Source organism: Dipodomys merriami, unplaced genomic scaffold (assembly GCF_024711535.1).
Source record: "Dipodomys merriami isolate MVZ:Mamm:240054 unplaced genomic scaffold, mDipMer1.0.p SCAF_180, whole genome shotgun sequence".
Classification (NCBI taxonomy): domain Eukaryota; kingdom Metazoa; phylum Chordata; class Mammalia; order Rodentia; family Heteromyidae; genus Dipodomys; species Dipodomys merriami.
Window position 1 is genome coordinate 494,744 of NW_027203160.1, and position 144,179 is coordinate 638,922.

Here is a 144,179-nt window from a genome sequence, read left to right on the forward strand (position 1 = left end):
CTAACCCTCAATCTAACACATACCCTCACCAACACCTTAACCCTCACCCTAAACCTCACACTAAACCTCACCCTCACCCTAAACCTCACACTAGACCTTACCCTCACCCTAACCCTAACCCCAACCCTAACACTCACTGTCACCCTAACCCTAACCATAACCGTATCCCTAACCGTAACCCTAACCCTAACCCAAACCTTAAAACTAACCCTCACTCTCACTGTCACTCTAACCATAACCCTAACCGTATCCCTAACCCTCACCCTAACCCTAACCCTCACCCTAACCCTCACCCTAAAACATACCCTCAGCCTATTCCCAACCCTAAACCTCAACCCAATCCTATTACTCTCCCTAAACCTCATCCTCACCCTAAAACTCATCCTAACCTTTACCCTCACCCTAAACCTAACCCTAAACGTACCCCTCACCTGATCTCTCACCCTAACCCTAAGCCTCAACCTAACCCTAACCCTAACACTAACCCTTACCCTCACCCAAGCCCTCATCCTAACCCTAATCCTAACGTTAAAACTCACCCTAACCCTAACCTTCAACTTCACATTAACCCTCAACCTCACCTTAACCCTCACCCTCACCCTAACCCTCATCCTAAACATAACACTAACCCTAACACCAAACCTCACCCTAACCACCACCATAACCCTAAACCTAAACCTAACCCTCACCCTAACTCTTACCCTCACCTTCACCCAACCCCTGACACTAACCCTAACCCTCACCCTAACCCTAACCCTAACCCTCATCCTCACACTAACCCTAAACCAAACCCTAACCCTTACCCTCACACTAACCCTCACCCTAACACTAAATCGAACATTAAGTCTCACCCTCACCCTAAACCTCACCCTAACCTTTATCCTCATGTTCATCCAACCCTCACACTAACCCTAACCCTCAACCTAACCGTTAACCTAACCCTCAACCTCACCCTAACCTTAACCCTAATCCTAACCCTAAACCTCACCTTCACCCTCTCCCTTACCCTAAACCTAGCCCACACCCTCAAACTCACCCTCACACTAACCCTCACCCTCACGCTCACCCTAACCCTAACCCTAACCCTCACCCTAACCCTAACCCTAATACTAACCCTAAAGCTCAACCTTATCCTAACCCTCACCCTAAAACTTACCCTCACCTTAAACCTAACCCTAAACCTAACCCTCACACTAAACCTAACCCTCACCCTCACCATAAACCTAACAATAATCCTAACGATAATCCTAAACCTAACCCTCACCCTAACGCTAACCCTAACCCTAAAAAAACCCTATTCCTATGTCTAATCCTAACACTCATCCTCACCCTCACCCTAACCCTAATCCTAAACCTAAGCCTAACCCTAACAAAAACCCTAGCCCTAACCCTAACCCTCACCCTCACCCTCACCCTAACCCTAACCCTCAGTCTTACCCTCACCCCCAGCCTAACCCTAACCCTAACACTAATCCTAACACTGAAACTCACTCTCCCCCTGAACCTAATCCTAAAACTAACCCTTACCCTCATCGTCATCCCAAACATAACCCTAAACCTATCCCTAACCCTCTTCCTAACCCTAACCCTAAACCTCACTGTAACACATACCCTCACCCTAATCCTAATGCTATCCCTCACCCTAACCTTCACCCTCTCCCTAAACCTCACCCTCACCCTAAACCTCACCCGAATCTTTACCCTCACCCTAACCCTAACCCTAAACCTACCCCTCAACTGAACCCTCACCCTAACCCTAATCCTCACCCTCACCCTAGTCCTCATCATATCCCTAACCCTATCCCTAAACCTATCCCTAACCCTCACCCTAACCTTCACCCTCACCCTATCCCTAAACCTCATCCTAACCATAAACCTAACCCTAACCCAACCCTCATCCTAACCCACACCATAAACCTAAACCTAACCCTAACCCTGACCCTAACACTAACAATCAAACTAACCCTCAGCCTCGCCCTAACCCTTACCCTCATATTCATCCTACCCCTCACACTAACCCTAACCGTCACCTAACCCTAACCCTTATCCTCACACTAACCCTAAACCTAACCCTACCCTTCACACGAACCCTCACCCAAACCCTAACCCTAAACCTAACTCTCACCCTCACCTTAACCCTCACCCTATCCCTTAACCTCACACTCACCCAACCCTCACTCTAAGCCTAAATCTCAACCTAACACTAACCCTAACCCTCACCCTCACCCTCAACTTCACCCTCACCCTCAACTTCACCCTCACCCTAACCCTCACCCTCACCCTAACCCAAAACCTAACCCTAACCATCACCCTAACCCTAACCCTCACACAACCTTAAATCTAACCCTCACCCTCACCCTCACCCTAACCCTTACAATAACCCTATCCCTAACCCTAATCCTCACCCTCACCCTCACCCTAAACTTGACCCTAACCCTAACCCTAACAATAACCCTAACCCTAACCCTCACCTTAACCCTAAATCTAACTCCACTCCTTAGGCTAATCATCATCCTAAACATAAAACTAAATCTAAGCCTCACCCTAACCCTAAACATCACCCTAAACCTAAACCTCACCCTCATCTTCACCCTCAGCCTAACCCTAACCGTAACCCTAACCCTCACCCTCACACTAACAATAACCCTAATACTCAGCCTTACCCTAACACTCACCCTAACCCTTATGCTCACCGTCGTCCTACACCTCACATTTACCCTAAACCTCACACTAACTCTAATCCTCACACTAACCCAAAAACTAACCCTAACCCTTATCCTCACACTAACACTCACCCTAACTCTAACCCTAACCCTAAGTCTCACCCTCACCCTAACTCTCACCTTAACCCTTACACTCACGATCACCCAACCCTCACACTAACCCTAAACCTCAAGCTAACTGTAACCCTAACCCTCAACCTCACCCTAACCCTAACCCTAATTAACCCGAAACCTCATCTTCACCCTCTCCCTTACACTAAACCTAACACTCACCTTCAACGACACCCTCACCCTAACCCTCACCCTCAACCTCACCCTAACCCAAACCCTAACCCTAACCCTCACCCTAACCCTAACCGTAAACATAATGCTAACCCTAAAGCTCAACCTTACCCTAAAACTTACACTCACCCTAAAACTAACCCTCACAATAATCCTAACCCTCACCCTCACACTAACCCTAACCCTAACAATAACCCTAACACTAACCCTAAACCAAACCCTCACCCTCACACTAATGCTAAACCTAACCTTAACAATAACCCTATTCCTAACCCTAAGCCTAACCTTCATTCTCACCCTCACCCTCACCCTAACCCTAAGCCTAACCCTAAAAATAACCCTATCCCTAACCCTAACCCTCACCCTAACCCTAATGCTCACCCCACACCTCAGCCTAATCATCATACTAAATCTAAAACTAAACCTCGCCCAAACCCTAAAGATCAACCTAAACCTAAACGTCACCCTCAGCCTATCCCTAACCCTAACCATAAACCTATACCCTAACCTCACCCTAACCTTAACCCTCACCCTAACCCTCACCCTAACACATACCCTCACCCTAACCCTAACCCTCATCCTAAACCATCACCTAAACACTTACCCTCTCCCTAAACCTTACTCTCACCCTAAACTTCACCCTAAACCTTACCCTCACCCTAACCCTAACCCTCACCTTCTCCCTAGCCCTCATCCTAACACTAACCCTAACTCTAACCCTCACACTAAACCTAACCCTAACCCTCAACCGCATCCTAACCCTAACCCTCAGCCTTACCCTCAGCCTTAGCCTAACCGTAACCTAACCCTAACACTAATCCTAACCCTGAACCTCACCCTCACCCTGAACCTAACCCTAAAACTAACCATCATCCTCATCGACACCCCAAACCTAACCCTAACCCTATCCCTAACCCTCATCCTAACCCTAAACTTAACCCTCACTCTAACACATACCCTCAACCTAATCCTAACGCTATCCCTCACCCTAAACCTCACCCTCTCCCTAAAACTCACCCTCACCCTAAACCTCACCCGAACCTTTACCCTCACCCAAACCCTAATCCTAAACCTACCCCTCACCCGAACCCTCACACTAACCCTAATCCTCACCCTAGCCCTCATCATATGCCTAAACCTATCCCTAACCCTATCCCTAATCCTCACCCTCACCCTAACCTTGACCCTCACCCTAACCCTAAAGCTCATCCTAACCATAAACCTAATCCTAAACCCAACCCTCATCCTAACCCCCACCATAAACCTAAACCTAACCCTAACCCTGACCCTAACACTAACAAACAACCTAACCCTCAGCTTCACCCTAACCCTTAACATTACAGTCACCTTACCCATCACACTAAACCTAACCATCACCCTAACCCTAACCCTAATCCTCACACTAACCCTAAACCTAACCCTAACCCTCACACGAACCCTCACCCTAACCTTAACCCTAAACCTAACTCTCACCCTACCTTAACCCTCACCCGATCCCTTAAACTCAAACTCACCCAAACCTAACACTAAGCCTAAACCTCAACCTAACACTAACCCTAACCCTCACCCTCACCCTCAACTTCATCCTCACCCTCACCCTCAACCTCACCCTAACCCAAAACCTAACCCTAACCCTCACCCTCTCCCTCAGCCTCCATCTAACCCTAAACATCAACCTCACCCAAACCCGAAGACTAACCCTAACCCTAACACTAACCCTCCCCCTAACTTTCACCCTAACCCTAATCCTAACACTAACCCTAACCCTCAACCTCAACCTAACCCTCACCCTAACCCTAACTCTAAACCTAAAGCTCACACTCACCTTAACCCTCACTCTAACCCTAACCCAAAACCTAAACCTCACCCTAACGCTAACCCTAAACCTCAACCTCAAACTAGCCTTCACCCTAACCCTAATCCTAACCCTAACCCTCATCCTAACCCTGAACCTAACACTAACCCTAACCTTCACCCTCACCCTAACCCTAATCCTAACACTAACCTTCAACCTAACCCAAACCCTCACCCTCACTGTAACCCTTACCTAACCCTCAACCTAACCCTAAACTTAACCCAAACCCTAACTCTCACCCCAATCCTAACCCTAACCCTCACACTAACCCTAACACTCACCCTTACCGTAACCTGCATCCTCAGCCTAACCCTCACCTTTAACATTTCCGACAACCTCACCCTAATCCTAAATATAACCCTAACCCTAAACCTAAACCTCACCCTCACCCTCACCCTCATCCTCAACCTCATCATAAATCTAACCCTAACCCTAAAATTAACACTTACCCTAACCCTAACCCTCACCCTAACCCTAAACATAACCCTCATCCTCAGCCTCAAGCTCAGCCTAAATGTAAACCTAAGCCTAACCCTTACCCTAACCCTCACCATAATCCTAACCCTAACCCTAAACCTAACCCTAATCCTCAACCTCACCCTCACCCTAACCCAAAACCTAACCCTAACCCTCACCCTAACCCTAAGCCTAACCTTAACCCTAACCCTCACACTCACCCTCACCGTCACCCAAAGCCTAAATCTCATGCTAACCATAACCCTCACCCTAACCTTAACCCTCACCCTAGCACTAACCGTCACCCAAACACTAACCTAACCCTAACACTAACCCTCACACTAACTCTAACACTCACCCTCACCCTAGCCCTCACCCTAACCCTAATTCTAACCCTCACCCTCACCCTAAACCTGACCCTCATCCTCACCCTAAACCTCACACTAACCCTAAAACTAATCCTCAATCTAACCCTCACCCTATCCCTAACCCTAACCCTTACACTAATCCTAAACCTAACCCTAACCCTCACCCTTATCTTAACCCTCACCCTCATCGTAAACCTCACCTTTACCCTTACCATCATCCTCAACCTAACCTCCCCCTAACCCTAAACCTCATCCCAACCCTCACCCTAACCGTAAACCTAACCATCATGCTAACCCTAACCCTCACCCTCAACCTCACCCTCAGCCTAAACCTAAGCCTAAGCCTAAGCATTACCCTTACCCTTACCCTCACCCGAGCCCTCACACTTACCCTAATCCTAACCATCACCCTAACCCTAATCCTCACCCCCACCCTCACCCTCAGCCTAACCCTAAGCCGAAACCTAACCCTAACCCTCACACTCACCCTCACCCTCACCCTAATCCTAACACTAACCATAACCCTAACCCTAAACCTCAACCTAACCCTCACCCTAACCTTAACCCTAACACTAACCCTAACCCTAAACCTCGACCTAACACTCCCCCTAACCCTAAATCTAACCCTAACCCTCACCCTCACCCTAACCCTAATCCTAACCCTAACCCTAAACCTCACCCTAACCCTCACCCTAATCCACACCCTCACCCTCATCCTCACCCTCACTGTTACTCTAACCATAAACCTAAAAATAACACTAATCCTAACCTAAAACCTAACCCTAAACCTAACCCTAACCTTAATCCTAACACTCACCATCACCCTAACCCTAATACTAACCCTAAACCTCACCCTAACCCTAACAATCACATCACCGTAAGCCTACCTCTCATCCTAAACCTCACCCTAACCCTAACCCTAAACCTAAACCCCATCCTAACACTAACCCGAACCCTCACCCTCACCCTAGCCCTCACCCTAAACCTAATTCTAACCCTAATCCTCATCCTATCCCTCACACTAAGCCTAATCTTAACCCCCACCCTAACCCTAATATTACCCTAATCCTCACCCTAACCCTCAACTTAACCCGAACCCTAAGTCTCACCCTAACACTAAACCTAACCCTCACCCTAACCCTATCCCTCACCCTCACGCTCACCCTCAGTCTAAACCTAGCCTAACCCTAATCCTAAACCTAACCTTCACACTCACCCTAAACCTGACCCTAATCCTAATCCTAACCCTAAGCCTAACCATCACCCTCACCCTAACCCTCACCCTAACCCTAAATCTAACACTAACCCTAACCCTAACCCTCACCCTCAGCCTCACCCTAACACTAATACTAACCCTAAACCTCACCCTAACCCTAACCCTAAACCTCACCCTCACTATAGCACTTACCATAACTTAATCCTAACCCTAACAATCATCGTAACCCTCACTCTTAACCTGACCCAAAACCTCAGCCTCACCCTCACCCTAACTCTAACCCTAAACCTCAAATTAACCCTAACCCTCAACCTCACCATAACCCTTACCCTAACCCTCACCCTATCCCTAAACTTAACCCAAACCCTACCCTCAACCTAAACCTAACCCTCAACATCAAACTCACCCTCAGCCTAACCCTAAACCGAACCCTAAACCTAACCCTAACACATACAGGAACCCTCACCCTAAACCTAATCCTAAACCTAACCCTATCCCTATCCCTAGCCCTCAACATAACCCTCACCCTAGCCCTCACCCTTAACCTAATCTTAACCCTAAACCTCATCCTAAAACTCACACTAAACCTAACTCTAACCCTCACCATAACCCGAAACCTAACCCTCACCCTCATGCTCAGCCTAAGCCTAACACTAACATTAACCCTCACCCTAAACCTAACCATAACACTAACCCTAACTCTAACCCTAAATCTCACCCTCATCCTAAACCTACCTCTAAACCTAACCCTAAACCTAAACCTCATCCTAACCCTAACCCTAACCCTCACCCTCACTATAACTGTAACCCTAACCCTAACACTAACGCTAACAATACCCTAACCCTCACCCTCACCCTAACCCTAAACTTAACCGAACCCTAACTCTCACCCTAACCCTAACCCTAACGTTCACCCTTACCCTAACCCTCACCCTCACCTAACCCTCTGTCTAAACCTAAGCCTAACCCTGACCCTAACCCTAACCCTCACAGTCACCCTAAAACTTACCCTAATCCTAATCCTAACCCTAAGCATAACCCTCACGTTTAACGTAAACCTAATACTCACTGTAACCCTAAACCTAACCCTAAACCTAACCCTAATCCTCAGCCGCACCCTCACCCTAACCGAAATCCTAACCCTAACCCTCACCCTAACCCTAAGCCTAACCCTAACCCTAACGCTCACACTCACCCTCACCCTAAACCTAATCCTAAACCTAACCCTATCCCTAACACTAACCCTCACCCTAAGCCTCACCCTAGCCCTCAACCCAACCCTAATCGTAAACCTAAACCTCATCCGAACCTTAACCCTAACACTCACCCTAACCCTAAACTTAACCGAAGCCTAACTCTCACCCTAATCCTAACCCTAACCCTCACACTTACCCTAACCCTCACCCTCACCCTCACCCTCAGCCTAAATCTAAGCCTAACCCTAACCCTTACCCTAACACTCACACTCACCCTAACGCTTACCATAAGCCTAATCCTATCCCTAAGCCTAACACTCACCCGCTACCTAACCCTCACCCTAAACCTAACTCTAATACTAACCCAAACCCTAACCCTCAACCTCAGTCTCAACCTAAACCTAAATCTAACCTTAAAACTCACCCTCATCCTAACCTTAACCCTAACCCTAACCCTATACCTCACCCTAACCCTAAACCTAAACCTCACCCTCACCCGAGCCCTCACCCTAACCCGAATACTAATCCTAACCCTCATTCTAAACCTCACCCCACCACTAACCCCAACCCTCAAACTTACCCTAACCCTAATTCTAACCCTAACTCTCAACCTAACCCTAACTCTCACCCTCACCCTAACCCTCACCCTAACCCTCACCCTAACCCTAAACTTAACCCGAACCCTAAATCTCACCCTAACCATAACCCTAACACTAAACCTATCCCTCAACCTTAGCCTAACCCTCACATTTACCCTTATTGTCACCCCCACCCTAAAACTCACCCTAACCCTAACACTCAAAATAACACTCACCCAAACCTTAACTATACACCTAAACCTCACCCTCAACCTAACCCTAACTATAACACTAACCCTAACACGAAACCACATCCTAACCCTAACCCTAACCCTCAAACTAACCCTAAAACTCACCCTCACCCTCAACCTCAGCCTAAATCTAAGGCTAACTCTAACCCTCACACTCCCCCTCTCCCTAACCCTAATCCTAATACTAACCCTAACCCTAACCCACACCCTCATCCTAAACCTCAGACTAACCCTAACTCTAACACTATCACTAAGCCAAACCCTCACCCTAACACTCACCCTAAACCTATCTCTAACCCTAAACCTCAAACTCACACTGAACCTAACCCTAACCCTAAACCTCACCCTAAACCTAACCCTAAACCTCACCTTCACCCTAGCCCTCACCCTAAACCTAATCCTAAACCTAACCTTCATCCTAACCCTCACACTAACCCTAACCCTAACCCTCACCCGAATCCTAACCCTTCCCCTCAACCTAACCCTCTTCCTAACCCTAAGCCTAACCTAAACCTAACACTAACCCACACAGTCACCCTCACCCTAACACTAATCCTAACCATAACCCTAACACTTAACCTCACCCTAACCCTAAACCTAAAACTAACACTAACCCTAACCCTCATCCTAACCCTCACCTGAACCCTAACTCTAACCCTAAACCTCACACTCACGCTAACCCTAACTCTAACCCTAATCCTAACCCTAAACCTCCCCTACATCTAACCCGTATCCTCACCCTCACAGTACCTCTAACCCTAAACCTAACAATAACCCTAAAACTAACCCTAAACCTCACCCTAACTATAATGCTCAACCTAACACTAACCGTCACGCTAATACTTACCCTCACCCTAACACTAACCCTAACTGAACACTAACCCTCACAGTAACCCTAACTCTCACCCTAACCCTAAACTTCACCATCACCCTAACCTTAACCCTCAGCCTCACCCTAGCCCCCACCCTAAACCTAATGCTAACCCTAACCCTCATCCTAACCCTCACCCTAATCTGAACCCTAACCATCACCCAAAACCTATTCGTCACCCCAACCTCACCCTCAGCCTAACCCTAAGCCTAAGCCTAAACTTATCCATAACCCTCACCCTCAGCCTCACCCTCACCGCAAACTTAACCGTAACCATAACACTGACTATAACACTAATTTTAACCCGAACCCTAACCCTAATCCTAACCCCCACCCTCACCCTCAGCCTAACCCTAAGCCTAACCCTAGGCATAACCCTAATCCTCATTGTAACCCTAAACCTAACACTAACCCTAACCCTAAACCTAACCCTAAAGCTAACCATAATCCTCAGCCGCACACTCACCCTAACCCAAACCCTAACCCTAAGCCTAAGCCTAACCCTAACCCTAACGCTCACACTCACCCTCAACCTAAACCTAATCCTAAAACTAAACTTATCCCTAACCCTAACCCTCACACTAAGCCTCACCCTAGCCCTCACCCCAACCCTAATCCTAAACGTAAACCTCATCAGAACCCTAACCCTACTACTCTCCCTTACCCTAACTCTAACCCTCACCCTCATGCTTGGCCTAAGCCTAAGCTTAAGCCTAGTCTAACCCTAACCCTAACCCTAAACCTAACACTAAACCTAACTCTAACCCTAAACCTCACCCTCACCCTAACCCTAATTCTAACCCTAAGCTTAAACCTAAACCTCATCCTATCCCCAACCCTAACCCACACCCTTACCCTCACCTTAAACAAAACCCTAACCCTAACACTAACAATAACCCTAACCCTAATCCTAACACTCACGCTAACCATAACCATAACACTCACCCTAACCCTAACCCTCAACCTAACACTAACCCTAACCCTAACACTAACCCTCACACTAACCCTAACCATCACCCTAATCCTAAACCTCAAGCTAACACTAACCATAACCCTCACACTCACCCTAACCCTAACGCTCATCCTCACCCTAAACCTCACACTAACCCTAACAATAATCCTCAATCTAACCCACAACCTCACCCTAAACATAGCCCTAAAAGTCACCCTAACCCTAACCCTCACCCTCACCCTAATCCTCATCCTCAACCTCACCCTCAGCCTAACCGTAAGCCTAACCCTAAACCTAACCCTAAGAATAATACTAATCCTAACCCTAAACCTCACCCTAACCCTAAACCTAACCATAATCATAACACTCACACTCACCCTAACCCTAATCCTAACCCTAACCCTGACACTAACCCTAATCCTAATCCTAAACCTAACCCTAACCGTCACCCTCACACTAACCCTCAACCTAACCCTCACCCTAACACTAAACCTAAACCTAAGCCTCACCCTCAGGCTCAATCTAACCCTAACTCTAACCCAAAAATCTCAACCTCACCCTAACCCTAACCCTAAACCTAACCCTAAACCTCACCATACCCATAACCCTAAATCTCACCCTAACCCTAAGCCTAAACCTAAGCCTAACCCTAACCTTCACAACCCTAAACATAACAATAAACCTAACCCTAACCCTAACCCTCACATAAACCATAACCCTCAACCTTACCCCAGCCCTCAACCTAACACCCTCACCCTAACCCTAACCCTAACCCTCACCCTTACCCTAGCACTCACCCAAACCCTTACACTCATCCTCAACCTAAATCTCACCCTAAACCTAACCCTCACCCTTACAGTAACTCTCACCCTCAGCCTAACCCTCATGTTTACGCTTACCGTCACTCCCACACTAACCCTCACCCTAACCCTAACCCTCACCCTAACCCTCACCCTATCCCTAACTCTACCGTTAAACTTCACCCTCACCCTAACCCTAATTCTAACCCTAACCCTAACACTAAACCTCACCCTAACTCTAAACCTAATCCTCAACCTAAACCTAAACTTAACCCTCACCCTCACATTCAGCCTAAACCTAAGGCTAACCCTAACCCTAACCCTCACACTAACCCTAATGCTAATCCTAATCCTAACCCTAACCCTATTCCTCACCCTCAACCTAACCCTCACCCTCACCCTAACCCTAACACTAACCCTAACATTAAACCTCACCCTCAGATTCACCCTAACCCTAATTTATCCCTAAACCTCACACTCACCCTAACCCTAATGCTAAACATAAGTCTCACCCTAACCCTGACCCTCCCCCTAAATCTCAACTTAAACCTAAGACTAACACTAACCCTAAGCCTAACACTAAATCATACCCTAACCCTAACCCTAACCCTCACCCTCACCATAACCCTCACCCTCACCCACGCCCTCAGCCTAACATTTTGCCTAAACCTAATCCCAACCCTAAACCTAACACTAACCAAACCCTCACCCTAACCCTCACCCCAACCCTCACCCTCACCCTCACCCTCACCCTAGCCCACAACCAAACCCTAAGTCTAAGATTAACACTCACCCTAACCCTCACACTAACCCTAATCCCAACACTCACCCTAACCGTAACCCTCACCCTCACCCTAACTCTAATCCTAATCCTAACCCTAACCCTAACACTCACACTCACCCTCACCTTAAACCTAATCCTAATCTGAACCCTAACACTAACTCTCACCCCCACACTAAACCTCACCTTATACCTAACCTAACAGTAACCTAACCCTAACCCTAACCCTAACACTCACCCTAAATTTAACTCTAACCCTAAACTTCACCTTCACCATAACCCAAACGCTAACCCTAATCGTAAACCTCACCCTAAACCTATACCTTACCCTAACACTTATGCTAACCCTAACACTAACACTAACCCAAACCCTATCCCTCACACTACCACTAACCATCACCCTAAACTTAAACCTCAACCAAACCCTAACCCTAACCCTCAACTTTACCCTATTCCTCACCCTAACCCTAACCATCAGCCTCACCCTAAACCTCATACTAACCCTAACACTAATCCTCAGTCTAACCCTCACACTCACCCTAACCCAAACCCTCACCGTCACCCTTACCATAACCCTCACCATCAGCCTAACCCTCACCTTTACACTTACTGTCACCCTCATCCTAACCCTCACCCTAATCCTAACCCTCATCCTAACCCTCACCCTTACTGTAACCCTAACCATCACCCTAACCCTAACCCTCACCCTTACCTTCAGCCTCAGTCTAACCCTAAGCCTAAGCCTAAACTTAACCCTAAACCTCACACTCACCCTAGACCTCACCGTATCCCTAATCCTAACCCTAACCCTCATCATAACACTCACCTAACCATAACTGGAACCATCATTCTAAACCTAATCCTCATCCCCAACCTCACCCTCAGCCTAACCCTAAGCCTCAGGATAACCCTCACCCTAACCCTTACACTTACCCTCACACTAACCCTAATACTAACCCTAACCCTAAACCTAAACCTCAACCTAACCCTCACCCTAACCTTAACCCTAACCCTCACCTTAGTCCTCACAATAACCTTCAGTCCAAACCTAACCCACACCCTCACCATAACCCAAACCCTCAGCCTAAATCTCAACCTAACCCTAGCCCTCATCCTAACCAAAATCCTAACCATACCCCTCATGCAAACCCTCACCCTAACCCTCACCCTAAACCTAGCCCTAATCCTATCCCTCAACCTAACCCTAAACCTCACCCTCAACATAACCCTAACCCTAACCCTCACCCTATCCCTAAACCTAACCCTAACCCTAACCCTAAACCTCACCTTAAACCTAACCCTAACTCTCACCCTAAACCCAACCCTAAACCTCACCCTAATCCTAAAACTAACCCACATCCTAACACTCACCCTAACCGTCACTGTAACCCTAACTCTCACCCTCACCCTCAGCCTATTCCTAAGAAAAACCCTAACCCTAACCATAAACCCCACACTCACCCTCACCCAAAACCTAATCCTAAACCTAACCCTATCCCTAACCCTAACCCTCACCGTAATGCTCACTCTAACCCTAACCCTAACTCTAACCCTAAACCTCACCCTCACCCTAACCCTCACCCTTACACTCAGCCTTTCCCTAAGCCTAACCCTAACCCTAACCCTAACCCTTAACCTCACCTTCACCCTAACCATAAAACTTACCCTAACCCTAACACTTATCCTCACCCTCACCCCAGCCCTGAGCTTAACCCTAATTGTATCTCTAACCCTCATCCTAACCCTCACTCTAAACCTAAACCTAATTCAAACCCTCAACCAAACCCTAACCCTGACCCTCACCATAACCCTAACCCTAACCCTCACCCTAACCCTAAACCTTACCCAAAACCTAAACCTCACCATTACCCTAAACCTAACACTCACTCTCAACCTAGCCCTCATCCTAACGCTAATCCTAACCCTTTCCCTCATGATAACCCTTACCAAATTGGTAACCCTAACATTCAACCTAAACCTAGCCTTAATATTAACGCTCAACCTAACCCTAACCCTCACCCTCAAGATAACCCTAACCCTAAACCTCAACCTATCCCTAAACCTAAACCTAACATTAAAACTCCCCTAACCCTAACCATAACCCTCACCCTAAACATAACCCTCACCCTCAACCTAACCCTTAGCCTAATCCTAAGCCTAACCCTACACCTAACCATACCCCACACACTCACCCTCACCCTCAACCTAATCCTAACCCTAACCCTAACCCTCACCCTCACCCTCAACTTAGCCTTCACCCTAAGCCTAATCCTAGCCCTAACCCAAAGTCTAACTGTAACCCTAAACCTAAACCTAACACTAAACCTAACCCTAACCCTCACCCTCACTGTAAGTGTAACCATAAACCTAACCCTAACAATAACCCTAACCCTAAACATCACCCTAACACTTACCCTCACCCTTACACTAACCCTAACCATAACATTAACCCTCACACCAATCCTAACACTCAACCTTAACCTAAACCTCAACCTCACCCTAAACCCAAACCTAATCCTCACGCTCACCCTAGCCCTCACCCTAACCCTAATTCTAACCCTAACCATCACCCTAAACCTAACCCTCATCCTTACCCTAAACCTCACACTAACCCTAACCCTAATTCTCAATCTAACCCTCACCCTCACCCTAACCCTAACCATAAACCTTACCCTAACCCGCACCCTAACCCTAACCCTTACCCTTATCTTAACCCTCACCCTCAGCCTAACCCTCACATTTACACTTACCATCACAATCACCCTAAACCTAACCCTCATCCTAACCCTCACCCTAACCGTAAACCTAACCATCACCCTAACCCTAACCCTCACCCTCAACCTCACACTCAGACTAACACTAAGCCTAAGCCTATACCTAACTCTATCCCTCAACCTCACCCTAGCCCTCACCCTAACCCTAATCCTAACCCTAACCATCACAAAAACCCTAATCCTCGCCCCAACCTCACCCTCAGCCAAACCCTAAGCCTAAGCCTAACCCTAACTCTAACCCTAACCCTAAACCTAAACCTAATCCTCATCCCCACCCTCAACCTCAGCCTAACCCTAAGCCCAACCCTAACACTAACCCTATCTCCAACCCTAACTCTAAATCTCACCCTAACCCTAAACCTAACCCTCACCCGCAACCTCACCCTCACCATAACTCTAACCCTAACCCTAACAATAACACGCTCTAAACCTAACCCTCACGCTAACCCTAATCCTCACCCCCACCCTCATCTTCAGCGTAATGCTAACCCTAACCCTAACCCTAACGCTAAACCTCACCCTCAGCCTAAATCAAAACCTAACACTAACCCTAAACCTAACCCTCAGCCTAACCCTAACCCTAACCCTAAACCTCACACTCACCCTCAACCTAACCATAATCCTAAACCTAACCCTATCCCTAACCCTAACCCTCACACTAACCGTCACGCCAGTGCTCACCTTAACCCTAATCCTAAACCTAACCCTCATCCTTACCCTCAATCTAACCCTAACTCGAACCCTCACCCTAACCCTAAGCCTCATATTCAACCTCAGTCTAAGCCTAACCCTAAGCCTAACCCTAAACCTAACCCTAACCCACACACTCATCCTCACCCTAACCCTAATCCTAACCCTAAACTTCACTCTAACCCTAACCCTCACACTAACTCTCACAATAACCATAACCTAACACTGTCCCTAACGCTAACCCTCACACTAACCCTCACCCTAAGCCTAACTTTAATCCTAAACCTCACCCTCAACCTATTCCTAACTCTAAACCTAATCATAACCCTAAACCTCACCCTAACACTAACCCTAACCCTCACCCTCACCCTCAACCTCAACATAACCCTAAACCTAACAACAAGAATAACCCTAACCTAACCCTAAACATCACCCTAACTATAACACTCACCCTAACCCTAAACCTCACCCTAACACTTACCCTCACACTAACACTAACCCTAACCCTAACAATAACCCATACACTAACCCTAACCCTCACCCTAACCCTAAAACTCACCCTAACCCTAATCCTAACCCTAACCCTCACCCTCACCCTAGCCCTCACCCTAACCTTAACCCTCACCCTAACCCTAACACTCATCCTCACCCTAAACCTCACACTAACCCTAATCCTCAATCTAACCCTTACCCTCACCCTAACCCCTAACCCTCACCCTTACCCTAACCCTCACCCTAACACTAACCCTCACCCTGATCTTAACCCTCACCCTCAGCCTAACCCTCAACTTTACCCTTACCATCACCCTCACGCTAACCCTCACCCTATCACTAAACCTCATGCTAAGCTTCAACCTAAACGTAACACTAAACATCACCCTAATGCTAAACCTTCAGCTCAAACTCACCCTCAGCTTAAACATAAGCCTAAGCCTAATCCTAACCCTAAACCTCACCCTCACCCTGGCCCTAACCATAACCATAATCCTAACCCTAACCCTCATCCTAACCCTCACCCTAACCCTAACCCTAAAAATCACCAGAACCTTAATCCCCACCCCCATCCTCACCCTCAGCCCAACACTAAGCCTAAGCCTAAGCCTAACCCTAATCCTCACACTCACCTTCACCATAACCCTAATCCTAATCCTAACTGTAAGCATAAACCTAAACTTCACCCTAACCCTCACCCTAACCCTAACCCTCACCCTAACTCTCCCCCTAACCTTAACTCTAACGCTAAACCTTACCCTCACCCTAACCCTAATCCTCACCCTAACCCTAAACCTCACCCTAACCCAAGCCCTAACAATCACCCTCACCTTCACCCTCACTCTCACCACAACTCTAACCCTAACATTAACAATAACACTAACCCTAACCCTAAAGCTAAACTTAACCCTAATCCTAACCCTAACCCTCACCCTCAGCCTCACCCTCACCACAAAGTTAACCTTAACCATAACACTAACAATAAATGTAACCCTAACGCTAATCCTAACACTCACCCTCACCCTAACCCTAATCCTAACCCTAACCCTCACCCTAACCCTAACCCTCACCCTCACCTTAACCCTAACCCTAACCCTAACCCTAACCCTAAACCTCAATCTCACCCTCACCCTAACCCTAACTCTATCCCTAACCCTAAACCTAAATTCATCCTAACCCTCAACCTCACCCTCACTGTAACCGTAATCCTAACCCTAACAATAACCTTAACCCTAACCCTAACCCTCATCCTAACCGTAAACATCACCCTAACCCTAAACCTCACCCTAACCCTAGACCTCACCCTCAGCCTAATGCTCACCTTTACCCATAAAGTCACCCTCACCCTAACCCGCACCCTAACCCTAATCCTTATACTAACTCTCACCCTAACTTTAACCCCAACTATCACCCTAAACCTGACCCTCACCCTCAGCCTCAGCCTACCCCTAAGCCTAAGCCTACCCCTAATCCTAACACTCTCCCTCATCCTAGCCCTCACCCTAACCCTAATCAAAACACTAACCCTCCTCCTAACCATAACCCTAACCATCATTCTAAACCTAATCCTCATCCCCATCAATACCTTCAGCCTAACCCTAAGACTAAGCTGAACCCTAAACCTAACCCTCAGGGAAAAAGTAGTCCTAAACCTAATCCTAACCTTAACATTAAACCTCAACCTAACCATCACCCTAACCTTAACCCTCACAACAACCCTAACCCTAACCCTCACACTAAACCTCCCCCTAAACCTAAATCTAACCCTCAAGCTCACCCTCACCCTAACCATAACCCTAATCCTAAAACCCTAACATTAACCCTCACCCTCATGCTCGGACTAACCCTAAGCCTAAGCATAAGACTAACCCTAACCCTCACACTCACCCGCACCCTAACTCTAACCATAACACTAACCCTTACCCTAACACTCACACTAACCTAACCCTAACACTAAATCTAACCCTAAACCTCACCCTCACCCTAACCCTAACCCTCAGCCTCACCCTCGTCCTAACATTAAGCCTAACCTTAAACCCACCCCTAACCCTAACCCTAACACTAACCCTCACCCTAACCCTCAACCTAACCCTAACCTTAACCCTCACCCTCAACCCAGGCCATAACCAAACCCTAAGCCTAAGGCTAACCCTAACTCTAAACCTAACCCTCACACTCGCCCTAAAAATAACCCTAACCATAACCCTAAACCTCACACTAACCCTAACCCTAAAACTCACCCTCACCCTAAACCTCACCCTAACCCTAACCCCTAAACCTAATTCTAACCCTCACCATATACATAACCCTCACAATAACCCTAAACCTCACACTAACCCTTAACCAAACCCTCACTCTCACCCTAATCCTAACCCTAACCCTCACCCTCACCCTAAACGAAACCCTATCCCTAACACTCACCCTAACCCTACGCCTAACCCTAACCCTAACCCTCACATTCACCCTCAATCTAAACCTAATCATAAACCTAACCCTATCCCTAACCCTAACCCTAACCCTCACACTAACCATCACCCTAGTGCTCAACCTAATCCTAATCCTAACCCTACACCTCATCCTAACCCTCACCCTAACCTTAACCCGAACCCTAACCCTAACGTTAACCCTAACCCTCACCCTCACTCTCATTCTAAGCCTAAGCCTAACCGTAAGCTTAAACCTAACCCTAACCCTCACACTAACCCTCACCCTAACCCTAACACTAACACTAAGGCTAACTGTAACCCTAAACCTCACCCCCACCCTAAACCTAACTCTAACGCTAACCCTTACATAAACCTCACCCTAAACCTAACCCTACCCCTCACCTTCACCATAACCATAACTCTAACACTAATCCTAAAAATAACCCTATACCTAACCCTAACCTTCATTCTAACCATAACCCTCACCCTAACCCTAACCCTCATCCTAACACTTAACCTCACCCTAACACTAACCATAACCCTAACACTAAAACTAACCCTAACCATCACCCTAACCCTAAACCTCACCCTAACCCTAACCCTCACCCTCAACCTAGCGCTCACCCTAACCCTAACCATCATCCTCACACTAAACCTCAAACTAACCCTAAAACTAATCCTCATTCTTAACCTCACCCTCACCCAAACCCTAACCCTAAACCTCAACATAACCCTAACCCTCACCCTCACCCTCAGACTCACGCTAACCCTCAGCCTAACCCTCACCCTCACCCTAGACCTCTACCTAACCCTAATCCTAACCCTAACCCTAACCCTAAACCTAACCATCACCATAAACCTAAAACTCATTCCCACCCTCACCCTCAGCCTAACCCTAAGCCTAATCCTAACACTCACACTCACCCTCACCATAACCGTAATCCTAAACCTATCCCTAAACCTCAACCTAACCCTCACCCTAACCCTAACCCTAACACTAACCCTAAACCTAACCCTAACCCTAACCCTCACCCTCACCTTAACCGTAACCCTAAACCTAACCCTAACAATTAACCATAACCCTAAAACTAAGCCTAACCCAAAACATAACCCTCTCCCTAAACCTAACACGCACCCTAACACTTACCCTCACCCTAACAATTACCCTAATCATAACACTTACCGTCACACTAACCCTAACCATCACCTTAAACCTAAACCTCAACGTAACCCTCAACCTCAGACTAGCCCTCACCCTAACCCTAACCCTCATCCTCACCCTAAATCTCACACTAACCCTAACACTAATCCTCCAACCAACCCTCACCCTCACCCTAACCCTAACCCTAATCCTCACCCTAACCCTCACCCTAACCCTAACCATCAACTTTACCCTTACTGTCACCCTCACCGTAACCCTCACCATAACCCTAACACTCATCCTAAAACTCAGCCTAACAGTAACCCTAACCATCACGCTAACCCTAACCCTTAACCTCAGCCTCAGCCTCAGCCTCAGCCTAACCCTAAGCCTAAGCCTAACCCTAACCCTAAACCTCAACCTCACCCTCGTCCTCACCCTAACCCTAATGTTAACACTAAACCTCATCCTAACCCGAACACTAACCCGAACAATAACCCTAACCCTAAACCTCATTCTAACCATAACCCTCACCCCAACCCTAATCCTCTGCCTAACATTTACCCTCAACCTAACATTAACGCTAACCCTTACACTAACCCTCACACTAACCCTAACCATCACCCTAACCATAACACTCACCCTAAACATAACACTAACCCTCACCCTCACCCTAGCCCTCACCCTTACCCTAACCCTCATCCTCACCCCAAACCTCACAGTAACCCTAAAATTAATCCTCAATCTAACCACACCCTCACCCTAACCCTAACCCTAACCCTCACCCTAACCCTAACCCTCACATTTACCGTAATCGTCACTCTCAGCCTAGCCCTCAACTTTACCCTTATTTTCACCCTCACACTTACCCTCACACTAACCCTAACCCTCATCCTAACCCTCACACTGACCGTAACCCTAAGCATCACTCTAACCCTAAATCTCACCCACACCCTTAAACTAACACTAAACCTCAGACTAACCCTCACACTAACACTAAGTCTAAGCCTAAACCTCACCTTCACCCTAACCCTAAACCTCACCCTCACCCTCAGCCTAAACCTAAGCCTAACCCTAAAACTACACCTCACACTCACACTCACCCTCAGCCTAACCCTCCCCGTAACACTAACACTAACCATAAACCTCACCCAAAACCTCACCATAACCCTAACTCTAACCCTAAAACTCACATTCGCCCAAACCCTAACCCTAACCATAACCCTATACCTCAGCCTAAACCTAATCCTAAACCTCAACCTCACCCTAAACCAGCCCTCACCCTAACCCTAAACCTAACCGTAATCCACACCCTAAACATAACCCTCACCGTAACACTATCACTCACACTAACCCTAAACCTAAACCTCAACCTCACCATCAGCCTAACCCTAAGCCTAACCCTAAACCTAACCCTAACCCACGAACTCACCCTCACCCTAAGCCTAATCCTAATCCTAACCATAACCATAACCCTCCCCCTAACCCTATCAATCACCCTAACCCTAACCCTAACCCTAACCCCAACCCTCAACTTTACCCTTACTGTCACCCCCATCCTTAAACTCACACTAACTCTCACCCTCATGCTAACCCTCTCCCTGGCCGTAACCCTAAGCATGACCCTAACCCTAACCCTAACCCTCACCCACACCCTAACTTTAACAGTAACGCTCACACTAACCCTCACCCTAACCCTAACAATAACCCTAACCCTCAAATTAAACCTCAACCTAAACCTAACCCTCACCCTCAACCTAACCCTAAGCCTAACCCTTACCCTAACCCTCACACTCACCCTAACCCTAATCCTAATCCTAACCATAACCATAACCCTCATCCTACCCCTAACACTCACCCAATCCCTAAGCCTAACACTAACTCTAACCCTAACTCTAACACTAAACCTCATCCTCACCCTAACCCTAACCCTAAACCTAACCCTAAGCCTAACACTAAACGTCATCCTAACCCTAGCCCTCACTCTAACCCTAATCCTAACCCTAACCCTCATCCTGACCCTCACACTAACCCTAATGCTATCCCTCAACCTAAACCCAACCCTCACACTCAACCTCACCCTCAGCCTAACGCTAAGCCTAACCCTAAATCTAACCCTAACCCACACACTCAACCTCACCCTAACCCTAATCCTAACACTAACCCTAACTCTAGCCATAACCCTCACAGTAACCCTCACCCTAACCCAAACCTAACACTAACCCAAACCCTAACACTAACACTAACCCTCACCCTAAGCCTAAATCTAACCCTAAACCTCACCCTCACCCTAACCCTAACTCTAACCCTAATCCTAACCCTAAACCTCACCCTAAACCTAACCCTAACCCTCACCCTCACCCTCACCCTCAATGTAACACTAAACCTAAAACTAACAATAAACCTAACCCTAACTATAACCCTCACCCTAACCCTAACCCTCACCCTAAAACTTACCCTCACCCAAACAGTAACCCTAACACTAACACTAACCCTTACACTAACCCTAACCCTCACCCTAACCCTAAACCTCACCCTAACCCTAACCCTAACCCTCACCCTCACCCTAGCCCTCACCCTAACCCTAATTCTAACCCTTACCCTCACCTAACCCAAACCCTCATCCTCTCCCTAAACCACACACTAACCCTAACCATGCTCCTCAATCTAACCCTGACCCTCACCCTAATCCCTAACTCTCAACCTTAACCTAACCCTCACCCTAACCGTAACCCTCACGCTTATCTTAGCCCTCACCCTTAGACTACCCCTCAAATTTACCCTTACTATCACCCTTACCCTAACCCTCATCCTATCCATAAAACTCATCCTCACCTTCAAGCTAAACGTAATCCTAACCATCACCTTAACCCTAACCATAATACTAACCCTAAACCTAACCCTGACCCTAACCCTCCGCCTAAACCTAACACAAAACCGAAACCTAACATTAACACTCACACTTACCCTAAACCTCACCTTAACCCTAAACCTCAACCTAACGCTAAACCTAACCCTCACCCTCACCCTAGGGTTAGGGGTAGGGTGAGGTTTAGGCTTAGGGTGAGGTTTAGGGTTAGTGTTAGGGTTAGTGTTAGGGTTAGGGTTAGTGTTAGGGTGATCGTGTTAGGGTGAGGGTTAGGATGAGGATGAGGGTTATAGTTAGGGTGAGGGTTAGGGTTAAGGTTAGGGTTATTGTTCATTGTAGGTTTAGGGTTATGTTCAGGTTGAGTGTGAGGGTGAGGGTAAGGGTTAGGGTTAGGGTGAGGTTTAGCGTTAGGTTTAGTGTTAGAGTTAGGGTTAGGGTGAGGGTGAGGTTTAGGGTTAGATTTAGGCTTAAGGTGAGGGTTAGTGTTAGTGTTAGTGTTAGGGATAGTGCTAGGTTAGGGTTAGGTTGAGGGTTAGTGTGAGGGTTAGGGTTAGATTTAGTTTTAGGATTAGGGTTAGGGTGAGGTTGAGTGTGTGGGTTAGGGTTAGGTTTAGGGTTAGGCTTGGGGTTAGGCTGAGGATGAGGTTGAGGGTGAGGGTTAGGGGTAGGGTGAGGGTTAGGATTAGGGTTAATGTGAGGGTTAGGATGAATGTTAGGGTTAGGATTAGGGTTAGAGTGAGGGCTAGGGTGAGTGTGAGGTTTAGTATTAGGGTTAGGGTGAGGTTTAGGGTTATGTTTAGGGTAAGGGTGAGGTTTAGTGTTAGAGTTAGTGTTAGGTTGAGGGTTAGGATTAGGGTTAGTGTTAGGGTTAGGGTGAGTGTTATGGATATGATTAGGATTAGGATTAGGTTAGGCTTATGGTGAGTGTGAGGGTTTGGGTAAAGGTTAGGCTTAGGGTTAGGCTGAGGGTGAGGGTGAGGGTGAGGGTTAGGGTTAGGGTGAGGGTGAGTGTGAAGGTTAGGGTTAGTGTTAGGGTTAGGGTTAGGGTGAGGTTTAGTTTTAGGGTTAGGGTTAGATTTAGGGTTAGGGTGAGGGTTAGTGTGAGGGTTAGTGTTAAAATTAAGATGTGGGTGAGGGTTAGGGTTAGGGTGATGCTTAGGGTTACGGTCAGGGTGTGGGTGAGTATGTGGGTTAGGGTTAGTGTGAGGGTTAGGCTGAGGGTAAGGGTAAAGTTGAGGGTTAGGCTGAGAGTGAGGATTACGGTAAATGTGAGGTTTAGGGATATGGTGAGGGTTAGGGATAGTGTTAGGGTGAGGGTGTGGTTTAGACTGAGGATTAATTTTAGGGATAGTGTGAGGTTTATGGTGAGGATGAAGGTTAGGGATAGGGTGAGGGCTAGGGTGAGGGTGAGGTTTAGGATTAGGGTTAGGGTGAGTGTGAGGATTAGAGTTAGTGTTAGCCTTAGGTTTAGGCTGAGGTTATGGGAGAGGGTGAGGTTTAGGGTTAGGGTGAATGTTATGGCTAGGGTTATGGTGAGGTTTAGTGTTAGGTTTAGGGTTAGAGTTAGGGTAATGGTGAGGGTGAGGTTTACAGGAAGAGTTGGGTTTAGGGTGAGGGTTAGGGTAGGCGTGAGTGTTAGGGTGGGGATGAAGGTAAGGTTAAATGTTAGGGTTGGGCTGAGGGTGAGAGTTACTATAAGGCTGAGGGTTAGGGTTAGGGTGAGGGTTAGCGGTAGGGGTAGGGTGAGGGTGAGGGTTAGATTGATGATTAGTGTTAGGGTTAGGGTGAGGTTTAGGGTAAGGCTGAGTGTTAGGGTTAGGGTTACTGTTAGTGTTAGGATGAGGTTTAGGATTGGGGTGAGGGTTAGGATGAGGGTGACAGTAAGAGTAAAGATGAGGGTTAGGCTGAGAGTGAGGATTACACATTAACCCTAACCCTAATCTTCAATCTAACCCTCACCCTCACCATAATCCCTAACCCTCACCCGTACACTAACTCTCACCCTAAACGTAACCCTCACCCTTATCCTAACCCTCACCCTCACCCTAACCCTCAAATTTACCATTACCATCACCCTTATCCTAACCTTATCCCTACCTCACCCTATCCCTAAACCTCATCCTAACCTTCAAGCTACCCTTAACCCTAACCATCACACTAACCCAAACACTAACACTAACCCTAACCCTAAACCTGACCCTAACCCTCCCCCTAACCCTAACACTAAACTTAAACCAATTTACCCTTACCATCACCCTTACCCTAACCTTATCCATACCTCACCCTATCCCTAAACCTCATCCTAAACTTCAAGCTACCCTTAACCCTAACCATCACCCTAACACTAACCCTAACACTAACCCTAACCCAAAACCTGACCCTAACCCTCCCCCTAACCCTAACACTAAACCTAAACCTAACACTAACATTCACACTAACCCTAACGCTCACCTTAACCATAAATCTCACCCTAACCCTAACCCTAACCCTCACCCTCACCCTAGCCCTCACCCTAACCTTAATCCTTACCCTAACCCTCATCCTAACCCTCACCGTAAACCTAACCCTAACCATAACCCAGACACTAATCCTTACCCCCAACCTCAGCCTCATCCTAAGCCAAACCTTAACCCTAACACTCACACTCACCCTCACCCTAACCGTAATCCTTAACCTAACCCTAACCCTAACCCTAAATCTCAAACTAACCCTCACCCTAACCCAAAATCTAACACTAACCCTAACCCTCAACCTGACCCTAAACCTCCCCCTAAACGTAACACTAAACAGAACCCTAAAACTAACCCTCACCCTAACCCTGCCACTAACCCTCACTCTAACCCTAAACCTCACCCTCACCCTAACCCTAACCCTGACCCTCACTCTCACCCACAGCCTAATCCTAAGCCTAACCCTAACCCTAAACCTCACACTCACCCTCACCCTAACCCTAATCCTAATCATAACTATAACCATAACACTCACCCTAACCCTAAAACTCACCCTAACCCTAACCCTAACACTACCCCTAATCCTAACTCTCAACCTAACCCTAACTCTAACACTAAACCTCACCATCACCCTAAACCTAACCCTAAACCTCATCCTAACCCTAACACTAAAACTCACCCTCACACTAGCCCTCACCCTAACCCTAATCCTAACCTTAAACCTCATCCTAACCCTCACCATAACCCTAATCCTAAACCTCACCCTAACCCTAACCCTCACCCTCAACCTCACCCTCACCCTAAACATAAGCCTAACCCTAAACCTAACCCTAACCCAGACACTCACCCTCACCCTAACCCTAATCCTAACTCTAACCCTAACTGTAACCCTAACCCTCACACTAACCCTAACCCTAACCCTAACCTAACACTAACCCTAAACCTAACCCTCAAACTAACCCTCACCCTAAGCCTAAATCTAACCCTAAACCTCGCCCTCACCCTAACCCTAGCTCTAACCCTAATCCTAACCCTAAACCTCACCCTAACCCTAACCCTTACCCTCACCCTCACCCTCACCCTCAATGTAACCCTAAACCTAAAATTAACAATAACCCTAACCTTTACCCTCACCCTAACACTTACCCTCACCATAGCACTAACCGTAATGCTAACACTAACCCTCACACCAACCCTAAACCTCACCCTAAGACTAAACCTCACCCTAACCCTAACCCTAAACCTTACCCTCATCCTAGCCCTCACCCTAACTCTAATTCTAACCTTTACCCTCACCGAACCCTAACCCTCATCCTCACCCTAAACCTCACTAAACCCTAGCTCTAATCTTCAATCTAACCCTCACCCTCACCCTAATCCCTAACCCTCACCCTTAACCTAACCCTCAGCCAAACCGAAACCCTCACCCTTATCTTAACCCTCACCCTTAGCCTAACCCTCAAATTTAACCTTACCTTCACCCTCACACTAACCCTCAACCTAGCTCTAAACCTAACCCTAAACTTCAAGCTTACTGTAACCCTAACCATCACCCTAACCCTTACCATAAATCTCACCCTCAGCCTCACCCTCACTGCAAACTTAACCCTAACCATAACATGAACAATAACCCTAAACCTAACCCTAACTCTAACCCTAACCCTAAAACTAAACCTAATCTTCACCCCCACCCTCATCCTCAGCCTAAACCTAAGCCTAACCCTAACACTAACCCTAACTCTAACCCTAAACCTCACCCTCACCCTAACCCTATCTCTAACCCTATCCCCAAACCTCCCCCTAACACTAACCCTAAACCTCACCCGCACCCTCAACCTGACCCTCAACGTAACTCTAAACCTACCCCTAACAATAACACTAACCCTAACCCTAACCATCACCCTAACCCTAATCCTCACCCCCCACCCTCACCCTTAGCCTACCCCTAACCCTAAACCTAACACTAATCCTAATCCTCATCCTCACCTTCACCCTAAACCAAACCCTAAAACTAACCCTAAACCTAAGCCTAATCCTAACCCTAATCCTAACCCTACCCTCATCCTAACCCTAACCCTCACCCTCAACCTCACCCTCAGCCTAACCCTAAGCCTAACCCTAAACCTAACCCTAACCCACACACTCAACCTCACCCTAACCCTAATCCTAACCCTAACCCTCACCCTAACCCTCACCCTTACCCTCACTCTAAACCTAACCCTAACCTTAAACCTCACCCTCAACCTAACCCTAATCCTAACCATATTCCTATTCCTAAGACTAACCCTCACACTCACCATCACCTTAACTCTAATCCTAATCCTAACCCTTACCCTAACCCTCACCCTCCCCCTAACCCTCATCCTAACCCTACCCCTAACACTAACACTAACACTAACCCTCACCCTAACCCTCACCCTAACCCTAACTCTAACCCTAAACCTCACCCTCGCCCTAACCCTAACGCTAAACATAACCCTAAACCTCACCCTTCCCCTAACTCTAAACCTCAGCCTAACCCTAAACATCACCCTAACCCTAACCCTAAAACTCACCCTCACTCTAGCCCTCACCCTAAACCTAACTCTCACACTAACCCAAACCCTAACCCTCACCATCACCCTCACATTAACCCTAACCCTAAACCTCACCCTCACCCTAAACCAAACCCTAACCCTAACACTCACTCTAACCCTAAGCCTAACCCTAACCCTAATCCTAACCCTCACACTCACCCTCAATCTAACCATAAGCCTAACCGTAACCCTAACTCTAACCCTCACACTACCCTAATCCTAACCATAACCCTCACCCTAACACTAACCCTAACCCTAACCCTTACCCGAACCCTCCCATTTACTGTAATCCTCACTCTCAGCCTAACCCTTATCTTTACTCTTACTGTCACCCTCATCCTAACCCTCACCCCAATCCTAAACCTCATCCTAACCCTCACCCTAACCGTAACCCTAACAATCACCCTAACCCTAACCCTCACCCTCACCTTCAGCCTCAGCCAAAACCTAAGCCTAAGCCTATACCTAACCCTTAACCTCACACTGAACCTAGCCCTCTCCCTAACCCTAATCCAAACCCTAACCCTCATCCTAACCCTCAACCTAACCATAACCGGAACCATAACTCGAATCCTAATCCTCATCCCCACCCTCATCCTCAGCCTAACCCTAAGCCTAAGCCTAATACGAACACTAACCCTCACACTCACACTCACCCTAACCCTGACCCTAACCATAAACTTAACCCTAACCTTCACACTCACCTTAGTCCTCACCCTAACCCTCACCTCAAACCTAACCCTCACCTTCACAGTAACACGAACCCTAAAACTCACCCTAACCCTAACCCTAACCCTAACATTAAACCTCACCCTAACCCTAACACTAAACCTCACCCTCAACCTAGCCCTCACCCTAACCCAAATTGTAACCCTAACCCTCATACTAACCCTCACCCTAACAATAAACCTAACCCTCACCCTAACCCTAAACCTTATTCTAACCTTAAACTAACACTAACCCATAGCCTCACCGTGACACTAACCCTAAACCTAAACCTAACCCTAAACCTAACCCAAACCCTAAACCTCACTGTAAACCTAACCCTCAGCCTCACCCTACCCTCATCCTAACCCTATTCCTAATCCTAACCCTCCTGCTAACTTGAATCCTAATCCTCATCCCCACTCTCATCCTCAGCCTAACCCTAAGCCTAAGCCTAATTCGATCACCAACCCTCACACTCACACTCACCTTAACCCTGACCCTAACAATAAACTTAACCCTAACCTTCACACTCACCTTAGTCCTCACCCTAACCCTCACCTCAAACCTAACCCTCACCCTCACCGTAACCCTAACCCTAACCCTCACCCTAACCCTTACCCTAACCCTAACCTAAACCTCACCCTAACCCTAAACCTAAACCTCACCCTCAGCCTCACCCTGACTGTAAACTTAAACCTAACCATAACACTAACAATAACACTAACCCTAACCCTAATCTAACCCTCACCCTCACCCTAACCCTAACCCTCATCCTCACCGTAACCCTCACCCTAACACTCACCCTAACCCAAAACCTAACCCTAACCCTAAAACTCACAATAATTCTAACCCTAACCCTTACCCTCACCTGAGCACTCACCCTAACCTTAATATTAAACCTAAACCTCACCCTAACCTTAACCCTAACCCTCACCCTACCCCTAAAACCCTAACAATCACCCTAACCCTAACCCTCACCTTCACCCTCAAGCTCGGCTTAAGCAGAGGACTAGGCCTAAGGCTAACCCTATCCCTCACACTCACCCTCACTCTCACCGTAACCGTAACACTAACCCTAACCCTAACCCTCACACTAACCCGCATCCTAACGCTAACCTTAACCCAAAACCTCACCCTCACCCTAAACCTAACCTTCACCCTCACCCTCACCCTCCGCCTAACACTAAGCCTAACCCAAACCCAAAACCTAACCCTAACGCTCACACTCAACCTCAGACTAAACCTAAGCCTAAGCCTAACCCAAACCCTAACCCTCACCCTCACCATCACCCTCAGCTTAACACTAAGCCTAAGCCTAACCCTAACCCTAATCCTCACCCTCACACTAGCCCTCACCATAACCCTAACCATAACACTAAACCTAACCCTAACACTCACACTAAACCAAACCCTAACCCTAAAATAACCCTAAACCTCACCCTCACCCTTACACTAACCGTACTGTAAGCCTCAACCTAACCCAACCCTAACCCTCAAGATCACCCTTACCCTCACCCTTACCTTAACCTTAACCTTAAACCTAACCCTAAGAATAACCATAACCATAAACCTAAACTTAAAACTCACCCTCACTGTAACTCTAACCCTAACCCAAACCCTACCCCTAAACCTAACCCTGACCCTAACCCTAACGCTAAACCTCACCCAAAACCTAACACTAACCCTCACCCTAAACCTAACACTAACCCTAATCCTCACCCTAGGACATACCCTAACCCTAATCTAACCCTAACCCTCACCCTAACCCTCACTCTAACCCTAAACCAAACCCTCACCCTAAATCTAACTCTCACCCTCAACCTCAGCCTCAGCCTAACCCTAAGCCTAACATTAACCCTAACCCTGACTGTCACACTCACAGTCACCGTAACCCTAATCCTAACCATAACACCAACCATAAGCCTAACACTAACCCTAAACCTAACTCTCACCCTAACCCTCACTCTAACACTAACTCTAACCCTATTGCTCATCCTAGCACATACCCTAACGCTAATCCTATCCTTAACCCTCACCATAACCCTCACCCTAACCCTTACTCTAAATGTAAACCTAAAGCGAACGCTCAGCCTCACCCTAATCCTAATGCTAACCCTAACCCTAACATTAACACTAACCCTCACACCAACCCTCATCTTAACCCTAACCCTAATCGTAACCCTTACCCTAACCCTCACCCTCACCTTAACCCTCATCCTAACCCTACCCCTAACACTAACACTAATACTAACCCTCACCCTAACCCTCACCCTAACCCTAACTCTAACACTAACCCTCACCCTCGCCTTAACCGTAAGCCTAAACATAACCCTAAACCTCACCCTAACCCAAACCCTAACCCTCACACTCACCCTAAACATCACCCTAACCCTAACCATAAACCTCACTCTCACCATAGACCTAACCCTAACCTTAAACCTAACCCTAACCCTCACCCTAAAAATAACCCTCAACATAACCCTAACTTTCACACTAATCCTAACCCTAACCCTCACCATCACCCTAAACCAAAACCTATCCCTAATACTCACTCTAACCCTAAGCCTAATCCTAATCCTTACCTGCACACTCATTCTCAATCTAAACCTAATCCTAAACCTAACCCTATCCCTAAACCTAACCCTCACATTAACCATCACTCTAGCGCTCACCCTATCCCTAATCCTAACCCTATACCTCATCCTAACATTCACCCTAACCATAATCCTAGCCCTCACACTAACCCTAACCCTAACCCTCACCCTCACTCTCAACCTAAGCCTAAGCCTAACCCTAAGCTTAAGCCTAACACTAACCCTCACACTAACCCTCACCCTAACCCTAACCCTAACACTAATGCTAAAGCTAACCGTAAACCACACCCTCACCGTAACCCTAACTCTAACACTAACCCTTAATATAAACCTAACCCTAACACTAACGCTAAATCTAACCCTAAACCACACCCTCATCCTAACCCTAACTCTAACCCTAACCCTTAATATAAACCTCACCCTAAAACTAACCCTAACCCTAACCGTCACAATAACTGTAACCATAACCTTAACCCGAACAATTACCCTAAACCTAGCCCTAACCCTCATTGTAACCATAACTGTCACCATAACCCTTACCCTCACCTAACACTTACCCTCACCCTAACACTAACCCTAACCCTAATACTAATCCTCACACTAACCCTAAACATCACCCTAACCCTAAACCTCACCCTAACCCTAAACCTCACCCTCACCCTAGCCCTCATTCTAACCCTAACCCTCACCCTAAACCTAGACCTAATCCTATCCCTCAACCTTACCCTAACCCTCACCTTCATCATAACCTTAACCCTAACCCCGAACCTATGCCTAAACTTAATCCTAACCCTAAACCTCACCCTAACCCTAACCCTCACCCTCATGCTAGCCATCACCCTAATAATAATCCTCAATTTAAGCCACATCCTAACCCTCACCGTAAACCTAACTATCACCCTAACCCTAAACCTCACCCTCACCCTCAGCCTAACCCTAAGCCTAATCCTAACCCTAAACATAACCCTTACACTCAACCTCACACAAAACCTAATCCTAAACCTAACCCTATCCCTAACCCTAACCCTCACCCTAACCCTCACCCTAACCCTAACACTAACACTAAACCTAACACTAACCCTCACAGTAAATCACAATTTAACACTAACTCTAACCCTAAACCTCACCCTCACCCAAACCCTAACCCTCAACCTCAGCCTCAGCCTCAGCCTATCCCTAAGCCTAAACATAACCCTAACCCTAACCCTCATACTCACCTCACACTAACCCTAATCCTAATCCTAAACCTAAACCTAACCCTAACCCTAAAACTAACCCTCACCCTAATCCTAACCCTAACACTAACCCTAAATCTAAACCTCACCCTATCCCAAACCCTAACACTAACTCTAATCCTAAACCTCACCATCACCCTAACCCTAACCCTAAACATCACCCTCATCCTAACCCTCACCCTCACCCCAACCCTAACACTAATCCTAACCCTAATCCTCATCCTAACTCTCACCCTAACCCTAACCCTAAATCGCACCCTAACCCTAACTCTCACACAAACGTTAACCCTAACACTCAACCTCACCTTCACCCTCAGCTTAACGCTAAGCCTAACCCTAACCCTAAGCCTAAACCAAACACTCACCCTAACACTAACCCTAATCCTAATCCTAACCCTAACCCTAACCCTCACCCTAACCCTCACCCTCATCCTAACCCTCAGCTTAACCCTGACCCTAACACTAACCCTAACCCTAAACCTCACCCTAACCCTCATCCTAACACTACATCTAACCCTAAATCTCACCCTCACCCTCACCCTAAACCTAACCCTAACCCTAAACCTCACCCTAACCCTAACCCTCACAATCACCCTCACCTTCGCCGTAACTCTAACTCTAACGGTAACAATAATACTAAACCTCACCCTAACCCTAACACTCACCCTCACCATTACCTTAACTCTAACCTAAACCCTCACCCTAACCCTTACCCTAACCCTAAACTAAACCTCAACCTAACCATCACCCTCAGCCTAACCCTCACTGTAAACTTAAACCTAACAATAACACTAACAATAACACAAACCCTAACCCTAATCTAACCCTCACTCTCACCCTCACCCTAACCCTAACCCTCACCCTAACCCTAACCCTCACCCTCACCGTAATCCTCACCCTAAAACTCACCCTAACGCTAAACTTCACCCTAACTTTAACCCTAACTCTCAGACTCACCCTAGCAATCACCCTAGCCCTAATCTTAAACCTAAACCTCAACCTAAACCTCACCCTAACCCTAACCCTAACCCTAACCCTCACCCTAACCCTAAAACCCTAAGAATCACCCTAAACCTAACCCTCACCTTCACCCTCAAGCTCGGCCTAAGCATAAGTCTAAGGCTAAACCTAACCCTCACACTCACCCTCACCCTCACCATAACCATAACACTAACACTAACCCTAAACCTCACACTAACCCGCACTCTAACGCTAACCCTAACCCTAAACCTCACACTCAACCTAAACCTAACCCTCACCCTCACCCTCACCCTCCGCCTAACACTAACCCTAACCCTTACCCTAACCCTACCCTCACCCTCACCCTCACCCTCAGCTTAACACTAAGCCTAAGCCTAACCCTAACCCTAACCCTCACCCTCACACTAGCCCTCACCATAACCCTAACCATAACCCTAATCCTAACCCTAACACTCACACTAATCCTAACCCTAACCCTAACAATAACCCTAAACCTCACCCTCACCCTAACACTAACCCTAACTAAAAACCTCATCCTAACCCTAACCCTAACCCTCAAAATCACCCTAATCCTCACCCTTATCTTAACCTTAACTTTAATCCTAACCCTAAGAATAACCATAACCTTAAACCTAAACTTCAACTTCACCCTCAACGTAACTCTAACCCTAACCCAAACCCTCACACTAACGCTAACCCTGACCCTAAGCCTAACGCTAAACATCACCCTAAACCTAACACTAACCCTCATTCTCACCCTAGGACATACCCTAACCCTAATCTAACCCTAACCCTCACCCTAACCCTCACTCTAACCCTAAACCAAACCCTCACCCTTAATCTAACCCTCACCCTCACCCTCAGCCTCAGCCTAACCCTAAGCCTAAAACTAACCCTAACCCTAACTGTCACACTCACAGTCACTGTAACCCTAATCCTAACCCTAACACCAACCCTAACCCTAACACTAAACCTAAACCCAACCCTCACCCTAACCCTCACTCTAAAGCAAACCCTAACCCTATTGCTCATCCTAGCACATACACTAATGCTAATCCTATCCCTAAACCTCACCATAACCCTCAACCTTACCCTCACTCTAAACCTAACCCAAAAGCTAACTCACCCTCACCCTAACCCTAATGCTAACCCTAACCCTAACCCTAACACTAACCTCACACTCACCCTCACCTTAACCCTAATCCTAATCCTAAACCTTACCCTAACCGTCACCCTCACCCTAACTCTCAGCCTAACCCTACCCCTAACACTAACAGTAATCCTCACCCTAACCCTCACCTTAACCCTAACTCTCACACTCGCCTTAACCCTAACCCTAAACATAACATAAAACCTCACCCTAACCCTAACCCTAAACCTCACCTTCACCCTAAACCTCACCCTAACCCTAAACCGAAACCTCACTCTCACCCTAGCCCTCACCCTAACCCTAACCCTAACCCTCAATCTCGGCCTAAGCCTAAACTTAAACCTAAGCTTAAGCCTAACCCTAACCCTCACACTAACCCTCACACTAACCCTCACCCTAACACTAACACTAACACTAACGCTAACTCTAACCCTAAACCTCACTCTCACCCTAACCCTAACTCTTACCCTAACCCTTAATATAAACCTCACCCTAAACCGAACCCTAAACCTCACCCTCACAGTAACCGTAACCCTAACCCTAACTCTAACAATAACACTAAACCTAACCCTAACCCTCATTGTAACCCTAAGCGTCACCATAAACCTAACCCTCACCCTAACACTTCCCCTCACATTAACACTAACCCTAACCCTAACACTAATCCTCACACTAACAATAACCATCACCCTAACCCTAAACCTCACCCTAAAACCTAGACCTAATCCTAACCCTCAACCTTACCCTAACCCTCACCCTCATCATAACTTTAACCCTAATCCCCACCCTATTCCTAAACCTAATCCTAACCCTAAACCTCACCCTAACTTTAATCCTAACCCTCACCCTCATGATAGCCCACACCCTAACCATAAACCTAAACCTAACCCTCATCCTAACGCTCACCCTAAACCTAAACCTAACCCTCACCCTAAACCTAACCCTCACCCTCACTGACAGCCTAACCCTAAGCCAATCCTAACCCTAACCATAACTCTCACACTCAACCTTACCCAAAACCTAATCCTAAACCTAACCCTATCCCTAACCCTAACCCTCACCCTTACCCTCACCCTTTCCCTAACCCTAACACTAACCCTAACACTAACCCTCACACTAAACCTCAACTTAACACTAACTCTAACCATAAACCTCACCCTAGCACTCACCCTAGCCCTAATCTATAACCTAAACCTCACCCTATCCCTCACCCTAACCCTAACCCTAACACTCAAACTCACCCTAAACCAAATCTTAACGCTAACACTCACTCTAACCCTAACCCTAAACCTAACCCTAACCCTCACACTCACCCACAATCTAAAGCTAATCTTAAACCTAACCCCATCCCTAACACTAACCCTCACATTAACCATCACCCTAGTGCTCACCCTAACCCTAATCCTAACCCTACACCTCATCCTAACACTCACCCTAACCCTAACCCTAACCCTCACACTAACCCTCACACTAACCCTAACATTAACACTAATGCTAACTCTAACCCTAAACCTCACCCTCACCCTAACACTAACTCTAACCCTAACCCTTAATATAAACCTCACCGTAAACCTAACCCTAACCCTCACAATAACCATACCCTATCCCTAACAATAACCCTAAACCTAACCCTAACCCTCATTGTAACCATAACCGTCACCATAACCGTAACCCTCACCCTAATAGTTACCCTCAACCTAACACTAACCCTCACCCTAACCCTAAAACTAATACTAACCCTAACCCTAAACCTCTCCCTATCCCTTACCTAACCCTAAATCTAACACTGAAACTCACCCTCACCCTCACCCTAACCCTAATCCTAAGCATCACCCTCATCCGAACCCTCACCCTCACCCTAACCCTAACACTAATCCTAAACCTAATCCTCATCATAAATCTCACCCTAACCCTAACTCTCACCCAAACGCTAAGCCTAACCCAAACCCTAACCCTAAACCTCACCCTCACCCTCACTCTCAGCTTAATGCTAATCCTAACCCTAACCCTAAGCCTAACCCAAACACTCACCCTAACACTCACCCTAATCCTAATCCTAACCCTAACTCTAACCCTCACCCTAACCCTCACCCTCATACTAACCCTCACCCTAACCCTAACCCTAACACTAACCCTAACCCTAAACCTCACCCTAAACCTCACCCTAACCCTAAATCTAACCCTAAACCTCACCCTCACCCTCACCCTAAACCTAACCCTAACCCTAAACCTCACCCTAACCCTAACCCTCACACTCACCCTCACCTTCGCCGTAATTCTAACCCTAAACCTAACAGTAACAATAACCATCACCTTAAACCTAACACTCACGCTCACCGTAATCCTAACACTAACCCAAACCCTTATCCTAACCTTTACCCTAACCCTAAGCTAAATCTCACCCTAACCCTAAACCTAACACTCACCCTCAGCCTCACCCTCACTGTAAACTTAAACCTAAACATAACACTAACAATAACACTAACCCTAACCCTAATCTAACCCTCACCATCACCCTCACCCTAACCCTAACCCTAACTCTAACCCTAACCCTCACCCTCACCGTAATCCTCACCCTAACACTCACCCTAACCATAAACCTATCCCTATCCCTAAACCGCACCCTAACTCTAACCCTTACCCTCACGCTCACCCTAGCACTCACCCTAGCCCTAAACTTAAACGTAAACCTCACCCTAACCCTAACCCTAACCCTCAACCTAACCCTAAAACCCTAACAATCACCCTAAACTTCACCCTCACTTTCACCCTCAAGCTCGGCCTAAGCATAAGCCTAAGCCTAAGGCTAAGCCTAACCATCACAGTCACCCTCACTCTCACCGTAACCGTAAAACTAACCCTAACCCTAACCCTCACACTAATCCGCACCCTAACGCTAACCCTAACCCTAAAACTCACCCTCACCCTAAACCTAACCCTCACTCTCACCCAGAGCCTAACCCTAAGCCTAAGCCTAACCCTTTCCCTCACCCCCACCTTCAGCTTAACACTAAGCCTAAGCCTAACCCTAACCCTAATGCTCACCCTCACACTAGCCCTCACCATAACCCTAACCATAATATTAAATGTAACCCTAACACTCACACTAACCCTAACCCTAAACCTAACACTAACCCTAAACTTCATCCTCACCCTAACAGTAACCATAACTCTAAACCTCATCCCAACCCTAAAACTAACCATCAACATCACCCTCACCCTCACCCTTACCTTAACCTTAACCTTAACTTTAACCCTCACCCTAAGAATAACAATAACCCTAAACCTAAACTTAAAACTCACCCTCACAGTAACTCTAACCCTAACCCAAACCCTCACCCTAACCCTAACCCTCACCCTAACCCTAGTGCTAAACCTTACACTTAAAATAACCCTAACCCTAATCCTCACCCTAGGACATACCCTAACCCTAATCCTAACCCTAACCCTCACCCTAACCCTCACTCTAAACCTAAACCAAATCTCATCCTAAATCTAACCCTCATCCTCACCCTCAGCCTCAGCCTAACCCTAAGCCTAACACTAACCCTAACCCTAACTGTCACACCCACAGTCACCGTAAACCTAATCCTAACCCTAACACCAACTCTAAACCTAACACTAACCCTAAACCTAACCCTCACCATAACTCTCACTCTAAACCTAACCCTAACACTGTCGATCATCCTAGCACATATCCTAACTCTAATCCTATCCCTAACCCTCACCTTAACCCTCACCCTAACACTCACTCTAAACCTAACCCTAAAGCTAACAGTCAACCTCACCCTACACCTAATACTAACCCTAACACTAACACAAACATGCACCCTCACCTTAACCCTAATCCTAATCCTAACACTTATCCTAACCCTCACCCTCACCCTAACCCTCTTCCTAACCCTGCCCCTAACAGTAACACTAACCCTAACCCTCACCCTAACTCTCACTGCCCCTAACACTAACATTAACCCTAACCCTAAATCTAACCCTAACCCTCACACTCGCCTTAACCCTAACCCTAACCATAACCCTAAAACTCACCTTAACCCTAACCCTAAAACTCACCCTCACCCTAAAACTCACCCTAACCCTAACCCTAAACCTCACTCTCACCCTAGCCCTCACCCTAAGCCTAAACCTAACCCTAACCCTCACCCTAACCATAACCCTCACCATAACCATAACTTTCACACTAACCCTAACCCTTACCATCACCCTCACCCTCACCCTAACCCTAACCCTAACCATCACATTCACCCTAAACCAAACCTTAACCCTAACACTCTAACTCTAACCCTAAGCCTAACCCTAACCCTAACCCTCAAACTCACCCTCAATCTAAACCTAATCCTAAACCTAACCATATCCCTAACCCTAACCCTCATATTAACCACCACCCTAGCAATCACGCACAGCCTAAACCTCACCCTAACTCTCACTCTAAACCTAACCCTAAAGTTAACCCTCACCCTCACCCTAACCCTAATACTAACCCTAACACTAACCCGCATACTCACCCTCACCTTAACACTAATCCTAATCCTAAACCTTACCCTAACCCTCACCCTCACCTTAACCCTCATCCTAACCCTACCCTTAACACTAACACTAAACCTAACCCTCACCCTAACCTTCACCCTAACCCTCACCCTACCCTAAATCTAACCCTAACCCTCACCCTCGCTAAAACGGTAACCCTAACCATAACCCTTAAACTCACCCTAACCCTAACCCTAAACCTCACCCTCACCAAAAACTCAACCTAACCCTAACCCTAACCCTCACTCTCACCCTTGCCCTCACCCTAAGCCTAAACTTAACCCTAAACCTCAATCTAACCATAACCCTCCTCATAACCCTAACTTTCACACTAACCCTAACCCCTAAACCTCACCCTCACACTCAGCCTAACCCTAACCCTAACCCTCACTCTCAGCCTAAACCGATCCCTAAACCTAACACTCACTCTAACCCTAAGCCTAAGCCTAACCATAACCCTAACCCTCACACACACCCTCAATCTAAACCTAATCCTAAAACTAACCCTATCCCTAATCCTAACCCTGTCATTAATGACCAGCCTAGCAATCACCCTCAGACTAACCCTCACCCTAACCCTAATCCTAACACTAACCCTAACACTCACCCTCAACGTCAGCCTCAGAATAACCCTAAGCCTAAGGCTAAAAATAACCCTAAACCTCAACCTCACCCTAGCCCTCTCCCTAACCCTAATCCTAACCCTAACCCTCATCATAACCCTCAATCTAACGATAAACCTAACCATCACCCGAACCCTAATCCTCACCCCCATCCTCATGCTCAGCCTAACCCTAAGCCTAAGCCTAAGCCTAACCCTAACCCTCACACTCACCATCACACTAAACCTAATACTAATCCTAACCCTAACCCTAACCCTAAACCTCAACCTAACCCTCACCCTAACCCTAACACTAACACTAACCCTAAAACTAAACCTCAACCTAACCCTCCCCCTAATCCTAACTCTAACCCTAAACCTCATTCTCAACCTAACCCTAACCCTAACACTAATCCTAACCCTCACCCTCACCCTAAACCTCATCCTAACCCTAACCCTCACCCTAACCCTCACACTAACCCAAACCCTAACCCTCACCCTCAAGCTCCGCCTAAGCCTAAGCCTAAACCTAAGCTTAAGCCTAAACCTAACAGTGAGAGCACTGTCACCCTAACCCTAACACTAACAGTAACGCTAACTCTAACCCTAAACCTCACCCTCACCCTAACCCTCACCCTAACCCTAACCCTAACACTAACCCTAAACCTCACCTTAACCCTAACCCTAAATCTCACCCTCAGCCTCACCTTCACTCTAAACTTAACCTTAACCATAACACTAACAATATCCCTCACTCTAACCCTAACCCTAACCCTCACCCTGAACCTAACCCTCACCCTCACAGTAAACCTAACCCTAACACTCACCCTAACCCTAATCCTAACCCTAATCCTAAACCTCGCCATAATGCTAACTCTAAACCTCACCCTCAACCTTGCCCTCAGCCTAACCCTAATCCTAACCCTAAACCTCATCCTAACCCTCAAACTAACCCTAACGCTAACACTCACCCTAAACCTAACCCTTGCCCTCACCCTCACCCTCAGCCTAAACTTATGCCTAAGCCTAACCCTAACCATAACCCTCACACTCACCCTCACCCTAACCCTTATTCTAACACTAACCCTAACCCTAACCCTAAAATTCACCATAACGCTCTCCCTAACCCTAACTCTAAACCTCACCCTAAACCTAACCCGAACTCTAACCATAACCTAAACGTAAACCTCACCCTAACTCTAACCCTAAACCTCACCCTCACCCTCACCTTAACCATAAGCCTAACCGTAACCCTAAAAATAACCCTAACCCTAACACTAATCCTAACCCTAACCATAACTCTCACCCTAACCCTAACCCTCACCCTAGCACTTACCCTCACCCTAAAACTAACCCTAATCCTAACACTAACCCTCACACTAACATTAACCATCACCTTAACCCTAAACCTCAACCTAACACTATCCCTAACCCTCACCCTCACCCTAGCCCTCACCCTAACCCTAATATTAATACTCAATCTAACCCTCACCCTCACCCTAACCCAAAATCTAATCCTCACCCTAACCCTCACCCTAACCCTAGCCCTCACCTTTACCCTTACGGTCACCCTCACCCTAACCCTAACCCTAACCCTATCCCTCATCCTAAAACTCAGCCTAACAATAACCCTAACCATCACGCTAACCCTAACCATCAACCTCACCCTCAGCCTAAGCCTAAACCTAAGCCTAAGCCTAACCCTAACCCTCACCCTAGCACTCACCCTAACCCTAATCCTAAACCTAACCCTCAGCCTAACCCTAAACCTAAACCTAACAATAACCCTAACCCTAACCCTAACCCTCATTCTAACCATAACCCTCACCCTAACCCTAACCCTCACCCTTATACTTACCCTCACCCTAACACTAACCCTAACCCTAAAACTAACCCTCACACTAACCCTAATCATCACCGTAACCCTAACACGCACCCTAACCCTAACTTTAACCCTTACACTCACCCTAGCCCTCACCCTAACCATAATTATCATACTCACCCTAAACCTCACACAAACCCTAAAACTATCCTTAATCTAAAACACACCCTCAACCTAACCCTAACTCTAACCCTCACCCATGCCCTAACCCTCACATTTACCATAATCCTCATTCTCAGCCTAACCCCAACTTTACCCTTACTGTCACCCTCACCCTAACCTTCACACTAACCCTAACACTCATCCTAACCCTCACCCTGACTGTAACCCTAAGCATCACCCTCACTCTAACCCTCACCCACACATTAACCCTAACCCTCACCCTCACCCTCAGCCTAAGCCGAAGTCTAAACCTAACCCGAACACTCACCCTCATCCTAACCCTAATCCTAATCCTAACCATAACCATAACCCTCACACTAACCCTAACACTCAACCTAACCCTAACCCTAACCCTGACCCTAACACTAACTGTAACACTAAACCTCACCCTGACCCTAACCCTAACCCTGAAGCTCACCCTAACCCTAACACTAAACCTCACCCTCACACTAGCCATCACCCTAAACCTAATCCTAAACTTAACCCTCATCATAACCCTCACCCTAACCCTAATCCTAACCCTCACCATAACCCTAATTATCACCCACAACCTCACCCTCATCCTAACCCTAACCCTAACCCTAAACCTAATCCTAACCCACACACTCACCCTCAACGTAACCCTAATGCTAACCCTAACCCTAACTCTAACCCTCACCGTCAGCCTCACCCTCAGCCTAACCCTATGTGTAAGCCTAACCCTAAACCTAACCCTCACACTCACCCTCACCCTAACCCTAATCCTAACACTAATCCTAACCCTAAAGCTAACCCTCCCCCTAACCCTCCCCCTAACGCTAACTCTAACCCTAAACCTCACCCTCACCCTAACCCTAATCTTAACCCTAACCCTAAACCTCACCCTAACCCTAACCCTAAACCCCAGCCTTACCGTCACCCTCACCCTGACCGTAACACTAACCCTAACACTAACAATAACACTAATCCAAACCCTAAACCTAACCCTAACACTAATCCTATCCCTAACCCTCACCCTCAGCCTCACCCTCACTGCAAATGTAACCATAAACTTAACACTAATAATAATCCTAACACTAAACCTAATCCTAACCCTAACCCTCTTCTTGACCCTAACCCTCACAGTAATTCTAGCCCTCATCCTCAGCATAAACCTAACCCTCATCCTAACCCAACCTCATCCTAACCCGAACCCTAAACTTCACCCTAACACTAAACCTATCCCACCCCCCCACTTAGTCCTCACCCTAACCCTAATCCTAACCCTAATCCTCATCCTAACACTAACCCTAACCCTAACCCTAATCCTCACACTAACCCTAATCCTAACTTTAACCCTCAACCTAACTCTAACCCTCACCATCACTGTAACTTGAACCCTAGACCTCACCCAAACTCTAAACTTAACCCGAACCCTAACCCTCAACCTAACGCTAACCCTAACCCAAACGCTAACCCTAACCCTCACCCTTACCCTCACCCTCAGCTTAACCCTTAGCCTAACCCTAACCCTAAGCATAAACCAAAGACTCAGCCTAACACTAACCCTAATCCTAATCCTAACACTAACCCTAACACTCACCCTCATCCTAACCCTCAACCTAATCCTAAAACTAACCCTAACCCTAACCCTCACACTAACTCTCACCCTAAACCTAACTCTAACACTCAATCTCACCCTCACCCTCATCCTAACTCTAACCCAAACCCTAAACCTCATCCTAACCCTAACCCGGATCCTCACCCTCACCCTCACGGTAAATCTAACCCTAACCCTAACAATAACACTAAACCTAACCCTAAACCTAACACTCACCCTCACCATAACCCTAACCCTAACCCTAAACCTCACACTAACCATCAACCTAGCGCTCAACCTAACCATAAACCTCACCCTAACCCTGACCCTAACCCTAACCCTAACACTCACCCTCACACTCGGCCTAAGCCTAAGCCTAAACCTAAGCTTAAGCCTAACTCTAATCCTCACACTAACCCTCACCCTAACCCTAACACTAACAATAACACTAATTCTAACCCTAAACCGCACCCTCACACTAACCCTAACTCTAACATTAACCCTAAACATAAACCTCACCCTCAACCTAACCCTAACCCTCACCCTCACCGTAACTGTAACCCTAACCCTAACCCCAACAATAACCCTATACCTAACCCTAATCATCATTCTAGCCATAAAACTCACCCTAAAGCTAACCCTCACCCTAACACTTACCCTCACCGTAACACTAACCCTAACCCTAACACTAATCCTAACAATAACCCTAATCGTCACCGTAAACCTAAACCTCAACCTAACCCTGACCCTCACCCTCATCCTAGCCCTAACCCTAACCCGAATCCTCACCTAAACCCTAAACCTCAGACTAACCCTAAAACTAATCCTCAATCTTAACCTCACCCTCACCCTAACCAGAACCCTAACCCTCAACCTAAACCTAACCCTGACCATTACCGTAATCCTCACTCTCAGCCTAACCTTAACCTTTACCCTTACCGTAAACCTCACCCTAACACTCACCCTAACCCTAACCCTCACCCTGATTGTAACCCTAAGCATCACCCTAACCCTAACCCTCACCCTCACACACAGCCTCAGCCTAACCCTAACCCTAACCCTAACCATAACCCTAACCCTAACCCTAGCCCTCACCCTAACCCTAATCCTAACCCTATCCCCAATCCTAACCCTAAACCTAACCCTAACACTAAACATCACCCTAAACCTAATCCTCATCCCCACCCTCACTCTCAGCCTAACCCTAAGCCTAAGCCTAACCCTAACCCTAACCCTCACACTCACCCTCAACATAACCCTAATCCTCAACCTAAACCTAACCCTAACAATAAACCTCAACCTAACCTTCACTCTAACCCTAACCCTCACCCTAACACCCTCACCCTAAAACTAACCCTAACCCTAACACTAATCCTCACACTAACCCTAATCATCACCCTAAACCTAAACCTCACCCTAACCCTAACCCTCACCCTCACCCTAACCCTTACCCTCACCCTCACCCTAAACCTCAGGCTAACCCTTAAACTAATCCTCAATCTTAACCTCACCCTCCCCCAACCCAAACCATAACCCTAAACCTAAACCTAATCTTCACCCTTACGTTAATTCTCACTCTCAGCCTAACCTTCACCTTTACCCTGACCGTCAACCTCACCCTAACACTCACCCTAACCCTAAACCTCATCTTAACCCTCACCCTGAATGTAACCCTAAGCATCACCCTAACCCTAACCCTCACCCTCACACACAGCCTTAGCCTAACCTTAACCATAAGCCTAAACCTAACCCGAACCCTCACCCTCACCCTAGCCCTCACCCTAACCCTAATCCTTACCCTAACCCTAAACCTAACGCTAACCCTAACCATCACCCTAAACCTAATCCTCATCCCCACCCTCACTCTCAGCCTAACCCTAAGCCTTAGCCTAACCCTAACCCTAACCCTTACACTCACCCTCACCATAACCCTAATCCTCAAAGTAACCCTAACCCTAACAATAAACCTCAACCTAACCCTCAACCTAACCCTAACCCTAACACTAACCCTAAACCTAACCCTTACCCTAAACCTTCCCCTAAACCTTACTCTAACCCTAAACTTCACCCTCAACCTAAACCTCAACCTAACACTAAACCAAACCCTCACCCTAACCCTCACTGTAACTCTAACCCTAACCATAACACTAACCCTAAATTTAACCTTAACCCTAACGCTCACCCTCACCATAATCCTAACCCTAACCCAAGCCCCCATCCTAACCCTAACCGTAATCTTAACCCTAAAACTCACCCTAACCTTAACCCTAAACCTCACCCTCAGCCTCAGCCTCACTGCAAACTTAACCTTAACCATAACACTACCAATAACCCTAACCCTAATCCTAACCCTCACCCTCACACTAACCCTAACACGAACCCTCACCCTAACCCTAACCCTCACACTCAAAGTAGCCCTAAACCTAACCCTCACCCTAAACCTAACCCTAACCCTAATCATAAACCTCGCCATAATGCTAACTCTACAACTCACCCTCACCCATTCCCTCAACCTAACCCTAATCCTAACCCTAAACCTCATCCTAACCCTCACCCTAACCCTAACCCTAACCCTCACCCTAACCCTAACCCTCCCCCTCCCCCTCCCCCTCAGCCTAACCCTAAACCTATGCCTAACCCTAACACTAACCGTCACACTCACCCAAACCCTAATCCTAACACTAACACTAACCCTAACCCTAACCCTCCCCCTAACCCTCCCCCTAACCCTCCCCCTAACCGTAACTCTAAACCTGAACCTTACCCTCAACCTAAAACTAACTCTAACCATAACCGTAAACCTAAACCTCAGCCTAACCGTAACCCTGATCCTGACCCTCAACTTCACCGTAACAATAAGCCAAACCCTAACCTTAAAAATAACACTAACCCTAACACTAATCCTAACAGAAACCATAACTCTCACCCTAACCCTAACCCTCACCCTAACACTTACCCTCAACCTAAAACTAACCCTAATGCTAACACTAATCCTCACACTAACCCTAACCATCACCTTAACCCTAAACCTCAACCTAACCCTATCCCTAACCCTCACCCTCACCCCAGCCCTCACCCTAACGCTACCCCTAACCCTCACCCTAAACCTCAAACTAATCCTAAGACTAATATTCAATCTAACCCTCACCCTCACCCTAACCCTAACCCTTATCCTCACGCTAACACTCACCCTAACCCTAACCCTCACATTTACCCTTACTGTCACCCTCACTATAACCCTCACCCTAACCCTAACCCTCATCCGAACCCGCAGAATAACCATAACCCTAACCATCATGCTAACGCTAACCTTCAAACTCACCCTCAGATTCAACTTAAACCGAAGTCTAAGCCTAACCCTAAACATCACCCTCACACTAGCCCTCACCCTAACCCTAATCCTAACCCTAATCCTCATCCTAACACTAACCCTAACCCTAACCCTAACCCTCACACTAACCCTAATCCTAACCCTAACCCTCAACCTAACCCTAACCCTCTCCATCACTGTAACCTGAACCCTAAACCTCACCCAAACCCCAGCCTAACCTTCACATTAAGCCTTATTGTCAACCTCACCCTAACCCTCACCATAACCCTATCCCTCATCCTAACCCTCACCCGGACTGTAAACCTAAGCATCACCCTAACCTTAACGCTCACCCTAACCCACAGCCTCAGCCTAACCCTAACCCTAAGCCTAAACCTAACCCGAACCCTCACCCTCAACCTAGCCCTCACCCTAACCCTAATCCTAACCCTAACCCAAATCCTAACCCTAAACCTAACACTAACCTTAACCATCACCCTAAATCTAATCCTCACCCCACCCTCACTCTCAGCCTAACCCTAAGCCTAAGCCTAACCCTCACCCTAACCCTCACCCTCACCCTCACCATAACTCGAATCCTCAACCTAACCCTAACCCTAAACCTAACCCTCAAACTAACCCTCACCCTAACCGTAAACCTAACACTAACCCTAACCGTAACCCTCACCCTAACTCTCCCCCTAACCCTAAATCTAAACCTAAACCTCACCCTCAACCTAAACCTAACTCTAACCATAACCCTAAACCTAAACCTCACCGTAAACCTAACCCAAACCCTCACCCTCACCCTCACCCTCACCATAACCATAACCATAACCCTAACCCTAAAATAACCCTAATCCAAATAATAATCATAACCCTAACCATAACTCTCACCCTAACACTCACCCTCATCTTAACACTTACCCTCACCCTGAAACGAAACCTAATCCTAACACTAACCCTCACACTAACCCTAACCATCACCTTAACCCTAAACCTCAACCTAACCCTATCAATAACCCTCAACCTCACCCTAGCCCTCACCCTAACCCTACCCCTCATCCTCAGCCTAAACCTCACACAAACCCTAACACTACTACTCAATCTAACCCTCACCCTAACGCTAACCCTAATCCTCACCCTAACCCTCACCCTAAACCTAGCCCTCACCTTTAACCTTACTGTAACCCTAACCCTAACCCTAACCCTAACCCTCATCCAAAACGTCAGCCTAACCATAACCTAACCATCACGCTAAGCCTAACCCTCAACCTCACCCTCAGCCTCAGCCTAAACCTAAGCCTAAGCCTAAGCCTAACCCTAAACCTCACCCTCACCCTAGCCCTCACCCTAACCCTAATCCTAACCCTAACCCTCAGCCTAACACTAACCCTAACCCACAAAATAGCCCTAACCCTAACCCTAAACCTCATTCTAACCATAAGCCTCACCCTAACCCTAACCCTCACCCTAACACTTACCCTCACCCTAACACTAACGCTAACCCTAACACTAACACTCACACTAACCCTAACCATCACCCTAACCCTAACACTCACCCTAACCCTAACCCTAACCCTCACCGTCACCCTAGCTCTCACCCTAACCCTAACTATCATCCTCACCCTAAACCTCACACTAACCCTAAAACTAATCCTTAAGCTAAACCACAAGCTCACCCTAACCCTAACTGTAACCCTCACCCTAACCCTAACCCTCACATTTACCGTAATCCTCATTCTCAACATAACCCTCAACTTTACTCATACTGTCATCCTCACACTAAACCTCACACTAACCCTAACACTCATCCTAATCGTCACCCTGACTGTAACCCTAAGCATCACCCTAAACCTAACTCTAACCCTCACCCTCACCCTAACCCTAATCCTAAACCTAACCCTAACCATAACCCTCACACTAACCCTAACACTCACCCTAACACTAACCCTAACACTAACCCTAACCCTAACCCTCACCCTTACACTAACTCTAACACTAAACCTCACTCTGACCCTAACCCTAACCCTAAAGCTCACCCTAACCCTAACCCTAATCCTCACCCTCACGCTAGCCCTCACCCTAACCCTAATCCTAACCCTAACCCTCATCATAACCCTCACCCTAACACTAATCCTTACCCTCACAATAACCCTAACCCTCACCCTCAACCTCACCCTCAGCCTAAGCCTAAGCATAACCCTAAACCTAACCCTAACCCACAGGCTCAACCTCAGCGAAACTCTAATGCTAACCCTAACCCTAACTCTAACCCTAAGCCTCCCACTAACCCTAACCCTAATCCTAACCTAACACTAACCCTAACACTAAGCATCAACCTAACCCTCCCCCTAACCCTAACTCTAACCCTAAACCTCACACTCACCCTAAACCTAATCGTAATCCTATCCCTAAACCTCACCCTAACCCTAACCCTCACCCTCACCTGTCCGTAACTCTAACCCTAAAGCTAACAATAACACTAAAATTAAACCTAAACCTAACACTAACACTAATCCTATCCCTAACTCTCACACTCAGCCTCACCCTCACTGCAAATGAAACCATAACCTTAACACTAACAATAATCCTAACACTAACCCTAATCCTAAACATCACACTCACCCTAACCCTCATTCTAACCCTAACCCTCACGGAAACTCTAACCCTCACACTCACCATAACCCTAACCCTCATCCTAACCCTCACCCTCACCCTAACCCTCACCCTAAACCTCACCCTAACGCTAACTCTAACCCTCATCCTTAGCCTAGCCCTCACCCTAACGCTAATCCTAACCCTAATCCTCATCCTAACACTAACCCTAACCCTAACCCTAATCCTAACCCTAACCCTCAACCTAACCCTAACACTCACCATCACTGTAACCTGAACCCTAACCCTAACCCAAACCCTAAACTTAACCCGAACCCTAACTCTCACCCTAAAGATAACCCTAACCCCCACCCTAACCCTAATCCTCACCCTTACACTCACCCTCAGCTTAAACCTTAGCCTAACCCTAACCCTAAGTCTAACCCAAACACTCACCCTAACACTAACCCTAATCCTAATCGTAACCCTAACCCTAAACCTCACCCTCATCCTAACCCTAAATCTAACACTAACCCTAACCCTCACACTAACTCTCACCCTAACCCTAACTCTAACACTAAATCCCACCCTCAACTTCACCCAAACCCTAACCCTAACCCTAAACCTCATCCTAACCCTAAACCTAATCGTGCCCCTAACCTAACCCTAACCCTCACCCTAACTATAACCCTAACCCTAAACCTAAACCTAACCCTCACCCTAACCCTAACTGTAACCCTATCCCTAAACATAAACCTCACCCTAAACCTAACCCTAACCCTCACCCTCACCATAACTGTAACCCTAACCCTAACCCTAACAATAACCCTAAACCTAACCCTAACCCTCATTCTAACCATAACCCTCACCTAACTCTAACCCTCACCCTAACACTTACCCTCACCTTAACACTAACCCTAACAATAACAATAATCCTCAAACTAATCCTAATTGTCACCCTAACCCTAAACCTCACCCTCACACTAACCCTCACCCTCACCCTCACCCTAGCCCTCACCCTAACCCTAACCCTCATCCTCACCCTAAACCTCACACAAACCCTAAAACTAATCCTCAATCTTAACATCACCCTCACCCTAACCCTAATCCTAACCCCCAACATAACCCTAACCCTCACCCTTAATGTAATCCTCACTCTCGGCCTAAACTTCAACTTTTCCCTTACCTTAACCCTCACACTAACACTCACCCTAACCCTAACCCTCATCCTAACCTTCACCCGGACTGTAACCCTAAGCATCACCCTAACCCTTACCCTCACCCTCACCAACAGCCTCATCCTAACCTTCACCCAGACCGTAACCCTAAGCATCAACCTAACCCTAACCCTAACCCACACCCAGAGCCTCAGCCTAACCCTAACCCTAAGCCTAAACCTAACCCTAACCCTCACTCTCAACCTAAACCTAATCCTAACCCTAACCCTAATCCTAACCCTAAAAATAACCCTAACCCTAACCATCACACTAAACCTAAACATCATCCCAACCCTCACTCTCAGCCTAACCCTAAGTCTAAGAATACCCCAAACCCTAACCATCACACTCACCCTCACCATAACCCTAATCCTCAACCTAACCCTAACCCTAACCCTATCCCTAACCCTCACCCTTACCCTCGCCCTAAACCTAACTCTAACCCAAAACCTCACACTCACCCTAAATCTAACCCTAACCCTCAACCTCACCCTCACCCTCAACCTCACCGTTAATCTAACCCTAACCCTAACAATAACCGTTACCCTAACCCTAACCCTAATGCTCACCCTAACCATAACCCTAAACCTAACCAAAGCCTCACCCTAACCCTAACCCTAACCCTCACCCTTACCCTAACCCTAAACCTCAGCCTCAGCCTCACCCTCACTGTGAACTTAACTTTAACCATAACACTAACAATAACCCTAACCCTAATCCTAACACTCACCCTCATACTAAACATCACCCTAACCCTAAACCTAAGCCTAAGCCTAATCCTCGCCCTAATGCTAACTCTAAACCTCACCATCACCCTTGCCCTCATCCTAACCCTAATCCTAACTCTAAACCTCATCCTAAACCTCAACCTACCCCTAACTCTAACCCTCACCCTAACTCTAACCCTCACCTTCAGCCTCACCCTCAGCCAAACCCTATGTGTAAGCCTAACCCTAAACATAACCATCACACTCACCCTCACCCTAACCCTCCTGTAACCCTAAATCTAAACCTAAACCTCACCCTCAACCTAACCCTAACTCTAACCATAACCCTAAACCTAAACCTCAACCTAACCCTAACCTTAACCCTCACCCTCACAGTAACCATAACCCTAACCCTAATCCTAAAATAACCCTAATCCTAATACTAATCCTAACCCTAAACATAACTCTCACCCTAACACTCACCCTCACCCTAACACATACCCTCACCCAAAAATGAACCCTAATCCTAACACTAACCCTCACACTAACCCTAACCATCAACTTAACCCTAAACCTCAAACTAATCCTATCCCTAATCCTCACCCTAACCATTGCCCTCACCCTAACGCTACCTCTCATGCTCACCCTAAACCTCACACTAACCCTAACACGAATACTCAATCTAACCCTCACCCTAACCCTAACACTAATCCTCACCCTAACACTCACCCTAAACCTAATCCTCAATTTTAACCTTACTGTCACCCTCACCCTATCCCTAACCCTAAACTTAACCCTCATCCTAACCCTCAGCCTAACCATAACCTAACCATCACGCTAACTCTAAAACTCAACCTCAACCTCAGCCTCAGCCCTAACCTAAGCCTAAGCCTATCCCTAACCCTAACCCTCACCATCACCCTAGCCCTCACCCTAACCCTAATCCTAACCCTAACCCTTATCCTAAACCTAACCCTAACCCAAACAATAACCCTAACCCTAACTCTAACCCTCATTCCAACCATAAGCCTCACCCTAACCCTAACCCTCACCCTAACACTTACCCTCACCCTAACACTAACGCTAACCCTAACACAAACCCTCACACTAACACTAACCCTCACACTAACCCTAACACTCACTCTAACCCTAACACTCACCTTAACCCTAAACCTAACCCTCACCCTCACCCTAGACCTCACCCTAAACCTAATCCTAACCCTAAACCTAATCGTAACCTAACCCTAACCCTAACCATCACCCTAAACCTAATCCTCATCCCGACACTCACCCTCAGCCTAACCCTAAGCCTAAGCCTCAGCCTAACCCTAACCCTCACCCTCACCCTCACCAAAACCCTAATCCTAAACCTAACCCCAACCCTAAACCACAACCTAACCCTTACGCTAACCCTAACCCTAACCCTCCCCCTCTCCCTCACCGTAACCATAAACCTAACCCTAAACCTAAAAATAACACTAACCCAAATACTAATCTTTACACTAACTATAACTCTCACCCTAACCCTAACCCTCACCATAACACTTAACCTCACCCTAAAACTAACCCTAATCCTAATGCTAACCCTCACACTTAACCCTAAACCTCAACCTAACCCTATCCCTAACCCTCACCCTCACCTTAGCCCTCATCCTAACCTTACCCCTCATCCTCACTCTAAACCTCACACTAACCCTAATACTAATACTCAGTCTAACCCTCACCCTCACCTTAACCCTAACCCTAATCCTCACCCTAACCCTAACCCTCACCCTAAAACTTACCCAAAACCTAACACTAACCCTAACCCTAACACTAAACCTCACACTAACCCTAACACTCACCCTAACCCTAACACTCACCCAAAACTTAAACCTAAACCTCACCCCCACCCTAGCTCTCACCCAACCTTAACTATCATCCTCACCCTAAACCTCAAAATAACACTCAAACTTATCCTCAATCTAAACCACAACCTCACCCTAACCCTAACTCTAACCCTCACTCTAACCCTAACCCTCACATTTACAGTAATCCTCATTCTCAGCCTAACCCTCAAATTTACACTTACTATCACCCTCACGCTAACCCTCATCCTAACCCTCACCCTGACCATAACCCTAAGCATCACCCTAACTCTAACCCTCACTCACACGCTCACCATAACCCTAACCCTCACAGTAACACTAACTCTAAACGTAAACATAACACTCAGCCTAACCCTAACCCTCATCCTCACACTCACCCTCAGCCTAACCCTAAGCATAACCGTAATGCTCACACTCACCCTCACCCTAACACTAATCCTAATCCTAACCATAAGCATAACCCTAATCCTAACCCTAACACTCACCCTATCCCTAACCCTAACACTAACCCTAACCCTAACCCTCACCCTAACACTAACTCTAACACTAAACCTCACCCTCACCCTAATCCTAACCCTAAAGCTCACCCTAACCGTAACCCTAAACCTCACCCTCATGCTAGCCCCCACCCTAACACTAACCCTAACTCTAACCCTCATCCTAACCCTCAACCTAACCCTAATCCTAACCCTCACCCTAACCCTAAACCTCACCCTCAACCTCACCCTCAGCCTAACACTAAGCCTAACCCTAAACCTAACCCTAACGCACACACTCACCCTCAACCTTACACTAATCCTAACCCTAACCCTAACTCTAACCTTAACACTCATACTAACCCTCACCCTAACCCTAACCTAACACTAACCCTAAACCGAACCCTAACTTTAACCCTCACCCTAAGCCTAAATCTAACCCTAAACCTCACCCTCACCCTAACCCTAACTCTAACCCTAATCCTAACCCTGAACCTCAAACTAAACCTAACCCTAACCCGCACCCTAACTATAAATTTCACCGTAACCCTAACCCTCACCCTAACACTTACCCTCACCCTAACACTAACCCTAAGCCTAACACTAACCCTCACACTAACCCTAAACCTCACCCTAAGCCTAAACCTCAGCCTAACCCTAACACTAACCCTAACCCTCAACCTCACCCTAGATCTCACCCTAACACTAATTCTAACCCTTACCCTCACATAACCCTAACACTCATCCTCAAACTAAACCTCACACTAACCCTAACCCTAATCTGCAATGTAACCCTCAGCCTCACCATAATCCATAACCCACAACCTTGCCCTAACCCTCACCCTAACTGTAACCCTCACCCTTATCTTAACCCTCAACCTCAGCCTAACCCTCAAATTTAATCTTACCATCACCCTCAAACTAACCCTCACCCAATCCCTAAACCTCATCCTAACTTTCAAGCTAACCTTAACCCTAACCACCACCCTAAACCTAACCCTCACCCTCACCCTCACACTAGCCCTCACCCTAATCCTAATCCTAAACCTAAGCATCATCCTAAACCTCACTCTAACACTAACCCTAACCATCACCCTAACACTAACCCTCACCCTCAACCTCACCATCAGCCTAAATCTATTCCTAAACCTAATCCTAACCCTAAACCTGAACGTCAAACTAACCCTCAACCTAACCCTAACCCTAAGACTAAGCCTAACCTTAACCCTAACCCTAACCCTGCCCCTATCACTAACACGAACCCTAACCCTAACCCTAACCCTAACACCAACACTCACACATATTCTAACCCTAAACTTCACCTTAACCCTAACCTTAACTCTCACCCTCACCCTCACCCTAACCCTCACCGTAATCCTAACCCTAAGCCTAAGCCAAACCCTAACACTAACCCTCACATTCACAGTCACCCTAACCCTAATCCTAACCCTAACTCTATCCCTAAACCTCAACCTAACCCTCACATTCACCCTAAGGCTAACACTAACCCTAAACCTAACCCTCACCCTAACCCTAAACCTCACCCTAACCCTAATCGTAACCCTAATTCCCATCCCCACCCTCACCCTCAGCCTAACCATAAGCCTAAACCTAAGCCTAACCCTAACACTTACCCTAACTCTAACCCTAAAGCTCACCCTCACCCTAACCCTAACTCTAACCCTAAACCTAAACCTCACCCTAACCCTAACCCTAACCCTCACCCGCACCCTCACCCTCACCTTAACTCTAACCCTAACCATCACAATAACACTAACCCTAACCCTAACCATCACTCTAATCCTAATCCTCACACCCACCCTCACCCTAAGGTTACCCAGAGCCTAAGCCTAACCCTTACCCTAACGTTCACCCTCACCCTAACCCTAATCCTAACACTAACCCTATCCTTAAACCTCAACCTAACCCTTTCCCTCACCCTCAAGCTCGGCCTAAGCCTAAGCCTAAGCATTACCGAACTCTAACCCTCACCCTAACCCTCACCCTAACCCTAAACCTAACACTAACCCTAACTCTAACCCTAAACCTCACCCTCACACTAAGCCTAACTCTAACCCTAACCTTAAACTAAACCTCACCCGCACCCTAACCCGAACCCTCACCCTCACTCTCACCGTAACCGTAACCCTAAACATAACCGTGACAATAACCCTAACCCTAAGCCTAAACCTCACCCTAACCATACCCCTCAACATAAACCTAACCCTCAATCTAACCCTCACCCTCATCCTAACCCTAACCCTAACACTCACCCTAACCCTCACCCTAAACCTAATCATCACCCTTACCGTAAACCTCACCCTAAAATTAACCTTCACCTTTACACTTACTGTCACCCTCACCCTAACCCTAACCCTCATCCTTACTCTAACCCTAAACGTAACCCTAACCATCACCTTAACCCTAAACCTCACCCTCAACCTCCGCCTCAGACTAACCCTAATCCTAACCCTAACCCTCATCCTAACCCTCAAGGTAACTATAACACTCACCATCTCTTTAAACCTAATCCTCATCTCCACCCTCACCATCAGCCTAAACCTAAGCCTAAGCCTAAACCTAAACCTAACCCTGACCATAACTCTAAACCTAACCCTAACACTAACACTAACTCTAAACCTAAAACTCACCCTCAACCTAAACCAAACCCTAACCCTAACCCTAAGCCTAGCCCTAACCCTAACACTCACACTCACTCTCAACCCAAACCTAATCCTAAACCTAACCCTATCCCTAAACCTAACCCTCACACTAACCCTCAGCCTAAGCCTAACTGTAACCCTAAACCTCACCCTCACCCTCACCCTAAACGTAAACCTAAACCTAACAATAACAATAACTCTAACACTAACCCTAACCCTTACCCGAACACTTAACCTCACCCTAACCCTAACCCTAACCCTCACCTTCACCCTAGCCTTCACCCTAAACCTAATTCTAACCCTTTCCCTCACCCTAAACCTAACCCTCATCCTCAATCTAACCCTCACCCTCAACCTAACATCTAACACTCACCCTTACCCTAACCCTAACCCTCAACCTTAACTTAACCCTCATAGTTAGCCTAACCCTCAACTTTACCCTTACCATCACCCTCACCCTAACCCTCACCCTATCCCTAAACCTCAGGCTAAACTTCAACCTAACCATCGCCCTAAACATCTCCCTAAACCTAACCCTCACCCTCAACCTCACCCTCAGCCTAACCCTAAGCCTAAGCCTAAGCCTAACCCTAGCCCTCACACTCAACCTAGCCCTCACCCTAACCGTAATTCTAACCCTAACCCTCATCCTAACCCCCACCCTAATCCTAACCCTAACCATCACCCAAACCCTTATCCTCACCCCCACCATCACCCTCAGCCTAAACCTGAGCCTAAGCCTAACCCTAACCTTCACACTCACCCTCACCCTAACCCTAATCCTAAAACAAACACTAACCCTAAACCTAAACCTCAACCTAACACTCCCCCTAACCCTAACCCTCCCACTAACCCTCCCCCTAACCCTAACTCTAACCCTAAACCTCACCCTCACACTAACCCTAATCCTCACCCTAACCCTAAACCTCACCCTAACCCTAAACTTAACCCTCACCCTCACCCTCACTATAACTCTAAATCTAACCTTAACAATAACACTAATCCTAACCCTAAATCTAAACCTAACCCTAATCCTAACCCTAACCCTAAACCTCAGCCTCACCATCACTGCAAAGGTAACCTTAACCATAACACTAACAATAACCATAACCCTGATCCTAACCCTCAACCTCACCCTAACCCTAATCCTAACCCTAAACCTCACCCTAACCATAACCCTCAGCCTCACCTTAACCATAACCCAAATCCTAACCTTCACCCTAAACCTAATCCTCACCCTCACCATAACCCTAACCCTTACACCTACCTTCAACCTCAGCCTAACCCTACGCCTAAGCCTAATCCTAACCCTAACCCTCACACTTACCCTAACCCTAACACTAATCCTAACACTAAGCCTTTCCCTAAACCTCAAACTAACCCTCACCCTCACCATAAGACTAACAATAACCCTAACCCTAACCCTCGCCCTAACCCTTCCAATAACCCTAACTCTAACCCTAAACCTCTGCCTCATTGTAAGCATAACCCTAACCCTAAAACCCTAACTCTAACCCTAACCCTCACCCTCACACTTTCGCTTGGCCTAAGCCTAAGCCTAAGCCTAAGACTAATCCTGACCCTCACACTCACCCTCACCCTAACCCTAACCATAATACTAACCCTAGCCCTAACTCTCACACTAACCCTCACCCTAATGCTAACTCTAATTCTAAACCTCACCCTCACCCTAACCCTAACCCTCCCCCTCCCCCTCACCCTCTGACTAACATTAAGCCTAACCCTAACACCAACCCTAACACTAACACTAACCCAAAACCTCAACATAACCCTAACCCAAACCCTCACCCTCACCCTAGCCAATACTCAAACCCTAAGCCAAAGCCTAACCCTCAACCCAACCCTCACTCTAACCCTAACCTTAACACTCACCCTAACCCTAACCCTCACACTCACCCTCACCTTAACCCTAAGCCTAATCCTAACCCTAACACTAAGCCTCACCCCCATACTAAACCTCACACTAACCCTAACCCTAACCCTAACCCTCAACTTCACCCTGGCCTCACCCAAAGCCTAACCCTCATCCTCACCCTTAACCTCACACTAAACCTAACACTAACCCTCAGTCTAACCCTAACCCTCACCCTAACCCTAATCCGAACACTCACCTTTAACATAACCCTCACACTCAGCCTAACCCTCACCTTTACTCTTACTGTCACACTCATTCTAACCCTCACGCTAATCCTAACCCACATCCTTACCCCCACCCTAACCGTAATCCTAACCATCACCCTAAACCTAATGCTTACCCTCACCTTCAGCCTCAGCCTGACCCTAATCCTAAACCTAACCCTAAACTTCCCACTCATCCTAGCCCTCAACCCTAAACCTAATCCTAACCCTAAGCTTCATGCTAACTCTCAACCTAACCATAACCGGAAATATCACTCTAAACCTAATCCTCATCCCCAACCTCACCCTCAGCCTAACCCTAAGCCTAAGCCTAAACCTAACCCTAATCCTCACACTAACCCTCACCCTAATCCTAATCCTAACCCTAACCCTAACCCTAACCCTATACCTCAACCTCAACCTAACCCTAACCCTAAACTTAACCCTCACCTTCACCTTAGTCCACACCCTAAACCTCACCCCCAACTTAACCCTCACCCGCACCATAACCCGAACCCTAAATCTCACCATAACCCTACCCCTAACCCTAACCCTAAAGCTCGCCCTAACCCTAACCCTAACACTCCCCCTCACCATAGCCCTCACCATAATCCAAATTGTAACACTAACCCTCATCCTAACCTTCACCCTAATCCTAACCCTAACCCTCACCCTAACCCTAAAACTAATTCTAACCCTCAACCAAACCTTAACCCTGACCCTCACCATAACTCTAACCCTAACCCTCACCCTAACCCTAAACCTAACCCAAAACCTAAACCTCACCATAACCCTAAAATTAACCCTCACCCTCTCCCTTGACCTCATCCTAACCCTAATTCTAACCCTAACCCTCATGCTAACCCTCACCCTAACCCTAACCCTCACCCTAAACCTCGCCCTAATCTTAACTCTCAACCTAACCCAAAACCTAAACCTCACCCTAACCCTAACCCTAACCCTCATCAGCATGCTAGCCCTCACGCTAAACCTAATCCTAAACCTAACCCTCATTCTAACCCTTACCCTAAACCTAACCCTAACCCTCACTCTAACCCTAACCCTCACCTTCACCCTCAGCCTAACCCTAAACTTAACCCTAAACCTAACCATAACCCTCACACTCACCCTCACACAAACCCTAATTCTAAACCTAAACCTATACCTAACACTAACCCTCAACCTAACCCTCATCCTAACCCTAACCCTAACACAAACGCTAACGATCACCCTAAACCTAAACCTCACCCTAACCCTAACCCTAATCCTCAACTTCAACCTAGCCCTCACCCTAACCGTAACCCTCATCCTCACCCTAAACCTCACACTAACCCTAACACTAATCCTCAATCTAACACTCACCCTCAAGCTCACCCTTACCCTAATCCTCACCTTAACATTAACTATAACCCTAAACCTCTCCCTCACCCTCACCCTAACACTCCCCCTCCCCCTCCCCCTCAGTCTATCCCTAAGCCTAACCCTAACCCTAACCCTAACCCTCAAACTCACCCTCACACTAACCCTAATCCTAATCCTAACCCTAAACCTAACCCTCACCCTAAACTTAACCCTCACCCTAACCCTAACCCTAACACTAACCCTAACACTAAACCTAACCCTATCCCTCACACTAACCATAACTGTAATGTTGAACCTCCCCCTCCCCCTCCCCCTTACCCTAACACTAAACATCACCCTCACCTTAGCCCTCACACTAAACCTAATCCTAACCTTAACCCTCATCCTAACCCTCCCCCTAACCTTAAACCTAACCCCCAACCTAACCCTAGCATTCACCCTTAACCTTACCATTAGCCTAACCCTAAATCTAATCCTAAGCCACACACTCTTCCTCAACCTAACCCTAACTCTAACACTTACCCTAACCCTAACCCTCACCATCAAACTCACCCTTAGCCTAACCCTAAGCCTAAACCTATACATAACCCTAACCCACACACTCACCATCACCCTAACCCTAATACTAACCCTAACTCTAACCCTAACCCTCACATTCACTGTGAGTAACCCTAACCCAAACCCTAACAATAACCCTAAACCTAACTCTAACACTCACCCTAACCCTAACGCTCTCGCTAACACTTACCCTCACCCTTACAATAACCCTAACCCTAACATTAACCCTCACATTAATCTTAACCCTCAACCTAACTCTCAACCTCACCCTAACCCTAAACCTCACCCTCACTCTAGCCTTCACCCTAACCCTTATTCTAACAGTAACCCTTACCCTAACCCAAACACTAACCCTAACACTTACCCTTATCTTAACCCTCACCCACAGCCTAAACTTCACCTTTACGCTTACCATACCCTTCACCGTAACACTGAGCCTAACCCTAACCCTCATCCTAAACCTCACCCTAAACTTAACCCTACCCATCACCCTAACCCTAACCCTCACCCTCACCCTCACCCTCAGACTAACAATAAGCCTAAGCTTAAACCTAAACCTAACCCTCAACCTCACCCTAGCCCTCACCCTAAACCTAATCCTAACCCTAACCCTCATCCTAACCCTCAACCTAACCCTAACCCTAAACATCACCCAAACCCTAATCCTCACACCCAGCCTCACCCTCAGCCTAAGCCTAAGCCTAAGCCCAACCCTAAACCTAAACCTCACACTCACCGTCACCCTAACCCTAATCCTAAACCTAACCCTATCCATAACCCTTAACCTCAACCTAACCCTCACCCTATCCCTAACCCTAACACTAACCCTAACCTTACCCTCCCCCTAACCCTAATTCTAACTCTAAACCTCACACTCACCCTAACCCTAATCCTAACCCTAACCATCACCTCACCCTAACCGTAACCCTTACCTCAACTGTACCCTCACCCACAAACTCACGGTAAGTCTAACCCTAACCCTAACAATAACACTAATCCTAACCCTAAACCTAACCCTAACACTAATCCTATCCCTAACATGACCCTCAGTCTCACCCTCACTGCCAACATAAACATAACCATAACACTAACAATAATTGTAACCCTAACCCTCATCCTAATCCTCACCCTCACCCTAACCCTCATCCTACACCTAACCCTCACCCTAACCCTAACCCTCACCCTCATCATAACCCTAACCCTCATCCTAACCCTCACCCTAACCCTAACCCAAACCCTAAACCTCACCCTAACACTAACCCTAACCCTCACCCTCACCCTAACCCTAATCCTAACACTAATCCTCATCGTAACACTAACCTAACCCTAAACATAACCCTCACCCTAACTCTAATCTTAACACTAATCCTTACCCTAACCCTAACCCTCACCCTAACCCTCAGCTGAAACCAAAGCCTAACCCTAACCCTAAACCTCACCCTCACACTTGCCCTCACCATAACCCTAAATGTAACACAAAACCTAACCCTAACACTCACAGTAAACCTAACCGTACACCTGACTCTAACCCTAAACCTCACCCTCACCCTAATCCTAACCCTAACCCTAAACCTAAACTTAACCCTCACCCTCACCCTCACCCTAATGCTAACCCTAACCCTCAGACTCACCCTAACCCTAACCCTAACCCTCATCCTAACCCTAAACCTAACCATCAGCCTAATCTTCATCCTAACCCTAATCCTAACTCTAAGCCTCACCCTATCTTTAACCCTAACCCTAACCCTCAACCATACCCTAACCCTCAAACTCATCCTCAACCTCACACTCACCCTCACCCTAACCATAATCATAACCCTAACCCTCACACTAAACCTAACTCTGACACTCACCCTCACCCTATGCCTAACCCTACACCTAAGCCTAATCCTAAACATAACTCTCACTCTCACCCTCACTCTAAACCTAAACCTTATCCTAACCCTAAACCTAACCCTCACCATAACCCTAACCCTAAACCTCACCATAACCGTAAGCCTAAGCGTAACCCTAACCCTCACCCTAAACTTACCATTAACACTAATGCTATCCCTAATGCTCACCCTCACCCTAAACTTCACTCTAACCCTTACCCTAACCCTAACCCTCACCCTAACACTAATCCTAACACTAACACAAAACCTCACCCTAACCCTCACCCTAACACTAAACCTAAACCTAACCCTCACCCTAATGCTCACCCTAACCCTCAACCTAACCCTAACCCTCACCCTCACCCTAATGCTCATGCAAAACCTTACTCTCATCCTAAACATAACACTAAACCTAACACTAACCCTCACCCTCACATAACCTAACCTGGATCCTAACCCACACAGTAACCCTCACCCTAAATTTCATGTTATCTCTAAACCTCATCTTCACCCTAAACCTCATCCTAACCCTTACCCTCACCATAACCCTAACCCTAACACTAATCCTCACCATAACCCTAACCCTCACCCTCACCCTAACCCTCACCCTCACCTAAACCCTCACCCTAACCCTAAGCGTCAAACGCCCTAAAACTCACCCTCACCCGAACCCTACCCCTCACCCTAACCCTACCCTAACCCTCAAACTAACTCTAACCCTCACCCTAACCCTAACCCTAATCCAAAACCTCACCCTAACCCTAACACTAACACTAATGCTAACCCTAAACCTCACTCTCACCCGAACCCTCACCCTTACCCTTATCCTCACACTAACCCTAACCCTAACCATAATTCTCACATTAATCCTAACCCTCACCCTCACCTTAAGCCTAACTGTCACCCTATCCCTAACCCTAACCCTAAACCTCACCCTAACTCTAACCCTAACCCTAATGCTATCCCTAACCCTCACCCTCACCCTAACCCTCACTCTAACCCTTACCAACACCCTAAACTTCAACCTAACGCTAACCCTAATGCTATCCCTAAAGCTCAGCCTAACCCTAACCCTCACTCTAACCCTTACCAACACCCTAACCCTCACCCTAATGCTAACCCTAAACCTAACACTATCCCTCACCCTAACCCTCACCCTAAACCTAAGCCTAAACTTCACCCTAAACCTCACCCTAAACCTTACCCTCAGCCCAATCCTAAAGCTAACCCTCAGCCTAACCCTCATCCTAACCCTAACCCTAACCCTCACCCTAACCATCACGTTAACCCTAACCCTAACACTCACATTAATCCTAACTCTCACTCTCAGCTTCAAACTCACCCTCAGCCTAACCCTAACCCTAAACCTAATCCAAACGCTAACCCTCACCCTCACCCTCACCCTAACTCTAAACCTATCCCTAACAAAAACCCTCACCCTAATCCTAACCCTATCCCTAACCCTCACCCTAAACCTTACCCTAATCCTAAAACTAACCCTCACCCTCACCCTAACCCTTAACCTCACCCTAACCCTCATCCTAACCCTAACACTTACAGTAACCCTCACCCTAAACTTAACCGTAAACCTAACCCAAAACCTAACCCTCACCCTCACACAAAACCTCACCCTCACCCTCACCCTAACCCTCACCCTCACCCTCAACCTAAACTTAACCATTACCATAAACCTCACCCTAAACCTAACTCTGACACTCACTCTAAGCCTCACCCTAAAACTTACCCTAACCCTTACCCTAACCCTAACCCTCAACCTAACCCTCACACTCACCCTCACACTAACCCTAATCCCACCCTAACCCTATCCCTAAACCTCAACCTAACCCTCACCCTAAGAATAACACTAACCCTAAACCTAACCCTCATCCTAACCATCCCACTAAATCCTAACACTAACCCTAAACCTCACCAGCACTCTAAACCTAACCCTAACCCTAAACCTCAACCTAAAACTCACTCTAACCCTCACCCTCACCCTCACCATAACTCCAACCCTAACCCTAACAATAACACTAACCCTAACCCTAACCCCAACCCTAACACTAACCATAACCCTCACCCTAATCTTCACCCTCACCCCAAACTTAACTCTAACCATATCAATAACAATAACCCTAACCCTAACCCTAATCCTAAACCTAACCCTCACCGTAACCCTAACCCTAAGCCTAACCCTAACCCTAAAACTCATCCTAACCCTCACCCTAAACCTAACCCTAACCCTCACCCTCAACCTAACCCTAACCATCACCCTCATGCTTGGCCTAAGCCTAAGCCTAATCCGAACTCTTACCCTCACCCTAACTGTAACCCTAAATCTAACCCTAACAATAACCCTAAACCTAAACCTAACCCTCACCCTAACCATAACCCTCAACATAATCCTAACCCTAAATCTAACCCTCACCCTCACCCTAACCCTAACCCTAACCCTAACACTCACCCTTGGTGTAACCCTCAACCTAACCCTAACCCTCACCTTCATGCTCACCATCACCCTCACCCTAATCACCCTAAAACTAACCCTCATGCTAACCCTCACCCTAACCATAACCCTAAACATCACCCGAACATTAACCCTCATCCTAAACCTCAGTCTAAACCTAAGCCTAAGCCTAAACCAAAGACTAACCCTCACACTCACCCTCACCCTAACCCTATTCCTAACCCTAACCCTATCCCTAAACCTTAACCTAACCCTCAACCTCACCCTAAGACAAACACAAACCCTAAAACTAACCCTCACGCTAACCATCCCACTAACCGTCACTCTGCCCCTAAACTTCACCCTCAACCTAACCCTAACACTTAACCTCACCCTAAACCTCACCCTAACCCTAACCTGTACCCTCACCCTCACCCTCACCCTCACCATAACTCTAACCCTAACCCTAACAATAACACTAACCCTAAACCTAACCCTAATCATAAACCTCACCCTCAGCCTCACCCTCATTGCAAACTTAACCCTAACCATAACACTAATAATAACCCTAACCCTAACCCTATCTCTAACCCAAACCCATACCCAAACACTAATCCTCACCCCCTCACTCACACTCAGCCTAACACTAGCACTAACCCTAACTCTAATCCTAAACCTCACCCTCACCCGAACCCTTTGTCTAACCCCAATCCTAAACCTCAACATAACCCTAAACCTAACCCTCACCTGCACCCTCACCCTCACTGTAAATCTAACCCTAACACTAACAATAACACTAACCTTAACCCTAACCATCACCCTAACCCTAATCCTCACCCCCACCTTCACCCTCACCCTAACCCTAAGCCTAAGCCTAAGCCTAACCCTAACTCTCACACTCACCCTCATCCTAACCCTAATCCTAACCCTAACCCTATCACTAAACCTCAACCTAACACTCACCCTCACCCTAATGCTAACACTAAACCTAACCCTAATCCTCCCACTAACCCTCCCCCTAATCTAAACTCTAATCCGAAATCTCACCAGCACCCTAACCCTTACCCTAACCCTAACCCTAAACCTCACCCTAAACCTCACCCTAACCCTCACCCTCACCCTCACTGTGATCCTCACCGTAACTCTAACCCTAACCCTAACAATAACACTAACCCTAAACCTAACCCTAACCCTAACACTAACCATAACCCTCACCCTCAGCCTCACCCTCACCGCAAACTTAACCCTAAACATAACAGTAACAATAACCCTAAACCTATCCCTAACCCTCAATGTAACCCTAAACCTAAACCTAAACCTAACCCTAAAATTAACCCCAACCATAAACCTCACCCTCACCCTCACCCCAACCCAAACACTAACCCTAATCATCACCCTAACCCTAACCTAATCCTAAACCTAACCCTAACACTAAACATAAACCTAACCCTAACCCTAACCCTAACCCTAAACCTCATCCTAACCCTCACCCTAAACCTAACCCTAACCCTAACCCTAACCCTCACCCTCACGCTCAGCTTAAGCCTAAGCCTAAGACTAACCCGAACTCTAACTCTAACCATAACCCTCACCCAAACCCTATCCCTAACACTAAACCTAACTAACCATAAACCTCAACCTCACCCTAAGCCTAACTCTAACCCTAATCCTAAACCTAAACCTCACCCTAATCCTAACCCTAACCCTCACCCTCACCCTTACCGTAACCGTAAACCAAACCTAACAATAACTCTAACCCTAAACCTAACCCTCACCCTAAATATAAACCTCAACATAACCCTAACCCTCAATCTAACCCTAACCCTCACCCTAACCCTAACCCGCACTTTTACTCTTACCTTCACCCTCACCCTAAGCCTCACCCTAACCCTAACCCTCATCCTAACCCTCACGCTAACCATAACCCTAACCATCAACCTAACCCTAATCCCCACCCTCACCATCAGCCAAACCCGAAGCCTAAGCTTAAGCCTAAGCCTAAGCCTAACCCTAACCCTCACACTCACTCTCAACCTAACACTAATCCTAAACCTAACCCTATACCTAACCCTAACCCTCACACAAACTGGCATCCCAGCTCTCACCCTAAACCTAATCCTAACCCTAACCCTCATCCTAACCCTCAAACTAACCCTAAACCTAACACTCACCCTAACCCTAAACCTCACCCTCAACCTCAGCCTCAGCCTAAACCTAAGCCTAATCCTAAACCTAATCATCACATTAACCCTAACAAAAAACTAACCCTAAAACTAAACCTAACCCTAACACTAACCCTAACCATAATCCTCACCCTCACCCTCACCCTATCCCAAACCCTAAACCTAACCCTCACCCTAACCCTAACCCTAAATCTTACCTTAATCCAAACCCTAAACCTCACCCTAACCCTAACCCTAAACCTCACCCTCACCTTCACCCTCAATGTAAACCTAAACCTAACAATAACAATAACCCTAACACTAAACCCTAACCCATACCCCAACTATAACCCTCACCCTAACCCTAACCCTCACCCTAATACTTACCCTCATCCTAACACTAAACCTAACCCTAACCCTCACCCTCACCCTAGCCCTCACCCTCACCCTAACCCTAACCCTCATCCTAACCCTCAACCTAACCCTAATTCTCCCCCTCACCGTAACACTAACCCTTACACCCTCCCTCTCCCTCAGCCTAACCCTTAGCCTAAGCCTAAAACCTAACCCTAACCCTCACACTCATCCTTAACCTAAGCCTAATCCTAACCCTAACTCTATACTTAAACCTCAACCTATACCTCACCCTCACCCTAAGACTAACACTAACCCTAAACCTAGCACTCTCCCTAACACTCCCACTAACACTCACTCTAAATCTAACCCTCACCCTCAACATAACCCTAACCCTAATCCTCACCCTAAACATCCCCCTAACCTTCACCCTAACCCTAACCTTAACCCTCACCCTCACGCTGGGCCAAAGCCTATTCCTAAGCCTAAGCCTAACCCGAAGTCTAAACCTCACACTAACCCGCACCCTAACCCTAACCCTAACACTTACCCTAACTCTAAACTTAAACCTCACCCTCACCCTAAGCCTAACTCTAACCCTAACCCTAAACCTAATCCTCACCCTAACCCTAACCCTAACCTTCACCCTCACGCTCACCGTAACCGTAACCCTATCCTTAACCCTAACACTAACCCTAACCCTAAACCTAACCCTCACCCTAACCATAGCACTCAACATAACACTAACCCTCAATCTAAGCCTCAACCTCACCCTAAACCTTACCCTAATCCTCACCCTAATCCTAACCATCACCCTTATTGTAACCCTCACCCTAACCCTAACCCTCAGGTTTACCGTTGCCTTCACCCTCACACTAACCCTAACCCTAACCCTCAGCCTAACCCTCACCCTAACCATAACCATAACCATCATCCTAACCCTAACTCTCATCCTCACCCTCAGCCTCAGCCTAAACCTAATCCTAAGCCTAACCCTCACCCTAACCCTCATCCTCACCTTAGCCCAAACCGTAACGCTAATCCTAACCCTAACCCTCATCCTAATACTCAATGTAACCTTAACCCTAACCATCAGTCTAACCTAATCTCAACCCCACCCTCAACATCAGCCTAACCCTAAACCTAAGCCTAACCCTAACCCTCAGCCTAACCCTCACCCTAAACCAAACCCTAACCTTAACCCTAAACCTAACCCTCATCCTAACCCTAACCCTAATCCTAATCCTCACCCTCACTGTAACACTAACCCTCACCCCCACACTCACCCTCAGCCTAACCCTAACCCTAAGCCTCACCCTAAACCTATCCCTAAACCCCAACCTAACCCTCAACCTCACCCTAAGTCTAACACTAACCCTAAACCTAACCCTCACCCTAATCCTCACACTAACCCTTACTCTAACCCTAAACCTCAACCTCAACCTAACCCTAAACTAAACCTCAACTTAAACCCCACCCTAACCCTAACACTCACCCTCACCCTCACTGTAACTCTAAACCTAACCCTAACCATAACACTAACCCTAACCCTAACTCTAAACCTAACCCTAACCATAAACCATCCTCAGCGTCACCCTCACCGCAAACTTAACCCTAACCATAACACTAACAATAACCCTAACCCTAACCCTAACCCTCACTCTAATCCTAACCCTAACCCTAACCCTAATCCTCACCCCCACCCTCATTCTCAGCCTAACGCTAAGCCTAAACCTAACACTAACCCTAACTCTAACCCTAAACCTCACCCTCACCCTTACCCGATTTCTAACCCTAACCCTAAACCTCACCCTAACCCTAACCCTAACCCTCACCTGCACCTTCACACTCAACATAACACTAAACCTAACAATAACAATAATCCTAACGCTCACCCTAACCCTCACCCTAACTCTTACCCTCACACGAACCCTAACTCTCAGTCTAACTCCCATTCTAACTCTAACCCTAACCCTACCCCTCACCCTAACCTTAACACTAACCGTGAACCTAACCCTCATATTAACCCTAACCCTCACCCTCACTCTCAACCTCACCCTCAGCTAAACCTTAACCCTAACCCTAATTTAAACCCTAACCCTCAACCTCAACCTCATCTTAGCTCTAAACCTAACACTAAACAAAACCCTCACCCTAAACCTAACACTATCCCTAACCCTCATGCTAACCCTAAACCTAATCCTAAACCTAACCCTCACCCTCATCATAAACCTTATGCTCACCCTAACCCTAACCCTAACCCTCAGCCTAACCCTCATCCTAAACTTAACCCTAACCCTAACCCTCACCCTAACATTAAACCTAACCCTAACTCTCACCCAAACCGTAACCCTCACCCTCACCCTCAACCTCAGCCTCAAACTCACCCTAACCCTCACCCTCTCCCTCACCCTAACCCTAACCATAACCCTAACCCTCACCCTAAACCTACCTCTGACATTCACCCTCACACTCACCCTAAGCCTAACCCTATACCTAAGCCTAATCCTACACTTAAACTTCACCCTTACACTCACCCTAAACCTAAAGCTTACCCTAACCATAATCCTAGCCCTCACCCTAACCCTAACCCTAACCCTAACCCTCACCTTCACACTAAACCTCTCTCTAATGCTAACCCTAACACTCACCCTCAACATAACCCTAACCCTAAGCCTCACCCTAAACCTAACCTTAACCCTAATACTATATGTAACCCTCACTCTCACCCTAAACCGCACTCTAATCCTTACCCTAACCCTAACCCACACCCTAACACTAACACTAAACCTCACCCTAACCCTCACCCTATCCTTAAACCTAAACCTAACCCTCACGCTAACGCTCAACCTAACCCTCAACCTAAACCTAAACCACAACCTCAGCCTAACCCTCACCCTAAAACTTACCCTCATCCTAAACCTAACAATAACCCTCACCCTAATCCTCACATTAACCCCAAGCCTGAACATCGCCCTAACAATCAATGTCACCTTAACCCTCACCCTAACCCGAACCATCATTCTCACCCTAAAACTCACCCTCTCCTGAACCCGAACCCTCACCTTAACCCTACCCTAAACCTCACCCTAACCCTAATCTTCACCCTAATCCGAACTATAAACCTCACCCTCATACTAACCCAAACCCTCACCTTAAACCACACCCTAACCCTCACCCTAACCCTAAAGCTAACCCTAATTCTCACTCTCAACCTAACCCTCACCCTAACCCTTATCCTTACACTAACCATAACCCTAACCCTTATCCTCACATTAATGCTAATCCTCAACCTAACCCTAACCCTACCCCTCACCATAACTCTAACCCTAACCCTCACCCTAACCCTGTCCCTAACACTCAAATTCGCACTACCCCTCAATGTCACCTTCACCCTAACCCTTACCCTAAAACTAACCCTCCCCTACACACTGAACCTCAGCCTCATGCTCACCCTCACCCTAACCCTCACCCTCACCTTAAACATCACCCTAACCCTAACCCTCACCCTAACCCTCACCCTAATCCTAACCCTAACCCTAACCCTCACCTTAAACCTCACCCTCACCCTAATCCTCACCCTCACACTAACACTAACACTAAGCCTTTCCTAACAGAAAACCTCAACTTCACCCTAACCCTCACCCTAAACCTCACCCTCACCCTAGCCCTCATGATAAAACTAACCCTAAATCTAATCCTCACCCTCAAATTCACCCCCACCCTCAGGGTAACCCTAACCCTAATCATAACCCTAAGCCTAAACCTCACCCTCACCCCCACTCTAACCTTAACCCTAACCCTTACCCTAATGCTAACACTAGCCCTCACCCTCACCCTAAACCTAATCGTAACCCTAACCCTCACCCTAACCCTAAACCTAACCCTAATGCTAACCCTAAACCTCAACCACACCCTAACCCTCAACCTAACCCTTACCCTCACCGTCAACCTCACCCTCACCCTAACTCTAACCCTAAACCTTCTCCTCAGCTTAACCCTCACACTATCCCTAACCCTACCCCTCAGCCTAACTCTCACCATAACCCTAACCCTAACCCTCACCCTAGCCCTGTCCCTAACACTCAAATTCGCACTACCCCTCAATGTCACCTTCACCCTAACCCTTACCCTAAACCTAACCCTCCCTTACACCCTCACCCTCAGCCTCACCTAACCCTAACCCTAATCCTCAGGGTATCCCTAACCATAACCCTAACACTCACCCTAAACCTCTCCCTCCCCTTAACCCTAATGCTAACATTAATCCTCAAAATCACACTAAACCTCGCCCTAACACTTACACTCACCTTAACCCTATCCCTCACACTCACACTAACACTCACCCTAACCCTCACCCTCACCCTAACCCTCACCCTAACCCTCATCCTAACCCTAACACTAACCTTCACCCTAACCCTCACCCAAACCCTAACACTAACCTACAACCTCAACCTAAACCTCACTCTCACCCTAACCCTCACCCTAACCCTTACACTCACACGAACCCTAACCCTAACCCTCAGCCTAACCCTCATCCTAAACCTAACCCTCACACTAACCCTGACCCTAACCTTAATGCTAACTCTAAACCTAACCCTCACATTTACCTTAACCCTCTCCCTCACACTCAACCTCAACCTCAGCCTAACCCTAACCCTAACACTACTCCATACACTAACCCTCACCCTCACCCTAACTCTAAACCTAACCCTAACCATTACCCTCACCCTAATCCTAACCCTAGCACACACCCTCACCCTAAGCCTAACCCTAATCCTAAACCTTACCCTCACCCTCTCCCTAACCCTTACCCTCACACTAATCCTAACCTTAACCCTCAGCCTAACCCTCATCCTAACCCTAACCCTAACCCTCACCCTAATTTTAACCCGAACGCAAACCCTAACCCTCAAACAAACCCTAACCCTTACTCTAACCCTCACCCTCACCCTAAACCTAAACCTTACCCTAACCCTAACACTAGCCCTCAAACTAACGCATACCCTCACCGTCACCCTAAAATTAACCCTCACTCTAACCCTTACCCTCACCCTAACCCTCACTCTCACCTTTACCAACACCCTAACCCAAGCCCTAAACCTAAACCTAACACTAACACTAAACCTCACCCTAACGCTCACTCTAACCCTTACCAACACCCTAATCCAAGCCCTAAACCTTAACCTAACACTAACACTAAACCACACCCTAACCCTCACCCTAACCCTAAACCTAAACCAAACCCTCACCCTAAAGCTCACCCTAACCCTCAACCTGACTCTAACCCTCACCCTCACCCTAACACTCACCCAAAACCTTAGCCTCACCCTAACCCTAACCATAAACCTAACTCTAACCCTCACCCTCACCCTAATCTAAACCTCACCCTAACCCTCACCCTAACTCTCACGCTATTCCTAAACCTCAATCTCACCCTAAACATCATCCTAACCCTTACCCTCACCATAACCCTAACACCAACCCTAACCCTAATCCTCACGTTAACCCTAACCCTCACCCTCACCCTAACCCTCAACATCACCTTAACCCTCACCCTAACCCTAACTGTCACCCACACTCTAAAACTCACACTAAACTGAACCAGAACCCTCACCCTCACACTACCCTAAACCTCACCCTAACCCTCATCCTCACACTAGCCCTCACCCTAAAACTAACCCTAACCCTAACCCTCACCCTCAACCTCACCCCCAACCTCACCCTCACCCTCAACCTAACCCAAAACCTCAACCTAATCCTAACGCTCACCCTAACTCTTACCCTCACCCTAACCCTCACCCTAACTCTAACCCTTACCCTACCCCTCAACCTAACCCTCACCCGAAACCTAACCCTAACCCTAATCCTCACCTTATCCCTAACCATAACCTTGAATCTCACCGTAATCCTCACACTCACCGTCACCCCAATGCTAATATTAACACTCAACCTCAGCCTAAATCACGCCCTAACACTTCCCCTCACCTGAAGCCTATTCCTCACCTTCACCCAAACCTTCACCCCAACCCTCACACTCACCTTAACCCTCACCATAACCCTACCACAAACCCTAACATTAACCCTCACCCTAAACCTCACCCTAACCCTAAGCTTAACCCTAACCCTCACCCTCACCCTAACCGTCACCCTAAACCTTACCCTCATCCTAACCCTAACCCTAACCCTCACCCTAACCTTAACGCTAACCCTAACTCTAACCCTCACATTAACCCTAAACCTCACCCTCAACATCACCCTCAGCCTAACCCTAATCCAAAAGCTAACCATCACCCTCACCCTAACTCTAAACCTAACCCTAACCAAAACCCTCACCCTAATCCTAACCCTATCCCTAAGCCTCATCATAACCCTAACCTTAATAATAAACCTAACCCTCACCCTCATCCTAACCCGTACCCTCACCCTAACCCTAAACCTAACCCGCAGCCTAATCCTCATCCTAACCCTAACACTAAACCTAACCCTCACCCTAACCTTAACCCTAATCCTAACCCTCAACCAAACCCTAACCCTCAACCTCACCCTCAAACTCACCCTCACCCTCACCCTAACCATAAACCCTAACCCTAATCCTCACCCTAAATGTAACTGTGACACACACCCTCACCCTCACCCTAAGCCTTACCCAAAACCTAAGCCTAATCCTAACCATAACTCTCACTCTCACCCTCACTCTAAACCTAAACCTTAACCTAAACCTAACCCTAACCCTAGTCCTCACCCTGAACCTTAAGATCACCGTCACCCTAACGCTAAACCTAACCCTCACCCGTAACCCTAACCCTAACCCTAACTCTCACCCTAAACCTATCCTTAACCCTAATGCTATCCCTAACCCTCAACTTCATCCTAAACCTCACTCTAACCCTTAACCTCACCCTAACCCTCACAGTAACCCTAAACCTAAACCTAACCCTCACCCTAATGCTCACCCTAAACCTCAACCTAACCCTCACCCTCACCCTCACCCTAACGCTCACCCTAAACCTTACCCTCACCCTAAACCTAACCCTAAACCTAACTCTAACCCTCACTCTCACCTAACCTAACCTGGATCCTAACCATCACCCTAACCCTCACCCTAACTCTAACGCTATCCCTAAACCTCATCCTAACCCTTACCCTCACCATAAACCTAACCCTAACCCTAACCCTAATCCTCACCGTAACCCTAACCGTCATCCACACCCTAAAACTCACCCTCACCCTCATCCAAACACTATCCTAAACCTCATCCTAACCTTAAACCTTACCCTAAACCTAACTCTAAGCCTCACCCTCATACTAACCCTAACCCTCACCTTATCCCTCACCCTAAACCTAATGCTAACCCTACCCCTCACTCTCACCCTAACCCTCACCCTTACCCTTATCCTCACACTGACACTAACCCTAACCCTAATCCTCACATTAACCCTAACCCTTAACCTAAACCTAACCCTACCCCTCACTCTATGCCTCACCCTAACCCTAAACCTAACCCTAACCCTAACCCTCACGATAACCTTAACGCAAACTCTAACCCTGACCCTAAACCTAACCCTATCCCTCAACCTAACCTTACCCTAACCGTAAACCTGACCCTCACCTAAACCCTAACCCTCACCCTCAACCTCAACCTCACCCTCAAACTCACACTAACCCTCACACTCATCCTCACTCTAACCCGAACCATAACCCTAATCCTCACCCTAAACCTAACCCTCACCCTCACCCTCACCATCACCCTCACGGTAACCCTCACCCTATCCCAAACCATAACCATAACCATAACACTAAACCTCTGACCCTCACCCTCACCATCACCCTAAGCCTGACCCTACACCTAAGCCTAATCCTAAACCTAACCCTCACCCTCACCCTAACCCTAACCCTAACACTCACCCTCACCCTAACCCTAACCCTAACCCTCAGCCTAAACCTAACCCTAACACTAATGCTAACCCTAACCCTCACCCTCACAGTAAGCCTAACCCTCATACTAACCCTCACCTTAAATCTAAACTTAACCCTAATGCTATCCCTAACACTCACCCTCTCCCTGAACCTCACTTTAACCCTTACCCTCACCCTAACCCTTACCCTAACCCTAACACTAAAACTAAACCTCACCCTAACCCTCACCCTAACCCTAATCCAAATCTAACCCTCACCCTAACGCTCACCCTAACCCTCAACCTAACCCTTACCCTCACCCTCACGCTAACCCTCACGCTAATCCTTACCCTCAGCCTAAACCTAACTCTAACCCTCACCCTCACCCAACCTAACCTGAAACCTAACCCTCACCCTAACCCTCACCCTAAATCTAACGCTATCCCTCACTGTCACCCTCACTTCAAACCTCATCCTAACCATTACCCTCACCATAACCCTAACCCTAACATAAACCTCACCATAACCATAACCCTCACCCTCACACTAACCGTCACCCACAACCTGAAACTCACCCTCATCCTAACCCTCACCCTAACCCTAACACTACCTTAAAACTCACCCTAACCCTAATCCTCAACCTAAACCTAACTCTAACCCTCAAACTCATACTAACCCTAACCCTCAACTTAACCCTCCCCATAAACCTCACCCTAACCCTAACTCTAAACCTAACCCTCACTCTCACCCTAACGCTTATACACACTAACCCTAACCCTAACCCTCACATTAACCCTAACCCTCACCTTACACCTCACCCTACCCCTCACCCTAACCCTTAACCCTAACACTCACCCTAACCCTAAACCGAACCCGAACCCTCACCTTCACACTGACCCTCACCGTGACCCTAACCCTCACCTACAACCTCACACTCACCCTCATCCTAACCCTCACCCTAAACATCACCTTCACCCTAAACATCACCCTAACCCTAACCTTAACCCTAATACTCACCCTAACCCTAATCCTCAAGTTAAATTTCACCCCAAACCCTAATACTCACCCTAACCTTAACCCTAAGCCTTTCCTAACCAAATCCCTCACCCTCACCCTAAACCTCAACCTAACCATCTCCCTCACCCTAAACCTCACCCTCACCCTAACCTGAAAACGAACCCTAATACTAACACTAGCCCTCACCCTCACCTTAACCCTAATCCTAACCCTAACCCTATCCCTAAACCTGACCCTAATCCTAACCCTAAATCTCAACCTCATCATAACCGTCACACTAACCCTTACCCTCACCCTCACCCTCACCCTAAACTTAACCCTAACATAAACCAACACCCTAACCCTCACCCTAACACTAACCGTAACCCTACCCCTCAGCCTAACCGTCAACCTAAAACTAACCCTAAACCTAATACTCACCCTGTCTCTAACACTAACACTAACCCTCACCCTAACTCACACACTCGCCTTACCCCTAATGCTAATATTACCCCTCAGCCTCACCCTAAACCTCGCCCTAACCCTTACCCTCACCTTAACCCTATCCCTCACCATCAGCCTAACCCTCACCCTAACCCTTACCCTCACTCTAAACCTCACTCTAACCCTAACCTTAACACTAACACTAAAAATCACACAAACCGTCACCCTACCCCTAAGCCTACGCCTAACCCTCACTCTCACCCTAACCCTTACCCTTAACGAACCCTAACAATAATCCTCAGCCTAACTCTCATCCTAACCATAACCATAACCCTAACCCTCACCCTGTCACCCTCAACCTCAAACTCACCCTCGGCCTAACACTAACCCTAAACCTATTACAAGACATAACCCTAACCCTCACCCTTAACCTAACTCTAAACCTAACCCTAAACAAAACCCTCACCCTAAGCCTAACCCTATCCCTTACCCTCACCCTAAAACTAACCCTAATCCTAATCCTAAGTCTCACCCTCACCCTAACCCTCACCCTCACCCTAACCCTAAACCTAACCCTCAGCCTAACCCTCATCCTAACTCTAAACCTAACCCTCAACCTAACCTTAACCCAAACCCTAAACTTAACCTTCACCCAAACGCTAATCCTCACCCTCACTCTCAACCTCACCATCACCCTCACCGTAACCCACACCCTCACCCTCAGCCTAACCCTAACCATAACCCTATCCCTCACCCTAAACCTAACCCTCACCCTCAACATCACTCTTACCCTAACCCTCACCCTCACCCTAACCCTAACCATAACCCTAAACCTCATCCTAATCCTAACCTGACCCTCACCCTCACCCTAAGCCTAACCATACACATAAGCCTAATCCTAAAACTAACCCTCTCACTCACCCTCACACTAAAACTAAACCTCACCCTAACCCTAACCCTAACCCTAGACCTCAACCTAACCCTAACCCTCACCTACACCCTAGCCCTCACCCTCACCCTAATCCTCACCCTCACCCTAAACATCATCCTAATCTTCACCCTCACCCTAACCCTAACCCTAATCCTCACCCTAACCCTAATCCTCACCTTAAACCTCAGCCTCACCCCAATACTCACGCTAAACCTAAACCTAAGCCTTTCCTAACCTAAACCCATACCCTCAACCTAACCCTCACACTAAACCTCTCCCTCACCCTAGCCCTCACCCTAAAACTAACCCTAACCCTAACCCTCACCCTCAAACTCACCCCCACCCTCAGCCTAACCCTATCCCTAACCCTAATCCTAACTCTAAACCTAACCTTCACCCTCACCCTTACCGTAACCCTAACCCTTACCCTCATCCTTACTGTTACCCTATCCCTAACCCTCACACTAACCCTAATCCTAAACCTAAACCTAACCATAATGCTAAAACTAGCCCTCACCCTCACCCCAACCCTAATCCTAACCCTAAACTTCAGCCTAAGGCTAACCCTAAATCTAATGCTAACCCTAAACCTCAAAATCACCCTAACAATCACCCTAAACCTTACGCTCACCCTCAACCTCACCCTAATGCTAACCCTAACCCTAACCCTCACCCTAACCCTCACACTAACCGTAAACCTACCCTTCAGCCTAACACTCACCCTAAACCTAACCCTAACCGTAATCTTCACCCTATCCCTAAACCTAACCCTAAACGTCAGCCTAAACCTCACACTCACCTTCAATCTCACCCTCACCCTCTATATCACCCTAAACCTAATCCTACACCTAATCCTCAGCCTAACCCTAACCCTAACCTTAATGCTAACCCTAAACCTCAACCTCACCCAAACCCTAACCCAAAACCTCACCCTAACGCTCACACTAACCCTAAACCTAACACTCACCCTAAACCTCACCCTAACCCTAATCCGCACCCTATCCCTAACCCTCACCCTAAACCTCAGCCTAAACCATACACTCACCCTCAAAATCACCCTCACCCTGAACCTCACCCTAACCCTAACCCTACCCCTAAACCTCAGCCTAACACTAACCCTAACCTTAATGCTAACCTTAAACCTCAACCTCACCCTAACCCTCACCGTCACCCTCCCCCTCACCCTCACCCTAACTCTCACGCTCAAACTCACCCTCAACCTAACCCTCAACATCATCATAAACATCACCCTAACCCTAAACCTAACGCTAACCCTAACCTTACCCTAACCCTAAACTTAACCCTAACCCTCACACTAAACCTAACCCTAAGCCTAACCCTGACCCTAACCATAAAGATAACCATAACCCTAAGCCTAACACTAACCCTTACCCTAACCCTAACACTTACCCTAACCCTAACACTAACCCTAACCCTCACCCTAAACCTTATGCTAACCCTAACCCTCACCTTCACCCTAATCCTCACCCTAACCCTGATCCTCACAATAACCCTAACCCTAACCTTCAGCGTCACCCTCACCCTAAACCTAAACCTAAAACTAATCCTCACCCTAAACCTAACCCTTACCCTAACCCTAACCCTCACCCTCACCCTAATCCTAAATCTAACCCTCACCCTAACCCTAACCCTTACCCTATACCTAACCCTACCCCTCAACCTAACTCTCACCGTTGCCCTAATCCTAACCCTAACCCTCACTCTAAACATAACCCTAACCCTAACACTCACCCTAACTCTAAACCTAACCCTCACCCTAACCCTAACCGTAACCCTTACCCTAAACCTAAATCTAATCCTAAACCTAACCCTAACCCTATCCCTCACCCTCACCCTCAACCTCATCCTAAACCTAAGCCTAACCCTAACTCTCAACCTAACCCTAACCCGAATCCTAACCCTAACCCTCACCGTCACCATCACCCTCACCCTAACACTCAACCTCAAACTCACCTTCACCCTAACTCTCAAACTAACCCTAACCTTCACCCTAACCCTAACCCTCTGCCTAACCCTAAACCTACCCCTCACCCTAACAATGACCCTAAACCTAACCCTCACCCTAACCCCAATCCTAAACCTCACCCTCACCCTAACTCTCACCGTCACCCTAAACCTCACCCTAAACCTAACCCTGACACACACCCGAACCCTCAACCTCACCCGAACTCTCACGCTCACCTGAACCCTCATGATCTCCCTCACCCTCACCCTAACCCTAACCCTCACCCTCAACCTAACACTCAACCTAAACCTCATCCTCACCCTAATCCTCACCCTAACCCTAACCCTAACCCTTACCTAACCAAAACCCTCAACCTCACCCTCACACTCACCCTAACACTCACCCTCACAATAGCCCTCACCCTAAACCTAAACCTCACCCTAAACCTACCCTAACCCTCAGCCTAAAACTTAGCCTCAACCTAAACCTAACCCTAACCCTCACCGTAACCCTAAAACTCACCCTAACCCTCACCCTAACCCTAACATTAAAGCTCACCCTAACCCTCACCCTCCTTCTCACCCTCACCCTAATTCTAACCCAACCCTGATCCTCACACTAACCCTAAAGCCTAATCCTAACCCTCAGCCTCACCCTCACTCTCACCCTGACCCTAACCATAATTCTAACCCTAATCCTAACCCTAACCCTCATGATCACCCTCACCCTAATTCTCACCCAAACCCTATCACTCATCCTCACTCTCACCTAACTCTAACCCTAAACCTAATCCTAATTCTAACCCTCACCATCACCCTCATCCTAAATCTAAGCCTAACCCTAAACCTAACACAGACCATCACCCTCATCCTAACCCTAACCCTAACACTCAACTCTCAACCTAAACCTCACCCTAAAACTAACGCAAACCCTATACCTCACCTTCACCCTCACCCTCACCCTCAACCTCAGCATAATCGTAACCCTAACTCTAATACTAACCCTAAATCTAACCCTAACTCTACCTCTACCCCTAACCCTAGACCTCACCCTCACTCATAACCTCAACCTCAGCCTAACCCTAACCCTAACCCTAATCCTAAACCTAACCCTCACACTCACACTCACCCTAACCCTAAACCTAACCCTCATGCTCACCCTAAGTCTAGCCTTAACCCTCACCCTCACCCACAACCTAACCCAAAAACTACCCCTCAGCCTAACACTAACCCTCACCCTCAACCCAACCCTGATGCTAACACAAATGCTCATTCTCAACCTAAGCCTCAGCCTAAACCTTACCCTCACCATAACCCTATCCCTCACCCTCCCCCTAACCATCACCCTACTCCTTCTCACCTAACCCTCACCCTAACCCAAACCCTAAACCTAAACTTCACCCTAACCTTCACCCTAACCCTCACCCTAACCCTAACACTAACCCTCACCCTAACACTCATCCTAATCCTAAACCTAACCTTAACCCTCACCCTCACCCTAACTGTCATCCTAACCCTTACGCTCCTCCTAACCCTAAACGTTACCCTAACCCTAACCATCACCCTAACCCTAACCCTCACCCGAATCCTCACTCTCACCTTCACCCTCAACCTAAACATCACCCTAACCCTAACACTCACCCTAACCCTAACCCTCAACCTAACCCTAACCCTAACCCTCACCTTAAACCTCAACCCCACACTAATCCTCACCCTAAACCTAACCCTAGACCTATCCTAAACAAAAACATCACCCTCACCCTAGCCCTCACCCTAAATCTAACCCTAAACTTAACCCTCACCCTCACCCTCACCCTCAGCCTCACCTTCAGCCTCACCCTAACACTAAAACTAATCCTAACCCTAACCCTGACCCTCACCCTCACTCTAACCCTAACCCTAACTTGCACCTTAACCCTAAACTTAACACTCAACCTAACCCTAACCCTAACCCTAAGGCAAACCCTAAACCACACCCTCACCCTAACCCTGACACTAACCCTAAAACTTACCCTCACCCTCACTCTCAACCTAAACCTAACACTTACCCTCACCCTAACCATCACCCAACACTAACCCGAACCCTAACCCTCACCATAACCCCCAATCTAACCTTCACACTAACCCTAACGCTAACCCTAAAAGTCAGTCTCAACCTAACACTCACCCTAACGCTTATCCTCACACTAACCCTAAACCTAACCGGAACACTCACACTAAACCTAACCCTCATCCTAACCTTAACCCTACCTCTCACCCTAACCCTCTCCCTAACCCTAACCCTAACACTCAACCTAACACTAACCCTCACCCTCACCCTAATCCTCACCCGAAACCTAACCCTAACACTTACCTAACCTCACCCTCACCCTCACACTCAGCCTAACCCTTACCCTAACCCTAACTCTTACCCTCACCATAAACCTAACCCTCACCGTCCCCCTCCCACTCACCCTCACCCTCACCCTAACCCTCACGCTCAACCTCACCCTCACCCTAACCCTCACCGTCACCCTAAACATCACCGTAACCCTAAACCTCATGCTAACCCTAACCTTACCCTAACCCTAAACTTAACCCTAACCCTCACCCCAACCCTAACCCTAAGCCTAACACTCACCCTAACCCTAACCCTAACCCTAACCCGAAGCCTAACCCTAACCCTTACCTAACCCTAATCCTTACCCTAACCCTAACCCTAACCCTCACCCTAAACCTTATGCTAACCCTAACACTCACACTCACCCTAATCCTCACCCTAACCCTTATCCTCACACTAACCCTAAGCCTAAACGTCAGCATCACCCTCACCCTAACCCTAAACCTCACCAACACCCTAACATTCACACTCACCCTAACCCGAATCCTCATCCTCACCCTAACCCTAACCCTAACCCTCACCCCAACCCTAACCCTCACCCTAACCCTTAATTTAACCCTAACATTCACGCTCACCCTAATCCTCAACCTAACCCTTATCCTTACACTAACCCTAACCCTAACCCTCACCTAGTACCAACCATAACCCTCACACTAACCCTCACCGTAGCCCTCACCCTCACCCTAGACCTCACCCTAAACTTAATGCTAAACTTAACCCTCACCTTCACGCTTACCCTCACCCTCACCCTCACCCTCAGTTTCACCCTAACCTTAAACCTAATCCTAACCCTAACCCTGACCCTCACCCTCACTCTAAACCTAAACCTAACCTACACCCTAACCCTAACCGTAACCCTAATGCTAACCCTAACCCTCAACCTCACCCTAACCCTTACTCTAACACTCAATCTGACCCAAACCCTAATGCTAACCCTAACCATCACCCTCACCCAACCCTGACCCTAACCATTACATAACACTCACCCTCACCCTAACCCTAAATGTAACCATCACCCTAATCCTAACCCTAACCCTAACCCTAACCCTACCCCTCAGCCTTCCCCTCACCCTCACCCTAACGCTCACCCTCACCCTAACACTGATGCTAACCCTAACCCTCCACCTCACCCTAACCGTCGCCCTAACCCTTACCCTCACCATAACCCTATACCTCAACCTCAACCTAACCCTCACCCTAAACCTTTCACTCACCCTAACCCTCACCGAACCCTAACCCTAACCCTAACCCTCACCCTAACCCTAAGCCTAGCCCTGACCCTCAGTCTCACACTAACCCTCACCCTAACCCTTATACTCACCCTAACCCTAACCCTAACCCTAACCGTAACCCTCACCCTAAGTCTAAATCTCATCCTAACACTAATCCTACCTCTCACCCTAACATTCACCCTAACTCTAACCCGAACACAAACCCAAAGACTAACCCTAACCCTAATCCTCCCCTGAACCCTAACACTCATGGTCACCCTAAGCCACACCCTTTCCCTAACCCTCACCTACAACCTAACAATTCCCCTTCCCTGAACCCTAACTCTCACCCTAAACCTCACACTCATCCTAAACATGACCCTAACCCATACCCTCACCCTAACCCTCACCCTCACCTACACCCTAACCCTCACCCTCACCCAAAACCTCTCACCCTCTCTAACTTCGACCTTCACCTTAAACATCACCCTAACCCTCACTCTCACCCTAACACACACTCTAACACTTACCATCACCATAACCCTAACCCTAACCGTAACCCTCACACTAAAACTAACCCTCACACTAATTATAACCCTAAATCTACCCAGCATCCTAACCCTCAGCCTAACCCTAGCCGTGAGTGCTAGGGTGAGCCTCACTCATACCTTCAACCTGAGCCTAACCCTAAACCTAACCCTAATTCTAAACCTAACCCTCACACTCACACTCACACTCACACTCACCCTAACCCTAACCCTCAACCTCACCCTCACCCTCACTCTAACACTTAACTTCACCCTAAACCTAACCCTAACCCTAACCCTCACCCTAACCCTAAACCTAACCCTCACCTTAACCCTAACCCTTCCCCTAAATCTCACCTTAATCCTAAACCTAACCCTAAACCTAACCCTCATCCTCACCCTCAACCTCACCCTAACCCTAAACCTAACCTTAACTATCACCCTAACCCTAACCCGAATCCTAACACTAACACTCACCGTCACCATCACCCTCACCCTAACCCTCAACCTCAAACTCAACTTCACCCTAACCCTCAAACTAACCCAAACCCATACCCTAACCCTAACCCTCTCCCTAATCTTAACCGTACCCCTCACCCTAACCCTAACCCTAACCCTCACCCTCACCCTAACCCTTACCCTAACCCTAATCCTAACTCTAACCCTAACCTTCACCCTAACTCTAACCCTTACACTAACACTAACCCTAACCCTAAACCTCACCCTAACCCTAACCCTAAACCTCACCCTCACCCTAACTCTTCCCCTAACCATAACCCTCACCATAACCCTAACCCTTACCCTATACCTAACCCTCAGCCTCAAACTAACCCTAACCCTTACCCTATACCTAACCCTCAGCCTCAACCTAACCCTAACCGTAACCCTCACCATAACCCTAACTCTCACCTTAACCCTGAGCCTCACCCTAACCCTCAACCTCACCCTAATCCTCACCATAACCTTAAACATAACCCTTACCTAACCGAAACCCTCAACCTCATCCACACACTCACCCTAAAACTCACCCGGACCGTAGCCCTCACCGTAAACCTAAACTTCACCCTAACCCTAAGCCTAAGCCTCACTCTCACCCTCACCCTAACCCTCACCATAACCCTAACCCTAATCTTAAACCTAAACGTCACGCTCACCCTCACCCTAATTCTATCCTAAACCCTAACCCTCACCCTCAATCTCACCTAACTCTAACCCTAACCCTAATCTTAATTCTAATGCTCACCCTCACCCTCACCTTAAATCTAAACCTAACCCTTACCCAGACCCTCACCCTCACACTAACCCTAATCCTCATCCTATCCCTAACCGTAACCCTAACCCTCACACAAACCCTCACCCTCAACCTAACCCTAATGCTAACCCTAACCCAAACCCTCACAATAACCCTCATCCTAACCCTTACCCTCACCCTAACCCTAACACTCACACTCAAAATAACTCTCACTATAACCCTTACCCTCACCCTTACCCTACACGAAACATTAACACTAAACCTCAACCTAACCCTCACCCTAACCCTAACCCTCACCCTCACCTCACCCTAAACATAACCGTAACCCTAACCCTCACCCTCAATGTCACTCTCAACCTCACCCTGACCCTCAAACTCACCCTAACCCTAACCTTCACCGTCACCCTAAAAATCACCCTAACCCTAACCCTCACCCTAACCCTAACCCTTACCCTAACCGTAAGCCTAATCTTAACCTTCACGCTAACCTAACCCTAACCCTAATGCTAACCCTAAACTTCAACCTCACTCTGACCCTCAACCTAACCGTTACCCTCACTATCAACCTCAACCTGAACCTAACCCTAATCCTAACCCTCACCCTAACCCTAACCCTCAACGTAACGCTAAACCTAACCCTAGCCCTCAGCCTTACCCTCACCCTAAACCTAACCCTAACTCTAATCCTCAATGTATCCCTTAGCATAACCATAACACTCACCCTAACCCTCACCCTCCCAGTAACCCTAATGCTAACATTAATCCTCAACCTCACCCTAAACCTCGCCCTAACCCTTACCCTCACTCTAAACCTCATCCTCACATTAACCCTAACCCTAACCCTAATACTAACACTAGCCCTCACCCTCACCCTAACCCTGATCCTAAGCCTAACCCTAATGCTAACCCTAAACCTCAACCTCTCCATAACCCTCACCTTAACCCTAACCCTCACCCTCAACCTCACCCTAACCCTAACCCTAACATTAACCCACTCCCTAACCCTCACCCTAACACTAACCTTACCCTACCCCTCAGCCTAACCCTCACCCTAAACCTAACCCTAACCATAATTCCCACCCTATCCCTAACCTAACTCTAACCCTCACCCTAACCCTCAACCTCACCATACCCCTAATCCTAACATTAACCCTCAGCCTCACCCTAAACCTCGCCCTAACACTTACTCTCATTTTAACATCAACCATCAACATCAACCTAACCCTAACCCGAAACTTTACCCTCAGCCTAACCCTCATTCTAACCCTAAACCTAACACTAACACTAAAAGTCACCCTAACCGGCACCCTAACCCTAAGCCTAAGCCTAACCCTCACTCTCACCCTAACCCTTACACTTACAGAACCCTAACCCTAAACCTCAGCCTAACCCTCATCCTAACCCTAAACCTAACCCTCACCCTAACCGTCACCCTCACCCTCAACCTCACCCTCAGCCTAACCCTAAACCTAACCCTAATACAAAACCTCACCCTTACCCTCACCCTCACCCTAACTCTAAACGTAACCCTAACCAAAACCCTCACCCTAACCCTAGCCCTATCCCTTACCCTCACACTAAAACTAACCCTAACCCTAATCCTAAGCCTCACCGTCACCCTAAATTTTATCCTCACCCTAACCCTAAACCTAACCCTCAGCCTAACTCTCAACCTAACCTAAACCCAAACCCTAAACTTAACCTTCACCCAAACCCTAACCATAACCCTATAACTCACTCTAAACCTAACCCTCACACTAACCCTAACCCTCACAGTCACCCTAACACTCACCCTAACCAACAACCTAACTCTAACCCTCACCCTCACCATAACCCTATCCCTAAACCTAACCCTAACCCTAACCCTCAACCCCACACTCAGGCTAACCCTAACCCTAGCAATTAATCCTAACCCTAACCCTAAACATCACCCTCACCCTCACCCTTACCCTAAACTTAACCCTAAACCTTACCCTAAACCTAATCCGAACCCTATCCCTCAGCCTAACCCTCACCCTAACCCTAACTCTAACCATAACCCTCTCGCTAAACCTCACGCTCACCATAACCCTAATGCTAACATTAACCCTCAACCTCACCCTAAACCTAGCCGTAACCCTTACCCTCACCATAACCATATCCTTCATCCCCAAACTAACCCTTACCCTAACACTTTCCCTCACCCAACCCTATCCCTAACCCTAACACTAACCCTCAACCTAACCCTCAACCTAAACCTCACCCTAACCCTCACCCTAACCCTAAGCTAACCCTAACCCTCACCCTCACCATAACCCTCACCCTAACTCTTATCCTCACCCTGACACTAATCCTAACCCTCAGCCTAATCCTGATCCAAACCCTAACCCTAACCCTATCCCTCACCCTAACATTAACCCTAACCCTAACCCTAACTCTCAACCTAACCCTCAAACTCACCCTCACCCTTAACCTCACCCTCAGAGTAAATCTAAACCTAACCCTAATCCAAAACCTAATCCTCACACTCACTCTCATCTTAACTCTAAACCTAACAGTAACCATCACCCTCACACTAACCCTCACCCTCATCCTCACCCTCACCTTAAACTTCTCCCTAACCCTTACCCTCCCACTAAACCTAAACCTAAACCTACCCCTCACCCTTACCCTCACCCTAACCCTAATCCTCACCCTAACACTAACCCTAACCCTACCCCTCACCTTATCCTTCACCCTAAGCCTAACCCTAAGCCTAACCATCACCTTAACCCTAACCTGAATCCTAAACCTATCCCTCACCATCACCCTAATCCTTACCCTCACCCTAAGCCTAAACCTAACGCTCAGCCTACCCCTCATCCTAACCCTAACTCTAACCCTAACCATCACCCTCACCTTAACCCTAACCATAACCCTAACCGTCACCCAAACCCTAAAACTCACCCTCACCCTCAACCTCACCCTCAGCATAACCCTAAACCTAACCCTAATTCAAACGCTAACCCTAAAACTCACCCTCATCCTAACTCTAACCATAACCCTAACCCTCACCCTAACCCTAACCCCAACACTAACCCTCACCTTAAGCATCACCCTAATACTAAACGTAACCCAAACCCTCAACCTATCGCTCACCTCACCCTAAACCTAACCCTAACCCTCACTCTCACTGTAAACAAAACCCTAACCCTAACCCTCACACTAACACTAACCCTCACCCTCACCCTAACCCTAACCCTCAGCCAAACCCTCATCCTAAACCTAACCCTAACCCTCAACCTAACCCTAACCCTAACCCTAACCCTAACCCTAACCCTCAAGCTAAACCTAACCCTCACCCTCAGCCTAACTGTACACCTAATCCTAACCCTAACTCTAACCCTCACCCTCTCTCTAACTCTAAACCTACCCCTAACTCTGACCCTCACCCAAACCCTAACCCTATCCCTAGCCCTCACCCTAACCCTAAACCTCACCCTAACCCTAACCCTAACATGCACCCTCACCCTCACCCTAACCCCCACCCTAAACCTCAGCCTAACCATAATCCTAACGCTAACCCTCACGTTAAACCTATCCCTCACCCTCAGCCTAACCGTACACCTAATCCTAACCCTAACTCTAACCCTAATCCTCACATTTTGCCTAACCCAAACCCTAACCCTAATGCTCACCGTAACCCTAACACTCACTCTCACCCTAACACTCAACATCACCTTAACCATAACCCTAACCCTAAACTTCACCCACACTGTAACACACACCCTCACCCGAACCCTCACCCTCACCCTAAACCTAACCCTCACCCTAACCCTCACCCTAAATCTCACCTTAACCGTAACGCTAACCCTAATCTTCAGTCTCACCCTAACCCTCACCCTAACCCTTATCCTCACACTAACCCTAACCGAACCCTAACGTCACATTAAACCTAACCCTCACCCTAACCCTAACTCTCCCTCTCACCCTAATTCTTTCCCTAACCCTCACCCTAAAACTAACCATAATCCTCACCTTCACCTTAAACCTCACTGTCCCCCTAACCCTAACCCTAACCCTCACCAACACCCTCACCCTCACCCTCACCCTAACACTCACCCTCACCCTAAACATCACCCTAAACCTGAACCTCACCCTAAACCTAACCCTAATCTTCACACTTACCCTAATCCTCACCTTAAACCTCACCCTCACACTAATCCTCACTGTAAACCTAACCCTAAGCCTTTCCTAACCTAAAACCTCACCCTTACCCTAACCCTCACCCTAGCCCACACCATAAACCTAACCCTAACCCTAACCCTCACCCTCACCCCCATAATCAGCCTAACCCTAACCTTCACCATAATCCTAACCCTACCCTAATCCTAACCCTCTAAATAAACCTAACCGTAACCCTAATGCTAACCCTAAATATCACCCTCAACCTAACTCTAACACTAACCCTCACCCTAACCCTAACACTAAACCTAATGCTATCCCTAAACCTCACCCTCACCCTAACCCTCACCGTAACATTTACAATCCCCATTACCCTCACTCTAACACTAATCCTACCCCTCAGTCTAACTCTCACCCTAACCCTATCTCTAACTCTAATCCAAACACTAACCCTCACACTGAACCTCACCCTGACTCTAACCCTAACCCTAACCCTAAGCCTATACCTAAACCTCACCCTAACCCTAACCCTAATCCTAAACCTAACCATCACCCTCACCCTCACCATAACCCTAACTCTCTCTGTAACCCTAAACCTAACCCTAGCCCTCACCCTAAAACTTACCCTCACCCTCAACCTACCTTAAGCCTCAACCTGAACCTAACCCTCACCCTAAGCCTTATCCATACCCTGACTCTAAACCTAACTCCAGCCCTAAATCTCACCTTAACCCTAACCCTATCCCTAACCCTCACCCTAATCCTAACACTCACACTAACCCTAACCTTAACCCTTAACCTCACCCTCACCCTAACACTACCCCTCACCCTAACCCTAACCCTAACCCTAATTCTAACCCTAACACTCACACTCACAATAAACCTTACCCTAGCACTTACTCTCACCATAACAATAACCCTAACCCTAACCTTAATTCTAACACTAACCCTAACACTAACCGGCACCCTCACCATCACCCTAACACTAATCCTCACCCTCATCCTAAAAAGTACCATCACTTTAACCCTAAACCTAACCGTCACCCACACCCTCACCCTCACCCTCACCCTCACCCTCACCTGAACCCTCACTCTCACCCTAAGCCTAACCAGAACCCTCACCCAACCCTAACCCTAACTCTAACCCACACCCTCACACTAACCCTAACACTAACCCTAACCCTTACCCTAACCCTTAACCTAGACCTAACGCTAGCCCTACCCCTCATTCTCACACTAACCCTCACACTAACCCTTATCCTCACACAAACCCTAACCCTAAAACTAACCCTCACACTAACCCTAACGCTCACCCTAACCATTACCCTACCCCTGACCCTAAACCTCACTCTAACCCAACCTAAAACAAACGATAACCCTAACCCTCACCCACAACCTAACCCTCAAACTAAAAATTATCCTCACACTAACCCTAACCCTACCCCTCACCCTAAACCTAACCCTGACACTAACCATCTACCTAAACCTCCCCCTCCCCTAATCCTCACCCTAACCTTAACCCTATCCCTTGCCTACCGAAACTCTCACCCTCACACTAAACCTAAACCTCACCCTCACCCTAGCCCTCACCCTATCCCTAACCGTACCCCTCAACCTAACACTTACCCTCACTGTAACCCTAACCATCACACTAACCCTAAACCTCACCCTAACCCTAACCCTACCCCCTCACACTAACCCTCACCCTAACCCTCACCCTAACCATAAACATCACCCTCAACCTAACCCTAACCCTCACATTCAACCTAACCCTCACCATCACCCTAACACTCAACTTAACCCTAACCCTCACCCACACCCTAACCCTCACCATCACCCGACCCCTAACCCCACCCTAACTCTAAATCTCACTCTAAACATAACCCTAACACCAACTCTCCCCCAAATCCTAACCCTAACCCTCAACTTAACACTAAAACTCACACTAACCCTCAAACTCAACCTAATCCTCACCCTAAAATTAACCCTGAACCTTACCTAACCGAAACCCTTACCCTCACCCTCACCCTAACCCTCACCCTCACCCTAGTCCTTAACCTAACCCTAACCCTAACCCTCACCCTAAATCCCCCCTCCCACTCAGCCTAACCCTAAACCCAACCCTAATCCTAACCCTAACCCTCACCCCCATCCTCACCGTAACCCTAACACCAACGCTAATGCTGAACCTCACCCTCACCCTCACCCTAACTCTAACCCTAAAAATTACCCTAACCCTAAGCGTAACCCTCACCCACACCCTAACCCTAACCCTAAAACTCACCCTAAACCTAATCCTAACCCTAACCCTCACAATCACACTCACCCTAACTGTCACCCGCACGCTCACCCTCACCATCACACTAACCCTAACACTAAATCTAACCCGCACCCTAACACTCACCGTCACCCTACCCTCACCCTAAACCTAACTCTCAACCACACCTTAACCCTCACGATCAACCAAACCCTGACCCTCACCCTGAAACTCACCCTCACCCTAACACTCACCCTCATAATAAACATCACCCTAACGCTAAACTTTATCCTAACCCTAACCCTCAACCTAACCCTAACCCTCACCCTAACCATAACCCTCACCCTAATCCTAACCCTCACCCTAACCAAAACTCTTAACCTCACTCTAAACATAACCCTAACACTAATCGTAACACTAAATCTCACCCTCACCTTCAAACTCACCCTAAACCTAACCCTAAACCTAACGCTCACCCTAACCATCATCCTAACTCTAATGCTAACCCTAACCCTCACCTTCACAGTAAACCTCACCCTAACCCTTAACCTCACCATAATCCTAACCCTAACCCTAATCCTCAGCCTAACTCTAAACCTCACACACACTGTAACCCTCACCATCACCCAAACCCACATCCTCACCCTAACATGCACACTAAGCAAAACCCTAACCCTAATCCTAAACCTAACCCTCATCCTCACCCTCACACTAACCCTAACCCTAACCCTTAACCTAACCTTCACCCTCAACCTCACCGTAACACTCACCTTCAGCATAAATATCAACCTAACCCTAACCCTCAGCCTAAACCTAACCCTACGCTCACCCTAAACCTAACCTTCACCCTAACGCTCACCCTATCCCTAATGCTAACCCAACACCTCACCCTCACCCTAACCCTCACCCTAACGCTTCTCCTCACAATGAACCTAATCCTAAACCTCACCCTAACCCTCACACTAACCCTAATCCTCACCATATCACTAACCCTAACCCTAACCCTCATCCTAATCCTTAACCTCACTCTAACCTTAACTCTTACCCTCACGCTAAACCTCACCCTAAACATTACCCTCACCCTAACCCGCCAACTAACCCTAACCCTAAACGTACGGCACACCGTAATCCTCACCCTAACCATAACCCTAACGCATAACCTCAACCTAAACCTAACCCTCACTCTCACCATAACCCTCAACCTAACCCTTATCCTCACATTAACCCTAATCCTCAACCTCACCCTAACCCTCACACTAACCCTTATCATCACCCTATTCCTAACCCTAACCCTAACCCTCACCCTAACCTCAACCTAACCCTAAACCTCACCCTCACCCTAAACCTCACCCTAAACCTTACCCTCACCCTAACCTGCAAACTTACCCTAACCCTAAAACTACGGCTCACCCTAGCCCTCCCCTTAACCATAACCCTAACCTTAACCCTCACACTAAACCTAACTTTCACCCTCACCCTAACCATGCCCCTAATCCTTACGCTCACACTAACCCTATCCCTAACGCTCACCCTAACTCTAATTCTCAACAGAACACTCACCCTCACCCTAACCCTCACCTCACACTAGCCCTCAACATAAACATAACCCTCATGCTCACCATAACCCTAATGCTAACATTAACCCTCAACCTCACCCTAAAACTTGCCCTAACCCTTACCCTCACCATAACCCTATCCATCCCCCTTACCCTAAATCTCACCCTAACCCTTTCCCTCACCCTAACCCTCACCCAGCCCTAAACCTATCCCTAACCCTAACGCTCACCCTAACCCTAAGACTTATCCTAACCCTCACCCTCACCATAAACCTCACCCTAAACCTTACCCTCACCCTAAACCTAAACCTAACCCTCAGCCTAACCCTTATCCTAATCCTAACCCTAACCCTAACCCTCAACCTAACCTTAACCCTAACCCTAACCCTAACACTCACACTAACCTTAACCCTCACCCTGACCCTCAACCTCACCCTCAGCCTAAGCCTAACCCTAATCCAAAACCTAACCCTTAACCTCATTCTCACCCTAAATCTAAACCTAACCATAACCATCACCCTCACCCTAACCCTCCCCCTCATCCTCCCCCTCACTCTTACCCTCTGCCTAACCCTTATCCTCACACTAACTCTAACTCTAAACCTAACCCTCACCCTAACCGTCACCCCAACACTGACCCTAATCCTCACCTTAACCCTCACCCTAACCTTAACCCTAACGATCACACTAACCCTAATCCTCATCCTAAAGCTAACCCTCACCGTCACCCTAACCCTTACCCTAACCCTAAGCCTAAAACTCACCGTCAGCCTAACCCTCATCCTAACGCTAACCCTAACGCTCACACTCAGCCTCAACCTAACCCTCACACTCACCCTAAACCTACCCTAAATCTAACCCTACCCTCTCCCTACCCCTCATCCTAACCCTAACGCTAACCCTAACCCTCAACCTAACCCTAACCCTACCCCTAATGCTAAACCTCACCCTAAACCTAATCCTCACCCACACCCTAACCCTCACCCTCAACCGAACCCTCACCCTCAACTGAACCCTCATCCTCAGCCTAACCCTCACCCTCACTCTAAACATCACCCAAACCCTAACCCTAACACAAACCTTAATCCATAAACTCACACTCACCCTAACCCACACCCTAACGTTTATTCTCACCCTAACACTAACCCTCAACCTAACCCTAACCAAAACCCTCACACTAACCATAACCCTAACTCTAATCCTAACCCTTACCCTGACCCGAACCTTCACTCTCACCCTGACTCTCACCCTCAGCTTAACCCTAACCCTAATCCTATTCCTAATTCTAAACCTCACACTCACCCTAACCCTAACCCTCCCCCTCCCCCTCACCCTAAACATCATCCTAACCCTAAGTCTCACTCTAACCCTAACCCTGACCCTGAACCTAACCTCAGCTTAATCCTCATCCTCACCCTAATCCTCACCCTAACCCTAACCTTTACTTAACCGAAACCCTCACCCTCACCCTCAGCCTAACCCTCACCCTCACACAAGCCCTCAACCTAACCCTAACTTTAACCTTAAACATCAGCCTCAACCTCCCCTTGCTCAGCCTTAACCTAAATATAACCCTAACACTAACCCTGACCGTCAACCCCACCCTCACCCTAACCCTAACCCTAACTCTAACAATAACCCTCAACCTCATCCTAACCCTAATCCTAACCCTAACAATAACTCTAACCCTAATCCTAAAACTCACCCTAACCCTAATCCTAACACTTACCCTCAACCTTACCCTCACCCTCATTCTAACCCTCACCTTCACGCTGACCCTCACCATCACACTAACTCTCACAAAATCCCTAACCCTCACCCTAGCCCTAACCCTAACCCTCACCCTCACTTTCCCCCTCACCCTCAGCCTAACCCTAACTCTAACCTTAATCCTAAACTAACCTCACCCTCACCCTCATCCTACCCCTCACCCTCAACCTCACCCTCACCCTCACACTAAACCTCAACCTCACCCTAAACATCACCTTAACCCTAACCCTTACACTGAACCTAACCATAACGCTCACCCTAAACCTCATCCTCAAACTAACCCTCACCCTAAACATTATCCTCACACTAACCCTAACCTTAACCCTAACCTTCACACTAACCCTAAACCTCACTCTAACCGTATCACGACACCTCACCCTAACTCTCACCCTAAAGCTAACCCTAATCCTAACACTCACCCTAAACCTAACTCTAAACCTAACCGTCACCCTCACCCTGATCCTCACCATCACCCTAATGCTCAACCTAAACCTAACCCTAACCCTAAACCTAACCCTCAACCTTAACCTAACCCTCACCCTGACCCTCACCCTAACCCTAACGCTAGCCCTCACCCTAACCCTTACTTTAACCCTAACCTGTACCCTAAACCTAACCCTCATCCTAACACTAACCCTCACACTAACCCTAACCCTAGCCCTCACCCTGACCCTCCCCCTCAACCTAACCCTAACACTCATCCTAACCCTAACCTTAAACCTAAACCTCACACTAAACCTAAACCTCACTCTAACCCTTATCCTCACAGTAAACATAAGAGTCATTCTATCCCTAACCCTATCATGCAGCCTAACCCTCACCCTAAACCTAACACTAACCCTAATCCTCATCCTATCCCTAACCTTAACCCTAACCCTCACCCTAACCCTAATGCTAACCCTAACCGTCACCCTCACACTAATCCTCAACCTAACCCATAGCCTCACCCTAACCCTCACCCTCACGCTCACCCTAACCCTAACCCTCACCCTAACCCTCACTCTTACAGTCACCCTCACCCTCAGCCAAACCATATCCCTAACCCTCACCCTAACACTCATCCTATACCTCACCCTCAAACTAACCCTAAACCAAAACGTAACCCTCACCCTAAACCTCACCGTAACCCTAACACTAACCCTAACATTCATCCTCACAATAAACCTCACCCTATAACTTACCCTCACCATAACCGTAACCCTAACCCTAACCCTAATCCTCAACCACACCTTAACCTTCACCCTCACCCCAACCGTCACCCTCACCCTCATCCTCATCCTCACCCTAACCCTCTCCATCACCCTAAACATCACACAAACCCTAACCCTCAACCTGACCCTAACCCTAACCTTCACCCTAACTCTAACCCTCACTCTCAAGCTAATCCTCATCATAAACCTAAACCTGACCTAAAACAAAATCTCACCCTAACCCTCACACTAAACCTCACCCTCACCCTAGCCCTCACCCTAACCCTAACCCGATCCCTTACCCTCAACTGCACCCTAACCCTCACCGTAACCCTTACCCTCACCCTAACCCTAACCCTAAACATAACCCTCACACTATCCCTTACCCTCACCCTAACCCTAACCCTAACCCTAACCCTATAACCCGCACACTAACCCTCACCCTCACCCTAACCTTAACCCTATTCCTAATCCTAACCCTCACAATCACCCTCAACCTAAACCTAACCCTAACCTGGACCCTCACCCTCACACTCACCGAACTGTCACCCTCACCCTAAACATCACCCTAACCCTAATCCTAAGGTAAACGAAACCCTCACCCTCACACTAACCCTCACCCTCACCCTAGCCCTAACCCTAACCATAACCATAACACTTACCCACACCCTAACCCTCACCCTCATCCTCACTCTAACCCTAATCCTAACCCTAATGCTCACCCTAACCCTCTCCCTAACCCTAAATGTAACCCTAACCGTCAACCTCATCCTAACCCTCAAGCTCAACGGAACACTCACCCTCACCCTAAACCATACTTTCACAACAGTCATCACCCTAACGCTAACCCTCAACTTAACCCTAACCCTAACCCCCACCCTAACCCTAATCCGTACCCTAACGCTCAGCCTAACCCTTACCCATAACATAATACTAACAATCACCCTCAACCTTACCATCACCCTAACCCTTACCCTCACCCTAACCCTCACACTAACCCTCACACTAACCCTAACCCTCACCCTCGCCCTAACGCTCACCCTAACCTTTACCCTCACCCTCACCCTAACCCTCACCCTAAACTTTACCCTGACCCTAAACCTAAACCTAACCCTCACCCTAACCCTAAAACTACCCCTTATCCTATCCCTAAACCTGACCTTAACACTCACCCTAACCTTAACCCTAACCATCACACTAACCCTAACCCTAACCCTCACCCTCACCCTCAGGCTAACTCTAATACTAAACCTAACCCTCACCCTCACCCTAACTCTAACCATAAACCTAAACCTAACCCTTACCTTAACCCTCAACCTCACCCAAATCCTCAACCTAACCTTACCTTAACCCTTACCTTAACTAAACCCTTACCCACAGCCTCACCCTAACCCTCACCCTCACCCTAGCCCACAACCTAACCCAAACCCTAAACCTAACCTTCACACTAACCTAACCATAACACTTAGGATAAACCTTTTCCTATCCCTAAACCTAAAACATAACTTCACCCTAACCAAACCCTAACCCTAACCCTAACCCTCACCCTCATCCTCACTCTAACACTAATTCTAACCATAATGCTCACCCTACACCTCTCCCTAACCCTAAATATAACCCTAACCCTCATCCTCATCCTAACCCTCAAGCTCACCTGAACACTCACCCTCACCCTAAACCATACTCTCACAACAGTCATCAGCCTAACTCTAACCCTCACCCTAACCCTAACCTCAGCTTAACCCTCACCCTCAACCTAATTCTCACCATAACCCTAACCATAAGGTAAATGAAACCCTCACCCTCACACTAACCCTCACCTTCACCCGAGCCCTAACCCTAACCCTAACCATAACTTACCCACACCCTAATCCTCACCCTCATCCTCACTCTAACCCTAATACTAACCATAATGATCACCCTACCCCTCTCACTAACACTAAATGTAACCCTAACCCTCACCCTCATCCTAACCCACAAGCTCAACTGAACACTCACACTCACACTAAAACATACTCTCACAACAATCGTGAACACTCACGCTAACCCTCACCCTAACCCTCACCCAACCCTCACACTAACCCTAACCCTCACACTCGCCCTAATGCTCACCCTAACCTTTACCCTCACCCTCACCCTAACCCTCACCCTAACCTTTACCCTGACCCTAACCCTAACCCTAACCCTAAACCTAACCCTCATCCTAACCCTTATCCTAAATCTAAACCTAACCCTAACCGTAACCCTAACCCTAATCCTCACACTAACCCTAACCTTAACCCTCAGCCTAACACTCATCCTAACCCTAACCCTAATCCTAACCCTCACCCTAACCGTAACCCTACCCATAAAACTCACGCTAACCCTAACCCTCACCCTCACCCTCAGGCTAACTCTAATACTAAACCTAACCCTCACCCTCACCCTATCTCTAACCCTAAACCTAACCCTAACCCTCACTTTAAACCTCAACCTCACCCTAATCCTCAAACTAACCTTACCTTAACCCTTACCTAAACTAATCCCTTACACTCACTCTCACCCTAACACTCACCCTCACACTAGCACGCACCCTAACCCTAACCCTAAACCTAATCTTCACACTAACCCTAACCATAACCCTCAGGATAAATCTTATCCTAACCCTAAACCTAAAACAAAACTTCACCCTAACCTAACCCTAACCCTAACCGTAACCGCACACTAAACCTAACACGAACCCTAACACTAACCCTCAGCCTAGGCCTAAACCTAACCCTAACCCTCACCCTAAACCTAATCCTAACCCTAACCCTCAACCTAACTGTAAACCTCACCCTCATCCTCACCCTCACCCTCAGCCTAAACCTAGTGCTAACCCTAATCCTAACCCTCACCCTAACCCTAACCCTCACCCTAACCTTTACCCTCACCCTCACCCTAACTCTCACCCTAACCTTTACCCTGACTCTAACCCTAACCCTAAACCTAACCCTCGCACTAACCCTAAACCTAACCCTCAACCTAACCGTTATCCTAAACCTAAAACTAACCCTAACCCTCACACTAACACTAACACTAACCCTAACCTTCAAACTAACCCAAACCCTAACCCTAAGCCTAACGCTCATCCTAAACCTAACCCTAACCCTAACACTCACCCTAACCCTACCCCTAACCCTAACACTCACCCTGAACCTAACCCTCACCCTCACCATCAGGCTAATTTTAATACTAACCCAAATACTAACCCTCACCCTCACCCTAACTCTAACCATAAACCAAACCTAACCCTCACACTTACCCTCACCCTATCCCTAAACCTATCCCTAACCCTCACCCTAAACCTAACCCTAAGCCTAACCCTCACACTAAACCACACCCTAACCCTTACTCTCACCATAAATCTAAATCTAACCCTAATAATCACCCTAAACATAACTCTCAACTACACTCAAACCCGGACCCTGACCCGATTCCTCACCGACACCCTAACACTCTTCCTAACCCTAACCCTAATCCTAAACCTAAGCCTCACCCTCAAAGTCACCCTAACCCTGCACCTAACGCTAACCCTCACCTACAACCTCACCCTAATCTTCACCCTAACCCTAACCCTAACCCTACCCTTCACCATAACTCTCATAGTAACCCTAACCCTAATACTAACCTTCAACCTAACCCTAACCCAAGCCCTAACCCTCACCCTCACACTAAACCTAAACCTAACGCTAAAACTCAACCTAACACTAAACTTCACCCACACCCTAAATCTCACCCACACTTGAACCCTCAACCTCTCCCTCACACTAAACATCACCCAAACCCTAACCCGCAACCTAACCCTTGCCCTAACACTAACAATAACCCTAACCCTAACCTCAGCGTGACACTATCCCTGACATAAAGCAAACCCTCACCCTCACACTCACTCTAACCCTCACCCTCACCCTAACCCTCACCATCCCCCTAACCATAACCCTAACCATCAACGTCACCCTCACCCTCACCCTCACCCTCAGCCTAAACTTAACTCTAACCCTAACCCTCACCCTCACCCTCACCCTAACCCTATCCCTAACCCTAACCCTCACCCCAACCCCAACCCTAACCCTCACCCTAACACTAACCCTCATCCTCACCCTCACCCTAATCCTAAACCTAAAGGTAATCCTAACCCTCACCCTCACCCTAAACTTCACCCTAACCCTTACCCTGACCCTCACCCTAACCCTAAACCTAACACTCAGCCTAAACCTTATCCTAACCCTAAACCTAAAACTAAACTTCACCCTAACCAAAACCTAACCCTAACCCTAACCCTAACCCTCACACTAACCTTAACCTTAACCCTGAGCCTAACGCTCATCCTAACACTAACCCTAACCATAACCCTCAACCTAAACCTAACCCTAACCCTAACCCTCACCCTAACCCTAAACCTCACCCTCAAACTCACCCTCACCCTCAGCCTAAACCTACTGCTAACCCTAACCCTAACCCTCACCCTCAACCTAACTCTAACCCAAAACCAAACTCTCCCCCGCCCACTCACACTCACTCTAACCCTCACTCTAACCCTAACCCTCACCCTCACCTCAGCCCAACCCAAGTCCTTACTCTAATCCTAACCCTCAACCTATACCTGAACCTAACCCTAACCCTAATCCTAACGATCACCATAACCCTCACCCTCACCACAGTCCACACCCTAAACCTAACCCTAAACCTAACCCTCACACTAACCCTAACCCTAACCCACAGCCTAAACCTGAACCCAACCCTAAACCTAAAATTAACCATCACCATAACCAAACCCAAACCCTAACCCTAACCTATCCCTAACCCTCACACTAACCCTAACCCTAACACTCAGCCTAACGCTCATCCTAAACCTAACCCTAATCCTAAACCTAAACCTCAACCTAACGCTCATTATAACCCTAACCTTAACACTAACCCTAAAACTGACCCTCAATTTAACCCTCCCGTAACCCTAATTCTAACCCTAAACCTCAACCTCACCCTAACCCTAATCCTACCACTAACCGTAAACCTCACCCTAACTCTCACCCTAAGGCTCACCCTCAGCCTAAACATCACCCTAACCTTAAGCCACACCCTAACCCTAACCCTAAACCTCACCATAAACTTCACGCTAACCCTAACACTCACCCTAACCATAACCCTACACCTCACCCTACCCCTCACCCTAACCCTTACCCTCACCCTAACCCAAACCCTAACCCTCACCCTCACACTAGCCCTCAAACTTACACTAATCCTAACCATAACCCTAAACCTAAACCTAAACCTTACCCTCACCCTCACCCTCACCCTCACCCTAACCCTAACCCTAAACCTCACCCTCACTCTAACCCTAACCCTAACACTAATGCTAACACTAAGCCTCACCCTCACCCTAACCCTTACCCTCACCCTCTCCCTCACCCTCTCCCTCACCCTTACCCTAAACCTACCCTTTCAGCCTAACCCTCACCTTAACCCTTACCTTCACTATAAACCTAACACTAACCCTAATCCTCATACTAACCCTAAAACTAACCCGAACCCTAACCCTCACTTTAACCCTTTCCCTAATCCTAACCCTGACCCTAACCCTCACACTAATGCTACCTCTAAACCTAAACCTCACCCTCACCCTAACCCTCACTGTCACCTTAACACTCAACATCACCATAATCCTCACCCTAACCCTAACCCTCACACTAAACCTCACCCTAACCCTTACCCTTACCATAACCTTAACCCTAACCCACACCTTAACCCTCAACTTCACCATCACCCTCACCCTCAACCTAACCGTAATCCTAACATTCACCCCAACCCTAACTCTCACCCTAACCCTCGCCCTCACCCTAGCCCTCACCCTAGCCCTCACCCTAAGCCTAGCCCTAACCCTCACCCTCACCCTCGACCTCAGCCTCACCCTAAACCTAAACCTAATCCTAACCCTATTCCTAACCCTCACCCTCAAACTAAACCTAACCGTAAACCTAATGCTAACCCTAAACCTCTCCCTCACTTTAACCCTAATCCTAAACCTCACCCTAACCCTAATACTAAGACTAATGCTATCCCTAACCCTAACCCTCACTCTAACACTAATGCTAACCCTAATACTCAACCTCACCCTAAACCTCACCTTAAACCTTACCCTCATCCTAACCCTCACGTAACCCTAAAACTAAACCTAACCCTCACACAAACACTCACCCTAAACCTTACATTAACCCTATCCCTCACCCTAACCCTCCATATGTCCCTTATCCTCACATTAACCCTAACCCTAACCCTACACCTCACCCTAATGCTAACACTGAACTCAACCCTAACACTAACCCACACCCTTACCCTACACCTAACCCTCATCCAAATGCTCACCCTAACCCTAACACTAACCCTATCCTGCAAACTGATCCTAACCCTCACCCTAATGCTTACCCTCACCCTAACCCTAAGCGTCACACTAAACCTAACCCTCACACTAACTCTAGCCATAATCCTCACCCTAACCCTCAATCTAACCCCCAACCTAACCCTAACCCTAAACATTACCCTAACCCCAACTCTCACCCTCACCCTCACCCTCACCCTAAACATCACCCTAACCCTAACCCTAACCCTAACCCTAACCCTCACCTTAACCCTAACCCTCACCTTCAACCTCACCCTCAGCCTAATCCTCACCCTAAACCTAACCCTAACCCTAACCCTTTCCTAACTGAAAACTGCACCCTCACACTAACCCCCAACCTCACCCTAGCCCTCACCCTAAGCCTAACCCTAACCCTCACCCTCTCCCTCAAACTCATCCTCAACCTCAGCCTCACCCTAACCCTAAACCTAATCCTAAACCTAACCCTCAACCTCACCGTCACTCTAACTCTAATGTTAAACCTAATGCTAACCCTAACCATAAACCTATCCCTAACCCACAGCCTAACCCTAACCATAATCCTAACCCTAATCCTAATCCTAACCCTAACCCTAACCCTCAACCTAAACCTAACCCTAAACATTACCCTAACCCTAACACTCACCCTCACCCTCACCCTCACACTCACCCTCAGCCTAACACTAACCCTAACCCTAATCCTAACCCTAACACTCACCTTCACACTCACCATAACTGGAACCCTAACCATAACCTAAACCTCCCCCTAAACATAAACCTATCCCTAACCCACACTCTAACCATAAACATTACCCTAACCCTAACCCTCACACTCACCCTAACCCTAAACCTCACCCTATCTCTCGCCTTAACCCTAACGCTAAGCCTAACCCTCACCCTCAACCTAAACCTTACCCTAACCCATACCCTCACCATAACCCTAAGGGTAACCCTAACCCTAATCCTCACACTCACCTTAACCCTCACCCTCACCCTATCACTCACCCTAACCCTAACCCTCACCCTCACCCTAACCTTCACCGTCACCTTATCCCTCAACCTAACCCTAACCATCACCCACACCCTAACACTCACACTCAACTGAACCCTCACCCTAACCCTAACCCTAACCCTCACCCCAACCATAACCCTCACCCTAACCCTAAATTTATCCCTCAAACTCACCCTAACCCTAACCCTAACCCTTACCCTAACCCTCACCCTAACCCTTAATCTAACCCTAACACTCACTCTTACCCTAATCCTCAACCTAACCCTTATCCTTCCACCAACCCTAACCCCAACCCTCACACTAAACCTAATCCTCACCCTATCCCTAACCATAACCCTCACCCTAACCCTAACCCTAACCCTCATCCTAATCCTAACCTTAACCCTAACAGTCACCCTCACCCTAACTCTCACCAACACACTAACTCTCACCCTCACCCTCACCCTCACTCTCACCCTAACCCTCACCAACACCCTAAGCCACACCCTCAACCGAATCCTCACTCTCACCCTCACCCTCACCATAAACATCACCCTAACCCAAACCTAACCCTAACCCTCACCCTCAACCTAACTGTCATCCTAACCCTTATCCTGACCCTAACACTAACCCTAACCCTAAACTTCACCCTAACCCTAACCCTCACCTGAACCCTCACTCTCACCTTCACCCTCACCCTAAACATCACCCTAACCCTAAACCTCACGCTAACCCTAACCCTAACCCTCACTCTAAACCCTAACCCTCACCTTAAAGCTCACCCTCACACAAATCCTCACCCTAAACCTAACAATAAACATTTCCTAACAAAAAATATCACCCTCACCCTAGCCCTCACCCTAAACCTAACCCTAAACTTAACCCTCACCCTCACTCTCACCCTCACCCTCAGCCAAACCTAACCCTACCCTAATACTAACCCTAACCCACACCCTCACCCTCACCCTCACCTGCAACCAAACCACAACAATAACACTAACCCTCACCCTAACACTGAACCTCAACCTCACCCTCATCCTAAACCTAATCCTAACCCTAACTCTAATCCTAACCCTCACCCTCAACCTAACCCTCACCCTAACCCTTACTCCCACCTTCACCTAACCCTAACCCTAACCCTCACACTAACCCGAACGCTCACCCTAACCATACCACTAACCCTTACCCTTACCCTCACCCTAACCCTAACCCTAACAGTAACCTTAAACCTAAACCTAGTCCTCACACTAACCCTAACCCTCACCCACACATTAACCCGAACGCTCACCCAAACCCTCACCCTAACCCTAACCCTAAACCTAACCATAACACTCCCACTAAACCTAAACCTCACCCTAACTGTAACCCTACACATCAGCCTAAATCTCACCCTAAACCTAACCCTAACCCTAAACCTTACCCTATCCCTAAATAAAACCCTCACCCTCACACTCACCCTAGACCTCACCCAAACCCTACCCCAAAACCTAACCCTCACACTAAACCTAATTCTCACCCTATCCCTAACCCTTCCCCTCAGCCTAAGACTCACCCTAACCCTTACCCTAAACCTAAACCTCACCCTATCCCTAACACTAACCCTAACCCACACACTCACCCTAGCCCTCACCCTAACCTCATCCTAACCCTATCCCTAAACTTAAAACTCACCCTCATCCTAACCCTCACCCTATACCTTACCCCTAACCTAATCCTATCCCTGACCCTAACCTTAACCCTAAAACTCACACTAACCCTAACCCTCACCCTAACCCTAACCATACCCCACAGCCTAATCCTCATCCTAACCCTAATCCTATACCTCAACCTAACCCTAAACCTAACCTTAACCCTCACCCTCACCCAAAACCTAACCCTCACCCTCACCCTCACACTCACCCTCAGCCTAACCCTAACACTAACCCTAATCCTAAACCTAACCCTCACCCACAGCCTCACCCTAACTCTAACCCGAACCCAAACCATAAACCTCCCCCTTCACCCAAACCCTCACCCGAACCCTCACTCTCACGCTACAGCTCACCCTCACCTTCACCCTAACCCTAACCCTCAATCTAACCCTAAACCTCACCCTCACCCTCAAACTCACGCTAACCCTAAGCCTCACTGTTACCCTAAACCTCACCCTAACCCTTAACCTTACACTAAAACTAACCCTCACACTAAACCTAAGCCTCACCCTCACCCTTACCCTAACCCTACCCTCACCCTAACCCTCAACCTAACCGTAACGCTCACCCTCACCCTAACCCTAACCCTAACCCTAACGCTCACCCTCACCCTAACCCTCAACCTCACCCTCAAACTCATACTAACCCTAACCCTCACACTAAACCTAACCCTCACCCTCACCCTAACCTTAACCCTACCCCTCACCCTACCCCTCACCCTCACCCTAGCCCTCACCCCTACCCTAATCCTAACCCTGACCCTAATCTTAAACCTAAAACTCACACTAACCCTAACCCTCACCCTGACCCTAACCCTACCCCACACCCTAACCCTCATCCTAACCCTAACCCTAACCCTATCCCTCACCCTAACCCTAACTCTAATATTAACCCTAACCCTCACCCAAAACCTAACCCACAACCTCACCCTCACCCTCTCCCTCACCATCACCCTAACTCGAAACCTAACTGTACCTCTCACCCTCACCCTCACCCTAACCCTAACCCTAACCCTCACCTTAACCCTCACCCTAATCCTAACCCTGATCCTAACCCTCACCCTAAAGCTAACACTAAACCTAAACCTCACCCTCACCCTAACCCTCAGCATCACCCTAACCCTCACCCAAACACGAACCCTCACCTCAACCTAATCCTCACTCTCACCCTAACTGTAAACCTAACCCTAATCCTCTCCCAAACCCTCAACCTCATCCCCACCTTAAGGCTAACCCTAATCCTAATCCTAAACCTAACCCTCACCCTAACCCTAACCCTAACCCTAATCCTAAACCGAAACCTCACCTTCAGCCTAAAACTACCTCTAAACATCACCCTCACACTCAACCTTACCCTATCCCCAACCCTAAGCCTTAGCCTAACCCTAACCCTCACCCTAACCCTAACCATAACACTCACCCTCACACTCACCCTAAACCTAACAATAACCCTACCCCGCACACTAACCCTTACCCTCACACTTACCCTAAACCTAACCCTAAACCTCACATTAACCCTAAACCTCACCCCAACCCTGACCCTACCCCTCACCCTAAACCTCACCCTAATCCAAACCCTAACCCTAACCCACACCCTAAACCTAACTGTAACCCTCACCCTCAGGCTAACCCTCATCCACACCCTAATCCTCACCCTCACCCGAACCCTCACCCTCACCCTAACCCTCACCCTCACCCTAAACATCACCCTAAACCTAACCCTCACCGTAACCCTAATCATAAACCTCAACTTCACCCTCACCCTCAGCCTAACCCTAGTCCTTAACCTAATCATAATACTCACCCTGACCCTAACCCTCACCCTCACCCTTACCCGATCCTTCACCTAACCCTAAACCTAACCCTCACACTAACCCGAACCCGAACCCTAACCATAAAACTAACCCTAACCCTTACCCTTACCCTAAGCCTAACCCTAACAGTAACACTAACCCTAAAGCTAGTCCTCACACTAACCCTAACCCTCACCCACTACTTAACCCGAAACCTCACCTGAACCCTCACCCTAACCCTAACCCTAAACCTAACCCTAAGACTCCCACTAAACCTAACCCTCACCCTAACTGTAACCCTACCCATCAGGCTAAACCTCAGCATAACCCTAAACCTAACCCTAATCCTACACCTAATCCTCACACTCACACTCACCCTATCCCTAACCCTAACATTCACCCTCACTCTAAGGCTAAGCCTAACCCTCACCCTCACCCTCAACCAAACCCTTAACCTCACCTTAACCCTAACCCTAACCCTCACCCTAACCCTAAACTACTCCGCAAACTAACCCTATCCCTAACCCTCAACCCAACCATGATGCTAACACAAATGCTCACTCCCAACCTAACCCTTAGATTAACCCTTACCCTCAACATAACCCTATCCCTCACCCTCTCCTTAACCCTCACCCTACCCCTTCCCCTCTCCCTAAACCTCACCCTACCCCAAACCCTAAACCTAACCCTAACCTTCACCCTAACCCTCAAACTAACTCTAACCCTAACCCTCACTCTAACCCTCACCCTAACCCTAAACCTAACCCTAACCCTGACCCTCACCCTAGCTGTCATCCTAACCCTTACCCTCACCCTAACCCTAAACCTAAATCTCATAATAACCCTAAAACTACCCCTCAGCCTAATCCTAACCCTAACCTTCACCCAACCCTGATGCTAACACAAATGCTCACTCTCAACATAACCTTTAGATTAACCCTTACCCTCACCATAACCCTATCCCTCACCCTCTCCTTAACCCTCACCATACCTCTTCCCCTCCCCCTAAACCTTACCCTACCCCAAACCCTAACCCTAACCGTAAACTTCACCCTAAGCTTCACCCTAACCCTCACCCTAACCCTAACCCTAACCCTCACCCCAACCCTCACCCTAACCCTAAACCTAACCCTAACCCACACCCTCACCCTGTCATCATGACCCTTACCCTCACCCTAAACCTAAACCTAACCCTAACCCTAACCCTCACCCTAACCCTAACCCTCACCCGAACCCTCAGTCTCACCTTCACCGTCACCCTAAACATCAACCTAACCCTAATCCTCACCCTAACCCTAACCCTAACACTGACCCTAACCCTAACCCTCACCTTAAACCTCACCCTCACCCTAATCCTCACCCTAAAACTAACCCTAAACTTTTCCTAAACAAAAACATCACCCTCACATTAGTCCTCACCCTAAACCTAACCCTAACCTTAATCCTCACCCTCACCCTCACCTTCACCCTCAGCCTCAGCCTCAGCTTCACCCTAACCCTAAACCTAATCCTAACCCTAACCCTGACCCTCACCCTCACTCTAACCGTAACCCTAACCTGCACCCTAGCCCTAACCCTAACCCTAACCCTAACCCTAACACTCAACCTAATCCTAAACCTAAACCTAATGCTAACCCTAACCCTCACCCTCACTCTAATTCTGACCCTAACCCTTACCCTTACCCTCACCCTCACTCTCAACCTAACCCTAACCCTTACCTTCACGATAAACCTATCCCTCACCCACAACCTAACCCTCACCCTAACACTTACGCTCACCCTTACCCTCACCCAACCCTAACCCGAACCCTGACCCTCACCCTAACCCCCATCCTAACCTTCACCCTAACCCTAACGCTAACCCTAACCCTCAGTATTAACCTAAACGTAACCCTAACACTTACGTAACCGAGATCCTCACCATCACCCTCACCCTCACAATCAACCTAAGCTTTACCATAACCCTAATAGCAACCCAAACACTTACCCTCACCCTAAACCTAACCCTAAACCTAACCCTCACTGTCACTCTCCCACTCAGCCTCATCCTCACCTTAACCCTCACGGTCACCCTCACATTAACCCTCAACCTCACCCTAAACATCACACTAACCGTAACCCTCACACTAACCCTTATCCTAACCCTAACCCTAACGCTAACATTCACACTAATCCTAACACTCACCCTAACCCTATCCCGACACCATACCCTGACTCTCATCCTAACCCAAACCCTCAACCACACCCTAACCCTATCCCGACACCATAACCTGACTCTCATCCTAACCCAAACCCTCAACCACACCCTAAACCTCACCCTCACCCGAACCCTACCCCTCACACTAACCCTAACACAAAGCCGAATTCCAAAACCTCACACTCAACCTAAGGCTTACCCTCATCCTAACCCTTACCCTCACCCTAACTCTAACCATAAACCTCACACTAACCTTAACCCGCACTCTAAACCTAACCCTAAACTTGACCATAACCTTGACCCTCACCCTGACCGTCACACTCAGTTTAACACTAACCCTAATTCTATTCCTAATCCTAACCCTCACCCTCACCCTAAACCTAACCCTAACCCTAACCCTCACCCTCACCCTCACCCTCACCCTAACCCTCAACCTCACCCTAAACATCTCCCTAACCCTAAACCTAACCTTAATCCTAAACCTCACACTCACCCTCACCCTCACCCTAACCCTCAACCTCACCCTAAACATCTCCCTAACCCTAACCCTCACCCTAACCCTAAAACTAACTCTCACCCTGAACCTAACCTCAGCTTAATCCTCATCCTCACCCTAATCCTCACCTTAACCCTAACCTTTACCTAACCAAAACCCTCACCCTCACCCTCAGCCTAAACCTCACCCTCACCCAAGCCCTCACCTTAACCCTAAACTTAACCGTAACACTCAACCTCAACCTCCCCTTCCCCATCAGCCTTACCCTAACCATAACCCTAAGACTAACCCTTAACCTCAACCCCACCCTCACCTAACCCTAACCCTAACCCTAACAATAACCCTCACCCTCATCCTAACCTTAACCCTAACAATAACTCTAACCCTAGCCCTAACCCTAATACTCACCCTAACCCTAATCCTAACCCTAAACCTCAACCTCACCCTCACCGTCATTCTAACCCTCACCTTCACGCTGACCCTCACCATCACACTAACCTTCACACTAACCCTAACCCTCACCCTAGCCCTAACCCTAACCCTCACCCTCACCCTCAGCCTAACCCTAACTCTAACCCTAAACCTAAACTAAACTCACCTTCACACTAACCCTCACGCTCAGCCTCACCCTCACCCTCACCCTCACCCTCACACTAACCCTCAACATCACCCTAAACATCACCTTAACCCTAAACCTCACACTGAACCTAACCCTAACGTTCACTCTAACCCTTAACCTAAAACGAACCCTCACCCTAAACATTATCCTAACACTAACCCTACCCCTACCCCTAACCTTCACACTAACCCTAACCCTCAGCCTAACCGTATCACGACACCTCACCCTCTCACCCTAAACCTAATCCTAACCCTAACCCTAACCCTACCCCTCACGCTAAACCACACCCTAACCCTTACTCTCACGATAACCTTAACCCTAACCCACACCCTAACCCTCACCTGAACCTCACCCTCACCCTCACCCTAACCGTAAGCCTAACCTTCACCCCAACCCTAACCCTCACCCTAACCCTAACTCTAACCCTCACACTCAACTGAAACCTAACCCGAACTCTAACCCTATATCTCACCCTAACCCAAACTCTAATCAGAACCCTAACACTTACTCTCATCCTAATCCTCACCCTAAGCCTTTTCCTCACACTAACCCTAAACCTAACCTCACCATCACCCTAACCCTCACCCTCACCCTAACCCTCACCTACACCCTAACCCTCACCTTCACCCTCACCCTCACCCTAAACATCACCCAAACCCTAACGCTCAGCCTAACGCTAACCCTAACCCTCACCTTAACCCTAAACCTCACCTTCAACCTCACCCTCAGCCTAATCCTCACCCTAAACCTAACCCTAACCCTTTCCTAACAGAAAACCGCACACTCACCCTAACCCTCACCCTAACCCTAGCCCTCACCCTAACCCTAAACCTAATCCTAACCTTAACCCTCACCCTCACCCTCACTCTAATCCTAACCCTCACCCTCACCCTAAACCTAACCCTAACCCTAACCCTCACCCTCACCCTAACCCTAACCCTCAACCTCACCCTAAACATCTCCCTAACCCTAACCCTCAACCTAACCCTAACACTAACCCTCACCCTGAACCTAACCTAAGCTTAATCCTCATCCTCAGCCTAATCCTCACCCTAACCCTAAACTTTACCTAACCAAAACCCTCACCCTCACCTTCAGCCTAACCCTCACCCTCACCCAATCCCTCACCTTAACCCTAAACTTAACCCCAACACTCACCCTCAACCTCCCCTTCCCCATCAGCCTTACCCTAACCATAACCCTAAGACTAACGCTAACCCTCAAACCCACTCTCAACCTAAACCTAACCCTAACCCTAACAATAACCCTCACCCTCATCCTAAACTTAACCCTAATAATAACTCTAACCCAAGCCATAACCCTAAAACTCACCCTAACCCTAATCCTAACCCTAACCCTCAACCTCACCCTCACCGTCATTCTAACCCTCACCTTCACGCTGACCCTCACCATCACACTAACCCTCACACTAACCCTAAACCTCACCCTAGCCCTAACCCTAACCCTCACCCTCACTTTCCCCCTCACCCTTAGCCTAACCCTAACTCTAACCCTAATCCTAAACTAAACTCACCCTCACCCTAACCCTCACCCTTAGCCTCACCCTCACCCTCACCCTCACACTAACCCTCAACATCACCCTAAACATCACCTTAACCCTAAACCTCACAGTGAACCTAACCCTAACGCTGACTCTAACCCTCACCTTTAAACTAACCCTCACCCTAAACATTATCCTAACACTAACCCTAACCCTACCCCTAACCTTCACACTAACCCTAACCCTCAGCCTAACCGTATCCCGACACCTCACCCTAACTCTCACCCTAACCCTATCCCTAATCCTAACACTCAGTCTAACCCTAACTCTAAACCTAACCCTCACCCTCACCCTACCCCTCACCATCACCCTAACGCTTACCCTAACCCTAACCCTCACCCTAAACCTAACCTTCAACCTAATCCAAACCCTCACCCTGACCCTCACCCTAACCCTAACCCTCACTCTAACCCTTACTTTAACCCTAACCCTCACCCTAAACCTAACCCCGACCCTAACAATAACACTCACACTAACACTAAACCTAGCCCTCACCCTCACCCTCACTCTCAACATAACCCTAACACTCATCTAAACCCTAACCTAAACCTAAACCTCACAGTAAAATTAACCTCACTATATCCCTAATCTTCAAATTAACCCTAACTATCACTCTTTCACTAACCCTACCCCTCATCCTAAACCTCACCCTAAACCTAACCCTAACCCTAATCCTCACCCCATCCCTAAACTTAACCCTAACCCTCACCCTAACCCTCACCCTCACCCTCACCCTAACACTAATGCTAACCCTCACCCTCACCTTAACCTTCAACCTAACCCTTACCCTCATCCTAACCCTTACCCTGAAACTTACCCTAACCCTCACTCTCAACCTAACCCTCACTCTAACATTTACCCACACCCTCACCCTAACCCTAACCCTCACCCTTACCTTAACCCTAACCCTAGCCCTAACCCTCACCCTAAACCTAACCCTCACTTTTACAGTCACCCACAAACTCAGCCAAAACCTAATCCTTACCCTAATCCTAACGCTCAACCTCACCCTAACCCTAACCCTAACCCTCAAACTCACCCTAACCATTTCCCTATCCCTCACCCTAACACTAACACTCACCCTATACCACACCCTCACCCTACCCCTAAACCAAACCCTAACGCTCACCCTAAACCTCACCCTAACCCTAACACTAAACCTAAACCTCATCCTCACAATAAACCTCATTATATACCTTACCATCACCATTACCCTAACCCAAACCCTAACCCTAATCCTCAACTGCACCCTAACCTTCACCCTCACCTTAATCCTCACCCTCACCCTAAACATCACCTAAACCCTCACCCTCATGCTAACCCTAACCCTAACCCTCACTCTCACGCTAATCCTCACCATAAACCTAACCCTGACCTAAAAGAAACCCTCAACCTAACCCTCACACTAACCCTCACCCTCACCCTAGCCCTCACCCTAACCCAAACCCGAACCCTAACGCTCAGCTTCACCTTAACCCTCACCCTAACCCTTACCCTCACAGTAACCCTAACCCTAAACCTAATCATATCTCTCACACTAACCGTAACCCTCACCCTAACCATAACCCTAACCCTATTCCTATTCCTAACCCTCAAAATCACCCTCAACCTAAACCTAACTCTAACACTAACCCTCACACTCACCCTCACCCTCACTGAACACTCACCCTCACACTAACCCTCACCCTAGCCCTAACCCTAACCATAACCATAACACTTACCCACACCCTAACCCTCACCCTCATCCTCACTCTAACCCTAATCCTAACCCTAATCCTAACCCTAATGCTCACGCTACCCCTCTCCCTAACCTTAACTGTAACCCTAACCCTCACCCTCATCCTCACTCTAACCCTAATCCTAACCCTAATCCTAACCCTAATGCTCACGCTACCCCTCTCCCTAACCTTAACTGTAACCCTAACCCTCACCCTCATCCTAACCATCACGCTCACCCGAATACTCACCCTCACCCTAAACGATACTCTCACAATAAATATCAGGTTAACCCTAACCCTCAACCTAACCCTAACCCTAACCCTCAGACTAATCTCATCCTAACCCTAACCCTAACCCTAACCCTCACCCTAACCCAAACCCTACCCATAAAACTCACCCTAACCCTAACCCTCACCCTCACCCTCAGGCTAACTCTAATACTAACCCTAACGCTCACCCTCAACCTAACTCTAAACCTAAACCTAACCCTAACCCTCACTCTCACCCTATCCCTAAACCTATCCCTAACCCTCACACTAACCCTAACCCAAAACCTATACCTCACCCTCATCCTAACCCTCACACTAAACCTCACCCTAACCCTTACCCTCACCATAAACCTCACTATAACCCTAATCCTCACCCTAAACCTAACCCTCACCAACACCCTAAACCTCACCCCCACCGGAACCCTAACCCACACTCTAACACTCACCCTAACCCTAACCCTAACACTATTCCTCAACCTAAACCTAACCCTTAAACTCATCCTAACCCTACACCTACGCCTAACCTTCACCCACAACCTCACCCTAACCCTCACCCTCACCCTAACCCTCACCATAACCATAACCCTACCCTTCACCCTAAACCTCACACTAACCCTAACCCTAATCCAAACCCTCAACCTAACCCTAAAGCTACCCCTAACCCTCAACCTCACACTAAACCTAAACCTAACACTAACACTCAATCTAACCCTAATCCTCACCCACACCCTAAAACTCACCCTCAGCTTAAACCTCACCTTCACTCTAAACATCACCCAAACCCTAACACTCATCCTATCCCTAGCCCTAACCCTCACCCTAACCCTAATCCAAAACCTAATCCTCAACCTCACCCTATTCCTCAACATAACCCTAACCCTTGGCTAAAAGAAACTCTCAATCTGAAACTCACACTAACCCTCACCCTCACTCTAACCCTCACCCTAATCCTAACCCTAACCCTAACCCTCACCTTCACCCTAAACCTCACTCTAACCCTTACCCTCACCCTAACCCTAAGCCTAACACTAACCCTAAACCTAAACCTCAGCCTCACCCTCACCCTCACTCTAACCTTTAGCCTAACCCTAACCCTAAACCTATTCTCAAATCTAACACTCTCCCTCAAACTTACCCTAACCCTCACCCTCACCCTAACTTTCACCCTCACCCTAAACATCACCCTAACAATAAACCTCACCCTAACCCTAACGCTAAACCTTACCCTATCCTTAACCTCATCTTAACCCTAACCCTGACGTAAACGAAACGCTCACCCTCACCCTCACACTAACCCTCACCCTCACCCTAGCCCTCACCCTCACCCTAACCCTAACTATAAGCCTCAACCTCACCCTCAGCCTAAACCTCAGCCTAAACCTAACCCTAAGCCTAACCCTAACCCTCACTCTCACCCTCACCCCAAACCTAACCCTAACCCTCACCCTCACCCCAAACCTAACCCTCACCCTAACACTAACCCTCACCCTCACCCTCACCCTAATCCTAACCATAACTCTAATCCTAACCCTCACCCTCACCATAACCCTCACCCTAAACCTTACCCTCAACCTCACCCTAAGTGCTAACCCTAAACCTCACAGTAAGCCTAACACTCAACATAATCCTAACCCTCACCTTAACCCTCAACCTCACCCTAATCCTCAACCTAACCTTTCCTTAACCCTTATCTAAACTAAACCCTCACTCTCACCCTCACTCTAACCCTCACCCTAACCCTAACTCTACCCTTCACCCTAACCCTCATACTAACCCTAACCCTAATCTTAACCGTCAACCTAATCCTAACCCTAGACCTTACCCTCACCCTCACACTAGCCCTAAACCTAATGCTAACACTCAACCTAACACTAATGCTCACCCACACCCTAACTCTCACCCTCACTCGAACCCTTACCCTCACCCGAACCCTCATCCTCGCTCTAACCCTTACCCTCACGCTAAACATCACCCAAACCCTAACCCTCACCCTAACCCTTGCTCTAACCCTCACCCTAACCCTAAACCTCAACCTAACCATCACCCTCACGTTAATCCTCACCATAACACTAAACCTTGGCTAAAAGAAACCCTCACCCTAACCCTCATACTAAACCTCACCCTCACCCTAGCCCTCACCCTAATCTTAACCCTAACCCTAAACCTCACACTCTAAACACACACTAAACCTCACTCTAACCCTTCCCCTCACCCTAACCCTAAACCTAACCATTACCCTCACAGTACCCGTAACTCTTACCTTAACCTTAACCCTAACCCTAACCCAAACTCTCACCCTCACCCTCACCCTCACTCTCACCCTCACCTTCAGCCTAACCCTAACCCTAACCCTGTTCCCAAACCTAAACCTTACCCTCACCCTTAACCTAACCCTCACCCTCACCTTCACCCTCACCCTAAACATCACCCTAACCCTAAACCTCACCCTAACCCTAACCCTAACACTAACACTAACCCTAACCCTAAACTTAACCTCAGGTTAAACCTAACCCTGAGGTAAACGAAACCCTCACCCTAAACCTCATACTAACCCTAACCTCACCCTAAACATCACCTTCACCCTAACCATAATCCTAAACATCAACCTCACCCTCACCCTCACCCTCAGCCTAAACATAACCATAACCCTAACCCTAAACCTCACCCTCACCCTAAACCCAACCCTAATCCTCACCCTAACACTAACCATTCATCCTTACCATCACTCTAATCCTAACCATAACTCCAATCCTAACCTTCACCCTCACCCTAAACCTCACCCTCACACTTACCCTCACCCTCACCCTAACACTAACCCTAACCCTCACAGTAATCCTACCCCTCACCCTAACCCTAATCCTCACCTTAACCCTCAACTTCACCCTAATCCTCACCCGAACCTAACCTTAACCCTTACCTAAACTAAACCCTCACCCTCACCCTAAAACTCACCTTCACCCTAGACCACCCCCTAACCCTAACACTAAACCTAACCCTCACAGTAACCCTAACCCTAACCCTCTGTCTGAACTTTATCCTAACCCTAAAGCTAAAACTAACCTTCAACCTAATCAAACCCTAACCCTAACCCTCACATTAACCCTAACTGTAACCCTCAGCCTAATGCTCATCCTAACCCTAACCCTAACCCTAACCTTCACCCTAAAACTAACCCTAACCCTCATCCTAAACCTAACCCTCACCCTCAACCTCACACTCACCCTCAGCACAAACTTAGTGCTAACCCTAATCCTAACCCTCACCCTCAACCTATCTCTAACCCTAAACCAAACTCTCCCCCTTCCTCTCACCCTCACTCTAAACTTCACTCTAACCCTACCCCTAAACCTCAACCTAACTCGCATCCTAACCCTAACCCTAGCACTAACCCTAACCCTGACCCTCAATTTAACCCTCCCCATAACCCTAACTCTAACCCTAAACCTCACCCTCACCCTAACACTAATCTTAACAATAACCATAAGCTTCACCCTAACTCTCACCCTAACCCTCAGCCTCACCCTAAACATCAACCTAAGCTTAACCCACACCCTAACTCTAACCCTAACCCTCACCCTAACCCTAACCTCAGCTTAACACTAACCCAGATGTAAACGAAATCCTCACCCTCACTCTCACCCTAATCCTCACCCTAACCCTAATCCTGATGTAAAAGAAACCCTAACCCTCACCCTCACACTAACCTGCACCCTCACCCTAGCCCTCACCCTCACCCTCACCCTAACACTAACCATCAACCTCACCCTCACCCTCACCCTCAGCCTAAACCTAAACTTACCCTAACCCTAACCCTCAACCTTACCTGCACCCTAACCTAACAATAACCCTAACCCTCACCCTAATTCTAAACCTCAACATCACCCTAACCCTAATCCTAACCGTAACTCTAATCCTAACCCTCATCCTCACCCTAACCCTCACCCTACCCCTTACCCTCAACTTCACCTAAACCTAAACCTAACCCTCACACTAACCCGAACCCTCTCCCTAACCGTAACACTAACCCTACACCTCAGCCTAAGACTCACCCTAAACCTAAACATAACCCTCACCCTATTCCTAACCCTAATTTTAACCGTCACACTAACCCTAGCCCTCACCCTAACCTCAGCCTAACCCTATCCCTAACCCTAAACCTCACCCTCATCCTAACCCTCACACTAACCCTAACCCTCACCCTAACACTAACCCTAACCCACAGCCTAACCCTCATCCTAAAACGAATCCTAACCCTATCCCTCACCCTAACCCTAACCCTAACATTAAGCCTAACCCTCACCCTAACCCTAACCCTCACCCTCACCCTCACACTCACCCTCAGCCTAAACCTAACCCTAACCCTAATCCTAAACCTAACCCTCACCCACACACTCACCTTAACTCTAACCCGAACACTAACAATAACCCTCCCTCTCCCCTTCCCCCTCACCTGAATGCTCACTCTCACCCTAATACTCAACCTCACCCTAACCCTAACACTGTCCCTAACCCTCACCCTAACCTTAAATCTCACACTCACCATCAACCTCACACTCACCTTAACCCTCACCATCACCCAAACCCTAACCATAACCATAAACCTCACGATAACCCTAAACCTAACCCCTCCCCTCACCTGAAACTTCACCCTCACCCTCACCTTAAACATCACCTTAACAATAACCCTCACCTAACCCTAACACTCATCCTAACCCTAACCCTCACCTCAGCCGTCAACCTCATCCTAATCCTCACCCTAAACTTACCCAAACCCTTACCTAAAGTAAACCCTCACCCTCACCCTAACCCAACCCTAAACCTAACCTCATACTAACCCTAACCCTAATCTTCAGCCTAACGTTCATCCTAAACCTAACCCTAACCCTAACCGTCACCCTAACCCTAACCATAAACCTAACCCTCACCCTATCCCTAACCCTCACCCTCACCCTGACCCTAACCCTAATCCTAAACCTAACCCTCACCCTCACCCTAAACTTAACCCTAAGAGTAACCCTCATCCTCACCCTCATCCTCACCCTCATCCTAAACCTAAGCCTCACCCTCATCCTAAACGTAGCCCTAACCATCACCTTCATCCTCATCCTCACCCTTAACCTAACCCTAACCCTCAACCTAATCCTCACCGTAACCCTAACCCTAACCGTAACTCTCACACTAAACCTAACCCTCACCCTCATCGTAACCCTAACCCTACCCCTCACCCTAACCCTCACCCTCACCCTAACTCTAACCCTAAACCTAACCCTAACGTTCACGCTAACCCTAAACCTACCCCTCCCCCTCACCGAACCTTCACCCTCACCCTCACCCTAAACATCACCCTAACATTAACCCTCACCCTAATCGTAACCCTAAGGCTCACCCTAACCCTAACCCTCAACTTAACCCTCAATCTCACCCTAATCCTCACCCTAACCTTACCTTAACCCTTACCTAAACTAAACCCTCAACCTAACCCTCACCCTTACCCTAGCCCACACCCTAACCCTAACGCTAAACATAACCCTCACACTAACCCTAAATCTTACCATCAGCCTAAACCTTATCCTAAACCTAAAACTAACCTTCACCCTAACCAAATCCTAAACCTAACATTAACCTTAACCCTAACCCTCACACTAACCCTAAACCGAACCCTCAGCCTAACGCTCATCCTAACCCTAACCCTAACCCTAACCCTAACCCTCACCCTAAACCTCACCCTCACCCTTACTCTCACCATAACCTTAACCCTAACCCACACCCTAACCCTCACCTGAACCCTCACCCTCACCCTAACCCTAACCGTAACCCTAAACCTCACCCCAACCATAACCCTCACCTTAACCCTAACTCTAACCCTCACACTCAACTGAACCCTAACCCGAACTCTAACCCTATACCTCACCCTAACCCAAACTCTAAACCTAACCCTAACACTTACTCTCATCCTAATCCTCACCCTAAGCCTTTTCCTCACACTAACCCTAAACCTAACCCTCACCATCACCCTAACCCTCCCCCTCACCGTAACCCTCACCTACACCCTAACCCTCACCTTCACCTTCACCCTCACCCTAAACATCACCCTAAACATCACCCAAACCCTAACGCTCAGTCTAATGCTAACCCTAACCCTCACGTTAACCCTAAACCTCACCTTCAACCTCACCCTCAGCCTAATCCTCACCCTAAACCTAACCCTAACCCTTTCCTAACAGAAAACCGCACCCTCACCCTAACCCTCACCCTCACCCTAGCCCTCACCCTAACCCTAAAACTAATCCTAACCCTAACCCTCACACTCACCCTCACTCTAATCCTAACCCTCAACCTCACCCTAAACCTAACCCTAACCCTAACCCTCACCCTAACCCTCAACCTCACCCTAAACATCTCCCTAACCCTAACCCTCAACCTAACCCTAACACTAACCCTCACCCTGAACCTAACCTCAGCTTAATCCTCATCCTCAGCCTAATCCTCACCCTAACCCTAAACTTTACCTAACCAAAACCCTCACCCTCACCATCAGCCTAACCCTCACCCTCACCCAATCCCTCACCTTAACCCTAAACTTAACCCTAACACTCACCCTCAACCTCCCCTTCCCCATCAGCCTTACCCTAACCATAACCATAAGACTAAACCTAACCTTCAACCCCACCCTCACCCTAAACCTAACCCTAACCTGCAACCTAACCCTAACCCTTATGCTAAACCTTACCCTCAAACTTACCCTAACCTTAACCCTAACACTCACCCTAAATCTAACCCTAACCCTAATGGTAACCCTAACCCTCACCCTCACCCTAACCCTGACCCTAACTCTAACCCTACCCCTCAGCCTACCCCTCACCCTCACCCTGACCCTCACCCTCACCCTAACACTAATGCTAACCCTAATCCTCAACCTCACCCTAACCGTTTCCCTAACCCTAACCCTCAACATAAACCTATCTTTAACCTCAACCTAACCCTCACCCTAAACCTTTCGCTCACCCTAACCCTCACCCAACCCTAACCCTAACCCTAACCCTCACGCTAACCCCCATCCTAAACCTCACCCTAACCCTAAGGGTAACCCTAACCCTCAGTCTCAACCTAACCCTCACCCTAAGCCTTATCCTCACACTAACCCTAATCCTAAGCCGAAACCCTCACCCTAAGCCTAACACTCACCCTAACCCTAACCCTAACCCCAACCCAAACCCTAACCCTAACCCGAATCCTCACCTGAACCCTAACACTCACGGTCACCCTAAGCCTCACCCTTACCCTAACCCTCACCTACACCCTAACTATTCCTCTACCCTGAACCCTAACTCTCACCCTAAACCTCACCCTCACCCTAAACATCACCCTAATCCTTACCCTCACCCTAACTCTCACCCTCACACACACCCTAACCTTCACCGTCACCCGAAACCTCTCACTCTCCCTAACTTTCACCTTCACCTGAAACATCACCCTAACCCTCACTCTCACCCTAACCCTCACTCTAACACTTAACATCACCCTAACCCTAACCCTAACCCTAACTCTCACACTAAACCTAACCCTCACATTAAATCTAACACTAAATCTACCCGTCCCCCTAAACCTCACCCTAACCATAGCCATGAAAGCTAGGGTGAGTCTCAATCATATCCTCAAACTCAGCCTCACCCTAACCCTAACCCTCATCCTAGCGCTCAACCTAACCCTAACTCTAACCCTAACCCTAACTCTAAACCTCACCTTCACCCGCACCCTCACCCTCACCCTCAGCCTAATCCTAACCCTAACCTTAATACTAACCCTAAACCTAACACTAAACCTACATCTACCCCTACCCCTACCCCTAACCCTCACCTTCACCCTCACCCTAACCCTTACCCTCACCCTCACCCTAAACCTCACATTAAGTCCAACCCTCACCCTCACCCTAAACCTCACCCTCACCCTCACCCTACACCTAAACCTAACCCTCAACCTCACCCTCACACTCACACTAACCCTAACCCTCACCCTCACCCTCACGCTAAACCAAACCCTAACCCTCTCCATAACCCTCACCCTAACCCTAATGCAAAACGAAATCCTCACCCTCACCCTAAACCTAAAGCTAACCCTAATAGACACCCTCACCCTAAAGCTCACCCTAACCCTTACACTCACCCTAACTCTAACCCTAACCCTCATACTAACCATAACCCTCACCCTAAACCTAAACCTACCCCTCGCCCTAAGGCTCACCCTATACCTAACCCTAACCCTAATACTCACCCTAACCCTAAACTTCATCCTAACCCTCGCCCTCACCCTAATCCTCACACTAACCCTAACCCTAGTACTTACCTAACCGAAACCCTCATCCTCACACTCATCCTCACCCTATTCCTCAACCTCACCATCGCCCTCACCATAACCCTAAACCTAACCCTCTCCCTAAACATAACATTAACTTTAACCCTCAACATAACCCTCACCTAGCCCCAACCCGAAATTTCACCCTCAGCCTAACCCTCACCAAAACCCATACACTCACCCTCACCCTCACCCAAAACCTCAGACTAAACCTAAACCTAACCCTAACCCTAACACTAACACTAAACAAAACTCTCATCCTATCCCTCAAACTAAGGCTAAACCTTACCCTAACCCTCACCCTCACCATCACCCCAAACGTAACACTGACCCTCACCCTCACCCTAATCCTTAACCTCACCCTAACCCTAAATCATACCCTTACCCGAACCCTCACCCTAATCCTAATATTCACCCTAACCCTACCCCTACCCCTTACCCTAACCCTCACCCTAACCCTAACCCTAACACTAACCTTCACCCTAACACTAACCCTAAACCTATCCCTAACCCTCAAATACACCCTAATCCTCACCCTAACCGTAATGCAAACCCGAACCCTAAACCTCAACCTAACCCTAACCCTAACCCTAAACCTCAAACTAACCCTAACCATCACCCCAACCATAAACTTCATCCTATCCCTGACCCTCACCCTAACCCTAATCCTAACCCTTACCTAACTGAAACGCTCTCCCACACCCATTCCCTCTCCCTAACCCGCAATCTCACATTAGACCTCACCATAAACCTTATGCTAAACCTAACAATAACCCTCACTCTAAACCTCACCCTCACACTAAACCTAACCCTAAGCCTCACCCTAACCCTCACCATCACCCGAACCCTAACCCTCACCCTCACTCTCCCCCTAACCCTAAACCTAACCCTCACCCTAATTTTAACCCTCACCATAACCCTAACCCGAACTCTCACCCTCACACTCACCCTAAACCTAAACCTAAACCTCAACCTAACCCTCAACCAAACCCGAATGCAAACCCTAAACCTCACCCTCAACTTAACCCGAAAGCTAACCCTAACCCTCACCCTCACCCTAAACCTCACCCTAATCCTTACCCTCACTCTAAGCCTAACCCTAACTCTAACCCTCATACTAACCCTAACCCTCATCCTAACACTAACCCTACCCCTCAACCTAAGCCTCACCCAATAATTAACCCTAACCTAAACCGAACACTAACTCTCACTGTCACCTTAAACCTCACCCTCAACCTAACATTAACATTACCACTAACCCTCACCTAAACCTAACCCTAACCCTAAACCTCACACTAACACTCACCCTAACGGTAACCCTAACCTTCACACTAACCGTAACCCTCACCCTAAATCTAAACCTAAAACTCACCCTCACCCTCAAGCTCATCCTCAGCCAAAAGCTAACCCTAACACTAATCCTAACCCTAAGCCTCATCCACACCCTCACCCTCCCTCTAACCCTAACCCTCAATCTCACCCTCATCCTCACCCTAACCCTCACTCTCACCCTAACCCTAACCCTAACCCTATCCCTATCGCTCATCCTAAACCTCACCCTAACCCAAATGCTAACCATAAACGTCACCCTCACCCTAACCCTCACAATAACCCTTACCCTCACCCTAACCCTAACCCTCACCCTCATTCTAACCCTTACGCTAACACTTACCCACAACCCAACCCTCACCGTAACCCTCACCCTAACCATAAACTTCACCTTAAACCTCACCCTCACCCAAATCCTCACCCTAAACCTAACCCTAAAACTTTCCTAACCAAAAATTTCACCCTCATCCTAGCCCTCACCATAAACCTAACCCTAAACTTAATCCTCACTCTCACCCTCACCCTCAGCCTCACCCTAACCCTAAACCTAATCCTATCCCTAACTCTGAACCTCACTCTCAGTGTAACCCGAACCCTAACCTGCACCCTAAACCTAACCCTAACCCTAATCCTAACACTCAACCTTACCCTAACCCTAACTCTAATGCTAACCCTAACCCTCACCCTCACCCTAAACCTAACCCTAACCATCACCCTCACCCTCACCCTAACCCTAACCCTTACCCTAACCCTAACCCTAAAACTAAACCTAAACCTAAACCTCACTCTCACCCTCACCCTAAACCTAACCCTAACCCTCACCCTAAACCTAACATTCAACAGAACCCTAAACCTAACAATCACCTTCACCCTCACCCTAACCCTAACCCTAACCCTCACCATAACCCTCACGCAAACCCGAAACCTCACCTCACCCTAAACCAAAAGCTAACCCTGTCTCCCTCACCCTAAACCTCACAGTAAACCTTATCCTCACCCTAATTCTAACCCTAACCCTCACACAACCCTAACCCTCAACCTAACCCTAAACCTACCTGTGACCATAACCCTCACCCTATCCCTCACCCTAACCCTATCCCTCTCCCTAACCCTAACCCTTACCCTCACGCTAACCCTAACCCTAAACCTCACCCTAACCCTAACCCTCACACTCACCATCTGCCTAACACTAACCATAACCCTAATCCTAACCCTAAATCTCACCCTCATACTCACCCTAACTCAAACCGTAACCCTAATCCTAACCCTCACAATAACCCTAACCCTATCCCTAACCCTCACCCTAACCCTAAACCTCATCCAACCCTAATCGTATCCCTCATCCTAACCCTAACCCTAACACTAATTCTAACCCTAACCCTCACCCACACCCTCACCCTAACTCTAAACCTAAACCTAAATCTAACACTCACCCTCACCCTCACCCTAACCTAAAACTTATCCTAACCCTCACCCTAACCTTAAAGCTCACCGTATACCTCACACTCACGCTAATGCTAACCTAAACTCTAACCCTCACCCAAATCCTCACCCTCTCCATAAGCCTAACCCTAACCCTCACCCCAACCCTAACCCTAAACCTCACCCTAACCCTAACCCTCATGCTCACTCTCTGCCTATCACTAACCCTAACCCTAATCCTAACCCTAAAGCTCACCCTCATACTCACGCTAACTCAAATCGTAACCCTATCCCTAACCCTCACAATAACTCTAACCCTATCGCTAACCCTCACCCTAACCCTAAACCTCATCCTAACCCTAATCCTAACCCTCATCCTAACCTTAACCCTAACACTAATTCTAACCCTAACCCTCACCTTCACCCTCACCTTAACTCTAAGCCTAAACCTAAACCTAACACTCACCCTCACCCTCACCCTAACCTAAAACTATCCATAACCCTCACCCTAACCTTAAAACTCACCCTATACCTCACACTCACCCTAACGCTAACCCTAACTCTATCCCTCACCCTAACCCGCACTCTAACCCTAATAATAACCCTAACAGTCATCCACACACTAAACCTCACCCTAACACTTACCCTCAACATAAACTTAACCCTAAGCCTAAACCTAATCCTGACCCTAAACCTAACCCTCACCCACACACTAAAGCTCACCCTAACCCTAACCCTAATCCTAATCCTAAACCTAACCCTCACCGTCAAACTCAACCCACCCCTAACTCTAAGCCTAACCCTCACCCTAACCCTAACCCTCAACCTAACCCTAACCCTCACACTCAACCTAAACCTCACCCAAACCCTATCATTACCCCTCTCCCTAACCCTCACCCTCACCCTCACTCTAAGCCTAACCTTTACCCTAACCCTCACCCTAACCCTAAACCTTATCCTATCCCTAACCCTGCCCCTCAACCTAACCCTCATCCTCACCCTAATCCTAACACTAACCCTCACCCTAAACCTAAACCTAACCCTAAACTTCACCGTAACCCTAAACCTAACCCTCACCCTAACGCTATCCCTTACCCTAAACCTCACCTTAATCCTAAACCTGACCCTAACCCTAACCCTCCCCCTCACCCTCACCCTCACCCTAACCCTCAACCTAACCCTAACCCTCACCCTAACCCTAACCCGTATGCTATCCCTAAACCTTACCGTCACCATCACCCTCACCCTAACTCTCAACCTCAAAATCAACTTCACCCTACCCCTCAAACTAACCCAAACCCTCACCCTAACACTAACCTTCTCCCTAAACCTAACCCTACCACTCACCCTCACCCTAACCCTTACCCAGACCCTTACCCACACCCTAACACTCACCCTATCCCTAATGCTAACCCTAAACTTCACCAGAACCCTAACCCTCAACCTAACCCTGACCCTCACCTTAACCCTAATCCTAACCCTAATCCGAATTCTCACACTAAACCTAAACCTAACCCTACTGCTCAACCTAACCCTCACCCAAATCATAACACTAACACTCACCCTATACCTAACCCTAACACTAACACTAACCCTCACCCTCACCCTAGACCTCACCCTAATACAAACCCTAACCATAACCATCACCCTCACACTAACACTAACAATAACACTAAACCTAACACTAACCAAAATTCTCACCCTAACCCTCACCATCAACCTAACCCTAACTCTCACCCTTTCCCTTACCCAAACCCTAACCTAACCCTCACGCTCAATCTAACCCTCATTCTAAACCTAACCCTCATCATAACCCTAACCCTAAACCTCACTGTAACCCTCACCCTAAATTTAACCCTAATCCTAAACCTAACCCTCACCCTAACCCTCCCCATAAGCCTAACCTAACACTAACCCTAAACCTAAAAATCACACTAAACCTAACCCTACCCCTCACACTCACCCTAGACTTCAACCTCACCCTAACCCTAATCCTAATCCTAACCATCATCCAAAAGCTAACCCTCATGAGAACCCGAACTCTCACACTCAGCCTCATCCTCAGCCTAAATACCACACTAATCCTAACCCTCACCCTAACCCTAAACCTAACACTCAGCCTATACCTAACAGCCACCCTAACCCAAAACCTCACCCTAATCCTCAAACGAACCCTAACGCTAACCATGACCCTAACACTAACCCTCACCCTCACCCTAACCCTCACACTAACCCTTACCCACACCCTCACCCTAAACCTCACATTAACCCTAACCCTCAAACTAACACTAACCCTAACCCTAACCCTCACCCTCACCCTAACCCTTACCTTCACCCTCACCCTCACCCTCACCCTAAACCTAACCCTCACCCTCACCCTTACCCTCACCCTAACTCTGACCCTCACCCTCACCCTAAACCTAACCCTAACCCTAACACTCAACCTAAACCTAACACTCACCATAACCCTAAACCTAATCCTCACCCTCACCCTCACCCTAACCCTAACTCTAAACCTCACCTTCACCCTCACCCTCACCCTCACCCTCAGCCTAATCCTAACGCTAAACCTAACCCTAACCCTACCTCTACCCCTCACTCTAACTTTAACCCTCACCCTAACCCTCACACTAAGCCTTACCCTCACCCTCACCCTAAACCTCACATTATCCCTAACCCTCAAACTGATACTAACCCTAACCCTAAACCTCACACTCACCCTGACCCTAATCCTAACTCTCACCCTCACCCTCACCCTAAATTTACCCCTAACCCTAACCCAAAACCTAAACCTAAACCTCACCCTCACCCTCACGCTAAACCTCACCCTCACCCTCACCCTCACCCTAACCCTAACCCTCACCGTCACCCTCACCCTAACCCTAACCCTAACCCTCACCATAACCCTCACTCTAACCCTAATGCAAACCCGAAACCACAACTCACCCTAAACCTAAAGCTAACCCTAACTGTCACCCTCACCCTCAACCACACAATAAGCCTTATCCTCACCCTAACACTAACTCTAACCCTCACACTAACCCTAATCCTCAACCTAACCCTAAACCTACCTGTGACCCTAAGCCTCACCCTATCCCTACCCTAACCCAATCCCTCTCCATAACCCTAACCCTACCCCTCACCCTAACCCTACCCCTAAACCTCACCCTAACCCTAACCCTCACTCTCACACTCACCCTCTGCCTAAAACTAACCCTAACCCTAATCCTAACCCTAAAGTTCACCCTCATACTCACCCTAACTCAAAACGTAACCCTAACCCTAACCCTCACCATAACCCTAACACTATCCCTAACCCTCACCCTAACCCTAAACCTCATCCTAACCCTAATCCTAACCCTCAACTACACCCTAACCCTAAACCTAACCCTAACCCTCACCCTCACCTTAAACCCCACCCTGACCCTTACACTCTCCATAACCTTAACCCTAACCCTGAACCTAATACTCACACTAACTATAACCATCACCCTCACCCTACCCCTCAATGTCACCTTAAACCTCACCCTAACACTCACCGTCACCCACACCCTAACCCTCACCCGAAACCCAACCCTCACCCTCACCCGAACCCTAACCGTAACCCTAACACTCACCCCAAACCTAACCCGAATCCGAACCCTAACTCTAACCCTCACCCTCAATTTAACCCTAACATGAACCCTAACCCTAAACCTCACCCTAACCCTAAAGCTAAACCTAACCCTAAATCTTACTCTCATCCTAATCCTCACCCTAACCTGTTTCGTCACACTAACCCTACACCTTAACCCTTACACTAACTCAAACCCTCAACCTAACCCTCACCCTAAAATTAACCCTAACCCTCACCCTGAAACGAAACCTAACCCTTTTCCTCACCCTCACCCTAACCCTCACCATCACCCTAACCCTCAACTACACCCTAACCCTAAACCTAACCCTAACCCTCACCCTCACCTTAAACCCCACCCTGACCCTTACACTCTCCATAACCTTAACCCTAACCCTGAACCTAATACTCACACTAACTATAACCATCACCCTCACCCTACCCCTCAATGTCACCTTAAACCTCACCCTAACACTCACCGTCACCCACACCCTAACCCTCACCCGAAACCCAACCCTCACCCTCACCCTCACCCTAACCGTAACCCTAACACTCACCCCAAACCTAACCCGAATCCGAACCCTAACTCTAACCCTCACCCTCAATTTAACCCTAACATGAACCCTAACCCTAAACCTCACCCTAACCCTAAAGCTAAACCTAACCCTAAATCTTACTCTCATCCTAATCCTCACCCTAACCCGTTTCGTCACATTAACCCTACACCTTAACCCTTACACTAACTCAAACCCTCAACCTAACCCTCAGCCTAAAATTAACCCTAACCCTCACCCTGAAACGAAACCTAACCCTTTTCCACACCCTCACCCTAACCCTCACCATCACCCTAACCCTCACCCTAAACCTAACCCTCACCTATAACCTAACCCTCACCCTCAGCCTCACCCTTATCCTCACCCTAAACATCAATCTAACCGTAACACTCAGCCTAACCCTAACCCTAAACCTCACCTTAACCCTAACGCTAACCCTAACCCTCACCCTCACCCTAACCCATATCCTTACCATAACCCTAATGGTAACCCTAACCCTAATACTCACACTCACCCTAACCCTAACCCTAACCCTCACTCTCACCCTCACACTAACCCTAACCCTCACCCTCACCCTAAATCTAACCCTAAACCTAACCCTAAACCTAAATCTCACCCTCACCCTCACCCTCACCCTAAACCTAACCCTAACCCTCACCCTCACCCTCACCCTCACCCTAAACCTCACCCTAACCCTAACCCTCACCCTAAACCTAACACTCAACATAACCCTAAACCTAACCCTCACCCTCACCCTCACCCTAGACCTAACCTTATCCCTCACCATAACCCTCACCCTAACCCTAGTGCAAACCCGAAACCTCACCTCACCCTAAACCTAAGCTAACCCTAACTGTCACCCTCACCCTAAATCTCACAGTAACCCTTACCATCACCCTAACACTAACCCTAACCCTCACACTAACACTAAATCTCAACCTAACCCTAAACCTACCAGTGACCCTAACCTTCACCCTATCCCTCACCCTAACCCTATCCCTCTCCCTAACCCTAACCCTACCCCTCACACTAACCCTAACCCTAAACCTGACACTAAACCTAACCCTCATGCTCACCCTCACCCTCTGCCTAACACTAACCATAACCCTAATCCTAACCCTAAAGCTCACCCTAATACTCACCCAACTCAAAACGTAACCCTAACCCTAACCCTCACCATAACCCAAACCCTATCCCTAACCCTCACCCTAACCTTAAACCTCATCCTAACCCTAATCCTAACCCTCAACTTCACCCTAACACTAACGCTAACCCTATCCCTCACCGTAACCCTAACGCTAACCCTAACTCTCAGCCTCACCCTAAACCTCACCCTGAGCCTTACCCTCTCCATAACCTTAACCCTAATCCTAAACCTAATACTCACACTAACTCTAACCATCACCCTCATCCTAACCCTCACTGTCACCTTGAACCTCACCCTAACACTAACCGTCACCCACACCCTAACCCTCACCTGAAACCCAACCCTCAACCTCACCCTCACCCTAACCGTAACCCTAACACTCACCCCAAACCTAACCCTCACCCGAACCCTAACTCTAACCCTCACCCTCAACTTAACCCTAACCCGAACCCTAACCCTAAACCGAACCCTAACCCTAAAGCTAAACCTAACCCTAAATCTTACTCTCATCCTAATCCTCACCCTAACCCTTTTCCTCACACTAACCCAAACACTAACCCGTACACTAACTCAAACCCTCACCCTAAACCTAACCCTAACCCACACCCTGAACCTAACCTAACCCTTTTCCACACTTCTCACCCTAACCCTCACCGTCACCCTAACCCTCAATCTAAAACTAACCCTCAACTATACCCTAAACCTCACCCATACCCTCACCCTTACCCTCACCCTAAATATCACCCTAACCCTCACCCTCACCCTAACCCTAACCCTAACCCTCACCTTAACCCTAATGCTATCCCTAACCCTCACCCTCACCCTAAATCTCACCCTAACCCATACTCTCACCATAACCCTAAGGGTAACCCTAATCCTAATCCTCACACTCACCCTAACCCTAACCCTCATGCTATCGCTCACCCTAACCCTAACCCTAACCCTCACCCTAAACCTCAACGTCAACTTAACCCTCATTCTAACCCTAACCGTCACCAACACCCTAACACTCACACTCATCCAAACCCTTTCCCTCACGCTCAGCCTAACCCTAACCCTAACCCTCACCCAAACCCTAACCCTCACCCTAACCCTAACTTTAACCCTCACACCCACCCTTACCCTAACCCTAATCCTTATCTTAACCCTCACCCTAAACCTTAATCTAACCCTAACCCTAACCCTAATACTCACTCTAACCCTAACCTTCATCCTAATCCCACCCTCACCCTAATCCTCACCCAAACCCTAACCCTAACCCTAAACCTCACCTTAAACATAACATTAACCCTGACCCTCACCATAAGCCTCACCCTAGCCCTAACCAGAACTTTAAAACTCACTCTAACCCTCACCCAAACCCTTACTCTCACCCTCAACCTCACCCTAACCCTCACACTAATATTAAACCTCACCCTAACCCTAACACTAACACTAAACAAAACCCTCATCCTATCCCTCAAACTAAGCCTAAACCTAACCGTAACCCTCACCCTCACCATCACCCTAAACCTAACACTAACCCTCAACCTCACCCTAATCCTTAACCTCACCCTAACCCTAACCCTAACCCTCTCCCTAATCCTAACATTCACCCTAACCCTACCCCTACCCCTTACCCTAACCATCATACTAAACCTAATCCTAACCCTAACCCTCACCCTAACACTAACCCTAACCCTATCCCTAACCCTTAAAATCACCCTAACCCTCATCCTAACCCTAATGCAAACCCGAACCCTAAACCTCACTCTAACCCTAACCCTAACCCTAAACCTCACACTAACCCTAACCATCAGCCTAACCCTAAACTTCATCCTATCACTAACCCTCACCTTAATCCTCACCCTGACCCGAATCCTAACCCTTACCTAACTGACACGCTCTCCCTCACCCTCTCCCTCTCCCTAACCCGCAACCTCACATTAGACCTCACAATAAACCTTACGCTAAACCTAACAAAAACGCTCACACTAACCCACACCCTCACACTAAACCTCACCCTAATCCATAGCCTCACCCTAACCCTAACCATAACTCTAACCCTCACACTAACCCTAACCCTCTTCCTAACCCTAGCCTTACCCCTCACCCTAAGCCTCACCCTATAACTAACCCTAACCCTAAATCCTAACCCTAACTCTCAACGTCACCCTTACCCTCACCCTCAACCTAACCCTAACATTAACCCTAACCCTCACCCTAACCCTCACCTAAACCTAACCCTAACCCTAAACCTCACACTAACACTCACCCTAACCGTAAACCTAACCCTCACCCTAATCCTAACACTCACACTAAACCTAACCCTCACCCTAAACCTAAACCTAACCCTATCACTCACCCTCAAGCTCTCCCTCAGCGAAACCCTAACCCTAACACTAATCCTAACCCTAACCCTCACCCACACCCTCACCCTCACCCTAACCCTATCCCTAACCCTCAACGTCACCCTCAGCCTCAACATAACCCTCACCCTCACCCTAACCCTAACCCTAACCCTATCCCGATCGCTCACCCTAACCCTAACCCTAAACCTAATGCTAACCCTATCCCTCACCCTCACCTTAACCCTCAAACTAACCCTTACCCTCATCCTTACCCTAACCCTCACCCTCATTTTAACCCTCACTCTAACACTTACCAACAACCTAACCCTCACCCTAACCCTCACCCTAACCCTAAACCTAACCCTAACACTAACACTAACACCAAACCTAACCCTCACCCTCAACGTCAGTCTAACCTAACTCAAAACCTCACCCTCACCCTAACGCTGACGCTAACCCTAACACCCACCCTCACCCTAAACCTCTCACCAACCCTAACCCTCATCCTAAACCTAACCCTTACCCTAACCCTCACATGAAAGGTAACCCTCACCGTAACCCAAACCCTCACCCTAACGCTAAACCTAATGCTAAAACTAAACCTCACCCTAACCTTAGCCTTAATCTTAACCCTCACCATAACCCTAACCCTAACCCTAATGCTATACCTAAGCCTAAACCTCACCCTAAGAATGATGCTAAGCCTACTACTCAACCTCACCCTAAACCTCACCCTAACACTTACTGTCAGCCTAACCCTCACCCTAACCCTATCCCTAAGCTTAACCCTAACCCTCAACCTAAACATTATGCTACCCCTAACCCTAACCCTAACCCTCGGCCTAACCCTCATCCTAACCCTAACCCTAACACTAATCCTAACCCTCACTCTCATCCTCACCCTAACTCTAAACCTAAACCTAAACCTAACACTCACCCTCACCCTCACCCTAACCTAACATTATCCTTAACCCTCACCCTAACCGAAAACCTCACCCTATACCTCACCCTCACCCTAACGCTCACCCTAACACTAACCCTCACCCTAGCCGTAATAATAACCCTAATCCTCATCCACACACTAAACCTCACGCTAACACTTACCCTCACCATAACCTTAACTCTAAGTCTAAACCTAAACCTAAACCTCACCCTCAAACTCACCTTACCCCTAACTCTAACCCTAACCCTCACCCTAACCCTAACCCTAAACCTAACTCTCAACCTAACCCTAACCCTCAAACTCATCCTAAACCTCACCCTAACCCTAACATTACCCCTCTCCCTAACCATCACCCTTATCCTAACCCTAACACTCAACCTAACCCTAACCCTACCCCTCACCCTCACTGTCACACTAACCCTAAACCTAATGCTAACCCTCACCATAACCCTAATCCCACCCACACCTTAACCTGATACCTCACCCTCACCCAAACCCGCATCCTCACCCTAACCCTCATCCTCACCCTAAACATCACCCAAACCCTAACCCTCACCGTAACCCTGACCCTCACTCTCAGCCTAACCCTAACCCTAACCCTAACCCTATTCCTAATCCTAACTCTCACCCTCACACTCACCCTAAACCTAAACCTAACACTCACCCTCATCCTCACCCTAACTCTAACCCTATCCCTAACCCTCACCCTAACACTAACCCTCACCCTATACCTCACCCTCACCCTAACCCAAACCCTAACACTAACCCTCACCCTAAACCTCACACTAACCCTAATCCTCATCTTCAAACTAAACCTCACCTTATCCCTCACCCTCACCTAACTCTAATGCTAACCCTAACCCTCACATTCACACTCACTCTCAACCTAACCCTTACCCTTACCCTAACCCTAACCCTCATCCTAAACCTAAACCTCACCCTAACCCTTACCCTCACCATAACCCACAAACTAACCCTAACCCTAAACCTACCGCTCACCCTAACCCTCACCCTAAATATAACCCTAACCCTAACCCTAACGCTCACCCTAACCCTAAACTTGACCCTCACCATAACACTCACCCTAACCCTTACCCTCACACTAAACTTATCCCTGATCCTAACCCTAATCCTAAATCTCAGCAGAACACTCACCCTCATCCTAACCCTCACCCGGACACTAATCATGACCCTAAAGATAACCCTCACCCTAATGCTAAACCTAACCCTCACCCTCACCCTAAACCTCACCATAATCCTAACCCTCACAGTAACCCTAACCCTAACCCTCACTCTACCCCTAACCCCTACCCTCATCCTAACTCTAACCTTCGCCCTCACCCTCACCCTAACCCTAAACCTAACCCTAACACTCATCCTAAACCTAAGGCTAAACCTAATGCTAACCCTTAACCTCACACTCACCCTAACCCTCACACTAACCCTTACCATCAACCTAACCCTAACCCTAACTCTCACACTAAACCTAACCTTCACCCTAACCCTAAGCCTACCCCTCCTCCTAACCCTCACCCTAAACCTAACCCTAAACCTAATCCTCACCCTATCTTTAACCTTAACCCAAACCCTCACCCTAACCCTCACCCTCACCCTAAACTTAATGCTAACCCTAATCCTAACCCTCACCCTAACCCTCACCCTAACCCTCACCCTTACACTAACCCACACCCTAACCTTCACCCTACCCTAACCGTAAACCTAACCTTCACCCTAACCCTCACCCTAATCCTAACCCTCACATTCACCCTAACCCTCACCCTAAACTTTACACTTACCCTAACCCTACACCTAACCCTCAGACTAACCCTAACCTTAACCCTCAGCCTAACCCTTATGCTAACCCTAAATATAATCCTAACGCTCACACTAAACATAAACCTAACCCTAACCCACACACTTAGCTTAACCCTCACCCTAATTATAACCCTAAACCGAACCTTCACCTTCATCCTGACCCTCACCTCAGCCTGACCCTAACACTAACCCTATTCCTAATCCTAACTCTCAGCCTCACCCTCACCCTAACCATCACCCTAACCCTAACCCTCACCCTTACCCTAACCCTAACCATCAGGCTAAACCTAACCTCAGGTTAACCCTCACCCTCACCCTAATCCTCACACTAACCCTAACAGTTACATAACTGAAACACTCACCCTCACCCTCACCCAAACCTCACACTCACCCTAGCCCTCACCCTAACCCTAACACTAATCCTAACCCTAACCCTCAACCGACCCTCACCCTCACCCTAAACCTCACCATAAACCTCACCTTAAACCTAACCCTCACCCTTACGCTCACCCTATCCCTAACACTAACCCAACACCACACCCTCACTCTAACCCTCACCCTAACCCTTATCCTCACAATAAACTTAATCCTAACCCTCACACTAACCCTAATCCTCATCCTATCCCTAACCCTAACCCGAAACCTCACCCTAACCCTCAACCTAACCCTTACCCTCACCCTAACCATTACCCTCACCCTAAACCTAAAATTCACGCTAATCCTTACCCTCACCCTAACCCGCAAAATAACCCTAACCGTAAACCTACATCTCACCCTAACCCTCACCTTAACCATAACCCTAACCCTAACCCTCACCCTCACCCTAATCCTCACCCTAACCCTTATCCTCACACTAACCCTAAACCTTACCCTCACCCTAACTCTTACACTAACACTAATCCTTACCCTATCACTAACCCTAACCCTAACCCTCACCCTAACCCTCACCCTAAACCTTACCCTCACCCTAACCCTAAAACTCACCCTCAACCTTAACCTCACCCTAACCCTCACCCTAACCCGCAAACTAACCCTAACCCTAAACCTACGGCTCACCCTAACCCTCACCCTCATCATAACCCTAAACCTAACACTCACCCTAACAATAAACCTCACCCTCACCCTAACCCTCACCCTAACACTTACCCTCACACTAAGCCAATCCCTAACCCTAACCCTAATTCTCAAAAGAACACTCACCCTCCCCTAACCGTCACCCTCCCACTAAACATCACCCAACCATAACCCTCCCAGTAACCCTAACCCTACTCCTCACCCTAACCCTAACCCTCACCGTAACCATAACTCTCACACTAACCCTAACCCTAACCCTTACCCTCACCCTCACCCTAACCCTAACCCTAATCCTCATCCTAACACTAACCTTCACCCTCAGCCTCACCCTAACCCTAAACCTAACCCTAACCCCAACCCACACCCTCACCCTACACTTCACCCTAACCCTAACCCTAAAACTTACTTAAATGAAAACCTCCCCTTCCACCTCACCCTCACCCTAAACCTCACCCTCACCCTTGCCCTCACCCTAAAACTAACCATAACCCTAAACCTAACCATAACCCTCACCCTCACCTTAACCCTAACCCTAAACATAAACCTAACATTCATCCTAACCCTAACTCTAAACCTAATGCTAACCATAAACCACACAATCACCCTAACCTTCACCCTAACCCTTACCGTCACACTAAACATAACCCTAAACCTAACACTAAACCTCACCCTCACCCTAACCCTAATTGTTCCCCTCAGCCTAAACCTCACCGTAAACCTAACCTTAACCCTAATTCTCACCCTATCCTTAAGCTTAAGGCAAAACCTCACCCTAACCCTAACCCTAACGCTAACCCTAACCCTCACCCTCACCAGTACACTCACCCTAACCCTTACACTCACCCTAAATCTCAACCTCACCCTAAACCTAACCCTCACCCTAACACTTACCCACACCCTCACCCTCACCCTAAACCTAAACCTAACTTTCACCATAACGCTCACACTAACCCTAACCCTCAACCTCAACGTAACACTCATCCTAACCTTTACCCTCACACTAACCCTTACCCTAACACTAAACCTAACCCTCACACTAACCCTAACCCTTACCCTCAGTCTAAACCTTATGCGAACCCTAAATCTAACACTAAACCTCACACTAACCCTAAACCTAACCCTAACCCTAACGGTGACACTAACCCTAACCCTAACCCTCAGCCTAACCCTCATCCTAACCATAACCTTAACCCTAATCCTAACCCTCACCCTCACCTTCACCCTAACTCTAAACCTAAACCTAACACTCACAATCACCCTCACCCTGACCTAACACTAGCCCTAACCTTCACCCTAACACTAACCCTCTACCTATACCTCACCCTCACCCTAACCCTAACCGTAACCCTAACCCTAACCCTCACCCTAACCCTAAAACTAAACCTAACCCTCATCCTCACACTAAACCTAACCCTAACCTATACCCTCACCATAGCCTTAACCCTAAGCCTAAACCTAATCCTCACCCTAACCCTAACCCTCACCCACACACTAACCCTCACCCGAACCTGAACCCTCACCCACACTATAACACTCCCCCTAACCTAAACCTAATCCTAATCCTAAACCTAACCCTCACCCTCAAACTCACCCTAACCCTAACCCTCACCCTCACTCTCTCTATCACCCTTAGCCTAACCCTAATAATAACATAATCCTAACCCTCACTCTCACCCTCACCCTAACTCTAACCCTAAATCTAAATCTAACACTCAACCTCACCCTTACCCTAACCCTAACACCATCCCTAAGCCTCAACCTAACCCTAACCCTCACCCTAATCCTAAATCTAACCCTCACCCTCAAACTCACCCTAAGTCTAACGCAAACCCTAACCCTAACCCTCACCCTCACCCTCAACCTAACCCTCACACTCACCCTAAATCTCACCCTAAACCTGACCCTACCCCTGTCCCTACTCCTCACCCTAACCCTAACCCTAACCCTCAACCTAACCCTAAACCTACCCCTAACGCTAACTCGCACCTTAAACCTAATCTTCACCTACAACCTAACCCTCACTCTCACTCTAAACATCAACCAAAACCTAACCCTCACCCTAACCCTAACACAAACCCTAATCCAAACCCTCACACTCACCCTAACCCTCACCCTAAACTTTACTCTCACCCTAACCCTTACCCTCACCCTAACCCTCAACATAACCCTCACACTAACCATAACCCTCACGCTAACCCTAATCCTAACCCTGACCCTAACCTTCACCCTCACCCTTACCCTCAGGCTCAGCTTAACCCTAACCCTAATCCTATTCCTAACACTAACCCTCTGCCTCACCCTAAACATAACCCTAACCCTAACCTTCACCCTCACCCTCACCCTCACCCTAACCCTCACCCTCACCCTAAACATCACCCTAAACCTAATCCTCACCCTAAACCTAACATTTCCCCTCACACTACCCCTCACCCTAACCCTAACCCTAAACCTCACCCTCACTTTCACCCTCACCCTCAGCCTAACCCTAACCCTAACACTTATCCTAACCCTAACCCTCACCATTATCCTCCACCTAACCCTGACCATAACCCTCACCCTCACCCTAACACTAACCCTAACCCTAACCCTCAACCTAACCCTAACCCTCACCCTGACCCTCACACTAAACCTAACCATAACCCTAACCCTCACCCTAACCCTTACCCTGACCCTAACCCTCACCCTAAACCTAACCCGAACCCTCACCTTAACCCTAACCCTCATCCTAAACATAAGCCTCACGATCACCCTCACCCTCACCCTAACCCTAACCCTCATCCTAACCTTAAACCTAAACCTAATGCTAACCCTAAACCTCACCCTCACCGTAAACCTCAACCTAACCCTTACCTTCACCCTAACACTAACCCTAACCCTCGCAATAAACCTAAACCTCACCCTAAACCTAAACCTAATCCTCACACTAAACCTAACACTCACCTTAAACCTAACACTACCCCTCAGCCTAACCCTCACCCTATTCCTAACTCTAACCCTAATCCTCACCCTATCCCTAACCTTAACCCTAACCCTCACCTTAACCCTCAACCTAACCCTAACCCTCACCCTCACCCTAACCCTAATGCTAACATTAACCCTCACCCTCCTATTAACCCTCACCCTCACCCTAATCCTCACCCTAACACTTACCCACAACCTAACACACACTCGAACCCTAACCCTAAACCTAACCTTCACCCTAACCCTCACGCTACCCCTAACCATAACCCTAACCCTAACCCTCACCCGAACCTTCACGGTAACCCTAACCCTCATCCTCTCCATAACTCTCACTCTAAACTTTACCCTCAACCTAACCCAAGCCCTATCCCTAAACCTAACACTCACACTAACCCTAACCCTTACCATCAGCCTAGCCCTTATACTAACCCTAAACCTAACTGTAACCCTCACGCTAACCGTAACCATAAACCAAAACCTCACACTCAACCTCCACTTCCCCCTCAGGCTTACCCTAAACATAATCCTAACCCTAACCCTGAACCCCACCCTCACCCTAACCCTAACCCTAACCCTAACGCTAACCCTCACCCTCACCCTAACTAACCCAAACCCTAACCCTAACAATATATCTAACCCTAACCCTCACCCTAAAACTAACTTTAACCTAATACTAACCCAATCCCTAAATCTCACACTCACTTTCATCCTCACCCTCAGCCTAACCCTAACACTAATCCTAACCCTAACCCACACCCTCACCCTAAACCTAACCCTAACCCTCACCCTCACACTCACCCTCACACTAACCCTCAACCTCACCCTAAACATCACCCTAACACTAACCCTCACACTAACCCTAATACTAACCCTCATCCTAAGCCTAAACCTCACCATAATCCTCACCCTCACAGTAACCCACACCCTAACCCTAACGCTAACCGTAACCCTCACCCTCACACTAACCCACACCCTAACTCTTATCCTCACACTAACGCTAACCCTAAACGTAACCCTAACTCTAACCTTCACACTAACCCTAACCCTCACCCTAACACTATCCCTACACTTCACCCTGACTCTCATACTAACCCTAACCCTCAACCACACCCTAATCGTCACCCTCAACCGAACAGTCACCCTCACCCGAACACTCACACTCACCCTAACACTCACCCTCACAATAAACATCACCCTAACCCTAAATCTCACCCTAACCCAAACTCTAAACCTCACCCTAAATCTAATCCTCAACATAAACCTATCCCTCACCCTGACCCTCACCCTCACCCTAACCCTAACCCTAACCCTCACACTTACCCTAACCCTAATACTCACCCTAAACCTAACCCTCAACCTCACACTAAACCTAACCCTCACCCTCACACTAAACCTGACCCTCATCATAACCCTTACCCTCACCCTGACTCTCTCCCTCACACTAACCTCATCCAAACCCTAACCTTAAACCTAATGCTAACCCTAAACATCACCCTCACCCTAACCCTCACCCTAACCCTTACCCTCAACCTAAGCCTAACCCTCACCAACACACTAAACCTAACCCTCACTCTAACCCTAACCCTAAACCTCACACTAAACCTAACCCTCAACCTAACCCTAACCCTACCCCTGAGCCTAACCCTCACCCTAAATCTAACCTTAACCCAAATGCTCACCCTATCAGTAACCTTAATCCTAACGCTCACCCTCAACCTCTCCTTCCCCCTCAGCCTTACCCTATCCATAACCATAATCCTAACACTCAACCTAACCCTCACCCTAAACCTATCCCTGAGCCTCACCCTAACCCTCACCCGAACCATTACCGTCAACCTAACCGAAACCGTAACCCTAAACCTAACACTCATATTAACCGTAACCCTAACCCTCACCCTATCCCTTATACTAACCCTAAACCTAAATCCAACCCTCACCCTAACCTGAAACTTCACACTTACCCTAAACCTAAACCTAACCCTCAGCCTAAACCTCATCTTAACCCTAAACCTAACCCTAACCCTCACAGTATCCCTAATCATCACCCTCACCCTGAACTTTACCCAAACCCTAACCCTATCCCTAACCCTAACCCGAATCCTAACTCTACCCGAACACTCACCCACACCCTAACACTCACTCTCACAATAAACATCAACCTAACACTAACCCTCAACCTAACCTTAACCCTAACCCTCACCCTAACCATTACCCTCACCGTAAACCTAAACCTCACACTAACCCTAAGCCTAACCCTCACCCTCACCCACACCCTCAAACTAACCCTATCCCTAACCCTCATCCTAACATTAACCCTCACCCTCATCCTCACCCTCACCCTAACCCTAACCCACAACCTCACCCTAATCCTCACCCTAACCCTAACCCTAAACCTTATCTAACCGAAAAACTCACACTCACTCTCACCCTCAACCTAACCCTCAACCTAGCCCACCCCCTAACACTAACCCTCACCATAACCCTAACCCTCACCCTCACACTCACCCTCACCCTAAACCTAAACCTAACCCTTACCCTCACCCTAACCCTAACCCTCACACTGAGCCTAACTCTCACCCTAACCCTAACCCTACCTCTCAGACTAACCCTCACCTTTACCCTAACTCTAACCCTCACCCTAACCCTAACACTATCACTAACCCTCACACTAACCCTAACCTTAATAATGAACCTAACCCTTAGCCTCACCCTCACCATAACCTAACACTCACCCTAATCCTAAACCTAACCCTAGTCCTCACGCTAACACTTACCCTCACCCTCACCCTAACCCTAACTCTCATCCTCACCCTAACCCTCACCCGAAGCCTTACCGTCACCCTAACACTAATCCTAACCCTAACCCTCACCCTAACCCTCACCCGAAGCCTTACCGTCACCCTAACTCTAATCCTAACCCTAACCCTCACCCTAACCCTAAACCTATCCCTAACCCTCACCCTAACCCTAACCCTCATCCTACCTCACATTCAACCTAACCGTCACCCTAACCCTTACCGTCACCCTAACCCTTACCGTCACCCTAAACCAACCCTAATCCTCACACTAAACCTAACCCTCACCCAAACTCTAATGTTACCCCTCACCCTAACCCTCACCCTCAACCTAACCCTAACCCTAATCCTCACCCTATCCTTAACCTTAACCCAAAACTACACCCTAACCCTCACCCTCACCCTAATGCTAACCATAACTGTCAGCCTCACCGTAACCCTCTCCCTAACACTTTACCCTCACCCTAACCCTCACCCTCACCCTAAAACTCACCCTAACACTCACCCAAACCCTAACCCTCAACTTAACCCTAACCCTAACCTTTACCTTGACGCTAACCCTCACCCTCACTCTAAACCTCACCCTAACACTTACACACACCCTTTCCCTCACTCTAACCCTAACCCTAAACCTAAAATTGACCCTAACCCTCACCCTAACCCTAAACCTCACCCTCACCCTAAACCTCACCCTAAACTTTACCCTCACCCTAACTCTTAACCTAACACTAAACCTAACCCTCACACTAACCCGAACCCTAATCCTCAGCCTAATCCTTATCCTAACCCTAAACCTAGCCCTAAACCTCACCCTAACCCTAACCCTAACCCTTAGCCTAACCCTCATCCTAACCATAACCCTAATCCTAACCCTCACCCTAACCCTAACCGTAAACCTAAACCTCACCTAACCCTAAGCCTCACCCTCATCCTCTCGATCACCCTCAGCCTAACCCTAAATGTAACTTAATCCTAACCCTCACCCTCACCCTCACCCTAACTCTAACCCTAAACCTAAACCTAACACTCACCCTCACCCTTACCCTAACCCTAACACTATCCCTAACCCTCAACCTAACCCTAACCCTCACCCTAATCCTAAACCTAACCCTCACCCTCAATCTCACCCTAAATCTAACTTAAAACCTAACCTTAACCCTCACACTCACCCTCACCCTAACCCTCACACTCACCCTAAACCTCACCCTAAACCTGACCCTACCCCTGTCCCTACACCTCACCCTAACCCTAACCCTAACCCTCAACCTAACCCTAAACCTAGGCCTAACGCTAACCCTCACCCTAAACCTAATCCTCACCCACACCCTAACCCTCACCCTCAACCGAACCCGAACCCTCACCCGAACCCTCATCCTCACCCTAACCCTCACCCTCACTCTAAACATCACCCAAATCCTAACCCTCACCCTAACTCTAATACAAACCCTAATCCAAACCCTCACACTCACCCTAATCCTCACCCTAACCTTTACTCTCACCCTAATCATTACCCTCACCCTAACCCTAACCATTATCCTCACACTAACCGTAACCCTCACTCTAACCCTAATCCTAACCCTGACCCTAACCTTCACCCTCACCCTGACCCTCAGCTTCAGCTTAACCCTAACCCTAATCCTATTCCTAATCCTCACCCTCACAATCACCCTCAACCTAAAACTAACCTTAACACTAACCCTCACCCTCACCTTCACCGAACACTCACCCTCACACTAAACATCACCCTAACCCTAACCATCACCCTAACCCTAACCACAGCTTAACCCTCACCCTCAACCTAACCTCACCCTAAACCTATCCCTAACCCTAAACCTAACCCTCAACCTAACCCTAACCCTTACCCTAAACCTAACCCTAATCCTATCCCTAAACCTAACCCTAACCCTCACACTCAACCTCACCCTCACCCTAACACTCACTGTCACCCTAACCCTCACCCAAAACCGAACCTTAACCCACACCCTAACCCTCACCCGAACCCTCACCGGAACCCTCACACTCACCCTAAGCCTAACGCTAACCCTCATCCTAACACTAACCCTGACCCTCACCCTCAACCTAAACCTAACCCACAACCTCACCCTAATCCTCACCCTAACCCTAACCCTAAACCTTACCTAACCGAAAACCTCACCCTCACCCAAACCCTAACCCTCAACCTAGCAATCCCCCTAACACTAACCCTCACCCTAACCCAAACCCTCACCCTCAAACTCACCCTCACCCTAACCCTAAACCTATCCCTCACCCTCACACTAAGCCTAACCCTCACCCTAACCCTAACCCTACCTCTCAGACTAACCCTCACCTTAACCCTAACTCTGACCCTCATCCTAACACAAACCCTATCACTAACCCTCACACTAACCCTAAACCTAATACTGAACCTAACCCTCACCCTCACCCTCACAATAACCCTAACACTCACCCTAATCTTAACCCTAAAATTAGTCCTCACACTCACACTTACCCTCCCAGTCACCCTAACACTAACGCTCAACCTCACCCTAACCCTCACCCTAAGCTTTACTCTCACCCTAACTCTAATCCTAACCCTAACCCTAACCATCACCCTAAAGCTAACCCTAACCCTCAGACTCACACTAATCCTCACCCTAACACTTACCCTCACCCTAACCCTAACCCTAACCCTCACCCTAAACCTCACCCTAACAC